The sequence below is a fragment of the Lontra canadensis genome, unplaced genomic scaffold, assembly GCF_010015895.1.
Source record: "Lontra canadensis isolate GAN:19392208 unplaced genomic scaffold, GSC_riverotter_1.0 scaffold185, whole genome shotgun sequence".
NCBI classification, from domain to species: Eukaryota; Metazoa; Chordata; class Mammalia; order Carnivora; family Mustelidae; genus Lontra; species Lontra canadensis.
Genome location: NW_022631179.1, coordinates 1,084,746 through 1,215,180, shown reverse-complemented (window position 1 = coordinate 1,215,180; position 130,435 = coordinate 1,084,746). Strand labels below are relative to the sequence as shown.

The 130,435-nt window shown below is 38.7% G+C and overlaps 2 protein-coding genes across 9 annotated transcripts; one reads left to right on the top strand and one right to left on the bottom strand.

Annotated features, from left to right (window-relative positions):
* Window positions 1-19,001: 19,001 nt before the first annotated feature.
* Window positions 19,002-101,780, bottom strand: WAC (WW domain containing adaptor with coiled-coil). Of its 8 annotated transcripts, none has more exons than XM_032847131.1 (14): window positions 101,763-101,780; window positions 100,075-100,111; window positions 98,298-98,493; window positions 55,727-55,833; window positions 49,050-49,165; window positions 48,356-48,468; window positions 43,789-44,097; window positions 30,740-30,985; window positions 29,230-29,352; window positions 28,185-28,333; window positions 24,938-25,056; window positions 23,283-23,469; window positions 21,955-22,082; window positions 19,002-20,006 (listed from the first exon to the last, which is right to left on the bottom strand). In XM_032847131.1, the coding sequence occupies exons 3-14, from the start codon at window positions 98,434-98,436 to the stop codon at window positions 19,937-19,939; spliced, it is 1,806 nt and encodes a 601-aa protein (XP_032703022.1). In that variant the 5' UTR covers window positions 98,437-98,493; window positions 100,075-100,111; window positions 101,763-101,780; the 3' UTR covers window positions 19,002-19,936. The 8 variants fall into 8 exon arrangements, with proteins under 8 accessions (XP_032703022.1, XP_032703020.1, XP_032703018.1 ...); XM_032847129.1 differs by lacking the exon at window positions 101,763-101,780 and adding an exon at window positions 100,514-100,938; XM_032847127.1 differs by lacking the exon at window positions 101,763-101,780 and adding an exon at window positions 100,514-100,937 and having other exon boundaries at window positions 98,298-98,511.
* LOC116860852 (WAS/WASL-interacting protein family member 3-like) lies at window positions 100,202-102,623 on the top strand. Its single transcript, XM_032847136.1, has 2 exons — window positions 100,202-101,683; window positions 101,979-102,623. The coding sequence occupies exon 1, from the start codon at window positions 100,403-100,405 to the stop codon at window positions 101,231-101,233; it is 831 nt and encodes a 276-aa protein (XP_032703027.1). The 5' UTR covers window positions 100,202-100,402; the 3' UTR covers window positions 101,234-101,683; window positions 101,979-102,623.
* Window positions 102,624-130,435: the final 27,812 nt, after the last annotated feature.

Below are 130,435 nucleotides of genomic sequence, written 5' to 3'. Positions count from 1 at the left end.
GACAAAATGGCACTTGGTCTAGGATGGCAAGCGTGGGGGTGGTGAGAAGTAGTGGGTTCTGGATGTATTCTGATGATGAGACTGACCGGATATACATCTGTTGAATGTGGGTGTGAAAGAAGAAGACCCGGGTAGGTTTTGGCTGGAAGAACTGGAAGGAGAGAGTTGCCATTGTCTCGGAGGGGCCGATGGGGCGCTGGGGCTTGACAGGTTAAGTCTGAGAGGTCGGTTGTGTGTCCAGATACAGACATTCTGTAGGGGATTGAATTTAGAAGTCTGCAGTACGGGGGAGAGACCCAGACTGGAGGTATGAACATACATGAGACATGGCAGTGATACTAAAAAAGGAGAAGGGAGGGGGGTGCCTGGCTGGCTCAGTCGGTGGAGTGTGTGACACCTGGTCTCCTGAGCCCCACGTTGCATATAGAAACTGCTTAAAAATGAAAAAAAAAACTTAAAAAAAAAAAAAACAAAAAGGGAGGAGTGCGGAGGAAAAAGGACCAAAAAAGAGAGCAACAGAGTGGGTGGGGGATACCTGGGTGGCTCAGTCGGTTAAGTGTCTGCCTTTGGCTCAGGTCATGATCCCAGGGTCCTAGGATCAAGTCCTGCATCAGGCTCCCTGCTCATGAGCCTGCTTCTCTCTCTCCCTCTGCCTGCTGCCCTGCCTGCTTGTGCTCTCTCTCTCACTCTCTTTCAAATAAATAAATAAATAAGTAAAATCTTAAAAAAGAACAATAGAGTAGACCAAGAGAAAGGTAATACAATAGTAGGTCCAAATCCAAAAGTATCAATAGTTACATTAAACATTAATGAATTAAACCCACCAAATAAAGGCAAGCTTTGTCAGAGATTTTACATGTATGTATCATATATACAACATAGATATATGTAAGATGTGTGTGTGTGTGTGCGTGCACGTGTGTGTGTGTGTCTGTGTCAACTATCTAGAAATGCAGTTTATTTTTTTCCAAGTTTTTATTTAAGTGACCTTTACACCCAACATGGGGCCCAAACTCATGACCCCAAAATCAAGAGTCACGTGCTCCCCCCGACTGAGCCAGCCAGGCACCCCTACAAATGCAGCTTAAATCCACAAACACATCTTAGCACGAAGGAAACATGTGGGAAAAGATAGCGGGGCAAACAGGGAGCTGAAGAAGGCTGCAGTGGCTGTCGCCATCCTGCGTAAGCTCCAGATAAGGAGATGCCACAATAAGGTTCTGAAAAGGAGAACGATTCGTTCCCCCAGCTCCGGTCTCAATATGTCACAGTTTCTCGGTTTTAGGTCCCGCTCTGACTCAGCTTTCTAGATAAATAAACCCTCCCAAGACCTGATGCTGGGGTTCGGCTTGAGCAGACCTCACCTGACGTCAAGGGCAGGAGGAAGGACTTCATAGCCGAGGCCCGACTTAGTGTTCCTCAAGCGCCTACAAGCCTCATGGGCCTTTGCTTCTGGAAGAAAGACAGGGCCTCAGTGCTGCTCAAGTGTCACCAGCAAAACTACAGGCCAAGGCACAAAGAGCTGCTAATTACAGTATCATCGCAAAGGTGATATTTCTCCCTTGTCCTCTGAATGACAGGGGTCCGTGCTGGCATTCATTTTGCTACCTGCGCACAGGGGCACCCGTGCCTCAGCTGCTCGTTGGTCTCCACATGCTCTCCTTCCCCCTGAACCCATTCCTTTGTTAACTCAGATCACCGACTCTCCTCCCCAAGCTAGAGGGAGGCCCCTCCTCCATTCAACAGGCCATCCTGTCCCAAGGAGGTCCTACCTCCCTCTACATCCCCTCTTGGGGTTAACAACCTTCACTACCTGGAAAGTCTTCCTTTCATCGGACCTGCGCATTTTACAGAATTTTAAAATTACATTTCCTGTTGGATCATCTTTAGGACGCAGAAGAGTGGAGCACCAGCCTTCCAGGGACAGCCCTCCGTGTAGGTGAAGACCATGGTAAGATGTGGCCTGACCCTTGTCATTATTACATTAATCGTGCCAGTTCCTTGCCAAAGTCAGGCGCCACTGCAGCTGTCCCATGACCTCTCCTCCCGCTCTGGGTAACGCTCCCTTCTTGCAAAGTTCAATACTCTATGCCATTCTGCCTAGTAAGGCTCTGACCAGCACGGAAAAGTGGCGACCCTCAGCCAAACGGTCAGTCCTGCCTTCCTCTGAGCAATTCTGAACTCCCGGTGTGTGGCCACTGTTCTTTCTCCCCGTGCCACCTGCCTGGGTGACTCCGATTTGGCAGAGCTATGAAGGGGCAGAACTTGTGGCAGAGGTTGGGAGATGGGGAGCAGGGGAAGAGGGAAGTCAAATGCATTGTGAACAACACGAATTCCATGTGTTTTCCCTCTTGGTGCCAGATGGGGCAAGAAGTCCTCAGCAGCTGGCTGCCTCAGGGCCTTTGCAGCCAGGCATAGATGACCAGACCTTAACTTCTGTGGGACAAACTCCCTGCATCATATCAGCCCCAGAAATGGCCTCTTCCACTCCCCGGCTGCAGGGGCCCCTAACCTCAGGGTCAGGTGAAGTCTCCAGAGCAATGTGCAGGAGCTGGAAGGGATGAGGCAGGCTTGTGGGGGAGGACGGCCTTGGCCAGTTCGTCCATATCCCCTCGGCCGGCCACTGTGCACGAGGAAAACACACCTGCCCAGCACCCCCAGCCCAGGGCGGAGGACCTCTCACCTGCCAACGGTTTCAGCAAGAGGGGCCGGGCAGGGGAGCTCAGCCCCCAGAGGCAGGAAGAGCCAAAGGAGGCCCCCCCTCCCTCATTCCACCAACTCAACTCCTCCAGGGAGCCCCCTGGGCCCCCGGGCCCAGAAGAAGGCGTGTTCCTGCCAAATACCTATTTAGCTCCTCAGCAGAACAGGTAGAGGTAAGTTGCTGGAAAAGTCTGCTTCCTATTGAAAGGAACAAACACAAAGCCCTGAGTTCAGACTAGTTCCCCAGAACACTCTATGCTTTCGGGTTATAAAAATGGCATCAGTTTTCAGACCAAAGTGCTAATTGCTTGAATGGTCCCCTCACCAGTTGATGCAAACACATTAGGAGAAGGAGGGAGCAGAGCGGGACGGAGAGCAGACAGGAAGAGGGGAGCTGTGGCAGGTGTCAGAGTCCCTCCCCAGCCTCCCCCAGCTCTGCCCCACAGCTTCCCTCTTATGGTTCTGATCTTGTTCTGGACACAGATGGGCTTCTAGACCCAGAAGCCACATGTGACTCACCCCCTTGGCCCCCAACCCCTCTAAAAGAGGCCTGTCCCCCAGGAATCCCACTCTTTTCCCCCCTCCCATGCCCCTCTCACCCTTTCTGTGAAGGTCATGTTGGTTCAACTTGAGAAACAATCAGCTAGTTTGACTTTAACTTAAGTCATTGGGACAGAGGAGACAAAGAAAAATTTTATTCTATCCCATTATTAAATGAATGAATTCCACCGGAAGCAAGGACAAGATGAGCTTGATTCAGACCTTTTCCCGGTCAGTGGAGAGGGTGCTCACACCAGCAGTCTAATGGGTTAGGAAACGTCTGTCTGGCCTGGTACCCAGGGTCCCACCAAGCCAGTAGCACCCAGCACCCCAATAGCAGCCATGCAGACTATCATCCAAACTGGAACTCTTGAATGGAAAGTTGGGGTTTCTTGAGGTGTCAAGACAACAACTATGAACCGAGCTGCCCCAGACACCCCCGATGTGTGGTCCCCCTCCCCAGGATGCTGACGACTTTCAAGCTGAAACGGGGGGAACACGGGGTCCATGGCACAGGGAAGGGCTGTGGGTAGCATCCAAAGAAGTACAGTCCCACCTTTTCTGCCCCACTCGGGAATTCTGGAGGAGAAGAGCCATCGTCGCAGCTGGAGTCAGCAGGGGTTTTAGGATCACAGCAAGGGCCGATTAAGGGCTCACAAGAACAAAGGTAGGTTATTATTTTATCTTATTTAACAAACCTGGTTTTGAGGTTTGGCAGATACCCAGGAACCCCTGCCCAGGGCAGTCTTCCGCACACCAGGATGGAAAATCCCTGCTGCCCCCTGAGGCCGGGAATGCCCTCAGTTCTCTGGGCCCCCAGACCCAGATGGTGCAGCTTCTAGGGCCAATCCTGCAACGGCCTTGAGGCCTCCCCTCACCTGCCTGGAAGGTCACCCAGTCACTTTCTAAAGGACAGACTCTCACTCCTTGTCTGAGCCCCTTGAAGGCCAACGCGACGAGGTGGTGGAAAGGGGGTCCTTCTGCTGGGCCTCCCGCCGCTCCCGGTGCTGCAAGCTGCCCAGAGTGACCCGGCCGCTCGCGGCCTTCAGTGCACCGAGAACTGCCCACCCTGGCACCTCGGTTCTTCTGAAGCCCTCGGGGTCATCCCGGACTGTCCTGCCCTTGAACCCGTTCACCAGGCAGTGCCATCCGGCCACCCCCTCGGTCTTCCCGGACTCCTACCTCTTGTCACTACCGCGGCTGCCAGGCCCTGCTCCGGGCCCCAGCAATCACACCCTGATGGTGGCACCAGCCCCGGAAAGGGTCCCCTTGCGTCCCCCTCCCCCACCCCCCCGCGCCCCCCCCTGCCGTCTGTTCTCCACACTCAGCCCTTTAAAATGGAAGTCGAGTCACTTCACTGCGCGGACCCAAACCCTCCCATGGGACCATTTCACTCAGAGTAAAAGTCGAAGTTCTTAAGTGGGTCCAAGCCCCCACGCGCTCAGGACCTGGACCGGGAGCCAAACCGACCTCCTGCAGGTCCCAGCGCTGCTCACTCTGCCCACCACGTACTACGCATGCGCTAGCCTCGGGGCCCCGCTCCTGCGGTTCCTCTTCCTGCTGTTCCCTGACACGGCCACAGCCCGCCCATTTCCTTGCAGCCCTGTCGTCCAGGTCACCTCTCGACCATCTGCCCTGCCTACTCTATTTAAAATGCCCGTCCGCTCAGCCACCCACTAAGGCCTCTGGATTTTCTTACCAGAAAATCTCTTCTGCTTTTTTTTTTTCTTTTTCTTTTAAAGATTTTTATTTATTTATTTGACAGAGAGAGATCACAAGTAGGCAGAGAGGCAGGCAGAGAGAGAGGAGGAAGCAGGCTCCCTGCTGAGCAGAGAGCCCGATGCGGGTCTCGATCCCAGGACCCTGGGATCATGACCTGAGCTGAAGGCAGAGGCTTCAACCCACTGAGCCACCCAGGTGGTCCTGGTTTCTGCTTTTTCTTCCTTCTTACCACCTGTCACCTTCTAACTAATCTGGGAATTTACTTGTCCGTAATGTTTGCCATTTATGGTCTGTCTCCCCGCGCAAACGTACCTGCTCCGTGGGGGCGGGCGATGCTTTGTTCACTGACGTGCCCCAAGTACCCAGGCCATTTTCTGGCATGTGAGTAGACAGATGCTCAACTAATGTGGGTTGCAAGGGTGGGCCGAGCAATGGCTCTCTTTGCTAAGAGACGTCACAGCAAGTCCCTTGGGCGCTGAAGCCACCCTGCTCCGGTGACTCCCAGGGTCCCTGGGGAAAACACCCCTTCCTGCTGCATCCTAGGTCTGTCTGAATCTCCGAGACGCTCCATAGCGGAGGCTAAACTGGCATCACCGGGTTATGTCAAGGGTGGAAGAAAATACGAGAAGAGGCCCGGAGAACGCCCTGGGCGTAGCCTCCTCACTGTGGTTCCGCACCACAGAACGCCTGGTGCGGTGGTGACGGTTCAAAGCCCCGGATGAAACTCTCCACCCCTCCCCCTCCACCCCGTCCCCCAGTAGGGTTTGGGCAAGCGGGTGACATCCACCCGCAGGGTTGTCCCGGTGGTTCAACAGATAATTTTGTGCAATAACCTAATATATGGTAGGTACCTGATAAATGACTGAACTTCAGTATCTGCTTTTACCAAAAAAAAAAAAAAAAAAAAAAAAAGTTGATTTATTTTTATTTTATTTTTAAAGATTTATTTATTTATTTATTTATTTGACAAACAGGGGTGGGGGGAACACAAGCAGGGCTAGTGGGAGAGGGAGAAGCAGGCTTCCCGCTGAGCAAGGAGCCCGATGCTGGACTCGATCCCAGCACCCCCGGGACACGACCTAAGCCTAAGGTAGACACTCAATGACTGAGCCACCCAGATGCCGCTGATTTATTTTTGTTTTAGAGAGCGCGAGAGAGAGAGGAAGGGAGAAAGAGAAAAATCTCAAGCAGACTGTGCAAGGAGCCCCATGTGGGGCTTGATGCCAGGACCCAGGGATCATTACCTGAGCCCAAATCAAGAGCTGGGCGCTTCACAGACTGAGCCCCCCAGAATCTGCCTTTTTAGCCCCGGAAGCATAGCTGCGTTTGCCTTTACAGGTGGGCTCTGCATTTCCAAGGCTCATTCCTGTTGTCTGCGGCTCCATGTGAATGACGCCTCGATGTCCTGGCTGGCTTGGCAGGGAGAGCAGAGAGGTAAGAGAAAGGTCGTGCATGAAGCAGTCACTTGTATAAATATAACCAGCTAGTTACGAGGCCGGTTCTCTCCGTGCGTTCTCACTAGGGAAGCTCGGATGGCGTAAATGAAGATCCAACAGAGAGTTAAACACACAGACACACATTCCCGGTTCACGCTGAACATCCTCAAGGATTAACTGCTAAATCTAACTCATATTCTTTTTCCTTTCAGGAAGTGTGTTCTATTTTCTTTCTCATCAGGTTAAAAAAAAAAAAAAAATCCCAAGCTTCATGTTCAGAGCAGCCACCAGCACAGCTCTCAGCTTTGCACAGATAGGAGTTACGCACTAGTTACTTGTGCTCAACTCGCTAACAAGCCTCCCTCTTTAGAAAGGGGAGGAATGTTGGTTCTGTCAGATTTGGGTTTTCCCCCTGAATTCTGCTTCCTTTTGTCCCCCTCTGGGATCGGAGTCAAAAGGCAAAAGATCATGGGGCGCCTGGGTGGCTCAGTTGTTAAGCCTCTGGATTCAGCTCAGATCATGATCCCAGGGTCCTGGGATCGAGCCCCAAATCGGGCTCCCTGCTCTGCGGGAAGCCTGCTTCTCTCTCTCCTACTCCCCCTGCTTGCATTCCCTTTCTCACTAACTCTCTCTCTCTCTCTCTCTCAAATAAATGAATAAATAAATCTTTAAAAAAAAAAAAAAAGGCAAAGATCAGAACTAAGCCGGCCCATACCAACACTGTCAGCTTCCCAGAGGGTCCTATTCCCCCTTTGAATTTCCTACCAGCTCCAGAGAAACACAAACATCCCTATCTTAATAAGCCTGCTTTTCACCAAATTATGTGGACCATAAATACCACTTATTTAATACCTTCTATGTGCCAGACACGGGGCAAAGTGCTTTACTCCAAGAAGTGATTTGCCCCAAGTCTCACAGCTAGAAATCAACAGGGTTGAGATTCGAACCCAAGCCTGCCAGCTCTCCACCTGGCGGATGGTTCAGCGAAGACTGAAGCCATCTTGCTTAGTATTAGAAACGTAGCATGGAGAGAAAGCCCAGGCACCCACAGTGCGGCTGAGTTTAAGCTTGTCCCCAGTATCCTCTCATGGCACTGGCCTGCCTCAGTTTCTCTGCCTTCCAACCCAGACCCCGCTGAAAAGAGAGCCCTGCCCTCAACTACGTAGGGAGTTTCTTGCAAGTCAGGCCCAACTGTAGGCCAGGTTGTTGAACGAGACCTCAGTCTCCTTGCCCATGTTCTAGTCGTTTTTCCTGGTTTATCCAGGCCCCCAGCCCACAGGACCGATCCTGCTCTTGGCTGCTGGCTGGTGTCTTCCCATGGGTCTGGATCACTGTCCCCCTGGGCGACCATCCTCCTGGACCCGTGGCCGTGTCCAACCATTGGCCAATGGCACACTCATCAGATGGGCCGCTTTTCCCCAGGTCCCCTTCTCCTCCTCCCAGCTAGCCAGTTTCTTCTCTTCCAAACCAGTATGGACCGGATCAGCTTGACTTGAACATAGTCAAGCCTGTTTGCATGATGAGAGTGGGTAGTTAGCCTCTGTGGGCTACAAGTCTTTGGATTTTTCAGAGTAGCTGGAAAAGGGCAGGCACACAGCTTTCTTTCTGCACATTCTTTCTGCAGGCCCAGTGTGGCCCCCAAAATTTCCTCTCTCTTCTTATCCTGAGTCCTAGGAGCTGTCCTAGACTGCTCATGTTCAAGGGCATATCTGAGTGGTTTGTTCTTATGGTCATCAGAATAGTGGCCTTGAGGATGTTTCCAACTCCAAAACCTCTAGCTCTATGATCTAAACAATGAATGATAAACCTGGAGCCAAAGAAATAGCTCCCAACCACCAAGGAACTGCTATGCTCAGGACGGGCACTCAGAAGGTTCCCATCTGAGAGCGGTCGTGAGCGCTGAACAGCAACAAGCAAGACAGACACCCCCTCTGCCCTTGTGGAGCTCGGTACTCAAGTCATGAGAGGGAAGCCACAAACAGAGAAAATAGAATGAGATAACCTTTTCTGGGGCCCCCGGATGAATTACTGTCAACTTAGAGGGTGATAAACGTCATGAGGAAAGTTTCCAGAGGGGAGCCTGATGAGCGACTCACGAGGGACGCCTCCTTGAGAAGATGCCATTGAGGAGCTGGAGGGAGAGAAGGACCAGCAGCGTGAGAATCTGGAAGGGACCAATTCCAGGCAGCAGAGGAAGCAGCTGGAGAGAGCAGAGAGGATTTGGGGTAAGAAGCGGCAAATGCATGGAGCGGGAGGAGGGCACTCCCAGCCCTGGCTGAAAGCCAGAGGTGGTGAGTTCAGGAGAAACAGGCTGGAAAGCCAGGCGGAGGTGGACGGGAGCGTGGGCTGGTGTGGGAGCCTCTGGGACCGCACATGGGCTGAGATGAGCCTCCCCATGACCTTGGAGTCATTACCACTGGGGAAGCTGACTTGTACCCATGGGCCAAAGCAGGTGGTGAGGGCTCCCGGAAGGGGCTTGGTTAAGCAGGCAGAGGCCTTGACTGTCTCCAGCCACAGTTAGTTCCAGGTGGTTTTGTGCCACTGTTTTCTGAACCCCAGCTCAGGACCTTTGTCCTTTTTTATGTACGGGACAGGCTTTACGCAGCTTGTGGTTTCCGTGCTGCTTCTGAACGCATGGGTGCTGCCCACCTACCTAACGCTGAAGCAGCCCCAGCCGTGCACCCAGCACGCAGGGAGCTTTGGAAAACCTGCGGGCCTGAGCGGAGGCGCAAGTGGTTTTCAAGGGACTAAAGCCAGCACCGACTCAGCCAGCACGGCCTGTGTCCTTGCTTCCTGTCCCACTCTGTGCTCACGGCTTTCCGAGCGCTGCACGTTAACCCCTCCCTGCAGTCCTACGCAGGATAAGACAAAACCAAGACTTCTCGGGTCAAGTTGATTGTCCGGGACAAATCGAATTGACAGAACCTGGGTTTGAATTCAGTAGGTGGGACTCCTGAGACAGTGCTCTGTACAAGCCCCCAAAGAAGTGCATTCAATAATACAAGTTCTCTGGTCATTTTGCCCCTTCCTGTCTCTTCGGGGTCTGTTTGCGGTTCTGACATTTCCTCTGAAACCGTAACCATTCTCTGGCTCCCTCCCTCGAGTTGCTTGGGGAGCCAGCTCCCGGGTCTGGATGGTGCGGCCGAATGTAGCCCAACACCGCCACCTAGCGTCGGTGGCGGGATCACCAGGCCCACCGAGAGGCAACCGGCCACAGGACGTGGAGACCTACTTGTCCTGTGTCTTCGATTTGTTTTGTTTTTCTGGATACGAGGGAACATCCTCATCGGAACACTTTTGAGTGCGCTTGTGAAGAACGACTCTGAAAGCTTGCTTACATAGTGGAAAGCCAAACCAGCCCTGCTTTGACCTCCAAATGGGTATTTCCCTAATTGTCCTTAACCCCAAATGCCATCAAATTGTACCTGTTCTTGAGATAACGGTGTTACGGTTATGCAGGATAATAGCCTCACTCTTAGGAGAGTCACTCTGAAGTATATAAGTGTAATTTCCACAAAGTCTTGCAACTGGCTTTTAAATGGTTGGGCAGGGAGGGGCAGAGAGGCAGGTAGTGGGAATGAACCCAGACAGTAGTAGTTAACACGTTCATTGCACAGTTTGTTCAACCGTACGTATATTTGATTGCCCAAATAAAAAATCACAAGCATCACTGGGATGTGCGAGGAGAGAGGGAAAGGGAAAGGGAAAGAAACCAAGGCACCAGCCGTTTCTAAAGCCTTCCTCTGGAAGATACTGGCGCTCGGGAGCACGGCGGAGGGTGAGCGTAAAGATAGAGCCGGCCCTCCAAGGTCCCTGCGGAGGATTACAGTAAGTCCCAAGATTCATGCCTGATCAGAAGCGCAGCCCAGCCACAGTCATGAGGGTCCGCTAATAGGCCTCCTTCACAGAAACAGTGAGCTCGTGGGCTTGTTGCCTCCCTGGACCCTGGTAGCTGTCGAAGAACTTTCTCTGTTGATTACAGTCCTGGGGGACCCACGAGCATAAGGGCCACCAGCCACAAGAGCCAGTGGACAGAGAGGTAGGTGTCCCTTGGCAGCAGTCACAAAACTTGGGGCACCAGACCTGTCAAAAGTTTGCCTCTAAAAACACTGGAGCACAGCAAAGGGAGAGTTTAAAGATGGTACCAGTCTCCACTTCAAGGGTTCCGGCAGGTTCCTGGATGTGTGTGTTAAATTAGATACCTGCCCCTCAGGCTGACTTTAATATAAGCAGGCGGGCCTCCTTTCCAGGCCTCCTCCAGTCTGGGTGAGACTGACTACCTCTGGGCTAAGCCCGGGGGCAGATGAGTCCAAGAGCCCAAGACTTTTGAGCTGCTTTCCAGATCACAAGACACTTAGGGGTCTCAGGACACAAGCCCCGGTGGTTTTCAAAGTCAGATGCTTTGGGGGCTCATCTTCAAGTGTATGTCCCAAAAGTTGGGATGCCCAATGTGGGGTCCAAAGGCCTTGCCCCTCTAGGAGCTCTGGATTCTCACAGCTCTGGATGCCACACCGAGGGTAGGATTTATGGTAAGATTGTGTCCTAGCCTCTCCTACCCATTTTGAAGGGGTTTTCTTCCTGTTGCCCAATGTGCAGTTGTCTCTAGGCCAACCTTTAGGGTTTTGTTTTTTTTTTTTTACATTTTTAAAAGATGTCCTCTTGTTTCATTTGTAGCTACAGATTCCATGTTGCCATGGGAGGAGCTGAGCTCAGCATCTCCCTATGTCACCATTTTGAACTGCCAACCTGAGTGGCCTTCAAAAAATTTTTCCCCCAGTAATCTGTACATTTATTTTTTGAGGCCAACATAGGTATTATTCTAACAAATTCTCACTAAAAAAAGGTGGTATTTTATTGAAATTACATTGAACATATTGAGAATGTTGACCCTTTTTTCAATATTGCATTTTCCGATCTAGAACATGCATGTTTGCTGCATAAGCTATATTCTGTATCCCACAGAAAAGCTTTAAAGAATTTTTTCACATAGACATATACATATTTTCCTCTGTCCCCATTTTATTGAGAAATAATTGGCATATAATATTGTGTAAATTTAAGGCGTACAACATGATTTGACACATGTATATGTTATGCAATGATTACCATAATAAGATTAGTTAACCTATCACCTCGCGTGATTTTTTTTTTTTTTGTAGTTAGAACATACAGTCAGAAACTTGCAGGTATACGCTAAAATATTAATTATAGTCACCATACAATACTTTAGATGCCTAGAACTTATCTTCTCATCACAAGTTTGTACCCTTTAACCAGCAACTCCCTATTTTCCTCACCCCTCAGCCCCTGGGAACCACCAATCTGTATTTCTATGGGTTTAGCTTTTTTAGAGTCCACATGAAAGTGGACTTTGTCTTTCTCTGACCTATTCCACTTAGCATAATGCCCTCAAGTTTTGCCCACATTGTGGCAAATGGCGGATTTCCTTCTTTCTTATGGTTGAATAATATTCCATTTTATAAATACATTTTCTTTGTCCACTCATGCATTGATGGACAGTTAGGTTGTTTACATATTTTGGCTATTGTGAATAATGCTTCAGTGAACATGAGAGTACAGACATCTCTTTGAGATAGTGATATTTCCTTCAGATACATACTCAGAAGTAAGATCACTGGATCTTTAATTCTTTGAAGAACATCCAAACTGTTTTCCATAGTGGCTGCACCAATTTACGCTCCTACCAACAGTGCCCAAGCGGTCCTCGCCAATCCTTATCTCGTGTCTTGTTGATAACAGCCATTCAAACAGGTGTGAGGTGACATCTCACTGTGGTTTTGATTAGCATTTCCCTGATGATTAGTGGTGATGAGCACTTTTTCATGTATCTGTAGGCCATTTGTATGTCTTCTTTAGAAAAGTTTCTGTTCAGGTCCTTTGCCCATTTTTTAATTGAATTGTGCTTGGTTGCTTTTTTGTTTTTTTGTTTTGTTTTGTTTTTTTGTTTTCTATCAACATGTAGTGAGATGTGTAATTTGCAAACATCTTCTTGTGAGATGTATAATTTGCAAAGATTTTTCTCCCATTCCATAGATTGCCTTTTTGTTTCTTTTGCTGTGCAGAAGCTTTGTAGCTTAGTATTGTTCCACTTTTTTAAGACTTAATTTTTTTGAGAGAGAGAGAGAAGGTGGGGGGAAGGACGGGAGGGAGGGAGAGAGAACCTCAAGCAGGCTCCCTTCCAAGTGCAGAGCCCAAGGCCGGACTCGATCTTACCACCCATGAGATCATGACCTGAGCTAAAATCGTTAAGTCAGATGCTTACTCAACTGAGCCACCCAGGTGATCCTAGTTCCACCAGCCAAGACCAGTGTCATTTTTTTCTGTTTTCTTCTAGGATTTTTACAGTTGCAGGTCTTACATTTAAGACCTGAAATAATTCTATTTCAAGTTAAATTTTCATAAGTGTTATAAAAGAGGAGCCCCATTTCATTATTTTGCATGTGAATTTTCACAATGCTATTTATTGAAGAGGTGTTCCTAAATGTCTTAATTTTATTGCAATAGTAAATTAAATCTATACTTCCATTTTATTTTCTATGTAACAAAGCTATTAATGTTTGCATATTAAAATTGTAATTAGCCCTCCTACTAAATTCTTTTCTAATAGCTTTCTTTTTATTTTCTGTATATACATCACTGAAAATAATTATTGTCTTCCTCCTTTCCATATTTCTAGCTCATTTCTTTTTCCGGTCTAATTGCATTGACTACTATTTCCCAAACAGTATTAAAAGTAGCAGAGGTGATAAATGTTTTTGTTTTTTAATGTTATGGAACTGCTTCTAGTGTTTTGTCATTAAGCATGATATGATGAGCTTCACGTGACTGTCTTGTTCTCATTCCTCAGATCTCAGCTCAAAAACTGTATCTTTCAAGGTTTTTTCCTAAATACATGATCTAAAATCGCTAACACTCACTCCTTTGCGGGTCTTTATTACCTTGTTTTAAATTCTTCACAATTATTTCTGTACTTATCATGCATTATGTATTGAATTCTGAATTTTTTTGTACATTTGTTTTTTCTTTCACTTAAATGGAAGCTTCAACTAGAGTGAGAACCTGGTCTACTAGGACATAGCACCTTTTTATTTCTTGATCAGTCACTTTTGGACTTTCCCCCTAAGACAAAAATGAATGCACTTATGTTTCCTCCCATCTTCTCACCATCTCCCATTTTATTATTTCACTTTGCCACATTTTACTACATTGATGTACCACATTTCCCATCATTCTGTAGTTGCACGTGTAAACTGCTTTCATGTCACCAATAATGCTTTTATCTTCATTCTCCGTTCACCTCTTAGTTCGCTTTTGTCAGTTACTGTTTTCTCCAAGGTCTCATGAGTGCAATCTTCAGCCCTTTTACATTTGGGAGTCACTGTTGCTTTTTTATTTGAGCAATTTGCTGAAGATAGTTATTTGGGTCACATTTTCTTACACATTTCCTAGAACTTCATAAACATGGTTCCATTACCTATAATCAGGAAACGTGGCTTAAACTGGCATACTTTCGCTCTTCCCTTTCTCTACGGGTAGGGTCAGAGGTTATACTGGTTATTTGCTCCCCTTTTCTCTACCCTTCTCAGCATTGCAGGGAGTGTCCCAAACTCTCTTACCCTCTTGCTTCTAAGTTCTGCCAACGTAGGCAGAACTAGAGGACAAAGCGGGGAAAGCCCGGGATTCTCCCTCACCCTGTTTCAGAAGGCCTCTTCAGCAGCAGCTTTGTATTTCCCTTGGATCCAGCTCCCTCCATACTGGCCCTCTGTCCACATTCCCAGCTCTCCTTTATTATGTCCTCCAATACGGCCTGCCTTGGTTTTAGTCCCCACTAGTTTCAAATTCTCCCCTTTTGAAATACCTAAGGTGATTTCTATTTTCTGACTGAAATCTAATTTGGGGTGATTAAATGTGAATTACACCAAAATTTCCTATCTTCATTTCCATCCATCCACCTTTCGAAAATTGTAGAAGTTTCATGTTTCTTTCATTGTTTTGATGTTTGTGGAGAAATATTTTGGCTCTTTAAGTACTTTTGTTAAGCACTGGGTGGTATCTCATCAGCTAGCTTATCCTGCAATTCCGTTACCAGTATTTTACTTGGTATTTTTGGAACCCTTGGGCTTCTGAAACAGGTCTAGAGAAATGTACACTGGGACTGAATTGGCATTTTTGAAATTAGAGGTCTTGCCAAACATGGTAATATTTTATCATTTTAAGTTTTAGTTCACAAAAATGAAAACTATCAAGGCATCAAAACTTTTTAAAAAGGGACATTTAGGCAAGAGGCTTGTTGAAATTTCAGAGTGACTCTGTTCAAGGTTCCTTTAATAATTTAAGACTATTTTTAAGTAATCTCTACACCCGTCATGGGGCTTGAATGTACAAACCTGAGATCAAGAGTCACATGCTCCACCAACTAGGCCAGCCAGGTGTCCCTAATAATAAATTTTTAATTAAAAAAATGTTTTGAAAACATTATGCTTGGCACGCCTGGGTGGTCCAGCCAGTTAAGCGGCTGGCTTCCGCTCAGGTCACGATCCTAAGGTCCTGGGATGATTCCCTGAGGAGCCGCCTCCTCCCTCTGCCTACCAATCCCCGTGTGTGCTCACTCCCTCTCCGATTTAAAACAAAACAAACCCAACCCCATTATGTTTAAAGATTAAATACGAATTTCAGCAAACTTAATACTTAAAATATGTATTTCATTCACTCATTCATGCAAACATCTTGAGCACCTAGTATGTGCTCATTTTTCTAGGTCTGGGAGATACACAAGAGACAATTCTGTCCTTGCATTCTTGCCCTTCTCATCCAAGGTTAATAATCCCGTTAACTACCCAAAGAGGTAAGAAAACCTTTGATCCTAATGCAGCCACACAGGCTGAACAAATGAAACAACACTAGGCACCTCAGAAAATGAAAAAGATCCTGTTTATGAAGTACACAGAGTGGTATCAAGGGCCTGTCAAATCTTAAATCTTTCCACCCATCACAAAAGCAGGATATTCCTAAATCCCATTTTCCTGTAGGACTTTATTTGTGGTAGAGATGTTCTATTACTGACACATCTTAAAATGTTGACTTGAATGCTTCTTGCCTCAACACCCTATCCTATAAAGTCAGAACGGTGTGGCTGGATGTGAAGGTATCATCTGAACCAAACAGACCTATCAAAGAATCCTACTGTGAAAGTACTCGAATTATTACTGGATCAGTTGATTAAATTTCTTAGATCAAATTTCATAATGGTAGCAATAAAACTGGTTTGGAGTTAGGTTTTGGTAACCATTAGTAAATTGCAGTAATTTCTTTAAAAACAAAAAAACAAACAAAAACCCAAGTAACTAGTTGCTGTTTCTTTCCTATCTCCCAAGGTGAAAGAACCGAAAATAAATCAGATTTTAAGTCACTTGTTTCCAAAGGGCTATGGAAACATATATTCGACATACATTTCTGGAGTACTGAGTGTGTATCAGGCACTGTTCTTTTGAAGAAAACAAGTGAAGGAACAGTGACGGTGTTCTTTTAGATGGGAGATTAGGAATAAGCTTGAGGTGGCCTCTGAGCAGAGACCAATGGCCAGCTAGCTGTGCAAGTCTAAAAACAAAATTTCCCAGACAGAAAATACAAAAATCCTGAAGTGAGATTACAGTGAGTGAGGGATAATGTAGCAGACAAGATGTGGTAGTACTCAAGAGCTTGAACACAAGCCATGGTAAGAGATTTCAATTTTGTAGTATGTGAAATCATTGATTTAAATTATGAACAGAATGATGTGGGGGTGTTTTGTTTTCTTATTTCACTCTGGTGAACAGTCTGGAGGACAGGAATGTGTGGCAAAGAGAAAGGAGGCTGTGGCAGTAGACTGGTTCAGAAGAGTATTGCGGATTGGAATAGAGGGGTAAACACGGTGATAGTGAGCTCTCAGATCCAAAATACATTCTGGAGAGAGCTTGGAGGGTCTTGATGATGGATCACATAGAGGGCATTAAGAGAGAAAGGATGCTTCCTATGTTTGGGGAGTGATACTGGTAACAGTTACTGGAAACGGGGACACTGGAGAATAAACTCTGAAATAAAGTTCTTTTTTAGAGAATTTGCCACCTAAACTGACTGCTGTTCAGAACTCAAGAAAGAGTTCAATACTGAAGACAATTTGGATGAAACTGACCTAAGAGTAGGATTCTTACAGCCAAGGGCTCTAGGCAGACCACTGGAGGGCACTCCCAAAATTCAGATCAGGAAAAAGGGATATGGCAAGAGGATCTATCAATCTTTAAAGATCTTTAAGCCAAAATTTTCATTAAAATAGTGCTAAGAAATTATGTTGAAACTTCTGAAACACTAAAAATTTTAGCAGTAACTTGGCATTTTCTTACTCAAATGCAAATTATGCACTCTAAGACTTTCAAAAGACTGTTCTGAAATAACTGCACAATATAGTCAAAACATATTTATTACTTTAAGTGTCATTTTGTACACTCCAGTACAAATACAAGAATATAGCCATATTTACAGGTATCGAAAAGAAATCTGTATATTCAAACCCCACATCTAAATACAGTAGCTTTAAGTCCTGAACTACAATAGTTCCGGTTTGCAGAGTAAATTACTTCACAACACCCCCTGCTTTGAAATAATCCCTTACAGCTAATTGGGTTTAAACAATATTGTTTGAAATGGGGTACAATTCATCTTTGCAAAGTTTTAAGCACCTCCTTTCCAAGGTTTTGTAAGTGTGAAAGATCTATAAAACTTAGAAGATAGACCATTCATCTGAGCTATTGAAAGCAGCATCTTGTCTTTAAAGAGTTGAAACATGGAGTTTTCAGTGTGCTTAAAAACTGGAGTTGGACTATAGTCCAAGTTTTAAAATTAAAAGGTAGTCTTTTAAATTTAAAATTAAACAGAAAACTGGAAAAAAAGTAGAAAAGCTGGTTAAGAGGAAAGACTTTCTAACAGATCCCCCTTCACAAAATACATTTTATTACAGTATCAGTTTTTAAGGTTTGAATAGAAGACTACTAACGTCCTTTTAAAAATAAAAACCCTGAGGCTTCCTAGGGTCTCTTTGTATCTCTATTTCCAAATTATATGAACCAAGGTGCAAATCAAAATGAGATACATGTTCAAAGCCATGGCAACTATATAAAGAATATTCTTGGATATTATGCCTATTTTAATAAATATTCCCTGGTTATCTCAAGGTTAGTAGCTGGACACAATGTATTAAAGTGCAATACTTAATTTACTACAGAATAAGTGAATCAAATATTGTAAAAAATATTTCCACAAAAATTTTAATTTTGTTTAAAAATTCACCAAGAAATTTCATATTAGGCATCTTCTCCTATATATATATGTGAGCAATTCATTTAGGGATGTAAACATTTTTTAAAGCAAAGGAATAAGATGACACAGACCAATAAACTATTAGCAAATAAAATTCAAATTTACCTTAAATCACAAGTCAAGTCGCCCTCTGATCAGGAAACATTTGCCTACTACATCACAAATTGCTCACTTCTTTCCCAGGAAAGACACAGGACTCCAGCAGTGAGAGTTCCAGCTTAACATTGCTCTTTGGAGTTAATTTTACATGCACTAATCAAGGCCAGCAAATGTTAACAACTTACAGTTATGAACATTTCATGATATGACATTTGTCTTTTCTTACATTTTAAAAGTATGCTCAAGTTACAACAAAAAAAGTTTCCAGTGTCTAAGATTTTAATTCCTCTTAACTACACTGGAACATTTTTTTTCGTATTTTAGAAAATATCATTCATACTATTGCTTACATTTTACTTTTTGAAGTTTCCTGAAAGGTCTGAGCATTATCGTCTATACTTTAAATATGCTTAAAGCCCATGAGCAATTTTGGAATTTTCATATCCAAAAATGCAACATAAATGTCTAACATCACAAAATAAGCCCTTGGTGCTGGCAGTTCTGAAAGCACATAAATATATCTGCCTCAACAGGATAAAAGTCTCTAGATCAGGTAAGATTTTGAAATTAAATTTTCTGCATAAAGAAACCCTTGTGATTTGATAGAATACTGGCAGTGTCATGCTAAGGTCATGTGACCAATATTTTAGAAAAGAAAAAAAAAAGCCAAGGTAATTTTATAGTAGCAATAGTTTCTTTTTTTATTTTAATATACTTTAGGAAACAATATACAAAGCTGAGCTTTCCCACCATTTCCAGATAACAGAAGGAAGCTCCAATTACACAAATTTAGCGTTTTGTGATGGCTAAGAACAGCAGTCAGCACCAGACTTGAACAGTTAGCTACAACACAAACATCCTTCAAAATGAAATGTCATAATAGCAAGACAGGTTAAACCAGGGTTTATAACAAATGACAACCACTTGGGAAGTGACTTAATCATTCTTGTTGAATTTCATATTTCATTAAATATCTTATACACAATTTCCTGTTAATATGCTTTAAACAAAACCTCCCTTAAGGAATTATTTCAATTAAGTATAAATATTCAACAAGAATAGTTTTGATAAAGAATCCCCAGGTAGTTCAAATTCTAATATGCACTGACCGAAGGAAAAGAAAAATAACAATTTTTTGTTTGTTTTAACATGTTTATTACAACAGATACAATTCACATCTGACTAGCTTTGTTTCCTCTTTCCCCTCCCACAACCATGTTCATTGGGCCATTTCCTTATATGTGAGCAATCAATGTACTTTCAGCACACATGCCCAGCAGTACTTTTAAGTCCATTCTTACAGGGTGCAAATGGATCTCAATAATTTATACAAACAAGTGGGTTATGCTCGATCACTGCAATTTCAAGCTACTGTACACAGGAATGAAAAGGTTATAGAAAAGTGCCACAGCAACAGTGCCTTAAGAAAGGAGAAAAAGAGGAGCCTTAAAAAAATGGATAAAATCAGATCAAGGATTTCAGAGGGAAATGGAACACACGGAAAATGAAAAACATTTCTCTGCAAAACAAATGGAGAAGCACTGCTCTTGATCAGGTGCAAGTGTGGAAACAGTTGTTTCATGATATTTTGTACACTGCCCATATGGTTCAAAATCGTATCCTTAAGACACAGATCGCCTGGCGCTTGCACTGAATTTTTGAAAATGCAAGATTTCTGAATGATAAATTAACCCCCCAATTTTTTTTTTTAAAAAAAGCTAATTTTGCAGACAGGTTTACATGTAAAAGGCTAGGTATTTAGCCACCTCAGCATTGATTAGTTTTGGATGTCTAAGCTCTGTTACACATGGCTTCCCATGGCTTCACTCTACAAAACATATTTACAACGTGAAGAATACATCTACAAGAAATCTACATTTCAAGGGTTTTACAAATCAATCTTGTATCTTTCCCCTGAATTGACTCTCACAGACCCCATCCCCTTGTCATTTCCTTTGCCCAGCTTAACGGTCCAAAGTCTACTTAAATGCAGCTCAAAAATGTTAAGATTGGGCAATAAGATTTACAGTTCCTGTACGCAAAACCATGTGCAATTATTCACATCTTCACACCATGAAGGAATTCTGATTTTTTAGCTTTTCGAGTTCCTTAATTTGTTGTCTCAAAAATAGTATCCTGAAAAATAAAAGAAGGCATCAGAACTTGTATGGTTCATATATAAATGTTACAGAAAAACCAAACAAAACTTTACTATAAAAATATCTTAAAAAGATAAAATAAATAACTACAATTAAGACTAAGTAATTAAAAATGGATTAACCTAGGGGCACCTGGGTGGCTCAGTTACTTGGGTGTCCTGACTCCTGGTTTCAGCTCAGGTCCTAATCTCAGGGTCCTGAGATCAAGCCCCATGGGGGCAATCTGTGCTCAGCAGGGAGTCTGCTTGAAATTCTCTCTCCCCCTCTCTGCCCTTCCCCACCTCAGATAAATACATCTTTAAAAATAAATAAATATGGATTAGTCTAGAGTGAAAACAAAATGACCAGTGAATGTACGACATATTAAAGAACTAAGAGATCAAAAGTTAGAATGTTTCCTAGTTCTCTAACAATTTCTCAATAATCTGACTATAAAGACTGATTTAAAACGTGGTTTGTGTGCTATATCATCACACACACACACACGGCAGCTGGTATTAAATATGAGACAAACCTATACTTCGTGTGTTTTCTAGGCCACAACAGTGTAAGCCTAGAATTAACAAGGTACAAGAAGCTTAATTTGAAGAACAATTCTCAATATAAACACAGGCTCAGAAAAACAGAGCTGAGTCAAAGTCCAACTGACATGAATATTTAAAACAAACTAGAGATTTCCATGAACTTCGTAAAACTGTTCCCCTTCCGACCTTGACCCCTCTCTTCTGTAGAGTATGACAGTTACCGCCTGTACCAGGGAATTAGGCGTACTCATAAAGTGGCCTGCTATTTACCAGGGCACACTGTGGCAATAGCTGAGGCTGCAAATAATTTCCTAAAAGTCCAATCACCTACCTCAGTAAGCCAAAATGCAGTCAAGTTTTATGTATGCTTGAAGTACTTCCAGAACAATCATAAAGTCAACAAATCCTACTTCCTATTCACAATATAACTCCAGATACTTTAGTAATTGAAAGATTAGATAAAAACTTACTTTTCCAAGTTTACATAAATTCCAACTTGGTATTTACTAAATATTTGCGGTTTCATGTTAAGACTAACTCTGCTTGTGATCCAGTAACTTATACAAACAGGATGTGAGAGGGCATTAAAAGTTTGTCCTTGATTTTGTAAGACACATTAAAAAAATATCTATACTATTTACTGGGATGTAGATATCCTTGAGTAGGATACTAGACTAAGAAATGTGAGACAGTAAGTGTTTAGGTGAAAACAATTCAGAGAATAGGTATACTTGCTAGACAACCAGATTTCTAAGAGAGGTCTAGGTGATCCAAAGACAATGTAAATAGTGATTTGAAATTTCAACTAAAACAAGTACCTTAGCAACTGAGTACTACCCTCAATTGAAGAGAAGACACTTGATCATCAGTTGCTGTCAACAATTCACTTTTTAAAAATATTTTTATTTTTTAAAAGATTACAGTATAGTTAATAGTGTTCTACCATTTCACTTTTAAAATATTATTGTACCTTACAGAGTTGTAAGAATAAAGTCTAATGAAGCATTTACCATGGGTTAGAGAATTAAAATCTAAACACCATTACCATTCACCGGGCACATTATTAAATCATAAAAATGCAGTCATAGTGTGGGGTGCTTGGGTGGCTTAGCTGGTTGAGCATCCAACTCTTGGTTTCCACCCAAGCCATGATCTCATGGGTCTAGAGATAAGAGTCCCATGTCAGGTTCTGCGCTCAGGGGGAAGTCTGCTTCAAGATTCTCTCCCCTTGTCCACCGCCCCCCCCCAATTAAATCTTTTTTTAAAATGCAATTACAGTGTTAAGGAACAGGATGTATCAAAGAGAAGTTTAAATTTCAGAAATGAAATGCTATTTATATCCTTCAGTCTGATTTAAGATATATAATGCTAAGACAAAAACCCTGTCCACGAAAACCTTACCTTTGCTCTCGCAAAGTTGCTTGAATTTCACATACTCGGACTAAAGATCTTAAATTTTTTAATTCAGTACAAATTTCTGACATGTGAACACTTCCCATATTATGGGCTTCTTCTCGCAATCTCGATGCCTATAATTAGAGAAATGAAGATCACATAAAATAAAAGTCACAATCACAAAAGAACAATCATTGAATTTCTGAGTACAACTTTATACCAAGATTACAGAATCCTCCTTCTCCTTTAAAAATCCACAGAAGTGATAGTGAATCTAAGGGGGAAAATTATTTTCTTTAAAAAAACAAAAAAACATAAAAAGAAAAAAACCTGTCTCTATTGGTGGGAGGTAATTTTCAAGAATTTCCCCTTCAAATTCTGGAGAAAACAGTATTTCCAATTTCAGTATTTGATAACACTAGGATAAAAGAACTCATGATTTGTGGTTTATAAAAGATGCTGAGTCAGCCAGAGTAAGGTTCAGGTGTAACACTGATAAAAGGGCCTTCACTATATTGTGTCATAAGATACTCATTAACTCTGTGAACTTAGAGAAAGTTTCAGTCAGTAAATCGCGGGAAGAGAAGCCAATAGAAGTTACTGGAATGTTCAAAGGTCCCTCATTCCAAAGCAAAACTGTTTCCTAACTGCTCGTTGCCAGTCTAGTGGAGAGATCTAATAGTAGTAATCTGAAGAAGTTCTAAAACTGTAAGAACGGCTGGCTGAGTGGAAAAAGTGCAGTGGCTTTGAGCCCCATCACTGTTTTAACTGGGTGACCTTGGTATTTTAATTTATTTGGTACTAAGGGCCTCACTGGTAAAATGGAGAACTCTATCTGTACCAGTTAACAGTTTTGAGAAGTGGAATAAGACACTCGGCACAGTGCTAAATGCTGAGTATTTGGTAATGGAAGCTTTAACAATAATTATATTAAAATATTTTATGTGAGGGGTGCCTGGGTAGCTCAGTCCTTAAGCACATGCCTTCAGCTCAGGTCATGATCCCAGGACCCTAAGACTGAGCCCCCCATCAGGCTCCCTGCTTGGTGGGAAGCCTCTTTCTAACTCTTCCGCTCCTCCTGATTGTGTTCCCTCTCTCTGCCAAATAAATAAAATCTTAAAAAAAAAATTTATGTGAAACCATAACAAATTATCTCCTAGATACCTTAAAACAAGTACTTACAAAATATTTTATAGAGTGACTATAAACAATCTAATTAGGAATTAGTTATTTCAAACATAGCTTAAATTCAGTGACCTAGATTAAATTTTCTAAAAGTAGAAGTTATATTTTTGTCACTCATCCACAGGTAAAATATCTGCTGTGAGTCATACCTGCTTCTCTGCATGATCTGCAGGCCATCCTTGAACATGTTTTATGAGATTTTCATTGAAGTGTGCTGCTAGCGTAGGTGTTAATGAACATGTAGGTCGGGCAGATGAATTCTGTGGTACAACTGTTGCATTTGATGCATTACTACTAGAAGTATGGTTTGGACCAGGTGATGGACTTCTCTGGCTACTGGAAGAAAAAACAGAATTGAATGTGCACAATGTTTTAAAAAGTCGGTATCCTAGAAATTGTCCATTACTTCTACTAAATTAAAGATATCCAAATTCCTAAGAAAAATTTGTTATTTTAACATCAAATAAACAGAATTTAAAATCCAAAGTGTATTTATATCATGTAATCCTCTAACACACTTTTGGGGGGAAAAGAGCCCTTTTAATAAACACTAATGTCAGTTAAATTTAAAGAGTGCTCTCCAAATTTGACCTGTTGGTTTTGTATACCAGAAACACTAGTAAGAATGTAACTAAGAAATGGGTCACATTTTTTAAGAGTTGTAGATATAAAGCACAACTTAATATTCTATCTTAAATACATGTAGATAAGGAGGGGAAAAATATATTGCCTTTGTTTAACATCAGAACAAAGTACTGAAGCAGAGGGTAGGTAATGTGAAGCAAAATACAGGCATTTTATTGGACAGCAATGAATGAGTTCAGTGGCAAAATAAGACCAAAAACATAACACTCAGACTATTTATATTCTTCTAAAACTATATGGTTTGGGCCAGGGTTTGGGGATATGGTGGTGAGAACCAAAAATTTAATCACCCAAGTTGATTTCCTACCTGCTTCACCAGACTTGGCTCTGAATGAATTTCAGTTATTTCCAAAAACTAAATCTCCCAAAGGATGAAGAGTTTTCATCACTGAGGATATTTAAAATAATACTGCAGCCTCTAAAGACAATTTAAAAGAAGAATTTCCCAAAAATGTTCTGAGCAATGGCAACATTGCTGGAGTAAGTAGACAGCTTCCCAAGGTGATTATTTTGAAGGGAACAACTCTCATTTGGATGTATAAGTTCTGAAATGCTTGTTTAGAAAACAACAATAAAAACAACAGTTGAATTATTTTGCCACCTCATAGCAAGAAATAAAAATAGGAAAATCAATCAAATGAAAATCATTTAAAGTTGTATTTGTTAATTAACAAAGAAATGTGACAACACAATACAGCCCTATCTGACAAGCACTCCATACAGAGGTCAGAGTTGAAGCTATGAGGAAAACCTAACACATACCAGTTGGGAAATATTGGACCAAGTTTTAGATTTAACATTTTTGGCTTCATCAATACTCTAATTTAAAACTGCTATGAGGACGTTAAAAATGAGGTCATTTCCAACAAGTGAAGTATTATAGAATCAGGTGCCCTCTACCTACAGGTATCAATCACATACTGTTACTCCTATCATATCCTAATAAGTAAAATTCTTCAAAAATAACCAGGCTTCCCTACTAGATAACCACCTACTTATACATAAGATTTGCCTCTGTCAATCTTTTAATACATAAAACTTAGCCTATCCATGGATTCTACTGAGATCAAATTATATTATACATATTTTTTGTAATATTCAAATAATGCCACATGCAATATTAATGAAAAGAATAGTATTTCAGCACTTATCAACTTACTTTGAGCGCTGAAGACTTCGAGGAGAGACAGGCTCATGACCTTGCTGCTTGTCAGCAGTTACAGGCTGCTGTGTGGCCGATTGGGAAACCGGTCCTTGCTTAACTACTGGAGTACTAACCTGCAATGTCAAAATCTGGTGAGACAGCCTTCTATTACACAGATAAATACCATAGACACTAGAATAGCAAAGTACTATCAATCAGAAGTCCCTGTTATTTCTATTCTTTAATAATTCTTAATATAACAGAGCTGACCTGTTTCATAATAAAATGAGTTATCAGTGATATAGACATATTTAATTGTGTGAATCATGCTCATTTAAGTTCCCAAATCCACACACCCCTCCAAACTCAGCTGGATAATCTTAAACTCTGAAAAATCTAGAGATTTAAAGAATTAGAATCAAATAAAGTTCATGTAGTTAGAAGAGAGTCTAGTTTTGAGACTAATATCTAATTTCTTCATAAAATGGCCTAGGGCCCTAAGACTACTTTCTTAGCACAATAGCACAAGAAACTAGTTCTCCTAATGTTGAGCTCAGTTTTCCTTCCAATACACTAAAACAGCTCTTCTGATTTACTGTTACCTTTATATCAATAAAAATTAATATTACCACATCCTACAAATACAGCTGCTCAAATTTCAACCACATATGCAGACAATTATAGACTGGTATATTAAGAAAACGAGCTATGGCCCATAGAAAATTCAACTGAAGTAGTCTTCAAAGAGATGTTACCCTATAGAGGTGGAACAAGAGGTCCGTGACTATCAGTGGGGATACATATAATATATATTCAGATGCCACAAAGAGAAAAAGCAAGTAGTTTCAAATATAAGACCCAAATTAAGGCACAAAGGCAGACTGAGAGCCGTTTCTAATTAGTTAAGTCATACTCTCCAACAGCAGTTCTTTAAAATTTTTTTTCTTCTTTTTAGGTTATTTATTTGCACAAGAGAGAGAATATGAGGAGGCAGGGGGGCAGAGGAAGGGAAAGCAGACTCCCTGCTGAGCTAGATCTGAGGACCCTGAGGTCATGACCTGACATGAAGGCAGATGCTTAACCAACTAGGTGATCCTGGCACCCCCTTTTTTTGAGTTTTTTTTTTTTCTTGATTAATATTCTCCCAAACAAACCTCAACACCCTGGCTACTTCTGAACATAAAAGAACATTTTTCAGGACACCTGATTAAGTGGCTGCCTTCAGCTCGAGTCATGATCCCAGGGTCCTGGGATCGAGCACCGCATTGGGCTCCCTACTCAGCAGAGAGCCTGCCTCTCCCCGCTCTCTCTCTGCCTGCCACTTTGCTTACTTGTGCTCTCTCTCTGTGTCAAATAAATAAACAAAAATCTTAAAAAAAAATTTTTTTTTTCTAAGGTCTACGTATTACTTACTGAATGCCCACTTTAAAAAAAAAAAACTTGGAAAAGTTTTCAAATGCAAAAAACCGATAGCCATATGCTTACAGGATGTGAAATGCTAATTTTACAAATGACTGTAAAACTAACACCACCACTTACTTCACTTTTAGTCATCATTTATTGTACTCTAAAGATACTACCCTGAGGATGAGTTTTAAGTTCTAGTAATAAGGTCTCTATTGCTGAAACTCACATTCTCTTCTTCCATCAAAATGCAGGCAAACAGTAAGAAATTACATAATAAACTAATACTTTTTTTTAAAAAAGATTTTATTTGACAGACATCACAAGTAGGCAGAGAGACAGGTGTGGGGGGGTTGGGGGGGGAAGCAGGCTCCCCGCTGAGCAGCGAGCCCAATGCGGGGCTCGATCCCAGAACCCTGGGATCACGACCTGAGCTGAAAGCAGAGGCTTAACCCACTGAGCCACCCAGACGCCCCAATAAACTAATACTTTTAACACAGAATTTAAAATTCAGTCCAGACTGACCCTAAAACATACTAAGATAAATAAATAGGAAAGGGACAAGCCAAAAGGAAGGCCTTAAACCTTGCCTACAAACACTTTCAAGTTATGTTTCAATGCATTTTTATTTTTAGGCTTCTGTTTCTGATCTGATTTCAATACAAAAGTTTTGGCAGGACGCCTGGCTGGCCTAGGTAGAGCATTCAAATCCACTACCACAATGAGTTCGAGCCTCACACTGAGTAGACTGCTTAAAAATAAAACCTTAGGGGGGTAAAAAATCTTTGGCATGAAGAATTAAAATAGCCCGCTTTTAAATTTCCTAAATTTACAATTAAGAAGACAATTGCAACTTGCATATGCCAACTTCCAAATCTTTTAATGTTCTGCTGGTACAGTACAACTATAAAGCAAAGAATGAGTGTAAGTGGGAGAAGCTTACCAATTTGCGGGCAAGACTAAATGATGTAATACAAAATCTGAGTGTAGCATTGTTAAGGTCCTGTTTATAGTCCAATCAGAAAAGACCAACAATTTTTAACTGTGCTCTGGGGAGTCATCCATGAAAGACCTTGCCTGGATAAACACAGGTAGTACAGCTGAGTAAAATGGGTTCTGTGTTCAGAAAAGACCAAGGACTCAAATTCTGACTCCACAACAAAAACCAGATTTAACTGAAGGCTTCATTTTCTTATCTAATAAATGAAGCAAAGAGTAGTTGATTCTCATGATAGGAAGTTAAAAATAACACATATAAAGCTCTTAGCACAAAAATGGACTCCTTTCTAAAATAAAAGTATGGGAGGAAAAGCCACAAGAAAACCTATTCTCTCCTATCCTTTAGAGCTAAAAAATTCTACAAATATTAAGACAATTAATACAACAAGTATTAAGACAATTATTCCACTCTCCATGTCACAAATCCCAAAATCAGGAAGAGAAAACAATCAGCATGTAAAAGCACAGGTGATGGGACACCTGGGTGGCTCAGGCAGGTAACCATCTGCCTTCGGCTCAGTTCATGATCTCAGGGTCCTGGGATCAAGCCCCATGTTGGGCTCCTCACTTAGTAAGGAGTCTGCTCGTTCCTCTACCACCCACCCACTGTGCTCATACTCTCTCTCTCTCAAATAAATACAATCTTTAATAATAATAGTCATAAAGTGGCAGGTGCAATTCCCCTCCTCTAGCCCTCAATTTATTGAGAATCTAACCTGTCTCCATTCTCACCCATCATTCACTCCACCACTACATTCTTGAAGAGGGCTTTTTTTACACGACAGATTCTATAAACATTAAGCTTGTTTTTCCAAAAGTGAGTGCTCTCTTTTCCAAATTTCCCTCAAAGGCAACATACCTTTGGCTGTGATGAAACAGGAGGAGTACTAATCAAAGGTTTGATTGGGACTGTGTTAGTCTGAGGTGTGCTTATTCTTGGAGACACATACGATCTTGGGGATGACGCATCAGAAGTTAAAGACATTGGAGACTGATTAGATGGCTGGGCTGTGAAAAAGTGAAGCAATTAATTTTAAATAAACCCACACTTCTGTGATACATGTGCAGAGGTCTTTCCATCTCTCCACATGCCACCTGAACCCCAAAAGAGAACACTCACTTATCTGAGAAAGTCTGAAAATACTCAATGGGCCCACACGGACTAAAATGAGCTGTGGATCAGAACCAAGGACACCCAGTGAGTGCCTCTCCCAACCGCCTTCTTAGGTTGAAGCAAGAAGGTAAGCCTGAACCTATTCTCATATGGAAGGCATCCTCACCATTCTTATTTCTTTCTTAATTTACATTTAGGCCTTTATCTCCTGCCTCATGAGGCTAACCCTGAGGGTTCTAAGTCTTTTTTCACTACTATATTTCAATTTTAAAATAAGTATTCCTGGCTCAGTTTATCAGTTTTCTGAATTGGGGCTGGGGGACAAGTCAAAGTGACCCTTTCATTTCTCCTTTGTTCCTATGTATGTCTCTTTCCATTGGATGCTTTCACAGAAAAGAGAAATAGCTCATTCAAGTAGGGACTTAAACATTTCTGTATCCTCTGGTCAAAAACCATTGAACATCAAACCTGAACCAAACTTCAACTCTTAAAATATAATCAATGTTTCACAAAGATTGAGGACATACCAGTTTACATTCTCCTTTGGGGTAAAATATTTCATTGACAAACTCTGATTTAAGTATGTATTACAGATTTAATGGCAATACTGCAAGATAAATGTCAATGCTTGCCTCATCTCAAAAAATAAAAATACTGTATATACTAGTGTCAAAAAAAAAAATCAAACATCAAATCATTACAGCTCATCTCTTTGAAGACTAAGAAAAATTTGCTATGAATCCCCTCCGAATCAACATACAATTCCAGTGACACCTAAGAAAATGAATACCTTGTGTAGAGAGCTGAGCAGCTTGAGAAATCAAAGAAGTTATGTTGAAAGCAGACGGTCCAGCAGTAAGAAACTTATGAATTATGGACTGCAATGAGGCTTGTGTCACAGCTGCTGTAAGAACTAAAAACATATCTTAAATTAAAATAAAAACACAGAGGTATATTAAGGCATTAGTAACAACTCAAAAACTCAAAGGAACCCCAGAGAAAACTGCTGTGTTTCAAACTGGAAGTCTCAAAACAGAAATCTAGAAAATAAAATGGGTCTAGAGATAAATGATCTGAGGCAGAGGAAAAAAGCTGAATGGATTTATAGTACAGAAAAACAGTGGTTTCCTTTGCACTAAAATTTAGGTGCTCACTGGAACTTCTGATTATACCAGAAACCTATTCATTGATAGCTAAAGGGCTTTACATGTAATATGGCATTACATGTAATGTCATCTTACAAAAGGTAGGTTACAAATGTAGCCATTTCATGCAAATGCTTTATTAGACAAGCTAAGCACTCAAACCCTACCAACACCATCTCCAACAATCTTTTAAAAACAGACATTAAAAAGCTAGGTAATTTAAGAACATCATGGATTTTTAGAGTACAAGATCTTTTATTATTGACATTTTCTTATGTTACTACTTCTTCGAACTGTTTTAAAAGCCCCACTTTCCCTAGTAAGACATGTTACCTATCAAATAGAAGGGCATAGTTATCTAAAAAGAATAAAATCAAAATGCAGAAAAGTACAATAAAAACAAAATTACTGACCAACGCCTCAAACAGCTCCATTTTTAAGATGAAGAACTTAACCACTTACTACTACTGATAAATACATTATGTGACAATGTACATAAGTCAAAATTGACTATTCTAAACAGAAAATTTTGCAATGCTCTTAGGACTATTCGGTTTGTGAATTAAAACTACATCCACTTTTATTCAGACTTCTTTGAATCTATGTAAGTAATTTAGTAGCATAATGAAAAGCAAAGTTGGAATTAACAATGCAATTAACTAGGAAAACCAGGAAAATGTTATCCATTACCTCCCATCTCAAATTTTTTTTCAAGTATTTTAAAAAGGAACTACCTGAATTCCCACTTTTAGTAGTCACCCTATTTTTAATACTCCAAATAATTATTTACTCATATACCAGAGGTTTTTTTGGAAATGTGCTAGAAATTCAAGTGTTTTTGTATCAGCTTTGGGAAATGCTTTTTGTTTTAACTTAAAAAAAAATTTACCATACACATTAGGCAGACACAACAGCTTATCTCCAGTAACTACCAGGTACATAGCAAGTCTTAAAAAATACAGAAAAATCCATGTATTGCTAACTCAATTACAATACTGAAGGCTTTAAACAATGGAGGATATTAACTCAAAAGAATGAAGCTCAAATGTGAATTTCAAAATGAAACAAAGATCATTCCTAAACTGGGGATTTCACTAATCACAGAATTCTACACAATGCAAATGAATTAAAAAATTTGTTACTATGAAAATTTACCTTCATTTATTTTTGATATGTCCACATTAGAATTATTAAGTTGCAGTGTGGCTTGCAAAGCAGGAAGCAGCTGTCTAAGAAGGTTTGGGTCCTGAAGTAATGGAGGTATTGGTGACTGAGGAACAGGAGAAACAGGGATTGCTGAAGCAGATGTTGGAGGCGCAGATGTGGGATTCAGTCCAGAGGCAGAAGATGTGGAAGGAGTTGTGCAAGAATGTGATATAGATTTGTCTCCTGGTGTAGACTCTAAGTAAAAAAGAGATAACAAGGCTGAAAAAATTACTTGAATAGAGGAAACTAGAACATCAAAAAAGCAACTTTCATGTGCCAAACACCTAACTCAAGTAACCTCATTTAATCTTTGCAAGGTAGCACAGAGGGGGGCTCAGTAAATATCTGTCTGATTAGAATAATGAAGCAGACACTTTTATATCCCAATTTCATAGGTGAGAAAGGTCTCTGAACAAGAATAAGTAACTTGCTTGGTATCACAAAACCTGGTAAAGCAGTGATTCAACCATATTTGTGTCTGATTCTAAAAGTACCTTGTTCTGTTTCAAACACAGTTATGTATTATTCAAATAAGCTTCTATTAGGATAAAGGGACAATACAATTCTCAGGACTTCATTTAATGATGAAAATGTTTATGATCACAATAACAACCCTCCCAAACATGACAATGGTCTGAAAACAAATCAGGACTGCCACTATCGCAAGCACCCCCAAGAATGCACTAAGGGGATCAGATGAATGAGACTTTGATTTTGAATAGTTTTTATAAACAACTGAGCTTCCAGGGACACCTGGGTGGCTCAGTTGGTTAAGCTGCAGCCTTTGGCTCAGGTCATGACCCAAGGTTTCTGGGGTGGAGTCCCACATCCAGCTCCCTGCTCAGTGGGGAGCCTCTTTCTCCCTCTCCCTCTGCCTGGGGGCTCTCTCTCTGACAAATAAATAAATAAAATCTTAAAAAAAATGGAGTTTCCAGATTACATACTTTTCTTTGGTAATTAAATACATAAAGCACCTAAGCTCTACCTGTAGCGTTTAAAAATTATTGGCACTAAAAAGGATCCTTTTTAAGTAGCAACCCCACCCATGATACTCTATATTCAGTATTTAAAAATAAACAAAAAAAAGTGTAAAACATATATGGAAAATGAACATTATTTGAAACCTTTCACTGCAAATTATGTATACAGAGTCAACACAATCGTGATCAAAACCTCAGCCGCAGTTCTGGCAGCATGTGACAAACGGATTCTGTTCATTTACTTGAAAAAGGTAAGGGCTAGTATAGTCCTCAAACTCATGAAGAAAAAGAACACAGCTAGTGAAATGTGTCTTGCCAGTATAAAAACTTACATTTAAAACAAAACCAATTTAATGTAGATTTAACTTCTACACCTATGTTCAGAAGTCTTTACAACTAGGAGATGAAAACAGGAAGGTACACAGGAAATTCACAAAAAGCAAACCTCACATTCAAATCACTGACAACCAAAGTACTCTTAAGGAACTCCTATCAATCAGAAAAGACAACGTATTCTGCAGAAAAACAAAAAGGGGGGGGCATGAAATAAAGACATTTCATAGAAGAAACCTGAATGGTTTTAAAAATCACAGAAGATGGGGCGCCAGGGTGGCTCAGTTGATTAAGCAACTGCCTTTGGCACAGGTCATGATCCTGGAGTCCCGGGATCGAGTGCCACATCAGACTCCCTGCTCGGCAGGAGTCTGCCGCCCTTCCTCTGACCCTTCCCCTTCTCATGCTCTCTTTCTTGCTCTCTCTCAAATAAATAAAATCTTAAAAAAAAAAAAAAAATCACAGAAGATGATCAACTTCACGGATAATCAGGAAAATGCAAATTTAAATCAAGAGGATATCCTTTTATGCTCACCAAAGTGAGAGAAATTTTTAAAATCTGACAACACCAAAAATTAGAAAGGTGTAACAGGAACTTAACATTTCTGGTGGAGACTAAACTGATAGACCCACACAGGAGAGTGAGTTGGCATTAACTAAGAAATTAGGAGATGCAAACACTTGATGACCCAGTATTTCCCCTTAGTGAAACTATGATGTATATAAATTGGGAGAAACATTCAACAATTTTTCTAATAGTATGCTTTTTATTTTTTTAAAGATTTATTTGAGAGAGAGAGAGAGAGAGATCACAAGTACAATGAGAGGCAGGCAGAGAGAGGGAGGAAGCAAGCTCCCTGCTGAGCAGATAGCCTCATGCTAAGCTCAATCCCAGGACTCTGAGATCATGACCTGAGCTAAAGGCAAAGGCTTAACCCACTGGGCAACCCAGGTACCCCTGCTTGTTTTGATTTTAACACAAAACTATAAACAAACTAAATGTCCACCAACAGAAAGATGAACACTTAACTATTTTCATACCATGGAATTTTACTAATACAATAACTTTAATGGGAAAAAAAAAGAAGAGTTAGAAACAGAGAACCTCTGGGTAAAAACATTAAGACTCAACTAATGTTCATATATATTCTTACAATACTGGCCCAAAGACTAAGTATGAAGATCTGCTAAAGTATCTTTAAATTTCCCATATGCAACCATTTCTTGAAGATTTTCAAGTTCAAATATACATTATATAACCCGAATTAAAACTGCCATTATTATGTATGAAAGTTCCAGGAACACTGCATCTGAGTATTAGACTGCTAACTAATAACTGTAAATCCTCATTTCCAATTCTAAGAACTAAACATTCATTAATCTTCACATCCCAACAAAGCTGGGAATTACTAGCAAACTTACTAGAGAGGGATATCAGTCTTTTTATACCACCACGGTAATCAAAGAACTAGGGTCAACAGCTCTCTGAAGTATGGACCTCACAGCTGCTTTAAAATGTATTTCATGGCTATGTTTATCAACTACGATCAAAACTCATAAAGTCTAAGTCATTTTAATTTTTTGTAAATCACGCATTTCAAAGGTAGATTATTCAGGCAGACCTCTGGTATGTTCAACTTTGTTGTCCTGGATTCAGAGAGAAGTATACCGAAACTTGAATGACATAAGATTTTCCCTAAGTGAACCTGTCAGTTATTGCATTTTATGGGGTAATTACAGATGACAGTATGAGTTTTCTCCAGGATCATATTCCTTAAGGGTCAGCTTAGGGGATATACAGCTTGGGGGCATTTTTAATTAATGTTTAAACTGAAAGAAGTTCTGGGGTACCTGGGTGGCTCAGTGGGTTAAGCTTCTGCCTTCAACTCAGGTCATGATCTCAGGGTCCTGGGATCAAGCCCCACACTGGGCTTCTCTGCTCAGCAGGGAGCCTGCTTCACTCCCTCCCACTCTCTGCCTGCCTCTCTGCCTACTTGCGATCTCTGTCAAATAAATAATTTAAAAAATTTAAAAAATGAAAGTAGTTCTGTATTTTTACTTTCTGCATGAACAATCAAATTAGTACTTACATACCTTTGAAATGATCGTTACTCTTTTTGTTATTTTTATTGTGGCTTTCTTCTGTTTTTAATGATAGGAGTTGGGAGAAGGTTTAACTGTTTTCAAATGTACTTTGATGCTGCTAAATCTACCCACAGATTTCAAAAATTAGCAGAGCTTAAGAACTCTTCAGTGTTGCCCTCCAATCCAAGAAAAGGAAATACCCAATAGAAAATACTTATCACCATAAAGAAATAAAGTAACAAATACTAAGTATCCTTAACTCCTAGTTTATTCACTCTCAGGAGAAGTTTCCTTTGACGTTTTCTTAGAGAATATCACTGATGACTGGTAGGAAACCAGCTGATACTAAATACTACCTATAAGACCCTTAACAGGTAACACCTTTATCTAAATGCCAGAATTTTTCTATTAAAAGGTCTGATTGTGATTATGAGTTTTCTACAGAATGTGTATTAGAATCATCTATGAACAAAACAACAGATCCCTGGGCTCCACTCCTAATGAACCTGCGGAGGCCCAAGCATATGCTCAACTTGTAAAAATTCTATGGGTGATTCTGACATCCCTTACTGATTTCTGAAAAACAGATTAGAGAGTTTCCAAGGTCGCTTTTAAAATTTATTTATTTAAGATTTTATTTATTTATTTGACAGACAGAGATCACAAGTAGGCAGAGAGGCAGGCAGAGAGAGAGGAAGGGAAGCAGGCTCCCTGCTGAGCAGAGAGCCCCATGCGGGGCTCGATCCCAGCACCCTGGGATCATGACCTGAGCCGAAGGCAGAGGTTTTAACCCACTGAGCCACCCAGGAGCCCTGCTTTTAACTTTAAAAACCAAAGGAAACAAAACCAAAATAAAGCAGCATAGCACAAACATACAGGAGTGAGTGAAATTATGATAAGCTCCAAGACAGGAAAGTGCTATATCATTTTTCCAAGGGGGGTCTCAGCATACTATTTTCTTATTGAGGTGTAACTGACATACAGTACTATTATCAGTTTCAGGTGTTCAGCACTGTTATCTGTATATACTGCGAAATAATCACCCAACACAGTCACGTAATTCTTTTTCTTGTGATAAGAACTTTCAAGATTTATTCTCTAATCAACTTTCAAATATGCAGCAGAATTATTAACCACATAGTTGCCAGACTGGACATCACATTCCCATGCTTTATTTTTTAACTGGAAGTTTGTACCTTCTGACTTCTTTCACTCATTTTGCCCCAGGCAACCACCAATCTGGGCTCTGTAAGCTTGGTTTTGTTTTTTTAGATTCTTCACATCAGAACTTACACACTATTTTAAATAATGGCGCCACTCACCTCGTCTCCCTAGAAGACACATCCATACAAATGCCCTTCCAAAGCGTGTTACATGTTAAACATTTTACCTATTACTCTACATGTGTAACTGAGAACATATTGAGTTTAAGAATTAATATAAATATAAAATGCTAATCGGCAGTGTTAGTTTTACCATTACAGTATTACAAAAGGGGGCACCTTTTGTAATAGGGTCAGCGGGACGCCTGCTTCTCCCTTTCCCACTAGCCCTGCTTGTGTTCCCTTTCTCACTGTGTCTCTGTCAAATGAATAAATCAAATTTTTAAAAATATATATATATAACAAAAGAAAGGTATTGGTTGGGTACCTCTCCTCTGTGTTCTGGGTGCCTTAACACAGATGTATTACATCGTCCCACATCTTCTATTATATAGTTTATCTTCCCCTTCTATTAGAACTTGAATTTCTTCAGGAGAGGGATTCTGTTATCTCCCTCTGTACCCCTGGTACAAAACAGGACTTGGCACCAAGACGGCATCAACATTTACTTGTTGAATGGGTCTGCAATAAAGGCCCAGGTTCATGTACACGTGCTCTCCCTCTTAACCTGTAGGTTTGGAACTTTATGATAATGGGGAGGAAAGCCTAAGGTCTCCATCCATAAATAACTGACAAAACAGACAATTAACAGCTTACTTTATGCAATTTTCATAAAGGTAAATGTATATAGTCTTAGAGATAAATTTAATTGATGTAGGCTTACTTTAAATAATCTTGCAAAATACTAAACCTCCCTTCTTTTTTTAAAAAACACAGAAAGGAAACAGAACTATGTGGAATAAATAAAAAACAGTCATCAAATAAACTTTTCTGTATGTTTAATTTTAATTAACAATTCTATTTATCTGAAACCTCTTGATCTGGAATCCGTTAAGAAGGCAGGCTAAGATACTAAACGTGCTTATACAAATTTGTATCAAACTAAGTATTAAAAATAAAAACTTGGACCTTTGAAAACAGTTAAAGACAATTAAGTATATATAAGGTAATAAATGTAGTATTACAAAGCCATATCTATAGGCTCTTCCACTTTTAAAGAATACCATCCTCCAGTCTCATTCCTTAAACGCAAACTTTCCCAAGTATTAAAAAAAACACTAGCTTCCTTTGAGCACTTTTTCAGTCTCTTCCCCTAAACTTTTTAAACTTAAACTAAGTCACTTTCACATCTGACATTTCTAAGACTTACAGACCTCTAAACCAACTCTTTCATATGAGCTTTAAAATATGTTATCCTCTGATTTTTTTAATAAATGCTTTAACAAAACTGTCCCTTTAGGCTTGTAAATGTAATTATTCATTCACATTTCCAATGCTTACCAGTAGGGGGCGTAAAGTACCAAAGACTAAACTTCACATATAACTCAAATAGAAATCTGTTAATATACCCTGACTCTTTAAGGTTTAAAGTACTATTTACCTCTTCTAACTCTAGGCACCATTCAAAGTATCCAAGAGTATAAACCAAAGTCAAAATCTATTTCTGACCTACATTTTTCTGGTATGCCAAAGAATTCCTTTTAGATCTACAGTAAGATTAAAAAAAAAAAAAAAGACATTGCATTTAAAGGGGAAACAAGTACCATATTATGTTTCCAATCATAATTTCCTCTGATGCTTAGACAGTTGCTGTAATACTCAAAGCGACATGTGAACAAAGCTCAAACCACTGACACAACAAGGGCAGTCTGTTTTGTTCTATTTTGTAGTAGTGATGTTACACTGACGATTAGGATATGGAGAAGTTATAAAGCAAAGAAGTATTTCAATGTAGGAAAAAACTAATAAGGTAGCTAGGTGACAGCACCTAGTATATAATTTGACTTCTCAATTCGTAAGTCACTAATCTTAAGGGAGAAAAATCTTATTTTAATCTTAATTTCCAGTATACATTGATAATATTTCTGTTTAAAGTTTTTTCCCCTGTGCTCTGATACAGGTCATGAAACTTATACCATTTTAACCACTTCCGGGTTTACAACTCAGGGGCATTAAATATTTATACATTATCGTGCAAATATTTCACCACCATCTATCTCAAAGTTTTTCTCTCTCTCCAAACACAAACTCTATAACCAATTAAAGAAGGGTTCCTCATCATCCCATGCCCTAGTAGCTACTATTCTTTCTGTCTCTATTAATCTGCCCATTTTAAGTATTGCATATTAAGTGGAATCACATCTGTCCTTTTGTCTGGCTCACTTATACTAAGGTCTTCAAGGTTCACTATGCTGCAGCAGCATGTGTGAGAATCTAATCCCCCCCCCCTTTTTTTAGAGATTTCATTTATTTACTTGACAGACAGAGATCACAAGTAGGCAGAGAGGCAGGCAGAGAGAGAGAGGGAAGCAGGCTCCCCGACGAGCAGAGAGCCCGATGTAGGGCTCGATCCCAGAACCCTGGGATCATGACCTGAGTTGAAGGCAGAGGCTTTAACCCACTGAGCCACCCAGGCGCCCCTCTAATTCCTTTTTAACGCTGAGTAATATTACATGTCTAACACATTTTATTTATTTATTGTCTATCAGGTGATGGACACTTGGGACTGTTTCCACCAATGGGCTACTGTAAATAACACCGGTACAAACATCAGTGTTATTAACACCTGTTTGATTCCCTTTCTTTTGGTTATACACCTAGGCAAAGAACAGCAATTCTGTTTCAGGTTTGAGGAACTGCTAAACTGTATTCCGTAAGAGCTGCACCATTTTTGCACTCCTACAAGCAACGTACTAGGGGTCTAACATCCTCAAAAACACTTATTTTCATTGCTATTTTTAAATAGTCATCCCAAGGGGGTGAACTGTTGTTTTACTTAGTTTTGATTTGCCTTCCCTGATGATTTAACCCTTTTCATGTGCTTACTGCCAGGCCTTAGAGAAAATGTCTTTCAAGTCCTTTGGCCATTTTTTAACTAGGTGGTTTCACTTAATTGTTCAGTTATAGGATTTCATATATATGGATATCATCCCTTAACAGATAAGGATTTACAGTTTATTTCTGATCACTCGGTGGGTTGTCTTTTCCCTCTAGAGTTTTCTGATACAGTTTCTGAATTCTGATGGTCCAGTTCATCTATTTTTTTCCTTTGTTGCCTGTGCTTTTTGTGTCACATCTATGAAATCACAACCAAATTCAAGGTCATAAAAATTTTCACCTGTTTTCTTCTGAGAGTTTTATAGTTTTAGCTGCTAAGTTTAGGTCTTTGATCCACTTTTGAGTTAATTTTTATAGCTGTAAACTAAGGCTGACAACCTTAAATTCCTCTTCCATAACGGCTTACTTATATCTGTTGCTCATTTTTCTACTGTACTTTTTCCTACTGTTCTGATGTATTCTTAATGTATCCTTAACATACTGTTATGTATGTTACAAGTTATGTTCTACCAATCTGAGATGTGTCTTTCAAACCTTACCTCTGTCAGAGTTTTAAATGTTTTATGTATTCGAATCTATCAACATGTTTTTAAAAGGCAAATACATTTAGATCTTGATTTCAAAAGCCCTCCCCTACCCCTCAAATTATAAACAGTATTTTCTAATATTTTTTCATCACAGCTATTTCCCCTGTCTCATTGTTCAAAGTGCCATTAGGTTGACTAACATGATTTTATTTTAAACTTACTAAAACAAACTAAATTCTTCCATGAAGGTACTTGGTTATTCAACAAAATTCGAGTGACTAACTCTGTGGCCAGTTTTCCTAATTTTCATGGTTAGTAATCATAAAATTACTATAAAGCAAAGCAACGGAAGGAGGGCTGAACGTGGCCCACTAAACCTAGTTAATGACCTTCTAGACTGGCTGTAAAAGGCTACTGCCTGAATGCATACTTAAGTCCTCAAGTTCATTCAAATCTACAGATAATTATCAAAACATAAAAGGTAAGCTTCTTCCAAGTGATTAACTCACACCTCATGCTAATGAATGACTAATGCTCCCTCCCATTAGGTTGAGGGTAGAACTATGTAAGCACTCAAATATTGAAGATACATGCTTAGTCCTTAGAAAATTAGCATAAATCACCAAATAGGTTTGCTTCTTTAGTTATTTTGCTTTACTTTTCAAGTTTATCTATGCTAATAAATCATAATTCTAAATTACTAAATAAGAAACTTGCTAATTAAGGTCATCAAACTCCTCTGACTCTGGCAGTTAACTGGCCAAAGTGATGGTCTCTTGCTCTTTAGTCATTTCATGAATCTGAGAGGGAGGGCAGAGTACTAACAATTTAGAATGGTTAATGGAAGAAGGGGAGGCATATACACCTGGATGGCTCAGATGGTTTAGCTTCCTGACTCCTGGTTTCAGCTCAGGTCATGATCTCAGGGTCATGAGATTAAGCCCCTCATCAGGCTCTGAGCTATGGCAAAGTCTTCTGGAGATTCCCTCTCTCTCTCTCTCTCTCTCCCTCCCCCTCATACTCCTCCTCTCATGCTCTCTAAATCAATCTTTGGGGGGAAAAAAAAAAAAGAATGGTTAACAGGATGCCAACTGATAAAAAACATGTTTTAGGTTTTTAAGCACATCACTGTCCCTATTACTTTGTTTCATGGTTGGTTGTCCAACAGAGTAACCTTGCCAATAGATGTACAAATGTTACCCTAACAACAAATACAGATCTAAAAGATACCTGACCTCATTTCACCCTACCTAACACCAGGATTGTTCCCTACCAAACCAGAGCTTCAGATTCTACACACTCTCTTCTAGCAAGCACAGACTGAATTTATCTCAGGTTCCTTTTCTTTTAAGGCACACTGGCATTAAACAGATCTAAATCTACCGTTGGTATCCTTTAATTAGTTTCACAACAAATGTTAATACTCTTCTTTTTCTCCAAATACATTTTTAAAACCATGACCTCTGCAGGTGCTTCCCCAATCCCTTAATACACTTATTACCATTCTTTCAGTTATTTATCCATCTACAACAAGTACTTACTACTTGTTATTCTGTCAACAACTAGGGACAGAGCAACGGTACACAATGACAAAGATCTTGCTCTCATATTATTTATTATAGCATCCTACCACTAACAGCCCCAGATAGAGCTTAGCTATATACTATTAGCACTTACAACCAAAAGTCTGAAGAGTCTGATCTTACCTAACCATCAACATTTTAATATAAATTAGCTGTTAAGGAAAAATCAAACAAGGAAATCACTGTATTGATGAGAAGAGTCAATAGGAAGCTTAACTTGAATAACATGAATGTCTCCATTGAGGAAAAAAACATTTCAAATTAATGGACACTACATAAATTTAGACTAACTGGTAAACAATCTGAAAGATCTGAATTGTTATACAATTTATTTAAAAAAATAATATTGCCTTCATTGATATATAAGGAGTACTCAGAAAGACTATACAATTTTTCCTATTTCAATAGTCAATTGCAAGGTAATCCAGTCTTTTCCTGTTTAAAACTATTATATACAGAAGTTTTAGATAAAGTTTGGGATTGGCAAACATACTTCGCAGAATTAAAAATGACTCATCTGTTAGGAATTCTGAATTTCTGGGAGTCCAAATTAATATAGATTTAGGTCTTCATTATCTACAGTTTTATGGCGAGAACGTGAATTCTGGAGAAGCTGCCGCTACCATCTAACAGTGGCAATGCTCAGGTCCTTATCTAAGAGATACACTACCCTCCCTTACAATGTTATTTTAAGAAATAAACTAAAATATATAGTATATACTTAGCACCAAGCCTCGTATATAGTTAATTTTTAATAGTATTTAAAAAGTCTGTCAGGAATGGATTTGAAGAATGGAGGGAGAAGGTAGAAAGCGAACAAAGTTCAACATGTAATTAACACCTAACTGTAAACAGTTTAATTAAATGAACTAAAATTATAATTTGGTAAGTGCTATAACAAACAAATATAGGAGAGGTTAACTGACACTGAGAACCCAAGGACATTAGGGCTGGCTCTTAAAGAAAGAGTACTGAGTTCAACAGAATGGAAGAAAGAACATGTCCTTTTCAGCAAAGGCTCAAAACAAGAACGAATACAGCATGCCCAAAGAAATGTACAGGTTTGCAAAGATGAATTATAAGGAATGTAAGAGTGGAATGCTGAAGATCAAGCTAGTCAGACAGGCCGCAACCAAACTGTCAAGTACTTGCTATAATCTTACTAAGAAGTAAGTATGGACTTTATCCTGTGGATAATGGAAAACTATTAAAAGGGAAAAAACACAACCCAATATATATTTTATAATGATGCCACTGTAACTGAATAGTCTGGGTAGAAGGAAGCAGAGTGGTTATCAGGTTATTTCAAGAGAGAGGCCCTGAGTTTCAATAATGGTAATGACAATATCCAGAGAAAGGATATATACACATTAAGATACAGAAGGCAGAATCCAAGATTTGTTGATAGGTAGGGACAAATGCTGAAAAACAAGAGTTGGGAGGATAGTGTAGTTCTGTACTGAGAACCTGAGAGTAAGTTGTGGGGAAAGGGAGGAATTTGGGACCTATCAAATGCCTACAGAAAGGAAACAGATACATGTTAAGAGTTAGAAATAAAGATCTGGGAGTCACTTTTGTAGACAAGACTGCCCAGTGAAAGAGAACATGCTGAGCCAGGAAAAAAAAAGAACAAAACACAGTAAAAGGCTGAACAATACTGGTATTTAAGGGGCAAGAAGAGAAATAGGAAAAGAAGGCTAGCAATATCCCAGAAGCCAGGGAAAAGAATTTCAAAAAGGAGGTAAAGCTAAGAGTTAAGTGAACAAGAGATGAAATGAGATAAAGACTTTTTAAAGGCCATCTGATTTTTTTCATTAACTGACCAGGATTTTAAAATAAATTTCTGGGGGCACCTGGGTGGCTCAGTGGGTTAAAGCCTCTGCCTTTGGCTCAGGTCATGATCCCAAGGTCCTGGGATCAAGCCCTACATCAGGCTCTCTACTCAGCGGGGAGCCTGCTTCCCCTTCTCTCTCTCTGCCTACTTGTGATCTCTGTCAAATACATACAAACTTAAAAAATAAATAAATAAATAAATAAATTTCTGTGACCAAATAATCAAAATTTTAAGAGTTGAAGAACCATTAACATCCTTTAGAAAGTACTACCACATTAACAATTACTGCATTAATTTACATTTCATCTCTCAAGACTTCTCTTTACAATACTAATTCTGCATCAGGGTAAATAGGATCTTAGGGGAATCTGACAACATTTGGAACAACCTGTTTATAATGTATTTAAGCACTATAGATAAAAGTATGTAGCTTAATATGTAATGAGGACTACAGAAGATATTCAAATAAAATGCATAAAAGAAAAAGAGAAGCAGAAGGAATCTAATTATGAGAACCCTTTGTCAGCAAGTTAAATCAATGTGAAATAATGAATCAGACAATAGATTAAAAGCTTAAAGACTCATTAGTTCCCTATGGCATCTCCCAAACCCACAGGACATTTAAAAGTTTCTCAATGTTTACTGATGCTAATCTGCTAATTAGTCTGCTAATGGGTCTGCCCATAATTTATTTACTTATTGCCTTTTAACTTCCTCAATTTTTTTCCCCTTAATTTCTTAAAACACATTATAATGTGTTAAGTTTGGAACTGTGAGTGGTCTATGCAAATATACTTATTTCATCAGTCTGCTTCTGTTATGTGTCACCTCATAAAGCAGTTGTTGCCACTATTTTTCTCTCTTTTAACAAGCTACAGTTATCGGCACTGAGCTGGATAAACACAATTTTGAGTTACGAAGTTAACTTCTCTTCAGATTTAAGTTCTAATTCAGACATTAAGACTCTACCTTGAAGCCTAGGATAGAGTTTTCTTAATTCACAAACTGAAACCAATAGTTGCATGTTATGCAGAGATAACAAGTTTAAAATGTCTCTATTCATATCAAATTTTAATTAACAGAAAATTGAGACAATATCTAAACTAAACCATCAAGGTCATTACCACAAAAACTAAAAATTACTTTGTACAAATATGAAGGGACGGTCTTGAGTTAGTTAAGCCATTACTGTTATAAATTAAGCACCTGACTTCCAAGTGTCAAAGGCAAAAAGTTCTAAGGCTTCATAATTAAAAATTAAGAAAAAAATCTAAATATGGCTAACTCTAGGCCTAAATCTATGCAGTAACATTCTGAAAGACTTTTAAAGAGAATTTATAATTAAGAGTCTTATTCAAGCTAATGGAGATAATGTAATATAATAAAAAACTCAAAAACTATAGTTCAACGTGCAGCATCTAGTAATAATGGCATACCTTTTCTTTCTGTTTTCTGTGCAGGGACAGAAGATGTGGGTGTAGGCAGTTTTGATAAAGTAGATGCTCCATTAGCATCAAATGATTTCTTTGGCTGGTGATCAGACTGTAGCGTAAATGGACTAGAAGGAAGAGTGCTTGGGGTAGCAGTTGGATGAACCACTGGTTTGATGGGGTGCTGTACTGGCGTAGAACTACTGTGAGTCTCTGCTCTTGGCAGTCTGTAGTCTCTGTCATTGTGTCTGCTTGTCTGAGACAAAATATTCTGTGGGAGCAAACTACTGGCATCACTGGAATGCTTGTCTTCCACTTTAGTTCACAGTTCGAAAAAAGAGATGTTGGAATGACAGAAGGGGGGAAGAAAAAAGATTACGTTAGAATCCTGTCTTTAACATCAGCTAATTTAGCAACATACTTGTATCCTGTTATAAAACTGCAATCCCAGTTATTATCTGCAGTTTTACCACCAGCACAGAAATATCCAAATACTGAAAGAGGATTTTTAGTTCAACTCTAAGTAATCTATTCTCAGATTTCAAATGGGCTACTGATTTAGGAGGATTCTTTAGAACCACACGACAGTTCAAACAAAACAATGAAAAAAATACATCAATATATGGAGTTGTAACATTTGACTCAAATGAAAATTTTTCCAAGTATTTTAAAAATATCAAAAGGAAATGGTCCATTCTTATAAAATATGGACCATGGATTCCAATAACTGAATTATCCACAGTGGTTCAACTGCAAAGGAGTATTAGCTTTATTAGCTTGATTTCTCATAATACTAAAGTAGCTAATTGAAAGTAGTTTGTGCTGGGGCTTAAATGACCTCATTTTGGGATGGCTGAATTTATGATGAACTGTGCATTCAGTAAGTAAATCAGTTCATATTTTTGATAATGCTAACAATATCAGTTAGTTGTAACCTCAAGTTACAGAAAATGCTAGCTGAAAACAGAAAGCCTACATCTGGCGGCACAGTCAAAAAATCTACTTGCTATTACCATTTACATTAAAAACATCCTCTTCCAATTTAAAGTCACAGAGAAATATTTAAACCTCAAGTACTTCTTCTTCCAAAGAGTATAAGGAAAATTTCAATGATCATGATAAAATTTATATTTATCAAAATCTCTAGCCAAAACTGTAATAATCTGTTCAGTAACTAAAAATTAAACAACTTTCAAGTGGAGAAACATCTTAAGATTCAAAAGCACATATGTAATAATATTACCAAAGGATGCCCTCCCTGTTGAGTATTTTGTTTTTTCCACAATTTCACGTTTCCTCTGAGTCTAGAGACCAAGACAGCACAAAGAAGGAAGTATACTTAAACTACATGTCCATTTCCAAAAACTTCAGTGCATAGCTCCCACATTATACTAAACAAAATGTACTGGATACCGCCAAAAAACTTGTTATATAAAAACACAAGTCTTCTGACTTAATAAATGAAATTCAGTATTATAATTTACACATATACTGACTTTAACAGAAAAAAATGAACAAATAGAATGAACTATCACAGTAGAATACAAACATCTATTGCATGATATTAACTCATCGGTAAACTATCAATTTACATGCACAAGAAACTTAACTTTTATTCTACAAGTTCTTCCTGAAAAGAATACTGCTACAACAGAAACTTTTAGGGAATGATAAATCGGAAATAATACCATACCGTGCCCAACTGCCATAAATCCTGTCCCTTGACTACCAAAAACTTTTACTCCCTGCACACCACAAAAAATCCCTCTCGGTTCTCTATGACTCGAGTCAAAGAATATCAAATGTACTCAGATAAAAACTAAAGCTGATACTATTTCAAACACTTGTAAGCTCTGGGGGAGAAAAATGGCAGCTGCATTACAGGAACTAAGGAAGCTGTAGCTCCAACAGCTTTCCATGATTCACAACTCTAGACCAAACAGTTAATGCAGTGACTCTACCTGCACACCCCTCCCCACAACAAAGACATTTAGCAAATGTCTGGAGACATTTTTGGTTGTCATGATTAGGAGAGGGAGGGGTGCTACTGGCCTCTAACATGTAGAGGCCAGGTATGGTCCTCTACATCCTATGTCACAGGATGGCAACCCACAACACAGAATCATTTAAAGCAAAATGTCATTAGCGCTACTGTTGAGAAACCCTTCTCTAAGCACAGAACAATCATTCTATGAGGCACAAATTAAAGACAGTGAAAATAATAATAATAATGGCAGTTAACACCAAATCAAAAATTTTACCCATAAAGTTTTCAATGTCAAGGTCTGGGTAACATTATTTTCTATAGAGCAAAAAATAAATTTCCTATGTTTATCTCTTTACATATAAAATCTTTCAGCACCGACCCCCCCCCCAAGCACACCTTTTATTGGCAGTTACAAACTACAAAGCTTTAGGTCTTACCCAATATGATGTATTGGACACATGGAAAACTCTGCCAACACTTTTTGGATAGAAAAGGTTAAGCACTTAAATGGCTTAATGACTTCATTACTACCATGCTTAAGTATTTAACTCAGTTGACCAATTAAGGAAAAATAAAAGGAAATATAGCTAAGATTTTCTTAAGTATTACTTAAAACTGAAAAAGTGAGACACATGACTGTAGTTCAACACACACAGACCTACTGATTTGTCACTTGCACTTCTAGGAATTTGGCCAAGGAAGTAGTAAGTGGGCAAAGATAGAAATCGTAGCACTGCTGACAGTAGGAAAAGGGTGGAAACCACTCAAATATTCAGGGATAGAGGATCATTTATAAATGAGGGCACATTTAACAACAAAAAAAGGAAAACCACGCAATCTAACACATATGGATTTCTAAACTGATAAACATTTCCTTGAAATATTACTGAAAAGAAAAGGTTAAAAACAGTAACATACAATCCCATTTTTGATGTAAAACACATACATACGTTTTATACAGATATATATATATACACAGGATAAAGTGTATCTCCCCAAATGCTCCTGGCTCATGGAATTTAGAAAGTTCCCTCTTATATTTAGTAACAAATATGACTCGCTTTTGAAATTATGAAGAAAAAGGAAAAGGAACGCCTTCATCTTTGAAAGAAAAAGATATGCACACAATTTATTTAAAAACACAACTCTGATTTTATTTCCTTAAAGATGGTTTAGCAAAAAGACAAAAAAAAAAAACTACTTTCATTTCCATCAATATTTCCATCAGATCTTTAATTACTTCCTTCATTTACTCTACCTCAAAGGAGAAGAGACTTAAATGACAGGATATTTTGGAAATAATAAAGGAGACACACTAGGCTCTTATTTTTTTCTCTCTGGGAACCATGACCCACTAAATGAGAGGCATGGCCCAATGTATAAGTGATTATTTTTACATCCATTTGCCACTCCTCCTCCATACCCCCTAATATCCCTCTGCAGTTTGTTCAGGAGGACAAGCTGGGTGCTATTTTTTTTTAACCTGGAGAGGAAAACCTTTACTTCATTTCTGACTGCTTGCCAGAAATCACAATTACTTAAGATATTAAGTAAAATGGAACTGGAACCCAAGTCTTCCATCTCAAAATACAATAGTTTTAATTTCTTCATTTCAGTACTTTAAGTCATTGTTTTCTAAGAATTAAGCACAATTTCACTAATATAAAAAATTAAATATTCCAAGGAATATATCGTAAACATTCAGTGCTGAAGAACTACGTTACTTTTACTATCTGTTTCATCTTGGGAGTTTTTTCTGTCAAAAGAATCAGTATCCCCTGCTGAGACCAAATACAGCCCCTACTTAAGTTATAGGAGGAAGATTCAAATGCCCAAGTCCAAAAATTCCCTGAACGCATCTTTTAAAAATTCTTCTCAATGTTTCAACATCTGATAAAGAGCCTAAAAATTCTACGGTGGCATTTAAATTCTATTCTGGGCAAGGGAAGTCACGGGGAATGGAATACGCTTAGTAAAACTTCACATACAAATTTAATTTGAATTAAGAAAGAAATATATGTTACTCATATTGTCCCACTTAGACCAAATCTGACCTCCAAAAACATTAAGGTATGCCCGCAGCATGGAGACGTTCTTAATCTAGATCTATGATCATGATAAAAAAAAGTTTCTCACTGATAAACGTAAAACACCAACAGACACTCTGATGTCACTATCTGTATGTGACTATAATTCAATTATTAGATTGAAAGATTCAGTGCGTTCTGGAAGGGATTTCCCTGTCCAGTTTAATAGGACACAATTCAGGAAAGAGGGGGAAAAACCAAACAACTCCTGTTTTAAAAAAGTCAGTCCACAATATGAAATTTTATTTTCTACCAATTCAACTGCATTATAGCCATTTTGAGTAGTGATGAATATATATGTGTACTATTCCTCTGTGTACCCTTTTTCTTTTCAGGAAACAAAATGGTCAAGGTTAGGAAGACTTATCTAACATAAAAGAAACCTGTTTCTATTATTTTACTTTACATATGTAAACATCTATGAATATAGATACAAATATATGAACTATACGAGTGAATCAAACATCATGTTGTTTCAAAGAAAAAAATTAATACTTACTTCCACTGGCAAACCCACTAGTGGCTGTTGCCTGCATCACCTCCCTTCTGTAATCCCTATCTTTTGGGAAGCTATTAACTGCCATCTTGTTTGCTTCTTTTTGTCTCTGTTCTCTAAAAATAAACATAGGTAAACCCATAAAAATTACATCAAGTACAATGAGTTTACATGTAACTTTCTGGTCAAATGCTCAATAAAATGGTATATGGAAAATAAAAGAACTGAACACAGCCATAATATCAACTGGTGCATGAGATAAGATACAGCTAACGAAACAGTAACGTTTCTCAGTGATGATCATATTATAGCAATTATCTATAATGTCATTTACCCCAAAACCAGAACTCTCCAGTATTAATCCTACATATATGAAGGATACATATTATTATACTTTAAGAATTATGAAGATTTCTACTACAAATTATAAGGAAGATGCATTAAGTATAGGCTGATCTAAAATCCTAAATATATTGATGGTTTACAAGGTCCTTATAGACAGGTGCTTAACTGTCCAAGCTTTTTTTTGTTTTTTTTTTGTTTGTTTTTTAAGTAAAAAGTAATTACAGAAAACCACTACAATTAAAGAGGGGAATGATGAGTTTCGCTGTTAAGAAATCTAAACTCAGAATGTTCTAAGATGTTAAGCTGTAAAATCAAGAGTGAGAAATATTTTTTAATGAGTAAGAGCAAATACCTTTCAAGCCACTCTTTTGGTTTTTCCCACTGTGAAACTTCTGTTCGACAATTGTAGTAATATTTTTTCCCAGAAGAGCTAATATGCTCAGACCAGTCATCTGCAGAATCATAAGGCTTAAAAATACATTTTTAAAAATTAGAATAATATTAATACTATTTAATCACTTGATATGAAACATCAAGAATGTCAATGGTTTTCAAAGCACACATAAGGGAAAAGACCATTAAATAAAAACACCCAGATCTAGAATGTAATTATCTATGTATATCTTAGGAGACCTTAGTCTATGAACACCTTAAAAAAGAACAGTGGAAAATCCTGTAAAATGTGAAATTAAATAGAAGATATATGTTTATTAGGTACAAAATGAGAAATGTGAAATTAACATCTTGACTTCAGAAAAGCATTACCGAAGTTCTCCATTATAGTAATTTTACTTGCTGAAATCCAGTCACATGGCAATGGGGAGGGGGAGTTTAAAAAACCCACAGACAACTGACTGATTTGATGACATGACAGCACATCAGTTCTAAACTCACTATGCACAACAGTAATCATATATAGTATTAACAGAGAACAATCTCCCTGTATTTACTGTTACTTAGTGAAAAAAAAAAAAACAGTTTTAATAAAACCATGAACACAAAGCTAATTAAAAGTGTAGTATCTGTTTCAACAGCAAAATCCATGAGATGGGGCAAGTGTTAACTAAACCTTGTCTTCTCACATGATATATGGGTCAGCAGCATCACTCATTTCTCTGTAACAAAAACCAGCCTTTCAAAAACTCTCAGCTACATTCTCTTTTAGGTATTTTATAAGTACTGGAAAATTATAAAGAAATTAGAAAAATCTGGAAGAAGGCCCAATTTCCATGGTACTGATCTAAAAAGTGTAAAGGTTAAGTGCACTAGGCCCAGGAAACCTGGTAGAATCCCAAGGACACTTGCGGATGAATTTCTTGACTTTTTTCTCAAATGAGCTTGAAATGATGTTCTACTTTGGTAGTCGACACCTCTTCTGAGCTCAAGCTTGAGGAAAGAAAAACTCTCATGCCCTGCTGACTCAGCTTTAATTTTACCAAGTAAGAGCGAGCCCACAAAAAGTACCTGTTTGCTATAGGTCACAAAACTAACTGGTGATAGAAGGTAGGATCAAAATACCTAGGTTTCAGGATGCCCATTATTTCCAACAAATCAATACCAGCATTCTCAAAATGCTGCAATAATTTAAGGGTAGATGAAAAGATATTGCAGATTCTGCCACATTTATGCTCTTGGGATTATACCTCAAAATAATGAAGCGACTGGTAATCAGCCCTGTGCATCCAAAACCCTCATATCAGGGGAAAGTTAATCCTCAATCCTTCTAGTTTTCAGAAATAGGCTACAACAAAGTTGTAGAAACCCAATCACAGAGTCAAATTCAAAAGTCCTCTTTCACCACTCACCACTCCTTGTACCTAAATTGTTATATAAACTGAACATTTCTATGGATATCTCTGAAAGATATGGTTTCCTTGGAAAGTGGTTTTATGGGACTGATTACTAGTTTGGTCTGAGGAAGCAGAGTAAGATTTGAGGCAGGTGGACAGAGGACATCGGGAGTAGGGCAGAGTGGTCTACACCAGTGCTCTTCAAAGTGATGGTTCTGTGACTTGTTCTGAAGAAGGTAAGGAGCAGGCATCAAAATATATACTGACATACTCTTTCCCTCGTCAAGAGTCCCACTTTAAGAAAAAAAAAATTTTCAGCTCAAGTAAACAGTATATTATTTGATGACAGTAAATTTACATCCTAGCGTAACTTCCAGGACAGTTAAAAGTTCACGGACCAGAAACTTCAATGGTATGGGTCTATGACACTGCACTGATTTTGCCCACCAAATCTCAGATTAGTACAAGTTAATGTCTTACTTAACAAAACGTGTTTCACGGTACAGCATTAAAATAACATACTGGTAACTTTAGCTTATCTTCTCACCCCACTTCCATCCACACCAAAAAGGTAAAGGGGGCAGGGAACCCTTTCAGTAACGGGGAATTTTTCAAAATGCTGATGTGCAACAGGTGTTACTGCTTTTCTTCATTATGTATTTTCAACTTTATTGGAAGATATAGTTGACAAAATTGAAGATACTAGTGTATGCTGTGATGTTTTGACACTGAAAGGATTTCACCTATCTGGTTCACTAACACATCCATCACCACCTCACAGATTGTGAAAACATTTTGAACTTTTCACTCTCAGCCCATTTCAATCACATAATATAGTGTTACCAACTACCATCACCATGTTAAACATTAGATCTTAAGTTATTAAATTTCATTAAAAAAAGGAGTATCTACAACTAAGAACTAAACCCCCAAAAGGCCTGCAAACACTTCAAATATTCTGAATTAGGCTTGATGTATTTGCCAACATAAGCACTGAGGCAACAGTTTTCCCAGTGTTGTCCAGGAACCCTTGAAGGACCTCAAAATCATTTTAAAAGATCAAAACTATTTTCGTAATACTACTATAATGATTTTGTCTTTTTCTTCCTCATTCTATCACAAGAACAGAGTGGAATTTCCCCAGATGCTGTGAAAAGGAATTTGTTATCAGGGAAGACTGAAAGCAGAGCACTTGTGAAGTTCTAGGTATCTCCTATGAAGACATTAAAGAGATACTCCAGATCTTTTTGTTTTACAAAGTTATTATTTTACATTATTATAATAGTTATTATTTTACAAAGTAATTTTTCATAAAAACATTACATATGCTAACATGTAAAGGGTTTACAAATCTGATTTTTATAAAATTATTTTTCAAGGTGTTTTTATAAAGATTTTGAGTGAGTGAGACAGTAAGAGCACGAGCACCCAAAACACACAAGCAAGGGGAGGAGCAGAGGGAGAAACAAGCTCCCCACTTAGCACGGAGCACGACGCAGGGCTTGATCCCAGGACCCTGGATCCTGACCTGAGCCAAAGGCAGATGCTTAACCAACTGAGTCACTTGAGTGGCCCTCATATTTATCAAGGTTTAATTTTTTTTTTAAACATTTTATTTATTTGACTGAGACAGAGAGAGAGAGGAAAAAAAGCAGGGGAAATGGGAAAGGAAGAAGCAGGCTTCCTGCTGAGCAGGGAGCCCAATGCAGGGCTTGAACCCAGGACCCTGAGATCACAACCTGAGCTGAAGGCAGAGGCTTAATGACCGAGTCACCCAGGTGCTCCCCGCAAGGTTTAATTTTTAAATATGGTAAATACGGATAAAAGATGAACAAAAGCTCTCAATTTTTATGAATGTAGACAGAGGTCTTGAGACCAGAAAGTATGAAAATGACTGCTCTGAAAGAACAGTACTAATAAACAGTTATGGCGGTACCCATCTGCTCTCCTTCAGTTCAAAATGTCTTTTAGGTGCGCTTTTCTCCTTAAAAGTGTATCCCCTTCTGCTCTATCTCTTGAAATACAGAATCCTACTACTTCTTCCCCATGGGAAACATTGGAAACCCTTCGCTGACTAACAATATCACCATCAAAGATGGCAATTGTTTTAACAAAGAATTTCGTGGCATCCTAAGAGCGCTCTGATAAATTTCTGGTTTTTTAAAACTAAGTGGAGTATCTTCAGGCAAAGACTGGTTACAGAAATAAATCTTGAGAGCCTCAAGCTGAAAAGCTCCAAAAAACGAAGATATTTATGTGGTAACAAGTGGAGCTGGACTATAAATGCCAAGTCAACGGAGACTGAAGTACCTCCCAGCAAATCAAGACTGGTGGGTATGTACAAGGGGAAGATACCTGTTATGTGTTTAAATGGGAATAATTTTTTTTTTCCTAAATGAAGCAATTCAGAGGTCTCTTAAAAATCACAAATATGCATAATTAACCTAAAACAAGGTTTGTAAGTCCTGTTATATTTAGATTAGGGAGGAGGAGGCATTCAAAAAGCTTTTCCTAAATAGTTATCATGGGCTAGGCTCTGTGTTAAACCACAATAAATGTGAAAATCTTAATACTGAGGAAATAAGGCAACTTCAACTTGACTATCAACAGCTGATAAATATAAATCACCCACACAACCAAATGTCTGTGTAGATGTAACTAGATAATAATTGTTACTGATCTTTCAACAAGATTTAAAACCTGAAAACTTCAGAGAAAAAAAGCTACTTTTTTAAAAAGTTATTCCATATTTTAACCTAGATTAAAATGTGTTGACCTAAATTCTCTAATTTTCACCTGTTATTTTATTCTTTTGTTATGAAAGAATCAGATAAAAAACTAATTTTATGTTTTACTTACTACTCAAAAACTTCCATTAGAAGTGATTTAAAGACAAAAAGTTTGTAAGCAACCTGCAGAAAAGTTCAAAAGCTAACTTTTCAGGTAAGATTAAATTTGTAGTTTATAAAATAATACATGCGTCATGCCCACTGGGCACATCATAATAAGAAGACCACTACTTGGAGATTAACTATATACCTGTAGCTGCAATTTACAGAAAGGGAAATCCTGATTCTTAAAACATATAATACTTAATCCATTCAGGTAACAGTCTTCAGCTTCCATTCACAAAACGAAATCCCCTAACACCATTTATGATTTGGGTAGATCAAGCTTATCTGCCCATTATTTACTCTTCCTGATTTCACCACGTTTAACCCATGTCTTAGAAATCAAATCAACCAGAATTAGTTCTCCCTGAAATAAGATTTTTCTTAAGCCAAAACAATGTCCACATGGCCTGCCACTGCAACTATCAGCAGACAAATACCAATTTGGGATTGTGAGTGATAAATGGAACTTTTAGTGTCTGTTACTTTGTAAATTAATGGGGCACAAAAACAGATTCATTCTAAAATCTTGAATATACACCTTATTGTGTAACTCATGCCAAGGAGTTTGATGATAACACCTCTTAAGGCTTACCAAGCTGTTGTCTCAGCCTCAACACCACTGCCTTCTATACTGATCTGTGATACTAGGGCAAATTACATCATTTATTCAGCTAGCTACCAGCTAGATTCTGCCAATAGTAGGCACTGAAGTTAAGACCGAAAGGCATGAGAAGCCTAGCAGCCACAGATATCTCCAATTTCCAGCTCCCTGCCATCTGCCCCAAACCAGAACTAGCCTCATCGTACCACTCAGAGGTCCTATCACCAGTTCTACAAGGCTCCTCCTCTAAGCTATTAGGTTCTAATAACTACAACCTCTTCCTATTGTACTCTAGCTCTAAGGCTGAAGGTATGTGTGTATCACCTCCATGTTCCTTTTTGTTTTTTTCAGTCCTCAGTAACATACACTATCTGCCTAGCCAATCCTGGATATAAAATTCTCTGTGCTGTCCAATTTTCTGTGCTAAAATAGCATGTTTTGTTTTCCTATCTAGACCCTGACTGATACAGTATTTAAAACTATTCTAAATTCATCTTTATGAAAATGCTATCATTTATGTCTTCATTTCCTCTGAAAATGTACTATCCACACTGCTTCAATAAGAGAAAAGAAATAATAAATCCCAAAGACCTTTCAATGTTGATTAAGGTATGATGATCACCCAAATATCCAAGGCAGAATCTGTTGGATTCAACCTACACTTCTATAACCTTCTAGTGGCTCCTTCCTTGTATTTTCCATGCTACTCTGACAGAATTTTTAAAATCCCAAGTAGGAGGTTACTTCACCAATTATATCCTTCAGTAGTTCTGCACTGCCTTTATATAAAACTCATATTCCTTGGTAAGATACACATTTTGGGGGAGCTAGTTTCCACTTATCTCTGTAATCTGAGCTCTTACCATTCTTTCACACTTTCAAAACCTCTGCAGTTCTCCAAACTGCTATGTTATTTCACACTTCTAGGTCTTTGCAGATGCTGCTCCCTTTGCATACCACATGAATTCCAGCCCTCATCACCTAGCTGCTATATTCAATCCACTGGGGAGTGTTACTTGTACTTTAATACTTTCCTCTCATCCAAGACTGGAGTTACCCTTCTGAGTGCTCCCAAAGCAACTCTAACAGGCACTGTTTTAACTGTTTACTCTTCCGTTTTCACCACAGGTCCAAAAGTTACTCTGAGATGGGCCACATTTTCTTAGTACTATATATATCTCCAATTTGGCATATACTCAGCAAATTGAAAACTTAAACTTTTGTTCAATGAATGTATTAAAACTTTCATTTGAACCATGACTTAAAAAGAAAAAAAAAAAATCAAAGCTGAGTTACTTCCGTTTAGAAATACCTAAAATTCCTGACTTTCATTGCCTTGAAGACAGGAATCCTCATCACATCGCTACTATTTATGAGGGTGTGTAATACACAGCAGATGTTCTGAATATATGTTTTAAGAACTGTATACATTTCTTAAAGGAGGACAAGGTAAACCACTTTACGTAAGTTTCACAATCTATAGTTCTTTTTATCTCAGACATTGCAATAGTCTTATTTTGCTCTGTATAGAAAAGTTATGAAATAATGCCAGTATCTCCTGACTATTCTCAGTTCTACGAAGCTTAGCTCATTACTTCAAATACATTTTATAAAGGTCAACTTTAGACTAAACAAGACTTGGTGGAGGAGTTTTTGGGGGCGTTTTTCAGGGAGGAGGGTAATAAACACAAACACACACAATCCCCCCCTCCAAAACCAAAATTGAGCACATTTATATACTTACTGTATCTGAAGTTTTGCTTGGATTATTGCTTGGATTAGAAGAATGTGAATTTGAACTATGAAGAGCACTGTGGTTGTGTGAATTTTCTTGTGGAGAGTAACTGGTCCCTTAAAAGAAACAAAGACCAAAGTGAATTAAAAGTTGTATTTCATGTTTAATTTCAACTGCTTTCTATCATACTACAGATTATTGTGTATCCCTAAATCATTTTACATAAGCATCCAGAATATATACATATTCATACTTCTTACACATAAAGTATCTGTGAACCTACAAAAGATGTGGCTTAAAGAGCATATAGCTTGCATGGCTGACAGCCTATGGAAAAATGTTATGTATAATCAGATGAGCAAAACCTCATCAGTATCATTTCTTGCAATTTTTTAAAAATAAGAGATTTATTAGGGAAAGACAGAAACACACAATATAAAGAAAAAAGGCACAAAAATTCAGTGATACAGAACTAAAAGTCACAAATATCCCGTATGTTTTTGCAATTATTTTTCAATTTCTTAAACAGCCTCTGCAACTTGATTTTAAATAGTTTTGCCAATATTTCAACTAAAACAGTATTAAGAAAGTTAAGTCCTAGGGAAGGTATCTGATGAAGATGGTATCATCTAAGTCTCCTAATAACAGGACCAACTCTAAGAATTGCTTAAAAGTAATTCATGAGCCTTATGAATAATCTACACATCTCAAAGACCATCAGGGATGATAGTGTTTATTGTCTTAAGAAAAGTCAAGGTATAAAAATACAGACTTGCAAAAACACTGATTAAAGATCGAAGAAGGTTCACCACACAAGTCTAATTGCTATTACAATTTCTAACTGTATTTCAATTTCATTACATTTTTCCCCAGCAACAATATACCATAATTCACCTTAAAAATTAACAAACAAATTACACTGGCAATGGTATGAAGTCTACACTGTAATGAACAAAATGTGGGAAGAGTAATATACATGACTGAGATTTAACTATTTCAGTCAGCAGGGGAAACTAAGTAGGTAAGAAAAGTGAAATGAGACAGACAGAAGATGACTTTACAGTTTCAGATACCCAAGTGGAAATGTCAGTAGACCTACGGAGCACTAGGAATTCAGAGGTGATCTGCAAGTCTCCTCCATTAGAAGTGAAAGGGAGGGGACTCAACTTTGCCTTGCATAATATCAACAAGCACGAGGAGCTTGGAATGAAGTAAGAGTATGGCAAGAGAAAAGGCAATGGCCAACATCAAACCCTGGATAAGGACCAGTTTATAAGGGAAACCAAAAGCAGATTCAAAGACCCAAAAACACTAGTAATGTGATAAAGACAGGACGTGGCACAATGTCAGTGATAGAACAGAGGAAATATCTCAACCAGACTACTGCTTGATGACTTCTTCATCTACTTGTTTTTAATTTTACCCTTGCGTTTATATAAAACACCCTAAACTTGTAACAGTAGGGAAAATATTCTTCAGTAAACATCGTAAGAATAAACACAAAGAGAAATTAGTCAAGATAAACTCAGCGGGAAGAAAAGTTAACACAGCTGGCCCTGAGACCTCTATCCTCAGAAAGGCCCCTGTGCACAGGTGGCCCTCGGCGGACATGTGGGCACCTACATATAGGTCCCGTAAGAGTTAACAGTTGCTCACTGTGCTCAAGTTGTTTGTGCATACAACATGGTTTATGATTAACAACATGTGCTTTCCTACTGGGAATCCACATTTTTGGTATATGCTAGGTAAAGGTGCCTATGTAACAAAAAATCTAGTAACAATTGTGGGTACCAAATTTCTAGTCCCCTTTATAGTCAACATTTCACAAATACTGTCTAATTCATTGCTGAAGGAATGAAGTATGTCTTGTGCGACTCTACTAGAAGACTCTCAGAAGCCTGCACCTGGCTTCCTCCAGGCTTTGCTCTGCATACCTTTTCTCTTAGCTGACTCTGTTATGTATCTTTTCGCAGTAGTAAGTCATAGCCATGATGACAACTATACAATGGGTGCTGTGACCCTCTTAGAGAATCACCAAAGCCCAAAACACTCATTCACAAAGAAATCTTAATATTCCCAAGTTTTTAAGAAAATCTTAAACCTATGCCAAAATCTGTACTTTTCATATGTAACTCCTAGTTTGTTTGTTTTAAAGAAAAACCAGGTTAACAGGAAAATACAGCTAAGAAACTGAGTAATATATACAAAGAAGGTCGTATTATCCATCCCTGTAAGAGTTCGGATACCACTGAAATTTCCATAAATATGCTGGCAATAATGAAAAAAAGGTCGATTTTATAGACTGAAATGAATCCTAGAATAATCCTTTAAGAAGCCTGGGTTAGATGCCTTTACATTTACTTGCATATATTCTTAAGCAAGATGACTTACACTTAGACTATAAAAGTGCCACATTAAAGACTTATTACAAGACCGGTGAAGTGAAGTACTCTAGAAACAGAAGGTATACGAGGCATCGAGGTCTACTGATCTCTCTCTCATAACGCTAAGATCCAGGCATCTACTCCATTTTAGTGTTATTCTTAATATCAATGAAAATTCAAAAACTGACAAGCACCCAATTTAGTTAAGCTCTTACCTCTGAAGAAACAGTAAATATTCCACCAGGGTGACAGATGGTATCAGATAGCTTTTAGGCCTAATATATGTTTTTTCAGAGGCCATAACATACTGAAAAAACGCAAGTACTGAGGCACCCTGGCCTAAAAAGCTTTAGAGACCAGAGAAAACTCAATCAGCTATTAAGAGCAAAGACATTTTCAGAGACAGGAGCTTTCTGAGTCTATATCCTGTGAAATAGATTTATCTAGACCACTTAGCAAAACTAACAACTGAACCTTAAAAAAGAAGTGAGAAGCAAGATTATTCTGGTAAGGGACTAAGAATAAACTGACCTTCTTAAATCGGATCCAAAACTAAGTAAAAGAGGTTTTATAGAAAGCATGGTATGGGACGGCAAGCAATAAATCTTTAGACTCTGGCCAGAAGGATGTGCTTAAAAACTGAATGCAGGGCAGATTTGCCCCTAAATAACATGACCATACAAAGTTACAGCTAACTCTCCTTAATAAAAGCTACAATTTATATTACCTTCCAAAGTATTTTTGGGAGGGATCTCATTTGGGCCTTTTAATTCCTCCAGGTAGTTCTTTTCACACTGAAGTTAACACCCAAGTAGAGAAGCAAAGTAACACCAGCACCAGAGTAACAATGATGCTGGATAGGATTTTCCAGGGCTACACTTTCCATACCTAATACACAAAGTGCTACAATAGAAAATTTCTCAGAAATCTTTTTATCTAAAAAATTCACATAAATTTTTATTTCCTGCCCTACAATTAAGTCTGCATATTTCAGGATAAGAACACAAGTTCTTTTTATTAATAGTATGATGTAGGGAGGCCTGGGTGGCTCAGTCGTTAAGTGTCTGCCCTCAGCTCAGGTCATGAGCTCAGGATTCTGGGATCCAGCTCTGCATAGGGCTCCAAGCTCGGTAAGAAGCCTGCTTCACCTTCTCCCACTCCCCCCCCGTTTGTGTTCCCTGCCTTGGTGTGTCTGTCAAATAGAATCTTTTTTTTTTTAAGTTATGATGTAGAGTCTAAGACTGAAAGAAAGAACAAGTGATCTGCGGATGCCAATATATCCAAAGAGTAGAGCCATGCATAAAACTGGAACTCAGAATTCTAATACTAAATCAGTGATTATTCAAGTGCACAAAGGAAGTTAATATATATGCTGGTAAGAGATAGTCTCATGGATGCTATTCGGCCCAAGAAAGTCTCTTTGAGGAAAGCTGTATTTATGGATTAGGTGGGAAACAACTGGCTTTAAATGATACTTAAGAAATTAAACTTAGGGGGCGCCTGGGTGGCTCAGTGGGTTAAAGCCTCTGCCTTCAGCTCAGGTCATGATCCCAGGGTTCTGGGATCAAGCCCTGCATTGGGTTCTCTGCTCAGCAGGGAGCCTGCTTCCCCTCCTCTCTCTCTGCCTGCCTCTCTGCCTACTTGTGATCTCTGTCAAATAAATAAATAAAATCTTTAAAACAAAACAAAAGGAATTAAACTTAGGACTAATGAAGCAAATCTTAAAGATTTCTAAGAAAGGGATACTACTGGGGCACCTGGGTGGCTCAAGTGGGTTAAGCCTCTGCCTTCAGCTCAGGTCATGATCTCAGGGTCCTGGGATGGAGCCCTGCATTGGGCTCTCTGCTCAGCAGGGAGCCTGCTTCCCCACCCTCTCTCTACCTGCCTTTCTGCCTACTTGTAATCTCTGTCTGTCAAATAAATAAATAAAAATCTTAAAAAATAAATAAACTGTTTAAAAAAACAAAGGAAAGGATACTACTGAGAATTTACTTGGGTTTTGCGGGGAGAAGGGGGTGGAATAAAGGGGTTATATGTTTATGCTTGGGCAAAGTTCTCTCATCCAGTGCTTAACCAGATATAAAATGGAGATGTTTTCACTCAACTGGATGTTAATGTCAGACTGGAATCCAAGGATCAGCAAATTACAATCTGCTGGAGGCATGTTTTCATGAAGTCATTAATAAAGTTTTATCAAAAGACAGCGACAGGGATAGGGAGAGGGTGGTTGGGTTATGGACACTGGGGAGCACATGTGCTATGGTGAGTGCTGTGAAATGTGTAAGCTTGATGATTCACAGACCTGTACCCCTGTGGCAAATAATACAGTATATGTTAATAAAAATAATTTTTAAAAAAACAGCGACAGCCATTTATATTACCTATGTTTAGCTAATTTTTTCTTTTAATTATGACAGCAACTGTGGGACCAGGAGTCTAAAACATTACCCAGTCTTTTAAGAAAACTTTGCAGATTCCTGGATTAGACATTAAGATAAGCAATTAATGAACATAATGCAATATACAAACCTGACAGAATCTTCAATGTTTAAAAGGCAGAATAATCCCTACTTAGCAATCTCTCTAACTTCAGAAGCGAGGTCTGAAAGGGTAAAAAGGCTAGAATCTCCAGACTGAGAAAGATGGAGCCCTAAGAGAGTACCCTGGGAAATGGGAAAAAATGTAACAAAATGCACCTGACTCAGCTAGAAATTAAGCAATTACACTGCATTTCATTTAGAAAAGGGGACTTGGATATTAAAGGGAAAACAAAGAATATACACTTCTCTATGAGCAAACAAGACTGGGAAACACAACCAGCTTTTCAAAAAGTGAAACAACAGTTTTCATTCTATTTAGGGATAAATACTATGGCATTTGTGTCCTTATTCAGAACATGAAAACCACTAGAATTCACTACCAGATCATCAGAAATTAAGTCTTCATGCCATCTACAAATAAATGAAAGAACGAGTAAGGCATAACTAGAATACTAAAGATTTCAAGGACATCTACCACCCTAAACTGCTTTTCAAACTAATAAAAGTAGGCAGTAGGTATGACTAAGTTCACTGGATCTCAAACTTCAGTATATTTTAAGAAATGTAGATTTCAAGGTTGAATCTCACAGAGATTCTGATTCACAGTATATGGGATAGGACCCCCAAGATGTAAATTTTTAATAACATGGGTTTGGTGTGGTCAGTATCTGTGCCACAGTTTATTTTAAATGGTCTACTGCCTTCTACTATTTTGGTTTTCCTCTCATCAGTCCAAAACAAGAGACCACAAACAGTTAAAAATAAGGAGATTTTACAAAGAAAGCCACATCTATAATGAGTATTTTTACCATAACATAAATATCTTCCTGACAAACTTTAAATTCTGCAAAATCACACTAAAAATAAGCCTTATGGGAAAAATAGAGTAGGAACAAATCACTCAAAATTATACAACTGTATTATAACTAAAGCACTAACAAAAACTTGAAGAGCACAGGCAAGCAACTTAGCATAGTTATAGATTTGTTTCAGAGGATGTTAAAAATGCAAAAAAAAAAAAAAATAGGGTAGAAATGAGGCTTGCTGGGAATGAGAACATAGAAGTGAAGTTCTAAGCACTGACGCTACAGTGGATGGAGAAGAAGAGCAACTTGCCACAGAGAGCCATGCAAGGCTGGGGAGCAGACTTAAATTTTCTTTACCCGGCAACAGCTAGCTGGATGTGAGCTTTTTCTTTTCTATTTGAAGATTATAACCCTATTCCTGCTATTCTGATTCTCCTTGCCTAGAAAAAAAAATCCCGCATATGAACCAATACAGCTTCAATTTATTAATGTCATTCTCCAATTTACTAATTGTATATGAGCTAAAATAAATGGTGGTGTAAAATCAAAATGTAGCTAACCAGACTATGTCTCCTGGTGAGGGTAGAAATGATTCAGATGTGTTAACAGAAGACTTGTATCTGACAGTGCCCTGTAGTTGAGTTACTCCCTCTAAGTAAGTGTTATTCAAGTTAAGCCCACTAGGCCACATATGTTATTGAGCACCTGAAATCTGGCTACTCTAAATTCAAATATGCTACATGTGTAAAACACACACTGGATTCAAAGACTGAATACAAAAAGAATGTGAAATAGCACATTAATATTTCTATACTGATTACATGATGAGCTATTTTAGATACGTTAAATAGTATTTATTATTGAAATTAACTCCAGATGTTGGCTAGCAGGAAATTTAAAAATCACATACGTGGCACAGCGGATGGCACTATTCTAGATGAAGGTATCCACTGATAATTAGTGGAATGGGGCCAGAGATGCCTACTAAGCAGAGGATATTTCTCAAGTCCCGCCCCATCTTAAAAATCAGCTTCTAATTAGCTGAGCCCAGTACCTAATTCTGCTTAACACAACCGGCTACATTTTCCAAGAATGTAACTGCTGTGCAAATTGTACTGTAGAACACTCAGTTCAAACTTGTACCAAGATGTTCACCACCTGGAAAAATTTCATCAACAATAATGCTCTGTAATACATCTGCACTTCTATCTACATGAACAAATAGTATCAAGGAGACTCCTTTGTTAACAGAGTAAGGACCAAAAATTATTTAACTAGCAGAGATGAAAGATGCAGCTTTCACTGAATTTCATTAATAAAGCTTGTTTTATAAACATTACTGCTGGGATGCTAGATGGGCTCAGTCGTATCTCAAGCCCCACATGTCTGGCTCAGGGCTAAGCAAGGAGTGTACTTGAGATTCTTTCCCTCTGCCCTTCAACTCTTCCCCTCCCCCCTCACCCCCGGGGCTCACATAAGCATGCACTCCTCTCTCTCAAGTAAGTCTTTAAAAAACTAAAAAAATAAATAAAAACAATACTGCTATCCTTTATGTTTACCCCAAATTAATATGCTCTATATCATTTTACACAGTGATACAAACTACTTTGTTCAAAGTATGTATCACATATTTCCTTTGGAACTACTCACATCTTTCTTACTCTTACATGTGTACGTAATATTTATCATTTATGTATACCTGAAGACAAGAAATGGAATTCTACAAAATACTTCAAGGAACAACGCACATGCAAAAGAATCAAGGTGAGTTGGACCCTTCCTCACACTATACGCAAAGACTAATACAAAATGAATTACAGACATAAATGTTAAGATCTGAAACTGTGAAACTCTTAAAACACAGGCTTATTTCATCACCAAATTTCAAGTGAAAAAAAGAAACACAGGGGCGCCTAGGGGGCTCAGCTGGTTAATCGTCTGCCTTTGTCTTGGGTCATGATCCCAACGTCCTGAGATGGAGCCCCACATCCGGCTCCCTACTTGGCAGGAAGCCTGCTTCTCTCTCTCCTACTCCCCCTGCCCGTGTTCCCTCTCTTACTGTGTCTCTGTCAAATGAACAGAATCTTAAAAATATACATATTACATATATATAAAAATTAGGTTTTGTCAAAATTTAAAGCTCTTGTGTTTCAAAGGATACCATCAAGAAAGTGAGAAGTCAATCCACAGAACAGGAAAACATATTTGCATATCCTATGCAAAGGACTTTTACCCAGTTCTACTATTACAACTCAATAAAAGATAAATACATTTTTTAAATGACTGAAAGATAACAAACCTCTACAAAGAAGGCATACAAATGACCAAAAAGCACATGAAAAGATGCTCATCAACATTAGTCACTGGGGAAACGCAAATCAAATCTGCAATAAGATACCACTCACATCTATTAGGATAGCTACAGTCAAAAAGACAGACTATAACAAGTGTTGAGGAGGATGCAGAGAAACTGAAACCCTCATACACACTGCTGTTGTGAATATAAAATACTCAGCTGCTCTGGGAAATAGTATGGTATTTCCTTAAAAGATTAAACAAAGATTTATCATATGACCCAGTGATTCTAGGTATAAATCCAAGAGCGGTGAAAACGTGTCCACACATGTTCACAGTACATTAGTCTTAACAGCCAAAAGTTGGAAACCAAATGTCTAATAAATAAATATGGATTATTCAAAAATAAAAACAATTATAATAAAAAATTTAATTTTTATTTTTTTAATTTAATATTTTTTAATTTAATAAAAAAATAAAAACAAATACTGCCACAAGGTATAACACGGATGAACCTTGAAAATGCTATGCTAAGTCCTATGCATTCACAAAGGATTACATATTGTAGAATTCCACTTATATGAAACATCCACAATAGGTAAAACAGAAAGGAGGTTGCCTAAGTCTGGGGGCAAAGTGCAAGCTATAAAAGTTTCTTTCTGGGTGATGAAATTGTTCTAAAACTGATTGTGGTGATGGCTGCACAACTGGGAATACATTAAAAATCACCGAATTGCACACTTCAAATTGGTGAGCTGTATGAGAGGTGAATTACACATCAACAAAACTTACCAAATAATAGTAATAATAAGCTACCATACTTCACACGTGTGACTTTGACTTGTCTAGCTTACACAGAGATCCCTAATTCATCATTTCTCAAACTCTACTCCTATGAGATGCTTTGAACAAAAAATGTCACATAGCCACGTAAATCTGGAAAAAGTTGTATGGGATACCTTCTTATAGAAAATTTTACATGTACTTGAAAGGATCTAAGAATTACCAAACCTGGGGGGTGTGGGGGGAGAAAAACTGAGTATGGATACATGATGCAACATATATGAACCACAAAAAAGACTGTATTAAGTCAAAGAGGCCAGTCACAAAGAATGTATACAATCCATTTATATGAAATATCCAAAATAGGAAACTATCAAGATAGAAAGCAAATCAATGGTTGGGGACCAGGCAGGGAGAAGAAATGGGGAGTGACTACCAATAGGTATAGGGCTTTCGGTGGGGTGGTGGTGGTGGTGGTAGTAATTGTGTGATATGTTAATTATACCTCTATTTTTAAAAACAGACATTTGAAATGAGAATCACTCAGTGAAAAGAGCACTCAATCAAGTAATCTGGGCTTTACTCCACATTCTGCCTCTGCCTTATTAAAGTGAAGAGGTGACTAACTTCTACAGTTACCTTCATCATCAAGGAAGATACTGTTTGGACAGTGTGTAGAATTACTTCCATTCACTTAGAAAAGTTATCAACACAGACCTTGACCCCTCAGTGATCTCAAGCATTTGATTCCGTATCACAAAGAACAAAGAGCTGTCATTTCAGAGCTATGTAGAATTAATCCTGGAGTAACGATCTCCTCATTCTTATAGATTCCAGGAGAAATTCACAGCGTTCACCGTAATACTCTCAATGCTCTCCCACTTTCATTCCTGTCTTCATTTTAAAACAATCTCTACAGGAGTCAAAGTAAACGTTCAAGCCTGTATCTCTGAGCACATCTGTCTTGAATTTTAATGGGTACAGAGGGAAGCCACTCACCTTCATGGTCTTACTTCCCCTCCCAGCCTCATTCTGCAGCATTCACAACTAGCTCACTACACCTCACCTATTCTAGCCACTTTCAGTTCTTTGAATACACGCCCAGTTCCTTCCTATACTCTATGTCTTCACCTCTCCCATTCTTCCTCTGCCTATTTCTTGGTCATCCTTTGGTCTCAGCTTAAATTGCTACATCCTTAGAAATGCCTTCCTGATCATCCAATCTAAAACAAGCCCCCTATCATATCACTTATCTCTCCTTAACAGCTATTTTTATGCAGTGTAATGAGATGACATCTCACACTATTCTGTTTCCTTGTTTTTATATTAACTACAGGGTTAGCCAAAAGTAAGGAAAATACTCCTTTGAAAGAAAAAGTTAACATAAAAAAATAAGCTTTAAGAAAACATATCAAATTATCTTAAGATTAAGAATGGACATGCAACAACGTAGCTGCAAACTGAGTATTACCCTTTTCCAAGCTGATGCCTTTAGAGAGACAGTACACCAAACAAAGAGAAAGAGGCAGGTCCTGCCAAGTCTTTATGTCCCTCCAAGTAATTTTACCTCCTGACTGTAATCAACTGAGCAAGAAGTAACCAATTTCAACTCTGGAAGCCTCACTGTACCCCTCAAACTAAAAATGGGTGAAAAATGAAGCCAAGGGAATCTTTGAGAATGCACTATGCTCTCATGTTTCACACACTTAAAATTCTCACTTATATTAAGAAAATAAAGGAAATTACAAAGATCATCTAATGAAAAAAGAGATTTAACTGGGGACAACGAAGTGAATAAGCTTCAATTTAAAAAAAAGGTATGAGAAATGGCATAAGAATAGGAAGGCACAGGGTGACAAGGGTTCAGAGGGCAAGGAGTAAAATCAGTCTGATAGGAACACAGAATTCCCACATATGAGATAAAAGGGGTATAAAGCTAAACAAAGCCAAAGACTACTAAAGAGGCTTAGAAGCGAAGCTAAGGAAAAAACAGATTTTATCTTTCGGACAAAAAAGTCTCCAAATAAACAATTAAGAACTGATTATTTGGTTTTGAGTATTTGGGGTTCTTTCCATGCTTTTCAACAGTACTGGGTGGATCATGAGAAAAGGAGACTTTAAAGTATGCATCTTTAAGGATGACACAAAGACTAAAGAAAATTCTTTGAAGGAAATGGTTGTCTAATGTTCTCCCCCAACTTTAAGCCACAGAATTCTTTCCTTACATGGCTGGCTGTTCATTTCTGCAGTTGTTACTTCACAAGCTACCACCTAAAACACCTTCTCCTCCCTGACCATGTCCTACCATGTGCCATTACCATTTCAAATCACTACTTCCTTTATGGCTTAAATCACAATATAAAATTATCCTGTTTGTCTATTTCATATATTGTCCATCTCTCTTTTTTTTTGTATTTAATTTTTTTTTAATTTTTTAAATTTATTTTCAGCGTTAGAATATTCATTGTTTTTGCACCACACCCAGTGCTGCATGCAATCCGTGCCCTCTCTAATACCCACCACCTGGTTCCCCCAACCTCCCAACCCCGACCCCTTCAAACCCCTCAGATTGTTTTTCAGAGTCCATAGTCTCTCATGGTTCACTGTCCATCTGTTCTAACAGGAGAGAAAACCTCCCTGAACACAAGGACTTTGCTTGTGATGTCATGGCTACAACCCCTTAATTACAACAGTGCTTGGGTCCATCAGTATACTAAAATAAAACAAATGCATGAATGGAAGACCAATACTTAAAACAGGAGCCACTTTTACTGCAATAGGGTAATGGGAGATTAAGGATCAACATGCTCAGTTCCATTCTTGGAACCTCCAGCCTCCATATAGCATCATTAAAAGAATGATAGCACTTCTACAGATTAGTTGCCCAAAAACTGGGCAGTAGTAACAAATCGTGTGTTACATGCATGTATATAAACTTCACCTGTCAAATATAACTAATATGACACAGCAAAAAAAGTGTTAAGAAGACATTAGCTGTTATACCCACTGACTATAATTACTAAGTTATTAGTTAAAAAAAAAAAATCACTCTCCTCCCTTCTTTTACCTGTACCCATAATATATATTGGAAAAGTGCTTCTCCCAAAATCATGAGGTATTAGAAAGAAGAGGGTATCATATTACAGCAGAGTTACCTCACAGAAAACATGGGGTTTTCCCTTGTTTTTTCAGTATTTTTAATACTTTTTAAACTTTTACTATTTTAAATATTGCTCTTGTGCTCAGAGACACAAGCACACAACAGCATTGATTCAAAAACTTCATCTGTCCCTGCTGCTTAGTCATCGCACTTTTGTGTTGAGATAGTCAGGGCTGCTACTGGTAATCCAACATCGGACACTCTGTGTCTAGGTGTTCTCCAACTGTGAAATGGTTGTCTATTAAAGGGAAAAGTAAAAACTGCCACATTGCCCAAGTCAATTTTATACACATCAAGTAGCAGATGCAAATGTTGCTTACTATGAGGGATTTTAAAAATTAAAAACAGAAGCTCAATAATTAGCAAAGGAGAAGCTTGACAGATCACATTTGCTGATAATGTTTAACCAACATACCAATTTTATGGCAACATTCTTTGGACAAATACTACATCTCTTCACTCTCCCTTCAATCCTATCTTCCATTTCTCACCACCTTCTTTGTCCACTTACAGCCCTAGCCAGATTAGATTATACAGGTTTTAGAAACTGTTTCAAACTTTCAAGGAAAAGGCATTCCTGTAACGCATCTGTTCCAGAAACAGACTTAATCCTAAAAGAAACAATTACAAAATTCTGACAAAGAAAACAAGAACCATAGGGCAATACAGAATAAGAGAATTCACAACTGAATTAAAAAAAGAGCTGGGAGAGAAAGGTCACTTGGCCCAACAAGTTGAATTTTTGGCACAATTAAGCAGAGAACTACCTGGAACAGGGCTTCTAAACCTTTGCGTGGACCCCGAGAGTGAGCTCTGGGAAGAGAATTAATCATGTACAGTATTAGTTCAGAAAGGAAAGGAAAAAAAAAAAAAAAAAAAAACAGAAAGAATGAACTAGTCTTTCCCACATCATGACACCACACATACCTCCTTTCTCTGATTTCCAGGAAGATTGTAAGCAACCAATTTCTAAGGACACAATTAATGTAGTGTCCAGGAGAGTAAGAAACAGAATCAAAGAGAACTGAATCACTTTACACATATACATGCACACACATACATATTCAAATTCACTCAAGTATATACACAGAAATCACCCTACACAGCCTGTGCAGAGACCAAAGTGAGGATATGAACATTAATACAGCAAAGAAAATACTCTGAAATAAATATCAGGAAACCAGTAACTTTCAAATTTTCTTCTATCCCAGAGTACAGAAAACAGGAATTCTATGAAACAAAATAAAAAATTAAAGGGGTGGGGGAGCTGGAAGAAGTAAGAGGAAGAACTTAAAAGACGAAATCATACAAGAAACAAATACTGTATCTGAAGTAATAAAACAATCAACAGTGCTGAAAGCAATGTCAACTGTAAGACCAACACCGACCTGAAAAATATCACAAAGGACAGAGATAAGCACTTAGAGATAAAATGCCACAAATGAAAAATGAAGTCAACTTATGTAAAACTGGAGGTACTGAAGAAGAGAATAGAACACAGGACACTTGAGTATTAAAAAAAAAAAACTAATAATAATAAAATAGAATTTTAAAAAATCTTCCCTGAAATACAGGAAAATCTCAATCTGGAGACTGAAGGGGGTTTACCATGTAGCAGGAAAAATAAAGAATCAATAAAAACTGAAACATATCTTCATGATCTGGGGAAGCTGCTGAATTTTCAACATAAAAAATTCTTAAAACACCCAGACAGCAGAATCATGTCGCTTATAAAACAAGCAAAAAAGTGCTGACCTGGGACTTCTCCACAGAAACCCTAAATGCTACAATGCAAAGTAGTAATGTCTTATGCTAAAACAAAAAAAAATGGATGGGACCCAGGAAATTATTTTTCCAACCAGGATGCCATTTATACCTAACTGTAATAGGTGGGCATTATCAAATGTTTAAGAATTCAAAAATCAAAGCACTCATTAACTTGGGGGTGGGGTTAGATTAACACAGAAGAACAAAAATAATCATAAGAAAAATCAAAATAAAAAATCTTGCAAATGGAGAGACCCTACACTTCTAAGACGGCAGTATGCACTAAATGCACCCAAACTCACCTGCTTAATATCTGGAATCGACAGTTATGTTACTGTTTATTTTGAGAACTTTTATGTCAAATGACTGATGTTATACAGCAATTATTAATTTTCTCAAAATTTGCTCTTGAAATTTTTCCTTTATTGTAATTTTATTTCATAAAAGCACGCAGTACAGTGAGTTACCCACCGCCTCCCCGCCCAAACACACAGAGTACTCATCTGACAAATACTGAACAGCAAATGCCCAAGACAGTACAAGACACTAACAGAATCAAACAGAAATCGTTCTTCCCCAGAGTTTTAGTTTCCCAAACTTAACTATGGAGATCAACAGAAACTGAGGTGCTTTTTAAACTGTTAAGATTCCTGGTCCCATATCACCACTTTTAGTCAAGAAAAATTTCCCGTTTATCTGAACTTCCTAGGTGACTGACAAGATACCTGCCAAAGCTCTAACACATAACTTCAAGCCTCCTCAATCTTCAAAGGTAGATTAAGTAACATCCAGTAATTTTACTGTTGACTTTATTTTATTCTATTTCAAGTTTTTGACAATTACAGTTTAGTAGGTGTTGGCACTCTGCTATAAATGTCAGATTCTAGATTATGGCACTGCTGTTTGAACACAATTTTTAAATCTCTTAAAAGGAGAGCAGCAGCAAGATCTACTTCTGTGAAAATAGGCAGCTCCAGAGTTTGGTAGGTTAAACGAATAGGATATTTGTTTCAATGAATATACTAACCAAATATGAAAATACAGGTTCTTCAGAAGAGCTGCTTATACTATTTTCTGAGCAAAGTAGTAAGCAAATCGGATACATTTGTATCACTCTACATTAGATACAAATATTGAAACATTAAATTGGCATCTAGTAATTAAGCCTTTCCTGAAAAAAAGTTAATGTATTTGTGTAACAATTTAAAAGACGACTGTGACTGGAGACATGACCATCGATGAGGATTAAATTTTGGCAAAAGTAATAATCTGTAATACTACAGTTGATGGCTAACTATAAGTGAAGATGTCCCTGCATAATTATAAAAGTCACTAAAGTTAGGCAGCTAACAAAAAAAAGCCATTTCACACAAAAATTTGTACATGAATGCACAGCTATGCTGGTGAAGAGCCCCAAACTGCAAACCACCCAAACGTCCTTCACCAGGTGAATGCTTAACCAAGCTGAGGTATACATCATACCCTAGAGTACTCTGAGCAATACAAGAGAAAGGCATCAGATATACACAGTACCCCCTTGGTTCTCTAGGGGATCATGCTGAGTGAAAAATTCAATCTCAAAGGTTACACGCTGTGCTTCTATTTACATAACATTCTTGAAATGACAAAACTGAAATGACGGAGAGCAGCTATCTTGCTACAGGTCAGGAAGAGTGGAAGGAGACAGCTGGCTGTTGCTATAAAGAGTAGCAGAAGAAATTACTGTGATGAGCTGTTCTGGATCTTGATTGTGGCAGGAGTCCTCTTAATCTAGTCTTGTGATAAAACTGCACGAAACACACACATTGCATGTAAAATTGGTAAAAATCTGAATAGGCCAGGGGACTGTGAAGGAGAACAGGATGTCACCCCAAAATATGACACTTTGGCATGCAGATCATTTTGAGTTGAAGGTAATCAAGACCCAACAGACCCAGGAAAAACTTTTCCCTCTCTCATAACTTCCTAAAAGAATTAGGCAGGGAGCATGAACCAAAAAAAGACTAATTACCTGAGGTAACTTTTTAAACTAAAAGACCTATCTGTATGGCAGAGCAAAATTCTAATTACAAACATCTGCTCTTATCATGCCATGAGCTGCCCTCCTCCCCTAAGAAGCCCCAGGCCCCATCCCAGGATGGGGTCACATGTGCCTCAACTGCCGGACTCACCCTTGATTCCCATGTTTGGGGCACTTGTTTTTCTCCTATTATGTCAAAAAAAACCTCAGAAAGAAAACGGGAATTTTTCCACCCCTGCAACTAGAGCTATGTGAAATTCCTGGTTTTGATAGTATACAGTTATGCCAACATGTTATTTACAAACAGGCAAACTGTTTAATTACCTTGAACACCTTAGGGATTGTTACAGACTTCAGATAATTATTCCATTCAATCCTCAAGCAAATCTTTGAGGGAAGAGTAGTAAAATTAAGTGTTTTAGGGGCACCTGGATAGCTCAGCCAGTTAAGCAACTCACTTGGTTTCAGCTCAGGTCATGATCTCAGGGTGAGAAGTTGAGCCCTGGATGCCAGGGCTCTTCCACTTGAGATGCTCTTTCCTGCTCCCTCCCTGCACACACACAAACATGCACTAGTTCTCTAAAATAAATAAGCCTTTGAATAAACAACAACAACAACAACAACAACAACCTTATTTTACAGTTCAAAGTTTAGAGAAAACTTCTCAATAATGAGCCCAAGGCTACAGAGTTAATAAAGACAAGACTAAACACAGGTTAGTGTCCTTTGCCCTGATGTTAATTTTATGTTATCTTCATTTACTACAGAATGCCACTACTGCATCACACTATTTACGTAACTGACATATGGTATAGGAAAACCAATATTTGTCTGACCCCTTCAAGTAAGAACAGAAAATGCTTAACTACTGTAAAGTTTATTTTTTGTTACCTTTCTCGTCTCCTAAAAGTATATTAAAAGTTACTTTCATATTTAGAAATACTACTCTTAACCACAACATTATTTTCTCATTAAATCACCGTATTATTCAGCATCTATGTAAGGACCACACATTCCAGAGCAAAAGCTGTAAATGATGCATTCACTGTACCTGAATCAGATTTTCAATGTCACTGCCTTTAAGGAGCTTGGGAGAAGAACACTTAGAACTCTATTAGGAAACAACTCCTCTCAAATGTCTGAGACATACCATGTATTACAATTAGTTCCTGGTTCACTGTTCCCCTATCCTCTCCTGTTAACCATTCCCCAATCACCCCCATCCCAGAAAAGATCTGATAACAATAGTCTAGAAGAGGAAGCCGTAATATTTCACTCACCATCCCACCTAATTCAAAAACTTAGAAGTTCTGCAGTTCTTGTTTACCCCTTAGGGTCAAACGCCATTAAAACACACACACATCCACACACCCTAATGTAAGCTGTTTTAAACTATTGCTTTTAAAACACCATTTAAAAGTGAACTTTTCATTTCTGGTTGAATTTTTGTCAAAAGAAAATCTATAAACATGTACTTTAGATAAACACAAAATCTAAACAGAGAAGTCAAATTCATGGGAACAACAAAAACCAAAATCAGGATAATTCTAGGAAACAGGCAGGGCTGAGGGTGGGGTGTCCAGAGGATAATACGACTGAGAAAGGGAATATTATGTATTTCTTCAATTTAGTGGGGAGCATACAGTTCTGAAGAGCTACAGATCATCACCTTGCCATTACTGTTCTTTTGACAACGCTTCATATTAACAGAATATATTTTGACAAATGGACTTTAAAAAACAATCTCCTTCCAAAACAAAATCTTACCCAGAATAGCTATCTAAACAAATAAAAAGTAGAATTGGTCTCTCTTCACTTACTCTTAACATTGACCTGCAAGGTACTTTTGCAGAACACCAATGGCACCAAAGACTGTAGTTTGAAAACATTGCGGACACCAACTCGACAACTAGTTTCAAATAAATTTTCCTTTAACTTAAAAAATGTGTTACAGTGTTCTCTCCAGCTATAGTTAAATGACAAAGAATAATCAGAATATAGACACTGTAATGGTAATAAGCTGCCCTCCTACTATCACTGAACTGTTAATGCTCCAATCCAAGGCCAACCTTTTATTTTGTATACTAAATCTCCACAGTGCTCCTGCAGTTGCCCCTTTTCCAATCTCTTCCTCTACTGGAGCAGTTCCATCAGCATATGGCTCTCATCAATGGAAGTGAAAGGGAAAGAATGGAAAGGATGGAAATGAGGGGAAAAGGGAAAGAAATAAAAGAAAATGAAAACAAAGAAAAGGAAAGCAAAAGAGAAAAAGGAAAGAGAAAGAAAAAGAACCCTTTCCTTTAACCCACATCCACTCCAGCCATACTTTTCTTCTCTATTCTTCTGTGTATCTTCACCTCTTCTCCCCACTCCATTAAGTTCTTCATTCCCTCAAGCCCAATGAAACTACTCGTCCAAGTCTAAACCCTGAAGAGTGCCAGTTCTCACATTACCCAACCTACCGGCAGACCCAACTAAAGCATCACACATACCATGAACACTTTCTTCACTTGGATTCCAGGAGATACTCTAAGGCTCTCTTCTACTCTCCACTGGCTGCTCCTTCTCAATCTCCTTTGTTAGTCACTCCTCAAGTTCCTGACTTCTAAACATTGTAGAACTACCAGATCAGTCTGCAGTTATTTCTTGATAGCAGAAGAGGTGTGCAAAATCTTGCTGGCTGATTCTGACCACACCCATTCCTTTACAAAATGCCATGGCTCCACCACACTACACTGGCTGAAATGAATATTTGGAGGAGACCTTATGGCTGCCAAAGATGAAAATATTTACTTATCCAGGTCCTTTACAGAGAGGAAAGGCTGTAGACCTAGTCTTTATCGTTGTATGGTCTTCTTCATCTCAATAAATGACAATTCTAGCTTACAAATGCTTGGGTGAAATCTCTAGGAGTCATTCTTCACTTCTAGTTTATCTGTGGATTCTTTCAATATAGAGCCAGAGGGGGCGCCTGGGTGGCTCAGTGAGTTAAGCCTCTGCCTTCAGCTCAGGTCATGATTTCAGGGTCCTTGGGATCCAGCCCCGCATCGGGCTTTCTGCTCGGCAAGCAGCCTGCTTCCCCGCTCTGCCTGCCTCTCTGCCTACTTGTGATATCCTTCTCTCTCTGTCAAATAAATAAATAATAAGAATTTAAAAAAAAAAATACAGTCAGAATCACACTTCTACTTTATCAACCCAATTCAAGCCAGTACTCTCTTTCAACTAATGCAATAGTGTCCTAAGTGACCTCGATGCTTCTCTTATTCATATAGATTAAGTCATTCAATATCCTCAAATGGTTTTTCATCATATTCAAAGTAGAGCCCAAATCCTTTCAAAAGCCCACACAGCCCTGCTTGATTGGCCCTCACCTTGCCTCACCTATCACTACTTTAACCTACCCTAAATACATCCATGGCTATCTTGTTCAAAACACAACAAACATGTTCGGGTGAAGCCCTTGTCATTTACTATTCTCTGCCTGGAACAAACTTTCTTCACCCCATAGTCATATGCCTACCTTCCTCATTTCTTTATAGCAACCCCTACACTTCCCTAGATTATTTTATTTCCTCTTATTCAGCTTTACTTTTCTATGAGGTGGCACTTTTCTCGAACTCATATTATTAGTTTATTATCGCTCTTCCGTGAGTGTCAATTTCTTAAGAGCAGATTTCAGTATCTTGTTCTCTGCACCACCCAGAGTGCCTGGCACACAGCAGATGCCCAATATACTTGTATGTCCTACGAAAAATGTCACATTCTTCCTCTTGTTTTTTTACCTTACATATTCCATTTGTTACAGTAACAAATTCATGTTAGTTGATCTGTACCAATGCATGACTACAGATTCATTTTAGAATTCCTCAATACCTTCTAACTTTGTTTCTAGTCAACCTCTGACTTCTAAGTGCCTGCCAACTGCATCGACTAAAAAGCCTACAGTATGTAAAAATTTTGCTCCACTCTTTGCAGTGTCTTTAAGCCCCAGGACAGTCCTACCTTGGGATGCCTTTAATTTCTTGAATGTGCCAGATTTTTCTGATTCTTAAATAAATTCAGGTTTTTTTACTTGCTTTAAAATAACTGTAGTCCTTGACACAATAAAGTACAATAATGAGAATCACGAGAAGAAAAATTCCTGAATTTACACAGGTTGGTCTGCTCACATAAAACTGTATTTTTATAAAAGTAGACTGCTGGGATGCCTGGGTGGTTCAGTCAGGTAAATGCTGGACTCTTGATCTCAGCATTGTGAGAATTCAAGCCTCGCATAGGATTAGGAAAAAAAGAGAAGAGAAAAGAAAAGAGAAGACCGCTACATATAACACTGGAGCAAAGTAACATGACAGCAGGGAAAAAAAGGAAGAAAAATAATTTCACAGAGGTATTTTCTCTCTCAAGACTGAGCCTGCTAAATCTCATATACCTTATATAGCTCATTATAATACTGTATGATATTAATACAGTCTTATAATGCTGTTGTTATACTGCCTCAATATGATTTACACTGGCAATGAAAATGCATTCAATTATGCCTAATAATTTGTAAGTCAACTACACAGGTACTCAAAGCCAATTTCTAAACACCTCAGGGTATAACCATCTGTTTTTAAGAGGAAAAGGCTGCTTCAAGTTAAATAAGTTTGACTTTAAGTAACCTTTTCAGAAACATAACCAAAGTATCCAAGTGCCAGTCCCAAATGTTTAGAACAATCTCCAACTTAAAACTCTTACACAGTAAATGGATCTTAAAACAGCAAAGTTTTCACTTAACAAAACTGTGAGAAGGTAGGAAAAAAACAGCTGTCCTCAACCCAAAATAACCCATTCACATTCAGGCTAAAAACTCAGTGCTAATGTAAAACAGTTCACAATTACTCTAACACACACCTAAAATTTGTTGATGCAACCAAAGCACTAAGACAAAAGAGGCATTTCCCTAGAAAGAAGGGGTTTGTAGACGCTACAATACTCTACATTATGTTTCTGTGGTTCAAATCACAGACTACTCCCAAGGTTCTCTAGTGTAATCCCAAGTAACAAAATGTCATTAAGAATTATAAGGCGGGGGGGGGGGGGGGGGGGCACCTGAATGGTTTCGGTCAGTTAAGTGTCTGCCTTCCACTCAGGTCATGATCCCAGGGTCCTGGGATCAAGACCCACATCACGCTCCTTGGCCAGCAAGGGAGCCTGCTTCTCCCTCTCACTCTGCTCGTGTGCACTCTCTCTCACTCACTCTAGCTCTCAAATAAATAAAATCTTAAAAAAAAAAAAAAAAAAAGAATGAGAAGGCATGTGAGTATCAACAACTCACGGATCCTGGATCAATCCCAAAATGTTTCATACTTGCCTCCAGAAAAAAGGCAAGGGTACTTCTGCACTCTTGAAGAGCCCACGTTCTCTTAGCATCAAAATCATAACAAATTTTTTCAAAGTTTTAAAATATGTTTAAATTAAATGTTAAGTTTTAAATTAAAATCTATCCCAAACTTTCTGCCACTAAGCATGCCACGGAATTCTTAGTTCCTCCACTCCATTATTAATCCTATCATTCATATAGCACAAAGCAATGGTTGTCAAACTTTATGTGCACCTACATGACTTTCAGGAGCATGTTAAATATAAGACATCCAGGTTTCATCCAGCTGATTGCTGAGGAGGACTGAGTAGCATTTTTCAACACTCCAAGAATTCTGGAACAAGTCCATGAACCACGGTTGCACATGCTTTTGACCATAAGGGAGGAAAAGAAGTCGGAATGTTTCTGTAAAAATGTAATAAATACAGATTTCTCGGAAATAACGTCCTAAAGGACACTGAAAAAACTGGTAGACTAGTTAAGGTTACTGGTAGTGTATTTCATACTGTATGTTCACCTTCTGTGGAAAAGAAAAAACTACAGACTCTAAATTACTGCATTTGATTTAGTCTTTAAAATTCGGTATTTAGACCTCTGGTAAGATAAAAAAGATTAATAAGAAACCAAGCATTTGAACCGTCTGTTGCTGTCCCGGATAAGAACCACAGTACCACAGATGTCACTGTAATCCTTCTGATTATTCCTGTCAATTCATTCAGCTCATTATTACTCTCTAATAATTACTCTAAATCACACATTTTATATATCATTTTCAAACTACCTAAACAATAGTAGAAGATATCAGATATTCATTAAGAAGGAAAAGCAAAGACAGACTGTGAGGCAGGAATGTGCATGAAATGCTCAAGAACTACAAGGATGTCAGTATGGTCAAAGCTGAGCAAAGAAAAGTAAAACGAAAGCCAAAGAGGTAACAATGGGGAAAGGAACAAATCACACTGGGCCAGTGGGCCACTGTAAGGACATCTGAGAAGGTTTTGCGGAGAGGAGCAATTTGATATGACCGCTGTATGGAGAATAAACTGAAGAGCTGGAAGGGAGGAGAGCAGACAGACCGGTGTAGGAAGCTCAAGATTACTGGCCTGAGCAGCTGAGAGGCTGCATTTCCTGTTTAACAAAATACAGAAAACTGGGAAAAGCAGGTTTGAGAGGGAAAAATGAGAAGCTAAACTCTGGGCACTACCATATAATCACCATAAATAAAGTGTTACATGTGATAACAGATGTGCTAACCAACCACCACTGGAGATTGGGAGGTTAGAGGAAGTGAACTTCTAAACTGAAGCCTAAAAAACAGGAAGGAATTAACAAGGCAAACGGAGCTGGAGGAGAGATGGGAGCTGGAGGAGAGATCGTTTTCTAAAAGGAACCAGCATGTGTAAAGTACCCAGGTGTGACAGAACTCATTATCTTCAAAGGACTGAAGGATATAGGAGAGCTAGAAAATTAAGAGATGTAGCAAGCTGTTCAGTGAAACATCTGTACTTTATCTTAAGAGCAATGGGAAGACACCGAAAGATTTTTACATAAGGAACGAGCAAACGTGTACTTTCCTTAAAAGGTGATTCTGGCTGTGATGCGAAGAATGAACTGTGGGGTAGGGAAGGGGCAGTATGCCACTGCTTTAATTCAAGCAGAGGATCAGGGTCTGAGAAAAAAATGAGTAGATTCAAAAGCTATTTCAGAGGCAAGAACTAACAGACTCAGAAAGTGGATACCGGGATAAGGGAGGGTTAAGAGCACCGAGAGAATCAAGAGCTAAGGAAAGGAAACCAAGCTGCAAAGAACAGTGAAGCTCATACGACTGTAACGCACCACCAGGACGTTTCGCCCAAACTCCAGTGCTCATTCCATTCCGAAGCTACATAAGCCTATACAATATTACAAGTATTTACTCATGCCAGAAACCTGCATTTTGAAAAATTCTTTTTCACCAAAAATAAATTGTCAAATTTTCACTTACACACACTTTAAACATAAAACCTGTAAGGTCTCTTCCCACAGTTTTAAATGGCACTACATAACAACATAATGCCTGTTTTATAATTCCCTTATCTCATCCAACAAGTAAAAACCAGAAAAGTCTCTACTTTTAAAATGCAAAGAATAAAAAAGACTTTCTAAAATATGGAATTAGTAACTTTCATTTTTTTAAAAGTAAACCCACAAGAAACTGGTGTTTGACCAGTAGATTAAGTTTAAAATGTTTAATGGTCTATTTGGAGAATCTATCCTGACTTAAAGCAAAAAATGAATTCTGTATTTGGTGGGCAACTTAAGACTTAATAAACTGGAAATTTGTATTGAGATGGCTAAAAAAACAAACCATTTTTATGTAAACAAAATATGATTTCTACCTTATATACAGTATATACAGTAAAAACTTCTAATGGGAGGTGTTTATAACATTCTTCAAAAATGTCAACCTCGTTTCTCAATTTAAACTTAAAAAATGCAAAGAAAACTATCATGCTCTTCTACCTTTCTCTAAATAAACACTGGTGGAAAACATTCCAAAGGTCCCCCCACACAAACAAAATAAGTTTCACAAACTGTATCATACTTCTGGCAGGAAGACTGTTTTAGTTACCAAGGAATGGCAGGACACAGAGCGAGTAACAGAAATCGTAAATTAAATCACAAGAAACAGAAGGTTCTCATGTACACATCTCAAGCTATTTATCTGGAAAGGACCTTGGAGATTATCAGTTCAACTTAGTGAAAAAAGGGAAAAGAAAACAAAAGCAGTAGCTAAGAAGTTAGATGAGTATGATTTGCCCATGATTACAAGGCTAATAACCAGAAAAGCAAAAACTATAATATCCACATCTCAAGACCGGTAGGCACTTTTTCCACTTTACATGTTTTCATCTTAATTCTTCTTATCAAGTTAACTGATCTATCTCTGTAGCAGCATAGCATCCTGAAAGATACATTATATCCAAACCCCAAAAGGAACTTTTTTATAGACAATTAGAATACAGTAAATATTCAGAAAGTTCTGGCTCTATGACTCAATATTTATTCTTTTGATGCTTTAAATTTTATCTGGTTATAGTTCCTTAACATGATGCTTTGACATGTATATTGAAAACTCAAAGGCCAGGGCCCCTGGGTGGCTCAGTCTTTGAGTGTCTGCCTGCCTTCAGCTCAGGTAATGATCCCAGGTCCTGCAGGATCAAGCCCCACATTGGGCTCCCTGCTCAGCAGGAAGCCTGCTTCTCCCTCTCCCACTCCCCCACTCCCCCTGCTTGTGTTCCTTCTCTCACTGTCTGTCACGTAAATATATAAAATCTTAAAAAAACAAAAACAAAAAAACTCAAAGACCAACCAATAAAGTTCTTCTGAAATAACAGTACACATAATGGAAGCTCGCTATATGCTTCCCTGCCTTCCTCAATTGATACTAATTGATTGGTAACTAATCTTAATTGATACTAATCTTAATTAACAGATTAACTAATTGATAATTTTAATGATGTTAAAAAACAAAAAAAAAAAAAGACAGGGCTAACAAACCAAAACTGGAGTACCACTTTGCCTAACAAAAAGACTTTTCTCCGCTTAAGTTGATCAATTCTGAGCCTAGAGGGAAAAAAATCTTATGATACACCATTCCACCATCTAAAAAAATAAATGGTGCTTTTCAAAGCCAGAAGACAGAAAACCCACATATCCTTCAGAATAAACACAACGAAAAAACTGGAAAAGTGACAATGCGATTAAAAAACATTAGAATACTCACGCACAAAAAAATTAAGAACCAATTATTCACCTTAAGACTCTTCAATGTCAATTCTCAATTTTACTCCTTGAGAAACCATTTCTGAGCCTATAATACATTCACTCATTCTTTTTAAAAATTTATTTAATTTGACAGAGAGAAAGAGCACAAACAGGAACAGCAGAGGGAGAGGGAGAAGCAGGCTCCCCGCTGAGCAGGGCTCCATCCCAGGACCCTGGGACCATGACTGGGGCCAAAGGCAGACATTTAACCAACTGAGCCACCCAGGCACCGTTCACTCAAATATCTTAAGCTAATTCTTTAATCACTCAAGATGAGTTTGGGTATTAAAGACAATAAGTAATTCAATGAAAATACTGGTAAGAAAGATCGCTAGCTAATGTTTCCTATCAAAAACAATGAGATTGAAGAGAAATTAAGAATGATCTGTTACTGTGGCTCTTGTTTTCAACAAAATGTGAGTTCAATTCCAAAAGGCTTCAACTGAGCCGTTGCCGGGTAGGAATAGCTTATACACACCTTCAAAAAGTTAACCTTTTTTTTTTTTAAGTAGGTTCCACAGTGGGCTGCCCAACACAGGGCTCAAACCCACAAGCTTGTGGTATCAAGAACTGAGCTGTGATCCAGAGTAGGATGCTTAATGGACTGAGCCACCCAGATGCCCCTCGAAGAGTTTACTTTTAAAAAATCATAGTTTTACTGTCAAAATGCACAAATTCAAGAGCTAAAGTATGCCATGTTATAGCTGCATTCCTTTTCTTCCCAGATTCAAAATGATCTTCAGTTAACATTTTAGTCACTTTCAGGAATAAAATCACAACACAATGAATCACTAATTAAAAATAATTAGAGCAGCAATTCTCAAGGGCTTACCCTTGAGAAATGGAGCACTACGTAAGAGAATTTCTAGGGAAATTCTTAATTTCGATAAGCTTGAAAAACCTACTGACTATTCAAATATAGGGTTATAGTTTGAAAATGGACTAACAACAATTAATAAACAAAAATATCCAACCCATTATTCTGCCTAATATACTACAGGAAGTACAACTCTATAATGGGGCATGAACTTAATAGGGTTTGAGAAACACTAATTTAGGAAAGGCACACTTAAAACGGATAAGAAGTTGCAGAATTTAAAATATCACATGTATCTTTATAATAAACCTACTGATATTAGTCTAAAAATCAGAACTACTTAAGAGAGTAGTACTAATGTGGTGGAATTAACTTACCAATTATGTACACAATTTTTTTAAGTTCATAACTAAAACTTAGTGTATTTTCCTGAAGGTCTGAATAAACTATTTGCTTCCTTCATAAACAGTACAAAAGCAACTTCAACCACTTTAGAAGTTCTAATTTTACTCTTTACTGCACCGGAAAAATTAACTTTAACTTGAAACCAATTAATTCCCTGAAGGTTACTACCACTCACTTATTTCTGACATGTACTAGACATGTCAAATGGCATGTAAGACATTTACCATTATTGAACACCTACATTTACACACCAGGTCCTGATACAATAAAAATTAAAACCATCTCTGCCTTCTCAGAGCTTACAGTGTAGGAGGCAAACCACATATGCAAACAATCAAAATTCCCTATAAAAGAACTGATAGAAAGAGGTTCAAGGAAGTCTTCAGACAACAAAGAACTGGGATCTTGAAGGATTCAGAGGCTTGCCAAGAAAAAAAAAAAAAATGTGGTAGGACAAAGGACAGTTTTAGCTTTGAAAACATACAGGAGGGCAACAGCAATTTGATGTTCTAGGACTGGGTAGGTAGATTTACATGACAGTAGTAGAGAGAGAGAGTGGGTGGGTTGAAGTTTGGACTCCCGGCAAGAATGACTCAGATGATTTTAAATTCTTCAAATTTTCAAACTGTATTTATAAGCAAAAAAATCTATTCTGAAATGTCAGATTCTGGTGTGAACATAACAGTGTTTCCTTTTCATTTGTGTCCTCTATGTACACCAGACAGGAATATTTCCCAATTAAGTACATGAGGAAGGAGAAAAATCATATATTTAGACAATTATGTTGTCAATAAAGTATCAGTGAAGACTTTAAGTGTTAATGAAGGGAACAGTATGTTTAAATTTTGTCTAAAGTTTTTATTCAGACAGCAATGCATAAGGAATTAATAAACAAAAGATCTGCTAAAATGATGCTGCAATCATTAAGAGGACAATGAGGTCTAGAATTCCCCTCTGAAGATAGAAGAAAAGGAAAAGGAAATCGAGGATGACTTCCTAGAAGCATTAACCCCAGAATAATCAATTCAGAACAGATTTTAAGGAAAGTTTTCTATGGGATGCCATATGAAACATGCTGAGTAAGCAAAAGGACAAGTGGCCCTAGAAACCAAAGGGTAGCGTTTATAGAAAAAGCAGCAGCAGGGACAACACCGCAGGGAATACGATCTGTTCAGTGCAGGTAAGGAGATGAAAACAGCATAGAAAAGAAAACTGGCATCATAAAATGTATGTATACACACATACCTACATATATACATCCATCAAAGGAAAAATCATTCAAACTTATGAACTGAAAGTGGACATGTTAACCGAGAGATCATTAGCAGCTTCAAAAAAAGAAGCTCAAGTGAGGAGAGAAGCAGCATAATAGCAACAGGCTAAATTTAAATTAAGTAACATTAAAACCTGAATTTTGTAGTTCTACTTGCCACATTTGAAATGTTCAATGAGCACATGTGCCTAGTGGCTACCATATGAATGGCTCAGACTTTCAACATTTTCAACCACACAAATGTTCTAATGAACAGTGGCTAACCTAGACTCTCTTCCCAAGTGCAGTCAACTACGAACAGCAAACGTCCGTGGAACCCAATAATGTGGAAGCACCAAACTCAAAGAGAAAACCTTCTGAGGACATATATTTGACATGGAAAAAACGAAAATATAACTTAAATTCCCAGAATATTTCTACTGATTCAGATTCATAAAATTATAGGTTAAAAAAAAGTAGACTGTCCAAAATAAAACTTTCAATAGGTGAAATGAAATGAACACTTTTTAAATTTAGATTTTATTTCTTTATTTGCCAAGAGAGACTGAGACAGCAAGAGAGAGCATAAGCGGGGGAGCAACAGGCAGAGAGAGAAACAGACTCCCTTGCAGAGCAGGGAGCCCAATGCAGGACTCGATCCCAGGGATCCCAGGACCCCGGGGGTTCATGACCTGAACCATCTTTAAATCTAATTAGAATGCTGGAGGAAATACACCAAGGGATCTTTCCAGAACACAACATATTCTCACTCGAAAAGTATACAAGTATCTACTATTTACCAGGAAAAAGAAAAGTAGAATATAATCAAAAGACATCTAACAAAAGTTCCAAAAGGTAAAGAATCAAAAATCATTTTAAGGGGCTCCTCGGTGGGCTCAGTCAGTTAAGCATCTGCCTTCAACTCAGGTCTCAAGGGTCCTGGGATAGAGCCCTCCCTGCACGGGGCCCCCTGCTCAGGAGGGAGCCTGCTTCTCCCTTTGCCTTCTCCTCTACTCCTTCCCTGCCCCACCCACCCCCCACAACCCCCACTTGTGCTCTCTTGCTCACACACTAGCTCTCTCTTAAATAAAATCTTTAAGTTACAGGAAAAAAAAAATTTTTTTAAAAGAGGGGATGGGCAGCATGAGGAAGAGGGAACAACTCTAAGGGCTCTCCTTTGACGAAAACAGTTGCAAGGGTAAGTATGAAAAAAGACCCCAGTTACAAGAGACACTGGTGAAGTTTTACATCTTAGGATAAAGAAAAATAAAAATCCTAAAGGCTCTCCAGCTAAGGGGTGGGAGAGTTAAAAGTAAAAGACATACATCATAATGGTGAGCTACATATAAAAAGAACCAGGCTTGAGATAACACTTCCCACCTGCAACAACAGTAATCACCAATTTAGAAGCATTTTGGTGGGGGGGGGGGTACTCGTCTTTTTCAATCTAGCTGAAAGATCATTCTTGTATAAGGACAAAATGAAGACATGTCAGGGCATCCAGAACTTCAGATTACCACTCATAAAAAATAATAGTTATAAGTACATACAAACAGAACACATGAGGAAAAAATGTTTTTAAAAGAATGAGAAGTGAAATCCATTATCACAATGGAAAACTTTCTCACCTGTCAGAAAACAGATCAAGTAAAAATTAAGTTTACTACAGATTTATATTATATAGTTACGCTACATAAAGAACCTGATCTGACAGAATCCTCTGTACCACATATTATTTGCAAACATCCACGACATATTTACAATAATTATTCAGATGAGGGAAAAAAAATCTTAATTCCAACAGGCCAATAAAACAAGAATTTAACATAAAATCAAGTAGAAGTAATTTTTAAAATACTGGTTTAGAAAATTCATTAAAAATTTTTAAGGGGCGCCTGTGTGGCTCAGCTGGTTAACCTGACTAGACTTCAGCTCAGGTTGTGATCTCAGGGTTATGAGATGGAGCCATGCATTGGGCTCCATGCTGGGGGGGGGGGGGGTCTGATTGGAATGCTCTCTCTTCTTCTCCCTCTGCCTCCCATCTCTGTGGGCCTGTGTGCACAGGCCTTCATTCTAAAATAAACACATAAAATCTTTAATTTTTTTTTTTTTTTAAAAACATACCTCCAAATATTCCTGAGCTAAAAGAGAAAAAACAAAACTGGAATCACATCTAGACTTGAATAAAAATGCAATCACTCTATAGCTGAATCAAAACCTATGCAGTTATGAACAAAGCAGCGAATGTTTTCAATACAATCAAAACAAACTATTCAACTGAAGAAATTAAGGCCAAAGAAGGATCCAGTAAGAACTGAAATAAAAAGTAGAAAAGAGTTTCTCTGTAGCTTGTTTAAAAACACCAATACAAGAAACAAGTCTTTGGTTAAGTCTGATTCTTTAAAAAGTATAGGAAAAGTAACAGTATTAATACAAGAAAAGAGTCCAACAGTGTCAACAGTTATATAAATTTTAAATTTTGTATCCATACATTTTTTTTAAAAGATTTTATTTATTTATTTATTTGACAGATCACAAGTAGGCAGAGAGGCAGGCAGAGAGAGAGGAGGAAGCAGGCTCCCCGCTTAGCAGAAAGCCCAATGCAGGGCTTGATCCCAGGACCCTGGGATCATGACCTGAGCCAAAGGCAGAGGCTTAACCCACTGAGCCACCCAGGTGCCCCTCATACATTTTCTAATAAAATATTTAAAGGCCATAGGGAAAGGAGTCAATTACCATACAAAAATGTGAGAAGAGCTAAAGTTCTATCACATACTAAGGCAGTAACAGCAGACTTTTATAGCAGAATTCAACCACAGCTTTCAGAAAGTTCATTCTGGTATTTTTAAGCTGCCCCAAGGCACAAAAAAAAAAGACAAATGTTTCTCATCCATTTTCAACAGTGCTTCTCATTTGTGGACATAAAAGCAAAAATATAAAAAAAAAAATAAAAATTAGCACATCAAAACCATGAATCCCGTGACCAAGAAAAGGTGCTTGGACATTAAAAAATCTGTTGTAATTTGGGACGCCTGGGTAGCTCAGTTGGTTAAGCTGCTGCCTTAGGCTCAGGTCATGGGGATCCAGTCCCACATCCGGCTCCTTGCTCAGCGGGGAGCCTGCTTCTCTCTCTGCCTCTGCCTGCCGCTCTGCCTGCTTGTGTTCTCCCTCTCTTTCTCTGACAAATAAATAAATAAAATATTAAAAAAAAAAATCTGTTGTAATTTATTATATTAGTAAACTGAAAAAGAACCGTATGACCATCTTTCTTAACAGTTACACAAAAAGCTAAGATTCAAGATCCATTCCTGATAAATACTCTTGGCAAACTAGGAAACAGAAAATGTCTGTCTTAGTAAAATATTTACCAAAAAACTTAAAAGCAGCATTCTCCAAGGTGAAACTAAGGAAGTATACCCATTAAAGTCAGGAACAAAAATTTTCATTATCAACACAATGTACATTATAGGGATGCCCATCTTTGGCAATAAACATTAAAAAAATTATCGAGGCAGGAAAATGTATTTAAGTACATCTAGATGTTTTTGAAAAACAAGGGGACTGCCCTAACAATAAGCAGAACATGAAACTGAGATTTTTTTTTTACTTAGAGCAACAGCAATATTGTATGATTTAACTTCATATAAAAACTATACTGAAGGGCTGCAGCAGAATCGTATATTCTATTTTTCATCAACACTGCTGTCCTAATTATTTTTTGTTTATTTGAGATAGAGACTGTGAGCACAAGCTGGGCTGCGGGATGCAGGGTAAGCAGCAGACTCCCTGACCCCAGAACCCCAGGACCAAGACTCGAGCCAAAAGCAGACGTTCAACCAACTGAGGCACCCAGGTGCCCAGCTGTTCTAATTTTAATGAAGAAATACAACAAGCAGTTAGCAGGAATGTATAATGACTATCCTGAACATGTTTTCATTGTAACTGTTTTCTCTTTGGATACTGTCCTACTGATTTTTTAAAAATTAAAGAAACCTTTTTGTTTTAAAATAGATCATGTAAGGTGTTTTTAACACAACCATTCTATTTCCTATTACAACCAAAAATAGAAATGAGAAGTGCCCACATTAGTGAAATTTTGGTATGGTGGTTCCCATATAGCAAAATTCTAAACAGGATAATAAAAGCCAACAGAAGTAACCCAGTAACGTAACATGTCTAAAATCTAACTTTCTAGGCTCCCATGCCCGGTATCTTGGATTCTCCCAGTGTATCAGGTTCAAGCTTAAGCTCTTCCTTAGCATTTCTAAACATTATGATATCAAACTACTCATATCAACTGTAATTCTCTTTAAATTCTACTTCCACCATCTTAATCCAAATCCTAACCACAATCAATGCTAGTAACATATGGCTTTATACAACCAAAAGTTAGCTAATGTGCCCAAAATCAGCATACAAGACAACCATTTCAAATCCTAAATGTGCAATGTGCCAATGTGCAAGGGCATTGGGGGCAGGTAGTTTCCTTAACTCTGCTAATAACGTGCTGACAAAGTCAATTAAACATGCAGAATTAACAGCTCCCAATAGTTCTCCTGCTCAAGACTGACCACATTTATTTTAAGTCTTTCCATGAGCTACTTTTACAGTTACAATGAAAATCAACTAATACACTAAATTAATTAAACAGTAAGGTAAGTTTTCCACCTCCTAACATCTGTACCGAAAGTTAAGTTTAAATATCGCAATACTAAAATGAGTGCTGCATTCTGAAACCTGTTCTTCCCAAGAAATCAAGAACATCCCTACATATGAGTCAGTGTCTGGGACTCACCCACTTCTTGTCAAGGTAGTAACAAAACTGGCCCAAATCAATGGGGAGATTTTGAAGGTTAAGCACTTTGTCCTGTTTTTCCAAAATAATCAACACTGACATTTAACAGTTATATCAAAAAGAAACTATCATAATTACACAAAAACAAAAAATTAAGGTTAGTCTATAGTTTCACTAAGTACAGCTTTGTGACTTAACCCTTGGTATTTTTTGTAATTTAAATGTCCCATGATAAATGGAGACTCATATATTTATGCATAGAGTTATTAAATACAACTGCTTTAAAACCCTGGTAAAGAGCCAAAAAACAGCAGGAACAGAAACTGAACCAAACCACCACAGAAAACGCTACAGAAGAGTAGTAAAGAACCCTTTTTTTTTTTTTTTTTTTTTTAGCTTTTATTTGACAGAGCTCATATGCGTGCACACAAGCAGGGGGAATGGGTAGAGGGAAAAGCTGACTGCCCACCAAGCAGGCAGCCTGATGTGAGACTGCATCCCTGGATGACCTGAGCCCAAGGAAGACACCCAACCGACTGAGCCACCCAGGCACTGGAAAACCCTACTTCCTGCACCCTATCATACTGTGCCACCTCCTAGCTTTTTCCTATTACAAGCAGTGTTCTCATGATCAAACCGCACACATTTTTATGAAGTTGGAAGAGTCTGCAAAATTATTCTTCACAAATCTACTTAAAGAAAATGATTTAACACCTAAAATCAGCCTCAGTATACCAATAGGTGAAACTTATTTTTCAAACAAAAACTAAAAGAAGTTTACTACTCAATAGTCTCAAGACAACAGAAAGGCACAGGGACTGGGAGGGTGGGGGAGGAGAAGGATACAGAGTGCCAGAGACCGCTTTTTATCTAAAGAGTAATAGCAATAGCTCCTGATACTACCCAAATATATCTCACTGGCCTGTCAGTTGCTGATACTGGTTAGAAACTTCTCTACTGTCCAGAATTAGTTCTACTGTGGGGCATTAGATGTCTGTGCCACAGGATACTAAGCTAGCTATTTAATGTGTAACTACATACAAACTGTATAATCTATAAATCAGGAAAGAAGATCAAAGAGAAGAAAATTCTTTAAAATGCAACACATTAACATATGATCTGGCAAACCACCTCGCTAGACTTCTAGATTCCAAATGATAAAATTTTGTAATGCCCCAGAGTTCCTCCCCCTCTTCCATGTACTCTCCCTAGACCTGCGGGTTTATTAAGTATCTAAAATAAATCTGTGTTTATTTAAAAATTCACTTTTCTAGGCTACATCCCCTACTGCTCTGACTCATGGTAATTCAGAGGGAGTCAAGGTAACTGTCACTTTAAAAGCTTCTCAGGTGATTCCAACAAAGCAGCCAAATCTGGAGGAAATTATCCTTACATGTACTCTAAAACTCTCTCAACTGTGGGATCCTGGGCATGAGCAGGCACCAAGTCAGAACTGCCCTGGAGCCCCCTTCATGTAGCTCTCACTTGCCAGGCTCTTCAGTTTGGCAACCGAAATACCCAGTGTTTTCCTTCCTAACTCTAAAGAATAGTTTGAGACCTATAGTGGCTGACCTGACACTAACTTAGTCACAGGAAAAAGAGTAAACCTAATCATTTAGGGTGTCACAGTCCAGGCACTTAGCTATGTGCTTTCAAAGCGTTTTAGATGCATAATTTCCACAACAATCCTAAGGGAGTGGACACGGAAACTCAGATTTTGTAGTGTACCTAGCTGAAAGAAGACTTCAATACATTAGTTAAGAATAGAAAGAAGTATCAGTATCTAAGAACCAACTAGAAAATATTCCTACTCAGTCCTCTGATACTGTCCATACCAAGTGTCCACTGAACCCACTACACAAATATTAAATTAAAACCCCAAGAAAAAAGCGTAACAGAATATGAAACCATTTTAATAAAAATTCTGGAAAAGCTGTAACATCTTTCTGATATTTCAGAAAAATAAATGTCTTATGAAAAATATTTTACCTCCAAATGACAGGATTTAAGGCAGTTTTATTTTCCCCCTTTCTCTAATTTTTCTATGATATAGGTGTCCTACCAGAGAAAAACTTTAGTACAAGAGCACTGTATAGTTCAAGGATTCATTAACTCTAACCATACCTTGCATTTACATGCTATTTCAGAAATCAGGCATAGGAAAAATTTAAGGGAAATAGAGGGGTATGTGTGAAGCTAGACAGACCAACAGAATCATCATATCCTCCAGAACTGTGCTGTCCAATCAATAGCCACTAACTACATATGGCAAGTAAGCACAAGAAACATGGCTAGTCCAAACTGAAAGGTGCTAAAAAGTGCAAAATACTGGATTTCAAAGACTTCATGGGGGGCAGGGGGGTAAAGAATCTTATTAATAGCTTTAAAAATATCAAATACACGTTGAAATGATATTCTGGACATACTAGGTCAGAAAACACACTAAAATTAATTTTGCTTTACTTTTACTTCAACGGAACTACTAGAAAACCACACATTTAATTTGCGCTGGTGGCTCACATTAACTAGAATATGCATTCTAGCCAAGATCCCCAGGTGAGAATATTCTACACATTCAAGTTTCAGAAGCACTGTTCCAGACAGTAACAATTCCAGTATTATTCTAGCCACCCATTTACTGAAATGCTACAAGGTGTCAGGCACTCTTCTATGCAAGAGTAATACAAGTTAACAAAACAAATTCACTCCCTGTTCTTTCTGGTAGAGTATATTCCACAGAAGACAACCAAAGAAAAGCTGAAATATAATCAGTTCAGCTATTAACACTTGTATTTGAAAAATGCACATTTGTTCCAGCACTATTGATAAATCAAGAAATTATTTGAGCATAACACAAATTTCCCACTTATCAGCAGTTTCACCTGTGAAAAACACTAGCTATACCTAGACGAACCAAGCTACATAGGAATTTACAAGGCACACACCCCAGACATCTGCCAGCTACCTCAATTCATCCTAGGAGTTATGAATCATACCCATCCACAGTTAGTGTGACAACTTTCAGAGGGTTCAGATACCCCTCCCTCCATCAATTAAGAGTAACTCACAAGCTGCAGCCCTTTCAGAAGATGCCCACCTCCCTCCCACAAGCTCATTTCTGGTCTTTATGAACATAAAGTACTAAGTTTACTGAACTGTTACTGTACTCCTTAATCATTTAATATGTCATGCTAGGATTTTCATTGGATTCCTATCTCTTTCATGTGCCCCTAACTACATTTTCCCCAAAAACCCTGTGGTGGGATTTTGTATGGCATGAGGACTTTCAGGAACACACATGTCATGTTATAGCAAAATGACAGTTAAGTAACATCAGGTCACATGAAGTTCAAGGCAGAATACTCAGTGAAAAGGACGGAAAGTGATGGAGATGGCTATTTCAGTGATGGGGAAGGACAGGGAAGGCCCCTGGGAGATGGTGACATTTACACCCAACACTGAAGTTAAGAGCGCACCAGAAGAATGCACAAAAAGATGAATGTTCTAGAGAGCATAAAATGAAGTAATCTTGAGACAAAAACAAACTTCTCTAAGGCCAGAATGGACGGGGCAGCACAAACAAGGACAAGAGGGGTAGGTGAGGAAGCTGAAGAAACACCCAGACACCACATTACACAGGGTCTTTTATACGCCTTCCTAACAACAGGGAGTCACTGGACGGTTTTCAGAAAAAGAGTGATGTGAGCTGACTGGCATTTTAACTGGACCACTCTGGACTGCGTGGGGGAAGTAACTCTGTGATGCAAAAAAGAACACCATTCAAAGGCTTCTACAGAGTCCTGGTAAGAGAATGTGGTAGCTAGGAGTATAATCGCTGTATTTGAATGGTTGTATTTGAAGCACTGAGAAGCGGTTTTAACTACAGTCCAAGTGAAGTATTTAGGCTACTATTAATTGTTAAAACTGGAAAGCTAGGCTCTTAGCTATATGTAACACCCTAGAGCTCTACCTTCAACTAACAGTCCGAAGTATTCCCATTTAAACAGGAAAAATCTTCATCAAAGGGTTGTTCTGGGATCAGATGAAAAACAGTATAAAAGTGTTTTCAAAATTATGAGGCATCACATAAAGAAGTAGAAGAGAGACTCTTCTGAGACATTTGCAAGACCTACATAACTGGTTTTGAAATGATTAACAAACAGTATCTCCCAATACTTAGTACAGAGTCCCAGAAGCAGAACAGTTACAGATGTGGTCCTACATACAGATTCCCTGTAAAGATGCCCCCGTTCATTGCTATCTTCACTCTTTCCAGCATCATAACAAAATGATAAACTATATACACAACCATTCTGCGCAATAGAAGACGATAAGCAAACACTTAACATTGAAATAATCTCGTTTTCTGTGAATTATGGGCCAAAAATCCTAAGTATGGTATACCAAATATTTTAAATATATCTTGCACAACTAAAAAACAGTTCAATTAAGACTGCCTTAAAAGATCAAGGTGAGGGGTTCCTGGGTGGCTCAGTGGGTAAGCCTCTGCCTTCCGCTCAGGTCGTGATCTCAGGATCCTGGGATCAAGCCCTGCATCGGGCTCTCTGCTCAGCGGGAGCCTGCTTCCCTTCTCTCTCTGCCTACTTGTGATCGGTCAAATAAATAAAAATCTTAAAAAAAAAAAAAAAAAAGAAAAGAAAAGAAATACCACTGTATCAGTAATAATATATAAACATCTCTTTAAAAACAACAAAAATGTTAAAAAGTGATGATTAAGACAAATGATGGATGTGTTCAAATACATGCACATATGTCTAGGGTGTATGTATGTATTTTCTTAAAACAAAAACAGCAAGAACTGAAATATTAGGACCGCTAACCTGCCAAGCTTATTCGGTTTCTCTTGAAATGGAATAGCTATTTCCTGTGGTCTTTACGTGAACTATGGAGATCCAAGGCAAACATATCTGCCTATTATCTTATTATAAAGCATCAGGCAATAAAAATGGGTAATATCGCCTATTTCACTGGACTGAAATCCAAGCTTTTAGTAAACTTTAGCTTCTGTATGAAATCTCCCAAGTTGCTGAGTACAAATGTCTGAGTATGAAGGCCTGAGAAAAATGGCTGCTTCCAAACGAAAATACTGGCACACTTTCATGTTCAAACTCTTTTAAAAAGTAGAACACTGACGTGCTATCTTGGTCTAGAACTACACACACGTATAGTGCCAATGTCAATGCCATGGCTTTGATAAGTTAGACACAACCACCAAGGAAGTTGGGTGAAAGCATCAAGATACAAGAGGATATGACTTTAATTTGTGCTACAATAAAAACCCACCAAATAAGCTATCAATATGCCTAAATATCTGACACTGTAAACAATTTACCAGAGAAGACCAATTTCTAGAGTCAGATCTGCCACTATTTGTTCAATTTTACACAAGTAAATTTTCTCTCATTTGTAAAACAGATGGTTTATCTGTTCTACCTTCCAAGAGCAACAGGAGGATCAAATGAGACTGTTAATTTTTATAAGACTTTCTAGCATTACAAATGCAAAACATATTACATTTTATTCAAAGCATAAAGTTGCCTGAAGAATCAACCGTAAGCTGTACATATTACTCAAGTATCAGCCTATCACCCAAGGTGAAGAGATTCAAACATTCCTAAATTATATTTTAAAAACTATAAATGCACCAATTATCCCCAAATAGTCCCTACAGAACGATTTCTTCAAATGTTATATAGTATCTTTTGTTTGAAAATTAGATGAAAATACATTTCCAAATATCTCCAAATATGGCTAAATGACAAAACGAGATAAAAACTTTTACTACGCACACTAGTATTTTTTCAAGTCTGTAGAAACAATGGTTACTAAAACCACTAAAAGCAATTTTACTTTGTACTCGATATCTAAATGCTCAGGAAACCAATGAAGAATATTTTTCAATGAGTCAATTGAGTTATCTCCCCCCCAAAAAGAGATTTCTAACAAGTATTCCAAATGTATCTTACAATAAGTTTCTTACAAATAATTCTGAAAGGGATGTGAAAAATGGGACAACCCCCAAGAGGTTTAAGTTTTGTGGAACAGCTTTCCAGAATCCTTGTAAAGATACCTTCACTCCTAAACTCACCTGTACCATCATCATTCTTAAAGTTATTTGCGTAAAATCTTCATTTAAAACAAGTCCTCAAGAAAAACATACTTCAATAACTAAAGAGAAAGTGTTTTTAAAATTCCACGAAAGTACAAATTCAACATGTACTGTATGCTCATACTTCTGCGGTTTGGATGTCAGCCGCACTTTTAAAAACGTGTTTAAGCTATAAAAACAGATCTAATGATTGTACCTGAGATTCTTACTTTTTGGTTATTTTTTTTTTTTTAAAGACTGTTTTGCAAATAACTCCCGAATATATAAGAATAACTTGATTCACCAAGTTAAAGAATCATTTAAGTAATTTACACTCACGTAACTTCCCTTAAATTATAAGAACCTACATTCTCTAATGAATCTGAAAAGGACAAAATCTAATTCTCTAAATTGTACATACTATGCTATAGTCTTTTTTTCTTAAGATTTTATTTATTTGACAGAGATAGACACAGCAAGAGAAGGAACACAAGCAGGGTAAGGGGAGAGGGAGGCAGGCTTCCCGCTGAGCAAGGAGCCAAAGATGCTCCTCTCAAGCCAGCCCTGAAGAGTCCAATGCAGGGCTTGATCCCCGGACTCTGGGTCCTGACCAGAGCGGAAGGCGGTTGCTTAACGACTGAGCCACCCACGTTCCCCTATAGTAAGTCTTTTTTTAAATTAAAGAGTTCTACAACTGACAAACCTCCTTGCTTTTACTTTTCCTAATAAATTACTTGAAGTCCTTTTATACATTACTTCCAAACTTTCCAAGGAAATCCAATGTGCCATAAAAGAAATCTAGTCATCAATGTAAAAAATACATTGTGATGTAGACAGATGCCAGTAAAGCCCAACCTTGATTTTGAGTCCCACATTTGTTTATAAGCTTTGTAAAATGCAAGTTACAAAAAAAAAAAAAAAAATCTCCAAGTTACAAATCACATAGGCTCTTAAGTTAGTAAATTTTTACTAAAGTCTTAAGGTCTTTTTTTTTATACCCTAAAATGGGGATGCCTGGGTGGCTCAGTGGGTTAAAGCCTCTGCCTTCGGCTCAGGTCATGATTCCAGGGTCCTGGGATCAAGCCCTGCATTGGGCTCTCTGCTCAGCAGAAGTCCGCTTCCCCCTCCTCTCTACTGGCCTCTCTGCCTACTTGTGATCTGTCAAATAAATAAAATCTTAATAAAAAAAAAAAAAGTAAAAAAAAATTAAACCCTAAAATGAAAATAATGTATTTGATATTAGATCAATAAATAATATAGTAACCTGTTCTTAGTTTTGTTTTTCAAAGATTTATTTGACAGAGATCACAAGCAGGCAGGCAGAGAAAGGGGGGAAGCAGGCTCCCCGACAAGCAGAGAGCCCAATGTGCAATGCAGGGCTTGATCCTGGACCCTAAGATCATGACCTGAACGGAAGGTAGAGAGAGGCTTAACCCACTAAGCCACCCAGGGGCCTCTACAGGTTTGGGTTTTTGTTTTTTTTTGTTTTTTTTTTTTTTTCAAGATTTTATTTATTAGAGAGAGAGAGAGAGAGAGAGAGAGCGCATGAAAGAGGGGGAGGAGAGGGAGAAGCAGACTCCCCACTGAGCAGGAAGCCTGATGTGGGACTCAGTCCCAGGACTCTAGGCTCATGACCTGAGCCAAAGGCAGTCACTTAACCAACTAAGCAGCCCAGTTTTGTTTTTGTTTTTGTTTTTTTAAAGAGGGAGAGCGGGAAGGAGGGAGAAAGGGAGTGAATCTTAAGCAGGCTCCACACCCAGCGTGTAGCCCAACGTAGGGCTGGCTTTCACAACCCTGAGATGTGACCTGAGCTGAAATCAAGAGTCAAACTGACAGAGCTAACCAGGTGTCCCATAAACTGTTTTTAAATTAAGTTACTTACACAGGTGCACTGATAATCCAACTCACTGCGCTGAACTTCAGGAAATGGTTCTGACTTTACATATATGAATACTCATATATATCACAATTCATTTAAAAATCTCAAAGAATACAAATGCCTGTAAAAAAACATACTTACACACTTTAAAAAATTAAGTTTCAAACACGTATCAGCGATAAAAGAAAATATGGGAGCCAGTGAATAAGGACTAAAGAAGAATTAAATGAGAAAAGAATGAGCACTTCACATCTTTAAAAGAACTAACAGACACTCCAAAATTCAGGATGGAGATCTCTATTTCATACTTATTACTACTCATACATCGTAATTAAGGAATACAGCAGTCAGGCATACCAGAAATGATAGCTAGAAATGGAGCTATTTTACTAGTTAAAAGGTTCCAGAGGGAGGCAGATAAACAGCTAAAAAAACAAATGAGAAAGTGGGGCCTAACTTAGCAAATGACTGTATCAGAAAAATTAGAAGTCTCTTACAAATGAACCATCAGCAACCAGATGCAAACAGAAAGAAAACTAAAAGCCTGGAAGTATACAGAGTTCATATAGGAAGCAAAATTAAAATCAAAATTGGAAAGAAAAAAAAAAAAAAAAAAAGGAGTACAGAAAAAGTTAGCAGCTAAAACCACCATTAGCTGGCCAAGAGTCAAAGCCCTTCAAACTAGTTTTTCAAGGCCAGGATGACATTTTATCTTTCCTTTCAGGAATACCACAAAATTGTTGCCCTGTGTTTGTTGAATGAATAAGCAACAGAATAGTCTTGGGGTTATTTCATCTGTAAAGGAATTATCAGGTATGGTTAACTGTGAATGCTCGAAGAAAGCATTTACAGAACTTTCCCAGAGTGCCTAAACTGACTTCTTCCCAGATATGGACACAGAGGATATATACAGGAACAAGATCACAATCACTAAAAGAAAACCCAAGATACTTATCTGTAAGGAGATGAAGTACCGCATCCTATTCTGTCACAATTTCAAAAATTTTAAAAATAAAGCAGAGTACAATGCAAACAGCACCTGCCTTCCAAGAGCTAACATTTAAAATGAAATTCACTACAGAAGAATAACCGAAAATAGTGTCATCTCCAACCGTATCTAACATTAGAAAATTTACCCACAAAATTAAAAATATTAATAGTTTAAGTAATTTTACCATCACAGAACTTCTAACACTTCAATAACCAAACCCACCTCCTACTGGTTATATACAAAATACAATTTATCTGCATAAGTAGCACAAAGTTATAGCTATATTCAACAGAACTGTATCCCCCCTTCCATACAGCGCCAAAATTCTTTCATTTCAATGCTATCTTCTGACCATTATTAATTTCCTCAACCCAGGAACTATGGACAGAGGAGACCTATGTTTCTGATTATCTGATTTCACGGAATAAAAATGATCTCCATCCTAAGAGGCAGAAAAAGAGGACCAGAAGATGCAGGCTATTTTTAAAAAGTGAACGAAGAATTGAGAAGCTCATGGACAGAAAACCACATGGCACTCATTTGAGTTTCCTTAGAAGATTCTGCAAGCACAATCACTGTTGTATATATGTATCTCAAACATAAGCAATAGAAGATCTTATAGTGGGGAAAAAAAAACAATGTTTCATTTACCCAGTGAAAATAGCTTGTGCCTCAGTACATGCTTTAGACTCAAAATCTGAGTCTAAATTAAATGGGCAAATTAAATCTGAAAATAGTTACAGAATGTATTTACTATTTCTTAGCCTCCTAGCACAAAGAGCTTGAGGCAGGGTAGTAACTGAGTAACAGCACTATACAAAAGAAAGGAGACTAACTTTTAAAATAAAAGTTGAATGTCTGTATGAACACAGTATAAAAATTACACTAATAAAATCCTGGAGAATACGGAAAACAACATTTTAAATGCTAACAACAAAAACCCAAAAGAATTTTCTGATCACAGGTCATTTTTTTAGCTTGTAAACGATCTCAAAAACCATACTAAGCTTTTAAATTCATAACTTATCAGTAGGAATCACATTTGAACTCCTTATAAAAATAAATTTAAACAACCTAAGAATCTCAAACGGAGTCAAATAAATTGAAGACTTTACTTGAAAAGGTGATAAAGTTCTTTTCTTGGAAAAATGTCCTGTATTTCTCTCATCGTTAACAAAGCATTTGATAAGTTATATTCATAAACACATTCTCTTATAAGCCATTGGTATCCATTTTAAGATGCTCAACTCAATACCTTATTTCTAGAGTGACTTGTTTATTAATTAAGTAAATTGACGGACATAAAATATTTTGATGACACAACCATACAGGGAAATATCCCTGCAACCTACTGTTTTACAGAGAGCTATTAAGTATATGTGGAGGTTTCATCAAAAAAGCTACTCACCACCATCCCTCTCTCTAACTCTGTGAATATGCACATTTTTGGCCTTACTGTGACCTGTGCTGTCACTATATTTGTTTTCAGGACTATCAGATCTCCGCAACATTTTATTTGGTGGTGAAGGATCTGCGGCGTCTCGCATTTTTTCATGTCTGTGATCACCGCTACTGGGGTGACTCTTCGATGAATACTTAAGTGCCTGCAAAACATCACCCCCCCAAAAAAAGAGAAAAAAATGAAACTTTAAACTTCCTAGATGATTTTATCATAAAAGTTGGCGTATCAACTTCAGTTCATGAACTTCTATCAATAAAATTAAAATTTCTACTTCTAATTCTGCCTTTAAGTTATTCAGACACCTAAGTACCTAAGACTTAGTCTACGGCTTCTTGAATGAATCAGGTTAAAAAAAAAAAAATTTTTTTCATTAAGTTATTTTTTTAACTACAAAAAAAAAAAAAAATCAAACACCTTGGTACATTAATTCCTTAATAAATTTTTCTGGGAATAACAAAGTTTAATCCAAAGTAGAAACTAGTGTACTAGTTTCATCTTGAGTACTAATGTAACCTTGTGTTCTACAACTGATACACACAGATACAAGTATACATTAAGAATAAGCATGTTTCTACAAACCTTTAAAAAAAAAAAAAAAAAAGAACCATCAGTTTCACCAATTTTTGATCCAAAAAAACCCATTTCACATCTAACTTACCTACTCTTGCACAGGTATTGAAAATAATTTCGAGGTATAAAAATGTTGGCGGATATTTCTAACATAATTTAATGGAACTTCCTCACAATGGTTTAGTTTCATTCTAATACACATTTAAGACACCCATAATAAACCAGTGTTAATTAGTAGGTTTCAGAGAAGCAGATTCAACAGGGTTTAATCTTTTGACTATGCAAAGATAATGAACAATGTTTTACACATCAAGGGACCTAGGATTTTTAACTGGTAACGTAACTATCAGCTTAGAAATTCCTTTAAGTGATTAGGTGTAGAAAGTGGAAAGTTTTATTTCTGGTGTCATCTGATAGTTACCAGCCATTTATGAGATTTCCACCTCAGAACAAGGCCCACTTTTATCGCAATTTTTAAAAACTTTACATGCAGAAACCGCAGTAACAAAAAAGAACCTACCTACCTAGAACCATCTATGCTAGAATGGATTATCCATAAAAAGACTTCTGACCATGGAATGAATTATCCAAGTATTCAAAGATCTCAATTCTCACAAAGAGAAAAGCTCTTTCACTAGTAACTGAACTATTTGCACCAAAAACAAAATAGGGAAGGAATAGTTTAGGAGACACATTTAAGAGTTGAAAATCAATTAGTTATTTCTTCTCAAGCCTTCCATCTAACTTAAGTATCGTTACGTTAACTTTTAGTTCCCAAATACAATAAATATGGCTCAGAAGTCACCTATCATCTCATCCCTTCGATTCCTTCACACCGAAATAATCGAGTTAGGTCCTTCCTGGCTAGATTTTTTTTTTCTTTAAGAAAAAAAAAAAAAAAAAGAAAAAACAGAAAACAAAAAACCCTGAACTTCCTCCAGTCACCTGTCAAAATATGTCACTAAACGTTGCTGGAGAGCGCTAACAGAACCAAACACAAAATTTTAAGGGGACCCGCGGTGCTAGTTTCAGATTTGTTGCACCGAAGGGCCTGTAGCGACTTCTGAAGCCTGCGCTCGAGTAGCAGTTCCTCCCTTCCCCCTCCGTCCCCCCACCCACCCCTCCACCCCTCCACCCCGGCCTCGGCTGGTACCTGGTAAGGCTGCGAGTCCCCCCTCCGGTCGTGACAGCTGAAAAACAGGAAGAGAGAACGCGATATGAGACACCTCGGTGGGGGGTGGGGGGGTAGGAAGAAAACGGGTTCCCCCCCCAGCGCCCCTCCCCGCGGGAGACCTACCAAACGTACCGGCAATGAGCCCCCACACACACACCGCACACACACAGCCGGCTGAAAGACGGGAACGAGGGCGAAACGCCGAGAACCCGGCCCTCCGCTGCCTCCACACTCACTCCGTCCTCGCCCGCTCGCGCGGCTGCTCCTCCTCCTCCCAGCCCGATCCGGATCAGGGTTAACAACAAAAATGGCGGCTCAGCCAGCACCAGATAAGGAGGAACAGCCCCCCCCCCTCCGCGCCGCCGCCACCGCCCCCCGCCCGCGCTGCGGCCCGGCCCGAAACGAAAAGACAATTTACCCATCACTGAGTCTCTGCTGTTTCCTCGCATACATTACCATCAATGCCCGGCCTGTGAGTGTGTGTCGGGGGAGGGGGAGAGCGGCCGCGAGAGGCGGGCGGGCGGGCGCGCAGGCGGCGGGCGGGCGGCAGCACCGGCACCAGGGCCCGACGCGCCCTCGGCGACTCTCAGCACCTCCCCGTTACTGGCGCCGGCGTTCCCGGGCCATCTCCCTCCGCCGCCACCACGCTCACTCTCAGCCCAGGCAGCCGCGCCAACTACACGGCGGCAGCGGCGAACGGGGGGAGGGGGGCAAGAAGACGCGTCCGGCTCTGCCCCGCGGAGAGCTACTGCCTCCTCCGCCTTCTCTTCCTCCTGCTCCTCCGTCTCCTCCCCTCCTCCCCCCGTCGCCGCCGCTGCCTGGTCCTTCGCCGCCGCCTCCTGCTGCCGCCGCCGCCGCCGCTGGTGCCGCCGCTGCCGCTCCACCAACTACATCCGGGCAACTCGGACGCCGCGGCCTTCGGAAAACCTCGGCAGTTTCCGCCGCGCCCCTCCTCTCCCACCCTCTGCCTTCCTCCCCGCCCCGCGCGGCTCCGGAACGCCGCCTTCGGCAAACCTCGGCTCGGCCCGGCCTTCCTCTTCCTCTGAGGCCTGGCTCGCCTCCTCGCGACCCGTCAGCTCTTTCCGGTTGTCGCTTCTTTTCCTCACGCCCAAGTCCGGCCGCTGCCGTTCCAGTTTAGGGATAGTCCCGTTCGGGGACCTGCTCGAGGCTGGTCCCGGAGGCTCCGGGGTGCGCGGGGTGGGAGCCACCTTCGGGAGGAGGACGGTGGGGCGCGAGAGGAGCCATCGCGGACTAAATAAAGGAGGCTGCGGCTGCTGCGCGTGCGCCCGGAGGCGCGGGGGTGGGAGGGTGCCCTTGGGTGAGCTCTCCGGCCGCCCGCCCCCGCCCCTCGGGGCTCCGGCGGGGTGGTCGGAAACCCCGGGTTAGGCGGCTGGCGGGCGTTTACCAAGGCGCTTCCTCGGCCCGCAGCGACGGCAGCTGCGCTCGGAGAGGTGGGGAGCGCGCCGCTGCTCCGTGCGGCCCGCTCCTGGGAGCCGGAGCCCGGGCCTGGGCACTTGCCTCAGACCGGCCGCCGAGTGCGCGGCCGGCCTTCGGGGGGCCGGGGCCGCCTGGAGCTCGCCCGTTAGAAGTAAGTCTTACCCCCAGAAGCGTGCGGGAGGACGAGCTTGCCGAGCGAGGAAAGACGCAGCAGATAAGGGGTGGCGTACCGAATGCGGGAAGGCCGTGCGCGGCTTGAGGCGGGAGCGCTGCTCCGGGCGGTGAATGGAACCCGAGGCTGACCGCGAGCGGGAATGGGTTACTGGGGGAAGGTGGTGGTGAACCGCCTCGTCCTTGTTTCCTGTTTTCCGCCCGCCCCCACCCCACCCCCACCCCCCGCTGTGTCCTCCCCACCCTCTCCTTTATTTCCCATTTTTCTCTTCTAGTCCCTCCAACTTGCTGAAGTCCTTTGGTGAAGGAGCGCTCATTCCGTCGGACGTTCTGCATGTGAATAAAGGCACCGGGTGTGCTACAGGAAGCTGAGACGAATTGGATTTTATAGACTGCGGCAGGCACGATACCGACATTGGCATATTGGGAAGGGGAAAGTCAAGTATATCGCCCCAAATTAAGCTTTACTGGAAGGGTGGCGGTTGATACTTGGGTGGGGTTTACCCCCCTGCTCTAAATTCCTTATAAGGCAGCACTAATTTAACGAAAAGATTGTAATAAAGTAAATATATATTTGCATAGAAGAAAAAGGTAAAAGAGGAAACAAGCCAGAAGAGATAAGATCCCACCAAAAACCAGTATCAAAAAGTAACCGATTGACTTGGTATCCCACAAGTTACGTTACTGCTGGGCCTAATGAAGAGAAGGTATGATGTGGGGAAGAGGCCCTGAAATCACAATTGACAGAAATGTTTAAGTAGCGTGGTTTGTCACATCCACCTGCCAGATGTTAGGATAATTGACTGCTGTTTTCGAGAACCAGTAAAAGCCTACTTAATGCCCCCATGGGCTATCAGTAATTAAAAAGACTGCCAATGACTGAAATGGGGAAAAAATTAAAAACCTAGAGTTATGTGCAATTTCTTTTTTATTTAAGATTTTATTTCTTTTGGAGAGAGCGTGGGGGAGGGGAGGAAGGAGCAGAGGGGAAGGAAGATGGAGGAGGAAAGAATCTCAAGCATATTTCTGCTGATGGGAGCCCCACCCAGGGCTGGATACCGTGACCCTGAGATCACTGAGCTGAAACCAAGAGTTGAACTCTAAGGGGCTGAACCATCCAGCCACCCCTTAGGGTGCAATTTCTAACACTTTTGTAACACACAGAAGACAGAAGATAGCAGCTTTGCAGAGTACACAAAGTAGTACATACATTTTATATAGAAACTTCTTGAAAACTGGCAGCAAAATTTATTACTAATTTCTTGATGGTAATGGTGTGCTGAAATTTTGATATATAGCATTTGTTTTTCTCTAAAGTTTTTTAAGATTTTTTTTTATTTGACACAGAGAGGACAAGCAGGCAGAACTGCAGGCAGAGGGAGAAGCAGCCACTGGCCACGCCCCTCCCCCAGAACAGGGAGCCAGATGTGGGGGATTGATCCCGAGACCTTGGGATCACTACCAAAGCCCAAGGCAAAGAGAGGTTCAACCGACTGAGCCAGCCAGGTGCCCCTGATATTTTACATTTGATCAAAAGCAGCAAATGAGGAAACTAGGGGGCAATATAGTCTTCATTATTTATAGATCCTATATTTGCAAATTTGCCTACTCATTAAAATTTGTAATCACCAGTATGCATAGCAGTCATGGATATGCACAGAGTGGCGAAAAATTTAGCATTCCCAGCTGAGTTTAACAAGACAACACTGGTTAATTCTGCTCTCCTACTGTAAATAAATGTACTTTTCACAATATATATACTTTCAGGGTTTTTGTACTTTTCATGCTTATCGGTGGTTTTGCTTTTTTAATTTTTTTTTTTTATTTGACGGACAGAGATCACAAGTAGGCAGAGAGGCAGGCGGGGGGCGGTGGGGGGGGAAGCAGGCTCCCTGCTGAGCAGAGAGCCCGATGCAGGGCTTGATTTCAGGACCCTGAGATCATGATCTGGGCCCAAGGCAGAGGCTTAATCCACTGAGCCACCCAGGCACTCCGGTTTTGCTTTTTTTTTTTTTTTTTAACGATTTTATTTATTTATTTGACAGAGATCACAAGTAGATGGAGAGGCAGGCAGAGAGAGAGGAAGGGAAGCAGGCTCCCTGCTGAGCAGAGAGCCCGATGCGGGATTCGATCCCAGGACTCTGAGATCATGACCTGAGCCGAAGGCAGCGGCTTAACCCACTGAGCCACCCAGGCACCCCCGGTTTTGCTTTTTTAAATGGCCCTCCAAGCATGGTGCGGAAGTGCTGTCTAGTAATCAGTCCGAAACACAGGATGCGGTATGCCTGGTGGAGAAAACAGGTGTTCTAGATGAACTTCCAGGCTTATCATTAGTGCCCTTGGCCATGATGAGTTCAGTGTTAAGGAATCAACACTATATATAGAATAAACCATCTAAGTAAAAACACATGGATGGAAATGTCACCTAAGTCTTTCAGGAACCTAACCCTGTTTTCCCTAGTTGCAGATCAGTATTCACAGTGACTTAACAGAACTACCTCAAATAAGAATCAACTACGTACTAAAGGACCTATCCAAATGTTATGCCCATTTTTTAAAAAACTCATGGCCTATTTTCGATTCCATTATCCATTGTTATAAATTCTTTACAAATACCTTCATCCTTCCCTTCTTTTTTCCTCCATTTTACCTGTCTAAACCGCAATCCTGGTTAATTCACTGTGTGCTGGCAGTGGAGCTTGGCTGGAGAAAAACAGCCCTCCTAACTGTGGAAGGGCACCTTGTGTTCCTCACACCCCCCCCCCCACCCAGGCTAATTTCCTTAATCCATTTACCCAGCTCTCTTAAATGGCTATTTAATATATTTTAAACTAAGAAAACCTCCCACTCCCCTTTCTGAGTAAGGTATTCTCTAGGGAAATAGGGAAAAAAAAAAATCAAATCAATAACAGCTCCCTTCTCACCATTGCACCTTACCAGCCTTCCTATATCTGAATACGGTGCTACATTCCTAACTATGCATAAACTGTCAAAATTCCTATAATCAAAGTTGCCACCTTTTCCTTGAGTTCCATTTTACTCTTGGAATTGTATGATTTCCTTACAAATATTTTTCCTCTCAACTGGATCACTTCTGTCACTTATAAACATGTCTTAATAGCTACCATCATTTAAAAAACAAAAACAAAAAAAAACCTTGACCTGTATCACCCTCCCAATACTTCCCCCTTCCCCACTTTGATTTGCTCTTCCGTACAAACTTCTCCACTTCTGCTACTGTCTCTTAAATTCACAAGTCGGATTTGGCCTCCATATTCCACTGTTAAACCATTCAATATCAGCAGCATGTTGATAACCTCCATGTGCTCAAATCCAATTTTTATTTCTTCATCTTCATATCCTTTAACCTGTCAGCAGCATTTGACATAGCTGATGAATTACTCTCTTCCTGAAGCTCTTTATCTGGCCTGCCAGGATTCTATTCTCTCTTCTCTTCCCTCCTAAATGATTGTTGCTTAGCCCTCTTGCTGGTTCCTCCTAATTTTCTAGCCTCAAAATGCTAGCTAGAGTGCCCCAAGATTCAAATCAGGATCAGACTGCTTCTCTCTCTCTCTCTCTCCCTCACTAGGCAATCTTATCCATGTCTCTGGCTAAAGGAAACTCATGTTTGAATCTCCAGCTTGTAACTTTCCCCTAAGCACTGGGCTCACAATCAACTGCCTATTCTACAGCACCGCTCGAATGTCCAGGTATCGCAGACCTCATAACGCCCACAACCAAACTCTTCATTCCCACTGCCCCCAAATAAATCCTGATTAAGTCTTCCCTGTTTCATGAAATGACAACTCCATTCTTCCAGTTGAGATTAGAGACTTTGGAGTCCTTGATTCTTTCATACCTCATCCACTCCATCAGCAAATTCCACCAGTATTATCTTCAAGATAGACTCAGAATCTGATCTTTGTTCACTACCTCCATCACATTCACTCTGGTCCAAGTCGCCATCTTATTCCTAGGTAGTAGTAAAGGCTTCCTAACTCATCAACTTCTATACGTGCTTTCACAGGGTTTACTAGCTTACATAGCTGTCAGAGTGATCTCTTAAAAGTCAGTATTATTTCTGTCTTACGACCCACCAACGGTAGGGTGCCTGGGTGGCTCAGTCAATTAAGTAGCTGCCTTCGGCTCAGGTCATGATCCCAGGGTTCTGGGATGGAGTCCCAGGATGGGCTCCCTGCTCCGCAGAGAGCCTGCTTCTCCCTCTCCCTCTGCCTGCCACTCTGCCTACTTGTGATCTCTCTCTCTGTCAAATAAATAAACAAAATCTTAAAAAACAAAAACAAAAACAAAAAAACCCCACCAATGATATCCTATCTCAGAATAAAAGCCAAAGTTCTTACCATGGTCTGTAATGAACTACCCCCATCCACATTATCTCTGGTTTCATATCCAGTGACTTTTTTACTTGCTCATTCTCCCCCTCATCACTCTCTTTCCTTTTTCTCCAATATAACAAGCATGTCTGAGGAGCTTTGTCTTACTATCCTGTCTGGAATGATCTTCCCCTTTGGTCCTACTTGGTTCACAGTGTATTATTTTAGGTCTGTACTTAAATCTCACCTTTTCAGAAAGGTCTTTCCTCTGAGAACTCTATATAAATGGTACCCCACTACTATCTTCTCTCACCCTGCTCTATTTTTCTTTCACTATTTGCCATATAATACATATTTAATTTATTTGTTGTGTCTCACTAAAATGATATCTCTGTGACATCAGAGAAACATTTGTTGAGTGAAAGGATATTTGCCTACAAAATTACAAAGGAAATAGCAAAATATTGTTCATTGTTAAGAGGAAATGACATGTTTTAAGTCCAGTCCTACTGTCATAAATAGGTAAAAGCTGCCCTCTTCCCAATACAGATAAAATACTGTATTAGATAGCATTTGAAAATTTACATAAACTTGCATATATAGCAAATCTTAGATTGTTTTCATTCCTCTCTGCTGAGACATTACAAGTTTTTAAGTGTGCAGAAGACCCATATATTTCAACGAACAGATTAACACCTAACCAATAGAGGGGGAGAACTATCAGCCCATGTAGGCTGTAGGTGACCATGATTTTAATGTGATCTTATTCATAGAGAATCAAAAAGTGAAGTTCTCAAGCTTTTGGTTGTAAAAGGAGCCAGGTGATGTTTTGCTAGAATTTCTAAAGGATCACAAAATAAGAACGTGTTCTCTGAAATTTTTACTTACTCTTTTTTTTATTTATTTATCAGAGAGAGAGAGAGCACACAAAAGCAGGGGAGCTGCGGGTGGAAGGAGCAGGTTCCCTGCCAAATAAGGAACCTGATGTGGGGAGTCAATCCCAGGACCCTGGGGTCATGACTGGAGCTAAAGGCAGATGCTTAACCAGGTGAGCCACCCAGGGATCTCTACCTAATCTCATTTCTGTTTCCTCTGTCCTTGACTTCCTCTCAAACAGGATAGTATAGTGGTTAAAACCATGGCTTTTGGAATCAAAATGACATAAAGTAGAGCTCTGGCTACATTATTGACTGACTAGCAGTGTGATTTGGGGCAAAATACGGAAATTTCAGAGATAATGCTTCCTAATCTCTAAAATTGGCTTGAATGGGTATAGGGCTATTTGTCAGAAGTAAATGAAATCACTTAAATGTGCAGCACCTGGCACCTGGCGACTGTCATTCATTCATTCCAAACAATATTATTGACCTGTGTCTCATGTCTCGGCAACACAGCAAATTCACTTGGTTTCTCCTTCTATGGTGTTTATATATTTTTAAAAGATTTTATTTGTTTATTTGACAGACAGAGATCACAAGTAGGCAGAGAGGCAGGTGGAGAGAGAGAGGGGGGAAAAGGCTCCCCACCAAGCAGAGAGCCCAGTGCGGGGCTCAATCCCAGGACCATGGGATCATGACCCAAGCCGAAGGCAGGGGCTTAACCCACAGAGCCACCCAGGCACCCCTGGTGTTTATATTTTAATATATAACTAAAAGGAGACCAATTTGAATTCTGAGTTGTGATGTGAGGCTTTCATTCAAGGATGTGGAAAAACGGGAAAACTGCCACAAAAATTACTATTTAGAAAAGAGGAGTAAAAATTTCCAGGACAGCACTCTATCAGTATATGATGTATCTTTTTAAGCAGGGATAATAATGTAAATAATCAACAGATCCACAGCTCCTTATTTACTCAGGTAGAGGCAGTAGATAAGCTCTGGATGTACAAACTGGCCACTTTTTAAAGTTCTTCCAACTGATAGATAGTAAAGTACAGCCAAGACTGAGAACTATACCCTAAACCCTTTGCCTTTGTCTAGCAAAACTTCAGCCTGAATTAACCTAATCTTTCACTTTCTCAGTGCCTCTGAGCAACTGCACACTGCTGAAGACTATTGGACAATACAATAGATTGATTCAACTAAAATCTCATGATCACCGAAATCAAATGAATTCCCAGTACATCTAGGCAATCTTTTATTTCTCTCTTCAACTCTCTCACCACTTCAGTAAGGTTTTCAAACTTCCACTCTCCTCAAATCCGTCCCCCTCAATTTACTACCTTCCCCCTACTCTCAGCAGATAACATCACCACTTTCCTCCCAAACCGAAGCCACCAAAGGGAAATTTCTTCCTGCTTCCAAATTTGCAAATCTACCTTTAGTCATCCTTCTCCCTACTGACTCAACAATGTATTGAGTACCCACCGTGTGCCAGGGATACATCAATGAACCACACAAAGAAACCAGAGAACCAGGCTTCCCCTGGCCTTTGAGCTTACATTTTAGTGGGGAAAGACAGGAATAAAATAAGTGATATGATGACTCAGAAAGTAGTAAAGACTCTGGAGAAGAATGGAAGGTTATAGGAAGGAGATGATTAAGGAGTACTGTTTTAAATGGAGTAGTCACTGAGCAGATGACATTTGAGCAAACACTTGAAGGTAGTGAGAGAGCAAGCTGTATGGGTGTTTGGAGAGGCGTACTCCTGGCAAAGGGAACAGCAAGAACAAATGTCTAGAGGCAGGAGCCTGGTGTGTAAAAATAATAAGGAAAGCTGTGGGGTGAAATGTGACGGCAGGGGGGGTGTTTTAGGAAATGAGATCAAATAGGTTGAAGAAGGGAATGAAGGAGCAGATCATGAAGGATTTAATAAGCCATTATAAGAAGGTTGGCTTTCATCGTGGGTGAGATGAGAAGCCTTAGGAGAGTTAAAAGCAGAAAAGTGATGCTGGCTACTGTGTTAAGAATAGTCTATATGGTAAGGAAGGAAGCAGGGAAACTACCTAGGATGCTATTGCATTGTCCTAAGGTCACTGTTTCAAAACAGGAGGTAAGCTTCCTCTCTAAGGCCATTTCCTTCGCATGTACTTTCCTTCCACCTCTTGAGTTACTTTACACTAACAAGTATCCCTTTCTTTGTATACTTAAACTCTTCCTTTTATCTGGACCACATCCATTGTTTTTAAACACATCTGAATCCTGTGTTAGAATAAACACTGCCCTGTCCCATTCCTCACTTCAGCCAAATTTCTAGTAAGCCTTGTCTCTGGCATCTCACTAATTTCATTGTTCACCCCTTTATTAATATTCTAGGTTACAATCATCTGACACCTGCCCTTTAATATCACCAAAATAGAGATTCCTAATGTAGTGGTTCTTCAAGAGATAGTGCTAATTCTCCAGGGGACATTTTGAGATATGTGGCAGTACTTCTTGGTTTTGATTTGTATACTTTTGATTATGGCTTAAGGGTGAAAGGTGCTACTGGTATTTAGTGGTCAGAAGTCAAGGATACCTAACATACTACAATCTGTAGGACAGTCTCTCACATTTAAGAATTATCCTGCACAAAATACCAGTGTCAGTCTGTTGAAAAATAGTCTTGGGCACCTGGCTTGCTCAGTTGGTAGAGCATGCAACTCTTGATCTCGAAGTCATAAATTTGAGCCCGTGTTGGATGTAGAGATCACTTAAAAAAAAAAGAAAAGAAAAAAAGGCTATTTCTTGAAAAATAGTCTTGAAGTCATAAATGACTTCTATGTACCTGTGTTCACCAAACATTTTACAGTCTTTTTCCTAGAATCTTAGAATATTTGGCTTTGATATCTCCTCTCTTTGCATTACATTTCTCTCTTGGCTTCTACAACACTGCACATTCCTTGTTTCCTTTCTCCCTCTGGCAGCTCCTCTCATTCCTTTTTGCAGACTCATCCTCCTCTACTCCACTACCAAATGTTGAGGTCCTCCAAGAATCAGTCCTTGGGGAGTGACATCACTAAAAATGGCTACTCTAGAACTCCAAGGACCTATCTCTCCACATAAACAGCAAATAATTTGGCCAAAATTATCAGAATCAAGTTCATGTGAACTCTGGAAATTAGCGAAAGATTACAATAACCAGGCAAACATTTAATCAAGAACAAGGTGATTGGGTCCCAGTAGGAGAGCTTTATGTTAGTGAAACTTACCCTAGCCTCATTTCTTCATGCCCAGTTCAGTGGCAGTTTTGGACAACAGCCTACATTTCTGGTGTAGGTTCCTGGTGCCAGAGGTAGCAGAATGCATCTTGTTTTCAAAGAATTGTAAGATTTTATTTTGACTTGTCTGGTGACTCCCTGGAGGACTGGTGCAAGGGCTTGCCCTTATTTTGCCTAACTTAGAACTCTCCTGAGGCAGAAGTGACTACCCAGGAGATATTAAAGGTAAGTTTATTAGCTGCTGCCAGTTGGAGAAAGGAATGACAATTGGGGCAAACACAAAGCCTGGGAAGAAAAGCTGAAGAGTGAGATACTTTGGAGGGTAAAATCTTTGAAAAGCTCCTACATATTCCTGGGAATCTAAAAGGTTACCTAGGGGTACCTGGCTGTCTCAGTTAGTAGAGCATGTGACTCTTGATCTCAGGGTTGTTAAGTTCAAGCCCCATGTTGTGTGTAGATATTACTTAAAAATAAAATGTTGAAAAAGGGCTACTTATATATCTAGGGTGGGGCAGATGCACAGAAAAAAACTTGAAAGTTCCTAAAGTCTCACCTCTGACTAACATTTAGGCTTTGCTCAGATAGAAAGTGGAAGATAAGGCAGACTTATAAATTGCCTATTTGAATGATAAAGGCATGCCCAAACAACACCTGGAAAGAGCCCTCTGACAAAACCTGGAAATTTTTTCTGGAAGTTTTTCCTGGAAGTTTTTTCTTTTGGTTATAGGCATTTAAGGAAATCTCTGTTGAATCACTAGCTGACCACTAAGCCAACAGAACAGACATTTAAGTGGTCACACATAAGGAAGGATACAGACTTCACAGAGTCAGTTTAGAAAAATCCTTAAACAGACAACCACAACCACAATAAGCAGCTACAACAAACTCTAAGGAGGGAGGCAAATTTAGTTTCTACCCTTGACACATTATAAAAATCAAAACGTCCAGTTTTCAACACAAAATAATGAGGAAGCAAAAACAAAACAAAAACAAAACAAAACAGTTTGGCCCATATACAGGAAAAAAAAATTAATAGAACCTGCTCCCAAGGAAGCACAGACATTGGGCTTACTGGACAAAGATTTTCCACCAACTCCTTTATTTTTTTTTATTATTTTTTAAAGATTTTATTTATTTATTTGACAAAGAGAGAGCGAGAGTAGGAACACAAGCAGGGGGAGTGGGAGAGGGAGAAGCAGGCTTCCTGCTGAGCAGGGAGCCTGATTCGGGACTCGATCCCAGGATCCCAGCCGAAGGCAGATGCTTAATGACTGAGCCACCCAGGTGCCCCCACCAACTCTTTTAAATATGCTGGAATAGCTAAAGGAAACCATGGACAAAGAATTAAAATCAGGACAGTGTGTCTTGCCATGTAGAGAATATTGATAAAGAGGTTGAAATTATAAAAAGGAAGAAAATAGAAATTCTGGAGTTGAAAAGTGCAATAAATGAGGCTAAAAATTCACTAGAGATGCAATAGTAGATGTGCTCTGTCAGAAAAGGAATCAGTAGACATAGGTCAACTAAGACTACCAGCTGGAGGAGCAGAAAGGAAAAAGAATGAAGAAAAATGAACAGAGCCTAAGGGACCTGTGAGACAGCACCAGGCATATGTATATATGCAAAATAAGTATTCCAAAAGAAGAGGAGAGAAAGAAAGGGACAGTAAGAATTTTTGAAGAAATAATGGCAAAAAATGTTCTCCCAAATTTGATGAAAGACATGAATCTAGATGTCCAAGAAGCTCAATGAAGTCCAAGCAGGATAAACTCAAAGAGGCACACACCAAGGCACATTAATCCAACTGCTGAAAGTTCAATGACAAAAAGAATCCTGAAAGCAGCAAGTGAGAAGTGCACGTACAAGGGATCCTCAATAAGGCTAACTTAATTTCTCAACCGAAACTATAGAAGCCAGGAGACAATGGAATGACATATTCAAACTGCTGAAAGAAAAATGCTGTTAGTTAAGAATTCTTTTTTTTTAAAGATTTATTTATTTGTCAGAGGGGTTGCAGAGGGAGAGAGCACAAACTGGGGGAGCAGCAGGCAGAGGGAGAAGCAGGTTCCCTGCTAAGCAAGGAGCCTGATGTAGGACTCAATCCCAGGACCCTGGGATCATGACCTGAGCTGAAGGCAGACACTTAACTGACTGAGCCACAGAGGCATCCCTGTTAGCTAAGAATTTTGTATCCATCAAAACTACCCTTCAAAAATGAAGAAGTTAAGACATTCTCAGATAAGCAAACACTGAGAGAATTTGTCATTAGTAGACCTGCTTTATAAGAAATACCAAAGAGAGTTCTTTAACCTAAAGTGAGAGGACACTAGATAGTAACTTGAATCCATATGAAGAAGCACTGTTAAAGGTAACTATGTGGGAATTAATAATAAAAAAGTTAGGGGCGCCTGGGTGGCTCGGTGGGTTAAGGCCTCTGCTTTCAGCTCAGGTCATGATCCCAGGGTCCTGGGATCGAGCCCCACATCAGTCTCTCTGCCTGTCAGGGAGCCTGCTTTCTCCTCTCTCTCTCTCTCTCTCTGCCTGCCTCTCTGCCTGCTTGTGATTTCTGTCAAATAAATGGATAAAATCTTAAAAAAAAAAAGTTAATGCATTGTTGGTTAGTAACTTCTTTTTTTCTGTATGATTTAAAATACAACCACTGGGGCACCTGGGTGGCTCAGTGGGTTGAGCCTCTGCCTTCGGCTCAGGTCATGATCTCAGGATCCTAAGATCGAGCCCCGCATTGGGCACTCTGCTCAACAGGGAGCCTGCTTCCCCCACTCTCTCTGCCTCTCTACCTACTTGGGATTTCTCTCTCTGTGTCAAATAAATAAATACAATCTTTAAAAAAAATAAATAAAAAATAAAAAAAAATAAAACTACTAACACAGTAATTATAAATCTTTGTCCCTGGGCATATAATGTATAAAAATATAATTTGTGATAACAAAAGAGAGAATGAGGCATAAGAGCAAAGATGTTTTATGCCTTTGAAACTAAGTTGGTTTTTACTTAAGATTATTATAGGTTGCTAATTATAATCCCTAGAGCAACTATTAAGAAAATAACTAATGTAGTAAAACAAATGACAAGAATTACAAAAGACAGACTAAAAATTATCTAAAACAAAAAAAGTCAGTAATGGAGGAATTGAGCAACATAAAAGATATACAGCATATGAAAAATCAAATGGCAAAGTAAGTTTTTCCTTATCACTAATCACATTAATGTAAATACATTAAATTCCAATTAACAGACAGAGAGATTGGCAGAATGGATTTTTTTTCAATGTTCTAATTATATCCCATCTATAAGAGACTCACTTTAGAACCAAAGAACCATATGAGTTGAAAGCGGAAAGACAGAAGAAGATATTCCAAGATAGTTCAAGTGTATGTGGAATAGTTTCCAGTATAGAGTAACAGTTGGTCTATAAAACAAGTCTCAATAAATTTCAAAAGACTGAAGTCACATTAAGTATTTTCTCTGGCCACAACGGTATGAAACTACAAATAGACATCTTTAAACCATGAATGTGTCAAAGAATAAATCACAAGAGAAATTTTAATATACTTTAAGATGAATGAAAAAGAAAATACAGCATACTGAAACATGGACTGCAGCAAAAGCAGAGCTCAGTGGGAAATTTATAGCTGTAGATGCCTACTTTTAATAAGAAGATCTAGAAACAATGACCTAACCTTCTACCTTAACGAATTGAAAAAAGGAAAGCAAATGAAACCCAAAGCAAGCAGAAGGAAGGAACTAGCAAAGATAAGAGTGGATATAAATGAAATAGACAATAGAAAACAGAAAAATCAATGAAAGCAAAAAAGTTGGTTCCTTGTAAAGATCAATAAAACTAACAAACCTTTAAAGAGAATGAACAAGAAAGAAAGAAAATTCAAATTACGCCAATCAGAAATAAAGTGGGAACATTGCTACTACTACTATCAACTTTATAGAAATAAAAGGAGTTGTTAACAATTATATGCCAAAAAATTAGGTGATCTAAATGAAACAAATTCCTAGAAACAAACTACTGAAACTGACTTAGAATAACCGTATAAGAGACTGAATCAGTAATCAAAAAACTTCCAAAAAAGAAAAACTGAGAACCATAAGGCTTCATTTGTGGCTTCTATCAAACATTTAAAAACAACACCACCACCACCAGTCTGGGGGACCCAGTTGGTTTAGCGTTTGATTCTTGACTTTGGCTCAGATCATGATCTCAGGGTTCTGGGATCAAGCCCCATATGGGGCTCCATGCTGGGCGTGGAGCCTTCTTGGGATTCTCTCTCATGCTCTGCCTCTTCCCCAATGCCCCCCACTCTTCTTCTAAAACAACAACAACAAAAACAAAAATTCTCAAACTCTCACCCACATACAAAAAGTAAATGAAGAGGAAGAACTTCCTAACTCAGTCTATCAGTTCAGCATTACCCTGATACCAAATCCAGACAAAGACAACACAAGAAAATAAAACTACAGACCAAGATCCCTAATAAATATGGTTACGAAAAACTCAAAAAAATAAAATAAATTCAGCAGCACAGTAAAAGGATTATCTACCATGACCAAATGGAATCCATGAACAAATTATTTCCACTAATAAACAGATTTGGCAAAATCATAAGATACAAGATCAACATACAAAAATCAGTTGTTTTTCTGTCCATTTCCAATGAATATTCCAAAAATGAAATTAGCAACACAATTCCATTGACAGCATCAAAAAGAATAAAATACGAAGAAATAAATTTAAATGAGGTATAGGAGATGCACACTGAAAACTACAAAATACTGGGGTCTTTTTGTTTCATTTTGTTTTGTTTTTTGAATACTACAAAACATTGTTGAAAGAAAAATAAGAAGTCCTAATAAATGAGAGGATGTGTCTGTGTTTATATATTGGAAGACTTAATATTGTTAGAATGACAATGCTCCCTAAATTGATCTACAGATTCATTGCAATACCTATCAAAATTCCAACTGCTTTTTTTTGCAGAAATTGACAAGTTGACACTGGAATTAATATGGAATAACAAGAGATTCCCCCAGCAGTCTTAAAAAAGAACAAATCTGGAGGACTTATTGTAGTAAGTTTAAAACTTGCTACAGGGGCACCTGGGTGGATCAGTTAGTTAAGTTGCCTCCTCTTGATTTTGGCTCAGGTCATGATCTCAGGGCTGTGAGATCAAGCCCCCGTTGGACTTCATGCTCAGTGCAGAGTCTACTTGAGATTCTCTTTCTTCTCTCCCTTTGCCCCTCCACTGCTTATGCACTCTAACTAAATAAATAAATCTTTTAAAAAACTTACTATAAGTGTACAGTTATGAAAACACTGTGGTACTGGCAGAAAGATAGATATATAAATCAATGTAATAGAATTGAAGGCCCAGAAATAAACCCATGCATTTATGGTCAAATTGATTTTTGATAAAGCTATCAAGACATCATTAAGGGAAGAATAGTATTTTCAATAAATACTGTGGAGAAAATTGCATATCAACCTAAGTGAATTTGGACCGCTACTTCACGCAACAGTAACTCAAAATGAATCAAAAACCTATGTGTAATAGCAAAACTATAGTAATTTCAGTTAATATTGGGGTAAACCTTCATGACTTTGGGTTTAGCAATGGATTTCTAGATATGACATCAAAAACACAAGGGACAACATTAAAAGTAGATAAATTGGACTTTATTAAAATTTAAAACTTACATGTATCAAAAGACATTATCAATAAAAAGAGCCCATTGAATGTGAGAAAGTATTTGCAAGTCATATATCTGTTGAGGGTCTCTAATCCAGTAAGTCATCAATAAAAAGACAACCCAATGTAAAAATGTGCAAGGACTTGAATAGATATTTCTCTAAGGAAGATATTCTAACTGCCAAGAAGTATATAGAAAGATGATCAATATTGTAAGCCACTAAAGAAATGCAAAGTAAATACGAATACCACTTCACACCCACTGGAGTGGCTATAATTTGAAAACAAGTATTGGCAACAATGTGGAGAAATTGGAACCTTCATAAATTGCTAGAGGGAATGTAGAATAGTGCAGCCACTGTGGAAAACAGTTTCTTAGTACCTTAAAAGTTTAAACATTGGATTACCATATGACCCAACAATACTACTCCTAAAGAGACACTCAAGAGAACTGAAAATAGATATTCGAACTAAACTTATACATGAATGTGTATAGCCAAATAATAATCAAAAAGTAGAAAAAATCTCAGTGGCCACCAACAGATGAATGGATAAACACACTGTGGTATCTATACAATGGAATTATTTAGCCATAAATCAGAATGAAGCACTGCTACATGGATCTTCCTTGAAATATGTGCTAAGTGAAAGAAGCCAGGCTCAAAAAGCCACATAAGAGTATGATTCCATTCAAATGAAAAGTCAAGAGTAGGCAAATCCACACATGTATAAAGCAGTATTAATATTTGCCAGGGGTTAATGGGAGGCAGGACTGGGGAGTTACCACTTAATGGATATGGGTTTTCTTTGGTGAGTGATTAAAAATGTTCAAATTTAGTGGTGACGATTGCAAACATTGTGAATGAATATTGGAAGTCACTGAATTGTGCATTCAAATAGTTAAAATGGTGTATTTTATGTCATATGAATTTTATCTCAACTAAAAAAAAAAATCGGTCTTTTCCTCACTATTTTTTTTCCCAGTCAATCTTATCCACTCCCATGGTTTCTGTGTATCGCTACCATCTATATACAGATGACTGACTAATTTGTAGATCTAGCCCAGATCTTTTTTTCTGAGTCCCATGCCTGAGTATCCAACTGCATATTTACCTAACACCTCCACATGTGTTCCTTAAATGTATGCTTTGAAATATACATAATTGAGCTCATTACTTGCCTTTCAAACTGGATCATCTTTGAATGTTTCATTGAAGACTGAACATAGCTCACACTCATTGAAGTCTCACTATGTTTTAGGGCTGAAATAAATGTTTTGTATCCATTAATTCACTTAACCTTCACAAGAATGCCATATGTTACTACCTGCTTTTTGAAATGAGAAAATTGAGAAGCAAAAATAACTTGTTGGTATCATACCCCTTCTAAGTAAGTCTAACTTTGAACAGAGGTATCCTGACTTCTCAAAATCTTTGCTCCTAATGATAATGCTAGACCATTCATTATTTACCTTTTTATAGAAACCCAAAAAACATCTTTTTTTTTTTTAAGATTTTATTTATTTACTTGAGAGAGAGAGAGCACGCATGAGTTGGGGGGAGGGGCAGAGGGAGAAACAGACTCTTCCCTGAGCAGGGAAGACCCACCCAAGACTTGATGCCAAACACTGGGATCATGACCTGAGTAAAAGGCAGTCACTTAACCAACTGAGCCACCGAGGCCCCCCGCAGAAGACCTCTTTGCCGCTTCCTTCCTTTACATGCCATATCCAATTCATTAGGGCTTGATTTGATTTCATCAGTTTCTGTTAGTCCATCCAATTCCTTTCATCTCTACTATCACCAGCCTCAACTAAACCACCATTTTTTTGTCTATATAATGTCCTCCTAATTGATCTCTCCATATTCACTGAGAAAAACCTAATGAAAAAAAATTATAGATATTATTTTGTATCTTACAAGTAGGGAATTCATGCTGTCTTATGTCTATGGAGCATTTCCAAATACTAATCAAGTTTGGCCACATAGAAAACCTTAGTGAATTTCAAAAGGTAGAAATCTTAAAACCTATTCTTAAGATGTCAATGCAAAAGAACTTCAAGTCAACAAAAGTTACCTTTATTTCTTGATGATTTTAAATTTGTCAGCCTCTCCAACATTCCTGCCTCAATTCTTGGTGATCTTAATGTGCATATCAATGATTTGTCTAATGCTTTGACTTTCATCTTCTTAACTACCTCTCCTTTTCATACTACCTACACCACTCCCTTGGTCATTCCTTATATAGAGCTACTTTTTATAACCAGTAACTACAGACCCCCCACCATCTTAATTTCATGCATTCCCCTTCACGATCATCTTCTCCTGTCTTTCCAACTTACCCTCTCTAGATCCCTGCTTCCCAATAATTCTTCACACTCATTGGAAATTCCAATATATTGATCCTACACTGTTTCACTGCCCCTCACCTTTTTCTCCCCTTTTCACTCTGCTTAAATTTCATGGTCTATGACTGATCACTCTGTTGGACATTTCCTTAATGTTCTCTCTTAATTCATCATACTCACCTGGCAAAACTGTAACTCTGCTCAGTCTTTACTTACTTAACTCTTGCTCCCACAAAGCTAACCATGACTGGAATTAAAATGCAAGTGTGAAGAGGTCTCACTTTAAATTTGATGAACACAAACCTCAAGTGATCTGAAAATGCCGCCAGGCAATCGAATTATATTGGTTCTAATTTTATTCACTCTCTTTTTCCTAGACAACTATTTTATACAATTCTCCTCTTCAGACATTCAGCATTTTTGGCTCTCGATCTTACCTTCTGATAACTTTTCCTATTTCCTGGAGAAAATTGAAGCAATCAGAAGAGAGCTCCTACTACATCTGTCTGCCTACCAGAATCTGAACTCGTATACTCTGTTTTCCAGACTATTACGATACAAAAACTATGCATGCTCTCTATGCTCTAATCTAAAATCAGCCTTTTTGGGGTGCCTAGCTGGCTTGGTAGAGCATGTGATTCTGGATCTTGGGGTTGTGAGATTACTTAAAAATAAAATCTTTAAGAAAATAAAAATATTTTCTTCTGCCTGTGTACTGGATCAAGGATTGGCAAACTACGATGTATGGGCCAAATCCTGCTATTTTTTTTCACATAGCACATATGAGCCAAGAATGGTTCTTACATTTTGTAAAGTTGCAGGTGGGGAAGAAGAATATATAACAGATACCAAGTGTGGCTGGCAAGGTCTAAAATAGTCACTATCTGGCCCCTTACAGAAAAGTTTGCTGATTCCTGTACTAGATCCTATCCTCTTAGCTACTCAGTGATATTGATTCAAAAATTCTCCCTTCTCTCTCCTACATCAACAAGTTTCTGCCTCCGTACTAGATTTTTTTCCACCATCATTAAAGCATTCTGTTACTTCTCCCATTTTCAAAAAAGTACAAAACTCTTGACCCTACCTCACTTGCCAGTTACTGTCCCATTTCTTTGCTTCCCTTTGCAAAACAGCTTCTTGAAATAATAGTCTATACTATTCCTCCCCTCCATTTCTTACCTGAACCTATTTCAATCAGGCTTTCATCCCATCACCAAAACCACTCTTATTAAAGTCACTAATATTCTCTATATGCCAATGGTTAATCTTCACTCCTAATATTAATTGACCTAACAGCAATATTTGACACAGTGGGTTACTCCTTCTTTCTTTATATACTTTCTCCACTTGATTTCCAGAATACCAAAATCTCTTTTCTCCTTACAGTACTGGTGTTTCCTTCACTGGTTTGATGCTTCCTTCTGATCTCTTCATATTAGAGTGTCCCAGGGTTTGGTCCTTTAAATATCTTGGTTATCATATCTAGTTTCATGGCTTTCAAAACCATCTATTTGCTCTTAACTCCCAAATTTCTATCTTACCTTGACTTTTCTCCTGATATCCAGTTTCCTATATCTAACTGCCTACTCAGTATCTCCATTTGGATGTCAAATGGATATCTGAAACTTAACATCAAAAACCAATTTCCTGATATTCAACCCTAACCCTGTTCAGTTATTGTCCTCATTTCATTGTTGCTAACTCCATCCTTCATCTTGCTAAGCCTAAAATCTTGAGAGTCATCCTTGATTTCCCTCTTTTAGAACACACATCCATTTTGTCAAGACATTCTGTGGGCTCTACCTTTGAAATGGAACCAGAATCTGACCACTTCTCAGATACTCCACTGCCCCCACTCTGATTCAAGTTACTTTCATCCCCTACCTGTATTATTGCTCAGTTGCCTATTACTTGATCTCTCTGGTTAGACTCTTGCTCCCTATAGTCTATGCTGAACATAACAGCCCATGATGCTTCAAAATATAAATTATATTGTGTCACTCATTTGCTTAGAATTCCTCAATGGCTCCCTATTTCACTCAGGATGAAACCTAAAGTCATAGCAGTAGCCTACAAAAACCATATATAAATTGTCCCCTTTTATATTTTTGACCTCATCTCCAGTTCTCCACCCTTGCTTGCTTCCATGGCCACTTTGTTCTTCAGATACTCTAGACATGCTACTACATGAGGGCTTTTGCACAGGCTATTTACTCTGCTTTCTTCTGCTACATATCCACGAGGATGACTCCTTCACCTCCTTTAAGTCCTTGCTCAAATTGCACCTTATTACTGGGACTTAATTTGATTAGCATATTTAAAGTTGCAGCCCCTCCCCCTGCATCCATGATTCCCCTTTCTCTGTTCTGTTGTTGTTTTGTTTTGTTATACCTATAGCATTTATCATCTTCTGGCATGCTACATAATTTACTTAGTTTATTGTGTGCTGCTCATCTCTTGTCCACTAATATAAGCTCCATAATGTGGAAATCTGTCTCTTTTGCTCACTGATATAACCCAAACATGTGACTCACAGATGATGCTCAACAAATATTTGATGAATGAGTGAACAAATGAGTCAAAAAGATGTGACACCTTACTAGTTTTTAAATTACTCTACTACACAATTTTTGGGTTACAGCAGAAGTCAAATTTGAGACTACAAATTGTATGCAAATTGACAACTGGGTATTTACCCTAAAGATGCAAATGTAGTGATCCTAAGGGGCACATGCACCTGAATGTTTATAGCAGCAATGTCCTCAATAGCCAAACTATGGAAAGAACCTAGAAGTCCATCAACAGATGAATGGATAAAGAAGATGTGGTATTTATACATAATGGAATACTATACAGCCATCAAAAGAAGTGAAATCTTGCCATTTGCAATGACGTGGATGGAACTAGAGAGTATTATGCTGAGTGAAATAAGTCAATCAGAGAAAGACAATTATCATATTATCTCCCTGATATGAGGAATTTGTGAGGCAAAGTTGGGGGCTTGGGAGGTAGGGAAGGAAAAAATGAAACAAGATGGGATTGGAAGGGAGACAAACCATAAGAGGCTCTTAAATCTCACAAAACAAACTGAGGGTTGCTGGGGGACGGGGGTATGGAGAGGGTGGTTGGGTTATGGACATTGGGGAGGGTATGTGATATGGTGAGTGCTGTGAAATGTGTAAGCCTGGCAATTCACAGACCTGTACCCCTGGGGCAAATAATACATTATATGTTAATAAAAATAAACAAACAAATTATATGCAAATTGAAAAACCAGAACATTTCATACAAAAATATATGGGATAAGAGTAAGACCCAACCTCAGAGTAAAACATCATAGATTTAAAGGAATATAATGCCAAACATAATAATTCTCACTGTGATCAGAGATCTAACTTATAATGCTCTCTCTACCATCTCCTCCCACATCTATCTCAGCAAGGCTCCTGGAATTTCTCTTCCAGGGTTATTACAGTAAACCAGTGGTTCTCCAAGTGTAGTCATTGGACTAACAGCATCAGTATCGCCTGAAAACTTGTTAGAAAGCAAATTTTATTTTAATAAGCCCATCGACTGATTCTGTTGCACATGATTGTTGGAGATTCTATACATTAAAATCAAGGAGCTTATTTCTTACTTTTCTCTTTCCAAGACCCACGTAGAGAAATAGAATCTACATTTGATCCAGACATTTTATCTTGCTTGAGGAGACATATTTAATGGATCAGACAAGTTTAGCAGACAAACAGTTCATCCTTCTTAGTGCAAAATTATCTTTAATTCTTGATGTATATAAATTTTGAATACTTTAACTTCTATTTTTCAAGATGAGGCAAAACAAAACTATGGTGCAGAAGAAAATTCACAATTGTCTTATAATTTACAACCTGCCTTATAGTTTTTATCCTGATTGAGGGTGATAATCACAGACAATCTCTACAGAATAGCCTGTTTGATACATAAGTTTTATAAAAGAAATAACAAGACCTATATTGAGAACATCTTAAGAATTTGCTGAAAGGTGTAAAAAATAATCAGACTGAATTAAAAGCCATTTAATTTCCTGGATGGAATAAGTTAATTTGTTTGTTTGTTTTTTAATTAAACTCCAATATGGGGCTTGAACTCACAACCCTGAGATCAGAGTCTCATACTCCACTGTCTGAGCCAGCCAGGCACCCAGGATAACTTAATATTGTAAAGGAGGACAGTGCTTCCCAATTAATATATAAATGTAATATAATTCCAATAACAATCACAATTTGGGGGAAGTAAGGGTTGTATTTGAAAAATTCATTCTAAAATTCATGAAATAAATTCATAAATCAAAATTATGAGAAAGGAGAATAATGAAGGGGAAATTTTCATATCATACATTAAAATTTACTATAAAGTTAAAGTAATTTAAAATGTATGTTAAGGATGTTGGAAGAGACAAATACTATATGAAACAAAATAGAGAAATCCCAAAGTAGATCCACATGGTTATAACAAGTTAGTGTATTATAAGGAAGACCTCCTAAATCAGCAGCAAATTAATGGAATATTAAAGAAATAATGTTGAAACAATTGGCTACCCATTCTGCAGAGAAGGAATAATTAGATCCCCTCTTGTACATAATACTCCAAAATAAATTCTTAGTGTATTATATATCTAAATATTAAAAATTAAAATATAAACTACAGAAACAAAATGTAGGATGTTTCAATCTAGGAGTAACAAGACATGAAAACCAGAAGCCAAGGGAAAAAGATTAATAAATTTGACACATACAAATTTAAGACTTCTTCATGATGAAAAATGCACCACAAATAAAGTTAAGGATAAATAAAGGATAAATTATGGATTTGGAGAAAATAATAGCAATATATACAAGAATTGAGAAGTTAATATGTATACTATGTAAAGAGGTCATAAAATTACTATAAAGACTAACAACAAAAATATAGATAAAGTATATTAATAAATGAGTCAAAAAAAAGAAATACAAATGACTGATATACCAAAAAATATTCACCTTCACATAAAACTAAGAAATGAAAGAAAGTAATAATGAGCTTCCAGTTCAAGACTAACCTGAGACCCTGCATATACCCCCCTTTCAAGATACTGTTTTATTTTACTAATTTCAGAGATATATACCCTTATGTTTATCACCTCTTTATTATCTTTATTCTACCCAGGGCACAAAATAGTTAATTTGTTGGCCAGAGTCAAATGGATAATAAAAGTGGCAGCAAAAATGGGGCAGTTTAGCTCTAGGATCTGCCTTCTAAACCACCCTACCCCACGAGCTAGCTCCAAATGAATTAAAGCTGAGCTTTCCATTGTGATCTGAGAGTAGTTAAGATCTTCCTACAGAGGATCTATGGAGTTACAACTTCTTATAATTAAAAAACACTATTTGACTTTCTCACTCTCTTTCATGAGTGTGCAGAGCAGTCTACTGAGCCCACATGACATGAGTATTGCAAAAGACTGAATGCAGAAGCAGATATGAAAATACAGCTGAGTTCCATTAAGCCAGATGTTAGATTTACCAAAATGTAAACAAAACTACTTCTTTTGTTTTGAAAAAGTTATTTTTCATAAAAATATTTATGTTAACATGTAGTTTATTATCATTTAAAATGAATTAGTAAAAACTTTCAAATTTTCTCAGTTTTCATTTCTTTTATGGTAAATATCAGTAGCTAAAACTCACATAAACAAAAGCTCACTAATTTTAAGGATATAAAGAGGTCCTGAGACCACTAAGTCTGAGGACTACCAAGTTAAAGAATTACCTTCAGACAACTGACAATTTTCTCACATATACAGAGCTTATCTTTTTTTTTAAAGATTTTATTTATTTATTTGACAGAGGGAGAGAGATCACAAGTAGGGAGAGCAGCAGGCAGAGAGAGAGGGGGAAGCAGGCTCCCCACTGAACAGAGAGCCCGATGTGGGGCTCAATCCCAGGACCCTGAGATCATGACCTGGGCCGAAGGCAGAGGCTTCACCCTCTGAGCCACCCAGGCGCCCCTATACAGAGCATATCTTGTGGGAATCTGCGGCTTTTCTTCCCAGGAAGAAAATCTTGAGAACTATCATTTAGGCTCAAGTAGTGTTTCATGTAGTTATGACTACAGACAACCGTTTGTGATAGTACTGTGCTACCATCATCCCATTTCCACTCCCTGGGCACAAATCTATGCATGGGACAGACTGTTCATTGAACAGCACCTCTGTCTAATAAAAAGTCCCACCCCAACGTAGTGGCAGATGTAACTGGACCCACTGTTAGGGCCAGGACATGCTTATCTAGGGCCACCAGCAAGGGATGTCCTGGATGACAAAGGAGTACCTGATGTTTATAATCTGCTGTGGCTGGAAGGGCATGTGATTCTGGTTTGCCATTTACAATATTGATTTTAAAGTTTTAAGATAAATTTAATTTTTAAAATTGAGTTGATTTAAAGAAAAGTGTTAGAAAAAAATGTTACATATTATGTGAGTATGGCAAAAATTGTCAAGTGAGGGAAGTTTGAGAAACACTGCCCTAAAGCAAATCATTGATCTATCGGGGGGGGGGTCTTTGATATGGTTGTTGGGGTTGGGGAACGAGAGGGAGAACCTTTAGGTAATGCCATGCCCCCAGACCAAGGGGGATTAAAAAAGGAAGGAGAACTCTGTCTAAAACTCATTTGATCTTTTCACTTTGTGGGGGATTACTTTTTTTTTTAAGATTCTATTTATTTATTTATGTATTTGTCAGAGAGAGAGAGAGAGAGTGAGCACACAAGCAGGCAGAGGCAGAGAGAGAAGCAGGCTCCCTGCCAAGGAAGGAGTCTAACGTGGGACTCGATCCCAGGACCCTGGGATTATGACCTGAGCCAAAGGCAGCGGCTTAACCAATGGAGCCACTGAGGTGTCCCTTGTGGGGGATTTCAAAACTACTTATTCTTTCCCCCCAAGTGACCTGCTTATCAGTAAGTTTTGTTTACTTTCAACAAGCTTGTGTTCATCCCATGAGTCTTCCACTACTCAGCTACCATTATGGACATAATTACCCCTTAAAACACTAAGTGAAATCATATATCTGATAGGGACTGATTTCCAGAACATAGAAAGAACTCCATACAACAACAAAAATAACCACAAACCTAATTAAAAATGGACAAAGAACTAGAATAGAAATTTTCCCAAGGTAGACAAACAAATGGCTAATAAGCACGTGAAAAGGTGCTCAATATCATTAATTATTAAGGAACAGCAAATCAAACCCACAATGAGATACTACTTCACATCTACTAAAATGGCTATTATGAAAAAAACCCAGAAAGTAGTAAATGTTGATGAGGATACAGAGAAACTAGAAAACTTGTGCATTGCTGATGGGAATGTAAAATGGTGCAGCCACTATGGCGAATAATTTGGAGAGTCCCCCAAAAATTAAAAATAGAATTATTATATCATCCAGCAATTCCACTTCTGGGTGTATACTGAAAAGAAAGCAGGGACTCAAACAGCTACATATATATATATATATATATATATATATATATATATATATATATATATATTTAAGATTTATTTATTTTCGAGAAGAAAGTGAAGGGGCAGAGGGAGAGAGGGTCTTAAGCAGACTCCATGCTGAGCATGGAACCTGATGTGGGGTTCAGTTTCACAACCTCAAGATCACAACCCGAACCAAAACCAAGAGTTGGACGATTAACCAACTGTGCCACCCAGGCACCCCAACAGATATTTATACACCAATAGTTACAGAAGCATTATTCACAACAGCCAGAAGGTGGAAGCAACCTAGTGTCTACTGACAGATCAGTGGATAAACAAAATACAGTACACACATACAATGGAATATTATTCACCCTTAAAAAGGAGAGAAATTCTGAAACATGCTACAACATGGATGATCCTCGAAGACGTTATGCTATGTGAAATAAACCAGTCACAAAATTTTACATATTTACACAAATCATACAAATATTGTATGATTCCATTTATATGAGGGACCTACTTTAGTCAAGTTCACAGGAACAGAAAATAGAGTAGAGGTTAGCTGGGAGTAAGGAAGGGGGTTTCTTAGAGAGCTGTGTTTAATGGGTACAGAGTTTTAGTGTGATATGATGAAAAACAGGAGATCCATGGTAGTGATGGTTGCACAACAATGTGAATCTACTTAATGCACAGAACACTTAAAGATGTCACCACAATTAAAATAAAACACTGCATAAGGAATTGTTATCTATATAACTTAAAGTACAATCTGAATCACAACACCACATGTCTCACATGAAATGAATAATCAGACATAGAACAGAGGACCTCAAGATATGAATCAATCCCTGCTCAGTTTTCACAATATCGAACCACGATCATCCATGTAATTTACATCACATTGTCTACTTGTTTGTATGCTCATTTACTCACAGATGAAAAATTTTAGGCTGATGAAACATTGCTGCTGGGTCCCCATTTTAGGCTTTACTTTTCTTTTGCAATCCTGGTCATGTTACAATAGAGCAGCTGTATCCAAAAGGGAAGCTCTCCGTTGTGCCAGGAAGTTACCCCAAAACAGAAGCACCAGTTATCCAACTATGAGGCAACTCTCCTTGGTCAGGGAGTTCAAGTGCTACAGTAACACTGGCTCAGGCCTTACTCTTCAGATCCTGTTTTATCCACATTGTTTGTAATGCAAACTTCCCTTCGCAAACTTCTTTTTGCAAAACAGTATAATATCTTAAGGGAATGGTAAGCTACTTTTTAAAATAGGAAAGTCAATTTTTATTTTGAGAAAGTTCATAATTTGGTCTACTTTTACCAAGTTCCTGCAATTACTCTTGTGAATGGAAAGAATGAATGGTTTTATTTCTTATAGTGTAGGAACTACATAATCTAGCAAAATTTCTCTGCCCCCCCACCCTTAAAAAAGAGTTTATCGTTGCCTTCAAAGGCTTCTGTATCATCCGTTAGCTATTACCTGTGTTGAATCCAAGCAAAGGGAAATCCTATAAGTGGTTTCTTCAGACTCTTTTATTTCCTAAATTTTAGAAAGATCCAACCCATTTGAAGGGTCTTTGCCAAAGCAAAATTTACTTATAGGTAGAGTGTGATATAGAACACTAAAGTTTTCTAATACTTTCTACAATTATTTTGTTATTAAAGTAGAGTTCTGGAGCCTGTCGCTAGCGATCATTACCCTGGTCAACACTGTCTCCCGACAGAATATAATCCTCCATCAAAGCATCAAAGGGTCCACTTCTGCAAAACCTTTCTAACATGCATATTCAAGTGTTTATTCATAATGTGAATTTCTGGGAGATAGATCAAAGGTGTCATGAGAGCTACAGTTGAATTCAGCTTGGGATAGAATGACTAGGTACCCAGTTTTACATGCACAGAGTTTCAGAAAATGCTATAATAATTTCACTTGTGTTAATGTCCAGTATTTCCTAACTACTCAAGCTTCATTATCCTATTGAGATGATATGACTTATGTAGGAATATTCCTTTAAGCTCATCATTGGCATAGATTATATGCTTTTAGTCCACTGCAATAGACACATTGCATCAGGGAGCACCCTTGCCACACAAACAGGTCTGTGGCCTTCTAGCCCAGTCTAGTAGGAACATATGACTTCCTCAGCAGGGCTCCAAACTTATTTAGTGTTGTTTCCTGGCTAGATGAAATGCAACTCTATGATAGTACCAAATTCCTCACTTTTTTTTTAAGATTTATTGATTTATTTGAGAAAGAGAGCGTGCGCCCACACATGCACACAAGTTGTGGGGAGGGGCAGAGGGAAAGGGAGAGAATCTCAAGCTGATTCCCCACTGAGTGTGGAGCCTGATACAGAACTCAATCCCAGGACCCTGAGATCATGACCTGAGCCATAATCCAGAGTCAACTGCTTAACTTACTGAGCCACTCAAAATCCTTCCTTTTAAAATGTTTTTCATCTGGCTTTCATTCTCTCTTCATCACAAAGTATACTTCTGGACAAAGGAATATTCATCAGTTATATCAAAAAAGGCCATCTTAAGTCATCCTTTAGAAGGTTAAGTTTAGTTTGCCAAATTCCAAAGTAGAGTTTTCATGTTTACCATATGAGAGTTACTTTCCTGTTTGAAGAGATATTGACCTTTTTATATAATAAATACATTTACCTGTGGGACATTACAAATCTAAAGGCCCTCTGTGGCAAAGAGGCTTTATTCCGATAATTTTTCTCCCTTTCTTTCTGAGTAGAATCCCTGATTTTTGATGGGGTCCATTTCTGTCCAGAAGAAGACTATATTTCCCCACCTTCCTGCAGCTCGATGTGGCCATGTGACCACATTCTGTCCAATAGGATATAAGCAGGAATAGCACATGGAACTTTCAGGAAATGTCCTTAAAGGGAAAGGGCTGTTCTAATTTTCTCCTTTCTCTGGCTGCGATTTGAATGTGGTACCTGGAGCCTGAATAAGCCAGCATGGGCTCTGAAGCGAGAGCCATGTGCTAAGGGTGATAGAACAAAACATAGAATCTTGGTTTCCTGGCACCATGGAATGGTTTATCAGCCCTAGAGAGATGACCTCCAGATTTCTTCACGGGAGAGAGATGTCAACCTGCTGTTTTGTTAAGTTACTGTGATCTGAGATTTTTGATGTTGTTATTTTTAGCTAATTCAGCTTTCAAATATGGAAAGAAATATACTATATTGTGCTGTAAGTTTAGTTTTGGCTAATCGTGGCATCTCCATTTAATGAAGTCATTCAAACCTTAATGATGTTCCTCATAGTAAAAATAGTAATAATAATAATAATAATAATACAGCTCCCTCTCCTTTCTCTTTCTGAGAACCGACTTAAGGCAATAGATAAGAGGAGAAAAACTATGGGATTGGCTGTTATTCTTCCTTTTGTGTTTAATATTGCCTACAGTTCACCGCCTACTGAACACCTCATTTTATTGTGCTTCACTTGATTCCACTTCCCAGATGCTGCATTTTTTACAGATTTGAGGCTTGTGGTGACCCTGCATTGAGCAAGTCTTTCAGTGCCATTTTTCCAACAGCATTTGCTCACCCGGTGTCTCTCTGCCACATATTGGTAATCTTAGCAATGTTTCATATTTATTATTATTATTATATCTGTTATAGTAATCTGTGATCTGTGATCTTTGCTGTTACTATTGTAGCTGTGGGCGGGTGGGTGCCACAAACTGCACCCATATGAGAAGGTGAACTTGGGGTTCCTGGGTGGCTCAGTTGGTTAAGTGTTAGACTCTCAGTGTCCACTCAGGTTATGACTTTGGGGATGTGCGATAGAGCTCCATTTGGGGCTCTGTGCTCAGCAGGGAGTCTACTTGGGGATTTTCTCCCTCTTCCCCCACCCCAACTCACACATGTATTCTTGCTCTCTCTCAGATAAATAAATAAATATTTTTTAAAAAGAGGGTAACTTAACTGGCAAATGTTGGGTGTGTTCTGACTGCTCCACTGACCAGCCATTCCCCCATCTCTCTCCCTCTCCTCAGGCCTCCTTATTTCCTAAGATACAACAATATTGAAATTAGCCCAGTCAGTAACCTCACAATGGCCTCTAAGTGTTCAAGCAAGGAGTTGCATTATCTCTCACTTTAAGTAAAAAACTCAAAATGATTAAGCTTGGTGAGGAAGGCATGTTAAAAGCTGAGATAAGGCAAAAGCTAGGCCTCTTGCGCAGAACAGTTGGCCAAGTTGTGAATGCAAAGGAAAAGTGTTTGAAAGGAATTAAAGGTGCTACTCCAGAGAACACATGAATGATAAAAAAAGTGAAACAACTTTATAGCTGATGTGGAGAGCATTTTCGTGATCTGGACAGAATATCAAACCAGATATAACATTCACTTAAGCCAAAGCCTCATCCAGAGCAAGGCCCTAACTCTCTTCAATTCTATAAAGGGTGAGAGAGGTGAGGAAGCTGCAGAAAAGAAGTCTGAAGCTAGCAGAGGTTGGTTCGTGAGGTTTAAGGGAAGAAACCATCTCCATGACACAAAAATGCAAGGAGAGGCAGCAAATGCTGTTGTAGAAGCGGCAGCAAATGACCGAGAAGATCTAGCCAAGATCATCAATGATGGGGGCTGCACTAAACAGCAGATTCTCAATGAAGATGAAACAGCCCTCTACTGGAAAAAGATGCCACCTACGACTTTCATAGCTA

Coding starts and splice junctions, on each gene's coding strand:
- WAC (XM_032847127.1), bottom strand. CDS start 100,554: ATGGTAATGTATGCGAGGAAACAGCAGAGACTCAGTGATGG. Junction 55,834..98,297: donor AGTTAGAGAGAGGGATGGTG/GTGAGTAGCTTT, acceptor GTTTCTTTTAAG/GGACCAGTTACTCTCCACAA. Junction 28,334..29,229: donor TGCTCAGCTCTCTACACAAG/GTATTCATTTTC, acceptor ACTTTTTCACAG/CCCAGCCATCTAATCAGTCT.
- LOC116860852 (XM_032847136.1), top strand. CDS start 100,403: ATGGCGGCTCAGCCAGCACCAGATAAGGAGGAACAGCCCCCCCCCCTC.